Here is a 144,179-nt window from a genome sequence, read left to right on the forward strand (position 1 = left end):
TTTTAGCCATAAAAATCTATTATTAAAAGGGGCATTTTTGTCCCATTCAAGTGTTGGCAAACTTCCCCTTAGGTGGGAAAGTTATTTACCCACCTATGATACCAGGAAAATAAACTTTCTCTGATTCCCACATAAATCTGAAAAAAGAACACCGGATTCTTAGTCAATGGGAACCAAAATCCCATTGACCAACTTCCCCCCTTTCAAAATCCCAAGAAAAAATGCCCCCTGAGTGCAATTTTTCTCCAAATTCTTGGAACATGATATGTGCTAGTCTCATTTTAAATATTTGATCCAAACTTCCTTTGATCTGATTTCCATTAACCCAAAAAAAAAAAAAACTAAAGGAAAAGAATGAATTATGCAAATAAAAACAAAATCAGCAATACTTCAAATGATTAAACTGGTTTAGAAGGTACAATATCTTCTACATTACTGAATTTCATAAGAGGCCCCACCACCCTGAAACATCTTGATGAGGGCAGATTTGGCCCTCCAATGATATTGTGACACATGGCACCTCGAAACAAATAGGTGACACCCAGAACAACTTTGGCAACAACTTGCCTTAGCAAAGTTGATGGTGTCCCACCTGGCAGTCCAAGCGCGGCCTGGTGGCCTAGCCCTGGCGCAGCCTGGCGGCCTAGCCCTAGCGTGACCTAGCCGCCTAGCGCAAGCGTGACCTGGCCCTGGTGCGACCTGGCAGCCTAGCACAGGCATGACCTGGCGGCCTGGCACAGGCATCGACCTGGAAGCCTGGCCCAGGCGCGACTTGGCAGCCTGGCCTAGGTGCCTAGCCCAGGCGCGACCTGGCAGCCTCGCCCAGGCGTGACCTGGCATCCTGGCAAAGGCGTGACCTGACGGCCTGAAACAGGCACCGACCTGGCAGCCTGACACAAGCACGACCTGGCGACCTGGCACATGCGCCGACCTGGCGACTTGCGAGACGTGCTCGCCGATGAATTCGGCATGCATATCCAAACACTCCCACAATCCTTGGAAATTGGCCCACGTGTCGAACGATCCGAACGGTGGTCAACGTGCATGGCGGTTACCTCTAGGAATATCAACCACTTAGACGACCTCGCAGAAATCTCGGATATAGTGCATGAAGTCCACGCCCAACAATGCCTATATAAAGGCACCTACCCCAATGGCAAGCAAGCGAGTAAAAAATAAGGCAAATTCTAGCTCTCATACTTTGTGATTTTTAGCTCGCAGTCTACTATGAGAGTACTAACTTAAGCATCGGAGCAACCTCGCCGGGTTAGCCACCACGGGTCCTGATCAGCCCGGCACCCCACAAGCAGTTCAGCCCGATCAGCTCGGTGCCTCACAAGCAGCTCGCCACCTAGTCAGCTCGGCACCTCATAGTCAACCCGACACCTGGTCAGCCCGGCACCTCACTAGCAGCTCGCCACCTGGTCAGCCCAGCACCTCATAGGCAGTTCAGCACCTCACAAGCAGCTCAGCACCTGGTCAGCCCGGCACCTCACAAGCAGCTCGGCACCTGGTCAGCCCGGCACCTCACAAGCAGCTCGGCACCTGGTCAGCCCGGCACCTCACAAGCAGTTCGGCCTGGTCAGCTCGACATCCAGGTCCTCATCCAGCAAAAGTTCTCCACTTCAGCCTTTGAATCATTGGCCACTTAAAAACAAACCAAATAACGAAGTACTTAGCCAAAAGTTTGATACATGACCAAAAATCGAACCATCACATCTCATTCTGATTCTTCATGTTTAAGCTTCACCAACAACCCCACCAGCCATTTCAAAAAGGTCAATGTTTCATGAAGATGATGTTAAAATACCAAATCAAATGTCCTTTATGAAACCTGAAAAACAAATACCAAGAGAAAGAGGACAACTTTTCCCACACTTTTTCTTAATTGTGGCCCTAAATGGTTGGTGGATTGGCTTAGTCACTAATTAAGCTTGTTTCTTTCTTAACAACAAAATCAATCAACTTTTTGAAAAGCATTCATTTTCTAAAATTAAAATTTGAGATATCTCAAGACATCAACAAGATGCCATGCTCATCCAAATTTGTCGGTCATATACAAACAAATATATAATATCACTGTATATACTTTGTTTTATGCAGTAACAAAGTATTAGTTAGTTTTTTTTTATTTTTCAAAAATATATTATATATTAGGGATACAAATGTTCCAAATTGGAGCTCATTTTCCAATATTATCAGCTGAGCCCGAGCCTCAAACTTAGCTCAATGAGCTAAATTAAACTAAGCTGTACTGGTGGGTTCAAATTGATTAGTTTATGCTTGCTGTGACTTCTGTCAGATGATTTACAACATTATACCCTTTCCTTTAAAAAGGGCATCAAGATCATACCCCATAAATTGGTCTCCAACCCCTTTATTTTGTTAATGCAATTGCATGCAAATTCCGATTCATTTTTGTTTTAGGTTTTACTCTTAATTCATTTACAGTCATTTACAATGCAATCAAATAAAATAAGGTAAAATCTGAAATAAAAATAAATCAGAATTTGCACTTAAATTATTTGTACTCTAACACTTTTGTACCCATATAAATGAAATTGCATTGCAAACAAACCAGGCTTGAAGAATTAATAAGTAGCCTTCATGGGTTTTTGAGGAAAAAAAATTTGTCATAAAATTGGTTGGAATGTTGTATGTTTAATAAGGGATTGCTTTTCCTTTGCAGAGATGTGGCACTTATTTAGCTTGTTTTTATTTAAAAAAAAAAAAAGAGAGAACAAAAATCACGCATGTTGGTGAATAACTCTAAAGAATCATAATCTCCCTTTCTCCCGTTTATTGGTTTTGATCATAAGCTCTCTTGGGGGAGGGGGGCTATTACATACTGGCCATATCATGAAGAGTTTCAGTTTGATGGGTTTGATATTCCACACCTCCTATTTTTAAGAGTGTCAAGTAAACACATGGACAATTGGGTCATCAATATAAGTTCAAATCTCATGAACATTTGCTTTGTAAGTCTTTTCATATGTGATATACAACATTCATATCTCTTAGAGAATAAAAACCTATTTATGAACAGTTCTTTGAGATGATATCAGAGCCAATCTGACCATTCGGTCATCGTCACCCATTATAATTAATTAATTAAGTTTCAGCATAATGTATGGGTGGGTCTATACTTATTCACGCTTCAAGTCCAATAGGCTTTTGAATCAAATCCATTTACAGCCCTACAAATGGATGTCATAGATCAAATGATATAGCAAAATCCAACTACACCATCAACTTGTACCAAATTTGTTAGACTTACAATGAAAATAATAGTGATGCATGAGAAGTGATTAGTAATGGCTACATCTGATCGATGGGGACAGATTGCTATGAGATTATTGGACTATGACAACAATGGCAATGCTGCAACCAATGGCAGATGTAAATAAGAAGAAAAAACAAACAACAATGACATTTTTGGATGAAAATGAGGACTGTTGGTAACAATAGTGATGGTGCCATTAACAAAACTGGATCCAAAAAAGAGTTTTCAAGTCGTAGTTGACCTGGACAGTCCAACTGATGAAGCAGTGGCCCAAACAATTAATTTTGTCAATATCCGGGGCGATTTCTAAGAGTCGGGATCTCCTACCAACAAAACAGGTTCCAACACCCGACACCGCATCACCATGAGACTAGGACCCACCATAAAAGTGAGGCCCATATGGGGTGTCCAATCATGTTGGTAGGAGATTGGTAAATATTTCTTTTAAAAACAACATTTTTAAGTCCCAAAATACAAGCCTAAATTGGGGCTTTAAAAACCCAAATCCTGCAGCTTATCCAAATGCAAACAAAAGAATTCATGATCCAATTAGAAGCAAGAATAATGGTATTCAATTAACTAAGTATACCATCCCTAGCTGTTTCTCAAAATGAATGTCCTAAATCTGTTAAGATCATCTGGTGGAGGAAAGCTTTTTCCCAAAATCCCAGAGAGGCAAATAAATGAATAAATAATATACTCAGCTTTCTAAAATCAAAGTATGGTGGACTTAAGGAATTTTAACATGTAAGAATTTTGTGAAGGAAAAATTATAAAAGTATTATTTTTATCAGATTTTATAATATTTGATTATGACTGTTAACATAGTAAAACTTGAAAATCGGGGTCATGGGTTGAACATACTAAATTTTAGGCTCATATGAAAAAGATAAACTTCCACGAAATGGAAGGTTTTCTTGGAACCAAGGAAAATTTAACTTATTCTTCTGCTTAACTAATTAAAGTTATCCATATTTGGAGTATTTGCTAAGAACTAATTAACACCCTGTCACCCTATTGATGAAAAAATTATTTGCTGATACATTGTCTTTTTGGTATTAAAAAGACTGAAATATCCCTCTTTACCATTTGAATGTTCATAAGGTTATTTTAAATGATCATAATGTCCCTGCCACACACATTAGAGGTAGGGATGGCAATTTCTATCCTATCTAGTGGGTGACTGAAATATCCTTCTTTGCCAACAAAAGACGTCTCATACATGCGCCCCACTTTTATGGTGGGTCCCAGTTTTACAGTGAGATGTGTGGTGTCAGATCAAGTTGGTAGTTAGGGTGTTGGAAAGGTGTCTGTTGGCAGCAGATCCCAACACCCCTAATGGACCAGGTTTTTTTTTTGTCAGTTCAGATTTTTTACCCTCAAGAACTCTACCCACCTTACCCACTTAACATCGCAGCCACACGCACAAGTAACATCTCCTGTGCTTGTATGTTATTATGCATGGAGAGATATTCCTAATGCATGGTTGTAGTGTTTTCTGAGTAGGTATGTGTAGAGTTCTTGTGGGTAGTAGATCTAGAGTCTTTTGTTTTTTTTTTTTTTTTTGAAAAAATATGTTTTAGGGAGAGGATGTGTTTTGGGATTTTACAATCCGTACAGGCATGGGTAGGGTACGTATTAGGCTAAACCTGATCCTCCCCGATATATTGTTAGAAGCATGCCTAACAATATTTAATAGGACAAGTGAACATTATTCAAACATTGCATGAAATTAGTTGGCCCACTTAACTAGAAAATGGCTTATATATTTATAACCCAAAGTTTCATGTACAATTGGATGAAATACTATTATGATAGGTAATTAAGGATGGCATTGAATGTTTTTTATGAATTTGTTTAGATAATGAATTATTGAATGTTTATTCTACTATTTAATCTATTTATTATTTAGTTTAAACATGCTAATTGTGTTCATTCCAGGTTAATTTGGGTTTTACGTGTTATTTAGTATATAATTAAATAAGTTAAACGTGTTAATTCAAATTACACAGGTTGTGTCGTGTTACATGACTAATTAAATAGGTCATGTTTGTATTTGAAAATTTGACATTATTAGTTAATCGTATTATGTTCATGTTAACTGATACATCTAAATACCCCTACCTTAGTATAATGTAAATACAACACAAAAACATAAACTATCACTCCTAGTTGGAAGGTATAAGAACTTAGGTATTAGGTGTTGAAATGTTATAATAGAAAATTATTTATGCTTATTCAGCTATTTTACTTATTTATTGCTTATATATAATAGGAAATTTGATGCAAGTTCTAGGCCCAACCTGCCAATCTGACCCACCCCACCCTCAAATGTAGAGAAGGTAGGGTCAAGGAGGGTTTTGCATTTTCATGTGCAGGAAGGATCTAGATTCTAAATATCAAACTCGCTTTGGATTTTGGGGCAGGTATGGATTGAGAAGTCTAGGGAGGTAGGTAGAATTAGAATTTACAAAACCCTTCCCAGACTCGCCTTGTTGCCATCCCTAACTATCCCTAAATAGAGGTGATAATGAATCAGGCCAAGCCCAACTTTACTTAGCATATTTGATAAGGGCTATTGTTTGAGCCTAGGTTGGACCTATGACTTTAAGTGCACATACACATATATCTATGCTTATTACATAAAGGAAATACGTGCCTTGGTTTTAGTGCATCTCATAAAAGTTATATTTGATTATATAATAATAATTCATATCTTTACCCTTCACTTACACACGTGCATAACACAAATGTATATATGTATTTTATACTTATATAAAATAAGCATAATATTTTATATTTATATATTTTTTAGTAACAATACTTATATAATTTATGTTATACTTTATATAATATAAAATAATACATATAAATGTATATATAATATATAAATAATTGTGGGCTACAAATGATCACCCCAGCCCTAATAGACACCCCCTTCACTATGCACGAACAAGTAGGGGGCAAATGAATTGGATCGGATCCAAAGTCTAATCCTATTCTGTCGGATTCGGATATCCCCATTTCAGATCTTTAGATTGGATAATAGGATTTGATCAGAAATCGGATCAAATTCAAATCACCCCCATATCCGATCTAAGAGGATCTTATCCGATATATGTTATTTATTTATATAAATATATATAACACGCGTACGCATATATGTTATCTATATTGCATTTTTGTAAATTTGTTATATTATTTATTTTTTATAAAAAAAACATGTATATTTATGACGAAAATAGTTGAAAAGATACATGTATTTTTTTCTTTATTTAAATTGTTATTGTTGGAATTTTAGCTTTATTTATTATGTTCATATTCTGCTGAGTTAGGGTCCGTTTGGACAAATTAAAGCAGTTCTTTCTTTTGCTTTTTGTGTTGTAACTTAAGTAGGGGCATAAGGGTCCTTTCCCTTCTAATTATGGTCACCCTATATATTAATATAAGCTGGCGCCACCAGCACTGTAGCAGACTCCAAATCTCTTTCTTCTCTTTTCTCCTCTCTTCTCTCTTCTCTCCTCTCTTCCTCTTCTCTTCTCCTACCTCTCTTCTCCTCTGTTCCATTGTTAATATGGTATCAGAGCAGTTCTACTAGGCCTATGAGCAGATCGAACAAGCTTCAACCTGTTGTCTTCTTCAATTGAGATAAAAAAAGTGTAGACCTACAACTGGTACAATTTTTTTTTAGTGTTTCTTTCCTTTTCCTTGGTCGTGTACCAAGAAGAAACTAATTGAGTCCAGACTGTTGAATGTTTTTTGAGAAGCTGTGAGGTTCGAACCTCTTTTTTTTTTATGGATCATGTAATCCCATGTCTGAAAATTCAGATCTGTAGGTCATGGATGACCTTATCTTTTAACCCTTGTGGTGTAACCATACTGGTTTATGACCCCTCCTGGTAGTCGATGTGTTTGGAGTGTCTGGAAGTTGGTGGAGTGTGACTGCTAGGTCAAATCAAATCTAAGATCACCCAAAAATCTTGCCTTTTTTGGACAATCTAGGCTGGTTTGTGGTCAAATTGTGTCCATATTGCAGTGTGTGCATGTGGGATTCATCCTTGGTGTTTCTAGGACTGTTTGTTTGGTGATAAAAGGGACCATAAGGTGTGTGTAAGGTCTGAAAGGTGTTTGAATCATGTCCTCTGAGAATTCTGCAACTTCAAGAATTTCAGGAGGTTAAAATGGAATGAGTGGAGGGATGGATATGAATTTCCCCATGGCTGTAATCCCTTTTGATGGACTTAACCATCTTGAATGGTCTAGGGGAATTAAACTTTATATTAATGCTAGAGAAAAAAATTGGGTATATTAATGGTAAAATCAAGGAAACAAAGATTGGTAGTGCTGGACAAGACAAATGGGACCAACAAAATAACATGGTGATGTCATGGCTCTTGGTTTCTATGCTGCCACAAGTAAGGAAGACCTTTATGTGGGCTGAAACATCTTATGAAATATGGGAACAAGCAAAATCTACCTATTCAGAACAGAGACACTATGCAAAGATATATCAATTACAAGTAGAATCATCCACTTGCAAGCAAGGGGAGAGGAGTCTCTCGGTGTACTATTCAGACTTGACATCAACTTGGAAAGAACTAGATCATTATCAAAATGTGAATTGGAAGTGTGATGAGGATGCAAAGGCCTACAAATCACTTGTTTCCCAGCAACGGGTATTTGTCTTTCTTTTGGGTTTGAATCCTATATATGAATCCATGAGGGTACAAATCTTAGGAAGTAAGAACCTATCTTCAGTCCAAGAAGTTTATGCCCTAGTTCAGTCTAAAGAGAGTAGAAGAAGTGTGGTGAACTGTACAGAAGGGAAACCGATTGCACTAACTGTTTGAGGGGATACAAGTTCAAATGTTGGATGTTCTTTTAAAAAGGGAGATTCAAAGAAGAGAGTGGATGACAAAGACAAACTTTGGTGCACTCACTGTCAAAAGTCTAGGCACACTAGAAACACATGTTGGGATCTTCATGGCAAGCCGAAATGGGCTCAAGAATTAAGTCTGATCCGAGTAATAAGCCAACCCAACAGAGTCAAAAGAAATATAACTCAGCAAATGTGGCATCTCAAGAGACTTGTCCCATGGTACCTCAAGAGCGACACTTTGGTTCTGACCCCAAGGAAGAGATCATCAACTCCTTTCGTGACCACTTGGAATCATATGGTAGGACACTTCACCAGATGGATTCTAGCCCTACTCTTACCTCCTTTGCGTCTACATCAAGTAACACTACCACAACCTTCCATGTGTCATCTCATACATCTTATTCCCCTTGGATAATTGACTCTGGAGCCTCAAACCACATGACTGATAAGTCAAATTTATTTCAAGCATATAACCTCCTCTAAGGGAGAGATAAGGTGAGACTGACTGATGGGTCTTATTCCACCATAGTCGGTCAAGGAACCATCTCCCTTCCTCTTGGTCTTACCCTCTCTAATGTGTTGCATATTCCTAAATTACCTATCAATTTACTTTCCATTAGTAGTATTACTCATTCCTTGAATTGTTCAGTGACATTCTTTCCTTCTTCATTTATGTTTCAGGATTTGACCTCGGGGGAGACGATTGGTAGAGGAAGCATGGTGGATGGCTTCTACATGTTGGAGAATAAAGCTGGTCTTGTGGCTATAGAGTCTTTAAATTCTTCTAGTTAAAGTCATGCCTACTTGTGGCATAATCATCCTGATCACCTTTCGTTTGAGTCTTTAAAATGTATGTTTCCTAAGTTGTTTAAGTCTTTACTAGTTAGTAAATTGTAGTTTCATACGTGCCAATTGAGCAAACATTGTAGAAATTCTTTTTCTTTAAGAAATAAAAGATCTGAATTTCCTTTTCATATTATTTGTTCTAATGTTTGGGGCCCTATTTTTCCACCTACTGAGACTGGATATAAATATTTCATTACTTTGATCGATGATAATTCTAGATATACTTAGGTGTATCCTATGTGATCTAGATATGAAGTGCCAAAGATTGTGAAAATCTTTCAACGAATGGTTTTCACTCAATTTCAAACTGAAATTCACATTTTCCAGTTGGACAATACAAAAGAGTACTTCCATAGTGATCTCACAGAGTTTTTTGCTTCGTGTGGATCTCTTCATTGAAGCTCTTGTGTCAAGACACCTCAACAAAATGGTGTTTCTAAAAGGAAAAATCGTCATCTACTTGAAATAGCTCGTGGTTTATTACTTCATATGAACGTTCTGAAATGTTTTTTGATGGATGCTGCTATGTGTGCTGTATATATCATCAACTGCATGACATCTTGGTCACTAGAGTTTAAGGCCCCACTTCGTGTGGATGCTACTTGTTTCCAATCCGTGTCTTTGGGTGTCGTTGTTTCTTTCATGACTTGTCTCCTACTCGCGGTAAACTCGATCCTCATGCCACTCCTTGTGTTTTTCTTGGTTATTCGTTATCTCAAAAGGGCTACTGCTGCTATGATCCTGTTTCACGCAAGTACTATGTCTCCATGGATGTATCATTCTTTGAGAGTCAACTTTTCTTCTCGGTTTCTCCTCAAGGGAAGAGTAGAGTTGAAGAGAAACACACACAGATTCAACTACCTCCTTTTCCCGACCCTTCTCCATTTCAGGTCTTTCTTTGCCACCATAAGAGCCAACAGAGTTCAAGAGCCGTGGAACCTGAAACTATGCAACCAATATCATTCGACTCTCTAGATGTAAATCCTCCTCAACAACCAAGTACACTTGTTCCCATTAATATACATAAATCTCTTAACATTGATCCTCCTGTGACAAACCTATGTCACTCTACTGTGACAACAAGGCTGCTATCAACATTGCTGCTAACCTAGTACTCCATGATAAAACAAAACATGTTGAAGTGGACAAGCATTTTATTAGAGAAAAACTTGTGAGTAGAGAAGTGTGCACTCCTTATGTTAGTTCAAATGAACAACTTGTAGACATTTTCACCAAGGGCTTTCAATACGTGTGGCATAATAATTTGTGTGACAAGTTGGGCATGATTGACATCCATGTCCCAACTTGAGGGGGAGTGTTGGAATGTTAGCTTTATTTATTATGTTTGTATTCTGCTAAGTTAGGGTCTATTTGGACAAATTAAAGCAGTTTTTTCTTTTGTTTTTCATGTTGTAACTTAAGTAGGGGCATAAGGGTCATTTCCCTTCTAATTATGGTCGCCCTATATATATATATATATATATATATATATATATATATATAAGTTGGTGCCGCCAGCACTGTAGCAGCATTGTAGCAGACTTCAAATCTCTCTCTTCTCTTCTCTCCTCTCCTCTCCTCTCCTCCTCTGCTCTTCTCCTACCTCTTTTCTCCTCTGTCTGGTTGTTAATAGTTATGTTTTATTTTTCTTTTAATAATTTATTATTTAAAAAAAATAAATTGGATTGGATCAGATCTAAATATCTTAATTCCTCATCAGATTCGAATTCAAATCAATGTTTGCGAGATCCAATTGGATCTTCGGATCAAATCGGATTTGCTGTTCATAGTATTAGATTGTATTCAAATAATACCCTAATTTGAATCTGATCCGATCCATTTGCATCTCTACCAGCAAGGACCATGTTGCATTGTGACCCCAAGACCCCATCCCCAAAGCTAGAATTTGGTCAGGGAGAGATCCACTCAATTCTGAGTTTTTGAGTTGGTACTAATTTGACCAAGGAAAATATGGAAGCCATAAACTTGATTTTGGTTGTTTAGTTCAGTCCAATATCACTAAGTTTATTGACAATGATGGTTTTTTTAAGCCATTGACAATTTTGATAAACATATAAGGAAACATACCAATTTGATAAATTTGCAAAAACAATCATAGACTGCAAATGAAAGATAATATATTATTCAAAGAAAATCTCTTACTCATTGGAGAGGCCTAAAAAATGGAACTAAACACAAAATGAGCTTTTTATGAGTTATTCGAGCTTTGCTCATGAAAAGTTCAATTCAACTTGGTCTAAATCAAGCTTCGAGAATAAAGCTTGACTCATGAAACTTACAAATCTAATTGAGCTTATATTATATATAATATTTTTAATTTATTATATGTATAATAATAAATAATTTCTTTTATGTATAATAAAAGCATTTTTTATATTTTCTATTTTTTATATGTATGTGTGTGTATATATAATTGTCAATTTTTTATATGAAACCTGACTCACTTTTGAACTTGAACATATGAGATTTTAAGTCAAACTGAATTTGGGGTCATGTTTCTAGTTTGAATCTAGCTTGAGCCCAAACTAAAGCTCATGGTTTTCTATCGAGCCAAGCTGGAGCAGCCATATTTTCAGCTCAGTGCAAATTCACCCAAATAGAAAAACTATGATGCTAAGGGTAATATTGTTCCTATCCTAAAAGGAGATAGGTGTATGCAAATGAGATAGAATTAGCTAAACACTTTAGCTGTTCAGCAGGTTGTGGAACCAATGATAAAATTCCACACGAGTGATAAATACATGGGGGTGTGTAGGGCTAACCATGATTTGGTAATCGAACCGTGGGTATATTTTCTAAACTGAACCGATATCACCAATTTTTGCATTTATCCGAACCAAAACCGAATCGAAACAAGCGATTAACCAATTAACCGATCTTTGGTTTTCTTTTTTTTTTTATTTTGTCATTTTTATCAAAGAAAAGGAGTTTCCTTTCTAAAATGGCAAAAAATAGAAAAGAAAAAACTTAAAAAGAGAACCTAACTGAACTAATCACAAAAACTTTATATTCCCAAGTCCTAACAAACCTCACAAAGCTAGTTCTCAAGAAAAATCATAGTAGAAATAACAAAAAAAAAGAACATATTAAAAATTGCCACATGCTTGCAGGAACTACATATATGACGGAACCTAATACAGAGGATAATATCCCAAAACTACAAGGAATATTGTGTTAAGTTCTAAGAGAATTTTTTTTATTAACTTAACTTATAAATGTTGTGTTGCTTTTTTTTTTTTTTGACAAGATGGTGAAATATTCATTTGTTTAGAATCCCTTATCATCAATGCAATTACTTTTATCTGTTCAAAATTCAAAACTAAACATTAAATCCATAACTCATAAGACCATAATCTAGAGCATCTTACTAGAGTGTGATCGTATTGGTATGTGTATGGGTTCCACCTAGGGGTGTCAATTGGACTGGATTTGGTCCAATGTGAGTCCATTACAAATGGGTCTGATCCAATCCATCCCAATGAATATTTTAAACCATTTTGGACTGGTCTAGAGACTGCTCAATCTGTTCAAATTGTTATGAATTTAGATTAGTTTCAAGTCAAACCTGGTCCATTGATACCTATGTTCTTATCTTCTATCAATGAACCAGATATTAACTCAATCCAATATAAATTTATTATGGACGGACCAGGTCCAATCCAATATGTCATATTGGTCCATCCAACATGTCCTATTGGTCCATCCAATCCGTCCAAATGGATTTTGATTTAGACGCAATGAACCAGATATCAACTCAATCCAATATAAATTTATTATGGACGGACCATGTCCAATCCAATATGTCATATTGGTCCATCCAGTTCATCCAATTTCAACATGTCTTATAGGTCCATCCAATCCATCCAAATAGATTTTGATTTAGACTGAATCCAACCCAAAACCAGTCCATTTACACCCCTACTTCCACCAACAACAGGCTGAAGGATTTGATGTTCGGAGTTCCACCACGATCTCGAGGTCTCAAGCTGAGAGGCTAAGAAGAGGGAGAAAACAGAGATTGAGAGACGGAAAATGGGCAAGATTGAGCCTTGGGGAGAGTCCAACCGAAGACAAAGAGAGATTGAATCCGAGAGGAGAGAATCGAGAGAAAAGGGGCGAAGGGATAAGAAAAACCAGAGGTTTGGAAAAGGAGAAGAATGGGAGAGAAAGAGAACTGGCGTCCAGCACTTCGGTGACTCCCAGACGGCCGACGGCCGAGCACGAGCTAGGCCTAGAGTAGTTTCTGGGTATGAGTTTTTGGTTTGTTTTCTTTCAGAAATATGACAAGGAAAGGATTCGATTGATTCCTTTCATCCTTTAGGCTTAGGCTTGGTCATATATATATATATATATATACGCCATACACTTTGGCCCATGGTGAGAGATTGAATACTTGTCGGCTCCATGTATTTTGTAACTGGTGTGAAGCGTTGTTATTGGTTCGATAGCCTACAGTCAACTACTACTTAATTAGTCCCAATTTACTATGACACTTGTTCAGGACTAGATGTGTGAAATTCGATTACTCTCGAATTTATAGGTTTTTAGTCTTTACACAAATGGAACACCTGTCACCAATTAATTACTTGCACACCTCAAAGTATAGCAAAAAAATTCTATGTTAGATTGAGAATAAAATATAATCAAATTCTTCGAATAATAGATGATTTTTAGTTGTTCTTGAATGGTTGATGAGAAATTTTAAATAAAATTCTCTAAAATTAGAACCCTCCTTACTTGTATTAATACATTTATTATAATTCAATTATACTACTTCAAGGAAAAACAATGAATCCCATCCAAGGTTCAAATTATCAAATATTTATAGAAAAGAAAAAAGGTGGTCCATTGCAAAAACTCCACCAATGCGGGGTGGATTTATTTAAACCTATTCTATTGTATTCATTTTACTAAAATACCCCTTATAGTTTATAATCTATTTATTTAATCAGTTTTTTAACAATTGCAAGCTATAGGGGGTGTTTTATTAAAATGTAAATCATGGGGTAAATATAAACATTAAAATTTTCATGGGCTCCTAAATAGGCCCAGCCCGCATATCTCATGGGCCTTAATATGGGTCATTCTATGTGGACCATTCCCCATACTCTTAAATATGTGCATGGGCCTTAACATTTGTGCTTTGTTATTGTAAATCCATTAGCATGGTGCAAGGATCCATGAACCCACTTTGGAATTAAACCTAAACTCAAATTCAAATTCAAATCAAGTCCTAGTGGTTTATGGAAATAATCCAATTAAAGCCTATTCCAAGTCCCAAAAATGAAAATCTAGTCAATGACGGAAGAGAAAATAATTGGTTGAAAATCATCCCCTCTATAAATGATAAATTACCAATCGTCTTCTTTATGAAAGGCAATTAGAGCCAATCAAATTTCTAGTCAATCAAGGCACATCTTCCCATAGATGGAAAATAATCAATGGTTGAAAATAAATTATTCTCTCAAAGAATATAAATAATTATAACCTTTCACTAAGTGAAGAAATCTCTTATGAAGAAAGAAGCACATACACCATCTTCTAAGGAGCAAAGCCACAATACCTTTGAAATCTAACAGAGTCATTCTTTTGATCAAACTTTCCAAGCCCAATTGAAGGAAGTGATCTCCATTGTTGTCTAAAGTATGGGAGTACATCATCTAACCCCCGGCTTCAATTCATCTAATCCAAATCCTCAAATTGCAAGAAATACTTCATCAAAAGATAATCAAATGTTCTATCTCTTTTAAAGGAGTCTCAAATATAGAGAAATTGAATTTTGTCTTCATTTTTCTTGTATTTGAATTTATACACAATATTTGTCTCGACAATAAATTTTAGTAAATCCCTAAAATTATAAGAGGTATTTTAGTAAATGACCCTAAAAATTGTGTATCTTGTATTCCCAACAATAAATAGTTGGATAATATTCTTTTTTAGTTCAGTATTTTTGTGGTAACTATGTGAGGATGACTACTAACATTTGAAATTGTAAAACCCCATAACATTATTTCCATGAGTCTCAATATTGATACGATACACACGGTACAAATGTAACACAAATCAACGTTGTAAACTTTGGTTCCACCAATAGTCGTTTTCTAACCATACCACATGGTTTCCTTCCATTATAGTGTATTTGATGCAACCACACGTGCTAATGGGATTTGAAGTTTCCATTGGTTTCATACTTCTCTCTAATTCCCTCAAATCTTCTCTCTCGTCCATCTTATCACTTCTACTCCACCCTAACCAGATCAGAATCTTCAATATCACTAGGAGAAGGAGAACTTCAGAATACCCTAAAAATAACTCAACTCACTCGAGATTTCCTACTCACTTTTTTCATCCATTCTCTACCCATTTTTCCTACCCACTTTCTACTCGCAATGAATTAGAACCACACATCTCTATTAAGAATTAAGAGGTATATGACTACAATTCACAACTGGTAGAGAGTGGATAAAAAAGTGAATAGGAAATTTAGACTCAACAATTACAGGCATCCAAAACTCCCATCTAGATCCAATATTCTCTACAAAAATCCATCCCTCGAACCCTGCAGAATCCATACCAATAACATTGATATAGCCAATGAGGTTTGGATTGGGTTGCTGAAAGTATTAAATTATTAAAGAATATAAAAATCCAAATATAATTTAGCCATCTTATCAAAAGATATTTGATTAATTGAACCAATAACCACACATACATACAAACATTGAAACATACATACATACTAGATCTATTGGTATTACACAATAGTTGGATTGGTCTGTCGGTAGAAGTTGGTAAGGACTCAGGGATGGGGATAGAAGAATGTAAATGGAGCCCACTGGCCATAACATAGAGAACCTGCAGTTCATAGAATTGATCCAGCATCCCTGCTTTGGGAGTGATGCTGACTAACCATCTCAACTACCGCTTATTGACAAAATTTATCAGTAAAAAAGACAAAAAAATATACTTTTTTTTTCCTTACATATGTTAGCTATAAAATTAAGTGGGCAAAGGTGAAGTAGTGATTGCATATTTTCATATTGTATTCATCAATCATAATGTAACCCCTTATTTTCAAGTCAATGCAATAACCATATTATATATTTATGGGAAACTTTCTCATCAATCCTTGTATTTTGGCTCGAGTGATAATTTTGGTCTTCAAACTTTAAAATGTAATAATTCAATATCCAAACTTTTAAAATGTGACAATCTAGCATCTGTCATTAATCAATCCTTTAATTATCCGTTAAGTGATATTTGAAAAGTCAAAAATGCCATCTATTTCTCTTTATCAACCATCCAAACGTTGACAATAAAATGAACAGTCCCAAATTCTAGATTCATCTAAACAATCGCCAACTTTTTTGAATAGAAGATGCTAGGATTTGGGACTGTTCAGTTTGTTGTCAACGTTTGGATGGTTGATAAAGAGAATTAGATGGCATCTGAAAAGCATTTTTGACTTTTCAAATGTCATTTAATGGCTAATTAACGGACTGGTAAACGGCAAGTACTGGATTGTCACATTTTAAAAGTTTTGGTACTGGATTGTCACATCTTGAAAGTTCAAGTACTTGATTATCATATTTTAAAATTCAGGGACTAAATTGTCACTTGAGCCAAAATATAGGGTACTGATCGGGAATTTTCCCTATATTTATATATGGCACTGAATAGAGTGGAATGGTGGAGCAGGAATCATGGCCCCGGGATCTGCTGTAAATACAGACATGTATGAGGGGTAATTTGGGTTCAATGTCAAGGGGGCGGGGGGAGATTCTCAATTCATGGAGATGCTGTTTAGAGTTTAAATCAACTTCCTACAACACATCCCATCCATGTATTAGAAACATCTTTTGATTATGACATTATCTATATTATCATCGGAAAATATTTTCTATACATGGTATGAATGTACTATGGGACGTTGTGGCGAACAATCTTGTGGGGGACTGATTTGACCTCTGAGAGCCTAAGAGGTGAAAATAAATACATTAGGGATTTAATTTTTAAATTCTGAGGTGGAGTATACTGTAAAAAGGCCCATGTATATAATGGGGCTACGTAACCAGAGTAGATAAGTCAGTGTTAACACCCACCATGCCTCGAGATCTGCTGCAAAATACTGACGTTTGATTTTACAATAGATTCATGTAGCCAAATCTATATATATAGCTGGGATAACTGACATGGATAGTTAAATTGACTGATAAGTCCTTACCAAGAAAAAGCAGTTGACCGAAAAGATGCTAAAGGCCCACAGATATTCTATGTTGTTACTTGTTTATGCCTGTTTATCTCGATATATGATCAGTCCCCACAACCTCTCACAGCATATTTCCATTGTATATTAGAAATATTTCCTGATGATAATATTAAAGATGATATCATCATCGAGAGATGTTCTTACATAAGATGAGAATATACTGTAAAACATTGTAGGAGGCAATCTTGTGAAGGGCTGATTTGGATTCATTTATCTAACCCAATTGGAAAACTTCAGCTTAAAGCCTTAGACCCTCTTACCTAAAGAAGCCCTTCTGTTGAGGATACCTTCAAATTAAAACTTTGGAACTCCGGACAGCTGATATCATTAGCTGAAATCACAATACATTATACAATGTGGAATATAGGGCTGATGTGGACTAGAAAAGTGAACACGTGGCCAATTCAAAAGGGTGTCCCCTATTTGATGGACAGTTCCAATTGGCCACCGGTTAGCCATAGCTAACTTACCAATTGATCTCTACATGTATTAATTAGTTTATTAGTTGGATTATCCTTTTTTAAATCCGTGGGCTCTCACATCTGGACGCGATATGACAGTTTCTGAAGTGAATATAAGGAAAGACAAGTGGATCATGATCAATCACATTTATTGTCTCTTATTATTAAGCAATAATAAACGAAAAAATAAATAAGATATTATAAGAATTGCAAATCCAAAAGAACTACATTAGTAAAATACTACTACATCAGTAAAATATTTTTTTTGGTAAATTATATATTATTATCTATACTTTTAGTGTAGTGGCAATTTGTTTATGGACCGGGCCGGGTTCAGGCTGAGGTTTGCCTTGGTATTAATAGAATATATTTAGGTCCAAACCTGAGCCCGGCTCGACCATCAGTCTTAGGTCTTGAGCCCGAAGCCTGGGCCTGAGTTTGAGTCCGGCTAGAAAATTGAAAAAAAATATATATTTTTCTTTTTTATTCAATAAAAAACTGTTTTGTTTATATTAAAAGATATCCAAATTTAAAAAATAATAGAAGATTTCACTAAAATATATTTTTATTATATAATATATTATCATGTTAAGCTCAATCCAGGCTTTTTTTAGAAGGTTTGAGCCCACCAGCCTGAAATCCTGTACAAATCTGACTTAGATCGGGCTGGCCCATCAGGCTATATGGCCCATGAATAGGTCTTATCCTTTGAACTTTTAGATTCCAACAAAGATTCCCTTTATTCACATTTCATTAGTTAACTTTGAAAAAGATTCTCATGTGACTCATTAATTTTTTAAATCCCTAATTTGTCATTTTTTAATGTTTCTTTTATGTTTTTTTAGCTTCCATGTATTGTTGGTTTAATTGTGATATAGCCAAATTCATTCACAAATCATACTCAGACACGTGGCATTCCCAAGGTGGCATCATTCTCGCTTGTCATCACACGTAACGCTCGACCACGTAGTCATCGCCTTGATGACCCTAGTCTTAATGACACGTGATGTGCAGAGCCGTTACGGGGAGCTCATTGCACCAACCAGGGAAAAACTTCAATTATAAATATAGACCTTGGACTTCAGGTAACCTTCTTACGCACTAAAGTACACTTATTTGCTCTTACTTCTCACTCACCTCAGAGTTCTCACCCCTAGGATCATGCCTCAGGGCCTCAAACGTCTTTTTGTGCTTACAAGTGGAATCCTCGGCCTCATCAACCTCACATTGGAAGCTCCCGTTTTGATCTTGTGGTAGTCTTTCACAACATCAAATTAGTATTAATTATTTTTATACGAAAGCACTTTTATGAAATCACTTTTACAAAAAAAAAACTTTTATGAAAGCACTTTTATAGAATTACTTTTATAAAAGTACTTTTAGAAAATTACTTTTATGAAAGAACATTTACGAAAGCACTTTTATGAAAGTATTTTTTTATAAAACACATCTACGAAAGTACTTTTATAAAAATACTTTTACAAAAGCACATTTATGAAAGTTTTTTTATAAAAGTACTTTTGTAGAAGTACTTTTACAAGTCTATGGAAGTACTTTTCAAAAAGTGCTTTTACAAAAGTACTTTATACAAGCACTTCTACGAAAGTACTTTTATAAAAACACTTCTGCGAAAGTACTTTAATAAAAACACTTCTACGAAAGTACTTTTATAAAGTCTATGGAAGTACTTTTCGAAAAGTACTTTTACAAAAGCACTTTTTTTAAGTACTTTCAATAAAGTGCTTTTGTAGAATCACTTTTATGAAAATGTTTTTACCAAAGTACTTTTATAAAAGTGTTTTTTCAATGCTAAAAATGCTTTTATATAACTTTTGATATTTCATTCGATTTGAATTGGATCAAATCCAATTCATTTACATTTTAATGGGTTGGATTGGATTTTGTTTGTATTGGATTTAGACTGGATTGGGTCCAACCCATCTATAAGTGGATTCACATTGGATTGGATTGGGTCCAGTCCATCTATAAGTGGACTCACATTGGACTGGATCAGGTTGGACCAAATCCATCCAATTGACACCTCTACATCCCCTAGCTAGGGCCCTTCTTTTCTACTTAACCAAACCACCAATTTCCTATTTTCTTCTACATTCTATAAAATCAAAAATACTTTCAAGGGTCCTTTGATAACCAATTAAGGGTCCGAACTGAAAAGCTTATTGTTTTATCTAATGAATAAGTTGTTTTAGGGATTTTTGGACTGCAATCTCCCTCGGAAATTTTTTTTTTGCAGCCCTCTCCTGGTCTATTAGTAGGCCCCCTCTATAAACCACAGGCCCGTGAATTTAGCATCAATTTACGGGCAAGATTCATAAGAAATCCTAGCTTCACCTAATGGTGGACTGAATCATAAAAATCCCCAAGTTTTAAGTCTTTTAGTTCAGCAACTTCATTCTTGAATTGCCTCTTAGTCTCTATTTGGTTTTGGTTTGTTAGTAATAAGTCAAAAGCATTTGTGAATGGATACTAACCTAAAACCAACCAACAAATAGAAATAGAAATATGTGTTGCAATTCCCAGCTGTTTTTTCAGTATATATTTGGGGGAAGGGGGGGATTAAAGGGGTGGGGACAGTATGGTATATATGAGGTTCAGTGGCCTTACCACAGAGAGCCTAAAAACCTGAACTTATATGGGTTTGACCCCACACCTACGTATATGGAGAGACACCTACTGGGTCATCAGCTCTTGTACTTCCCTCATGCACGAGGCCCATCCTTATATGGAGGGTAAGCATCCCATTGTAATGTTGTCCTTGCACAATCATGCATGTGTAAAGCATTGAAAAAGCTTGAAACTGTAGGGATATTGGAGTATAGGACCATGACACAGTTTTAGCCCTTCAAAATTTGCCAACCATTCTATAAGTATGACCATGGAGTCTCTTTTTTAAAAGGGGGTTTTATTGTTCGGTCCATCTCAGAAATCTTAAATTCATCGTACAGGTGAAATGAATCCTATCGATGTCAAATTTACTAACAGGATGCGATTTATATCCACCACCCAACAAACTAGACAATTTTGAAGTTTTCCCATTTGATGCTTTATTGCTAGACCCACTAAATAGTTAAAGCCACTAAGAAAATATTATGATATAAGATATCTTCCATTAAGTTCTCATTTGGGAAGGTTTTGAGGCAGTTGCTTTTCAGCTATTATGAATTCTCGGGTTTCCTAAGTTTAAAGTATCAACACTTATCGGTCTGTATTGGTTGATATATATCATATCTTATCGACCCATATTGGCTGGTTACAAATTCCAATTAAGTAACGAAACAAGGGTGTAGAAAAAGGATAAATCAATTCAAATCCAACTGGGAGGCCTCTTCATCTTGAATCAATGTAATTTAGATAATAATATGAGTACACCTCTCCCAAGATCCTTCATGGGGAAATATTGGGTGACGATCAATTTATTGACTTTGGTGATCTAAAACATGGTTTTAAAAAATGATTTAGAAATGGAACCGTTCTGGCCATTGGTTTTTAGGTTGACGGTTTGATTGTCTGGTTCGAATAGATGGTTCGTTCTAATAAAAATTTAATTAAAGATAAAAAACAGCCAAAACCATTGAACAAGTCAAGGGGTCAACGGTTCGACCGCCCAGGTCAACTAGTCATTGACTGATTCAATGGTTTTTTGCCATAGACCAGGTTTAGGGTAAAACAGAACTGCTTACTTGGATGATTCACAGGCTGAACGGTCTAACCATATGGGTCAACGACTGTTCAAATATCTTCACCATTTTTTGTGTAACAAGTATTTTATTTAAACTATTTTCAACATACATGCCAAAATTTGCGTTTTGTTTTTCTCGATTCCATCTTATTAAAATTGATGATTTTCATAGTTTGACAGTCTGTCTTAACCAGTTCGAAATTGGTCTAAGGCGGCCATAGGATCCATAAATGGGCCCTACCTAGCAGATTACTTAAACCACAAATCAACCCAAATAGAATTATCAACAACTATATACATAAGTACTGTAGGAAACAGTTTTGAAACAAAAATGAAATGTACATAGTAGTCAAGCCAGTTGGATAAAAATAACCTCATTAGATGTTCACTTTGGGCGTATCCATGATTTGGTTGATGACATTCAACGGTGGGTCATCATTCTTGAAATTGAAATTTGGGACAAAGAGCCTTTTATGGGCCCCATACCAAGTCTTGTATTGTACGCTAGGTCCAAAAAAACATCAAGAGGGCCCACAATAATTTGCCATATGTCCTGCTTTTTGCCATTTGATTTTGTCGAATTTAATTGGACAATGGAGTGCTTTTTATAATGTTCAATTCAGATGGTTAAAATACTTGTCAAAATAAATCAGATGACCTAAAACAATCTAATAATGCTAATTCGTTTATATGGCGAATGATATTTTAGGGAGAATTGGCCCTGTGTTATGGTTCAATTTCCATCGAGCCTCACATCATAAATATATATATATAGATAGATAGATAGTAAATGTGTATACATGTATTGCATGTGAAAATTTTAAGTACGTGTATTGCATGTTAGAGCTTTTTTTATTTATTAAAATTTGAATTTTAAAGTAATGATATAATTAAAAATAAATTTAAATGTTTGTAGTAAATGTGCACATGTATTGCACGTGGAAATTTTAAATTACAATAACAATGATTATTATTATTATTATTATTATTATTAGGAAAAATTCCTTATCAATACCCTGTACCTTGGCTCGAGTGACAATTTGGTCCCCAAACTTTAGAATAAGACAATCCAAAACCCAAACTTTCAAAATGTGACAATCTAATACCCAAACTTTCAAAACGTAACAATCCAGTATCTGTCGTTTATCAACTGTTAAGTGACATTTGAAAAGTCAAAAATGCCCTTCGAATGCCATCTAATTCTCTTTATCAACCATCCAAATGATGACAAAAAACTGAACAGTCCCAAATCCTAGCCTCTTTTATTCAAAAAAGTTGGTGACTGTTTAGAAGAATCTATATTTTGGGACTGTTAACCCAAAATTAAAGTCAATCTAGAATCTTCGTTAGAGACAAATACAGATCTGGAATCTTCGCTCATTGACCTCATGGTGGTGACACTACTCTTTGTAATTTTCAGCCCGGTGTTGATCCCTGCAATTATCACCATCGGTTTAGTAGTGATGGGGTTTCTCGTAGTGGGTGCCTTGAAGCAAGTGGCGTTATTGTCTATCTTGGTTACTAAAGTACTTGTGTGGGATGGGAGAGACAATAGGTGAAGCAACGCATGCAAGATGCAGCAGGATGCATGGGTCAGAAGGCATGGTAGAGGACAACTGGAATACTATCACTTCCATCAGAAGACATGGATCTGGGATCTTCACTCATTAGCTCCATGAAACTCAAGCTCGGGAATTCATTTTTCTTCAATAGATCCCTTCGGACGGCTTCTGTGTTGCAATGAGCTCGGTAATGAGACCGCTTCCGTGTCGCAGTGACCGTCGGTAATGGGATAGCTTCTACATTGCAGTAACCATCGGTAGTTACAGCGACGGTACTTGTAGCAACCATCATTGTTGGCGGTGGCGATGGCGATGGCGATGGGAATGGCCGCGTTGACTAATGAGAGACATGAATGTAACTCCGTAGAAGGGTAAAATGGACATTTGATTTTTTCTGTCCATTATTAACGACTCTTGAAAGATTTAGCCAATTGTTAGAAACAGTAAGGGTAGCGACAGTCAATTTTCAAAGAGTAAGGGTACACTTAGTCAATTAACTAAACCATAAGGATAGTTTAAGAAATTTACCCTTTATATTATTTACATTTAATCCTTTATGTTAACTAAATCTTTAAAATAATAATTAATATTATTATATTTTTTTAATTTTAGTGTATCATTTGAATCCATCATTTCAATATTTTATGGATCTCAATGTTAATAAAGATTTGTTAAGTTCTTTAAAAAAGGTGGTTGCAAAGCTGGAGCCTGATGAAGATAATGTTATCATTGCAATACAAGATGTAAATGTAAATTTTTATATAATTATTAGTTATTATTTGTTTATTTATTGTTCATTGATTTTTACATATGTATAAATTATATAATATGTTTTGATGATTTGATCATATAATATTAATACTTGTTGTTTCAAATAACAATAAAGTTAAATTATTCTATGAAGACTAGAAGGATTTGGAGATAGTTTAGCATAGATAGCAAGAGATAAAATTGATCCAGGTACAATGGATTTTTAAACTTTTAATATATTTTAGAATTATTAGTCTTTTATTAAGTAATTTTTTTATTTTAATGATATATGATACTGAAAGATTTTTTTATATTTGTTAGCAAAATGGTGGTTGATGTATGGTCAAGATGCCCCACATCGTCAAAAGATTGCAATAAAGGTATTATCACAAACTGCTTCATCTAGTGGTTGTAAACGTAATTAGAGTACTTTCGGCCTCATTCATACAAAACTGAGAAATCGTCTACCCTTTGAGACTCTAAAAAAGTTTGTATATGTGCATTATAATATGAGATTAAGGGTTAGGCATCTTATTAGAGCATCCAAGATGTTACTTTCACACAATTAATCTTGATGACATATATGACAAAGATGATTCAGTATTGTCATGTTGGTTGAGAAGGAAAATACATTGAGTGTATTAAATAAGTCAGGTGATCCACCAAGACTTAATGCCATTATTGCTAGTTAAATGGGGGTAAATGTTGATCAGTGGTCAGAAAACAAGAGAAATATTGAAAAAATACAACTGATGATGATGATGATGATGGTGTTGCTGGTAATGGAGATGGTAATATTGGAAACAATTAATGTGTTAATTCTAGAGGTGGTCAAAATCAAGGTGATCAAGGTAGTGAATATCTTAAATATATACCACCAATATATGATTCAATGTCTTTTAGTAAAGAACAAAACCATCATAGGCATAGGGATTCACAGTTAATGGGCAATTATGGTTATAAAAGACAAAATGAGTGGAGTCAAGTCTATGGTAACCCTAGGAATGAAATGATGCAAAGCACGGGTATAATGAATTTGAGATCATCTCTAGATTATGGATATGACATGGGTCACATGGCTATTGCTAAATCTGCTCCTAGATCTAGTTTATCTGCTATGAATTCTTCACTTTTTGGTGGAGAATATGATAATAAGCAAACTGATGATTCATATTCATAAAGCACACAGAATATACAACAATATGATTCATATAATTATGGATTAAGTTATCAGTCTCAAATTCATTATCAACAATGCATTTTGGAGCAATATGAATATTTTAGACAAACATATGTGAATTCTTACTCCACCAGGATGACATGAAATGAATATTGTTGTTATGTCAGATATCAGTTTAATGTTGATATAAGTAGCTTTCAACTTGCACATCATCACTTCCACTTCTAGGTGCAATAATAAATTGCCAAGTAATGACAATTTTTATAATTTTTTATGATTTTTGTTTATTTATTAATTATCTAATTTTAATAATATTTTATTTAGGTTGAGAATAAAGTCCATCACTTTGTTACCATTCACCAATTTAATGAAGCCATGAAGATAATGAAAGTGATCAAGGTATATTCTAACTTCTAACTTCATCATATTGGGATTCACATGTTCAATTTGTAAATTATAATAAATTGAAAATTTGAAGTTTGAACTTGGAAGATTGGAACTGAATTAAGTACTTTATTAGATAGTATGTTTTTGTTCTCGTATATTGATTATAATATGTTTTATTTTTCATAAAACCCACTAAAACATGTTTTTGTATGCATAAATGGCCCATTTATGTCTTATATTTAGTGATATTAATATTTATTTATGATTTATTAGAGTATTTATAGCATTTTCATGTGTATCTTAATTTTTCGTCTATATCCATGTATATGCAAGGTGTATCCCGATACGTCTCTTAAATTTGCCATTTTGATACGCATAGTGTTTTCGATACTTTGAACCTTGGTTCAAACTGGGCTGACCGACCCAAACAAACTGAATCGAGGTGATTGGGTCTGTTCATATTTAAATCGAGTTGAACTAGCCCGGACATGGGTTGGGTTGATTCGGATATATGTCGATTTAGGTGAAGTGTGTTGATTCAAGGCAAAACTAATTTTAGTCCATAATTAATAGAAAATTAGTGCATTAATTATAAATTATTTCACTCAAATGAAGAAATTTTAAAAAAATGGCTGAGGAATTAATGCTTGTATCTTTGGTGGTTAACCCAATGGTTATCCACAACCTAACTCAACCCAACCCATTTAAATTGACCCAATGGGTGATCAACCCATTTTCAACCACCCAAATAAATGGGCAAGATGGGTGGGTAGATACTGGGTGGGTTAGGTGGGTTCAACGTGTTGGGTGAGAAATTGCCACCCCTAAATACTATGATGTCTATTTCCTCTTATTACAACACAAATAAGATTAAGAAAATTGCAAAACAGTATATATCCTTTTCTTTTAACATGATTATTCTCCTCCAGTATATACAAGGTATCATGTACCTAATTAAAAGCTCTTGATGATGACACCAAAGTTATCTATACTCTATACTATCTCAATAACTTGGCTTTGAAGGAGTGATTTTGATCACTAGTCCACAGAATACATCATCTGGGTCATGGATATGTAGATTCTATTCCACAATTAATATAAGGATCCTTGCACCTCTCACTGATGGTATGGAGGGTCTTGCCTTCTCCAACGACGTAAATCTCATCACATTATCAGCCTAGGAGTTGGTTCCCTTTCACATATTCCCATGCGAGAGAACCCTCTTTCACAGAGCTGAAAAACATGAGGATCAATAGAACAAGCGTGGAGTACCATGAAGCAGCCTCAGCTATGGCTATTGTTCTTGTTATTGTCTTCTGCATAGCCTTAGAATGCATTAGAAACAGTGAGGCAAGGTTCAAAATATCGAAACGCCCGATACGCTAGTAGGGGCGTATCGGGCTATATCACTATTGTTTTTTTTACTTTTTTTTATTGTTTTTTCAAAACCAGTTCATGGGGGGGGGGGGGGCTGGTTTAAGGCTCCTCCACCCCCTAAACCGATTAGAACCCCAATACACCCTCTATAGGGGCGTATCGGGGAGCTCCCAAAACAATACGTATCAGTTGATACGTGTCAATACTTTGAACCTTGGAGTGAGCTAAAGTGAGAACAAGAGAGAGAGAGAGAGGGAAGGCGAATGCTGTGTTTTGATTTTAGTTATTTTTTTAGTACAAGGGTAATTTGGTCCCTAGGAAATCTTTCTTCTTCCTGCTCACTGATTTTGTGATTATTTTCAAAGCATAACCGAAATTGTCAATAGTGTAAAAATCTTTACTTTTTTTTACAAAAATCCCTATATTTTTTATTATATAAATAACAAGACTATATTCATATTTATAGGGGTGTCAATAGTATTCGAAAAATTGAATTCGAATTCGATATAGAAAGTAATCGAATCGAATTTGAATAGTTCAAACAGTGTGAACGGTCAAATTGAATATATATCTTGTACCAATTAAATTATCGAATTGAATTTGAATACACATTGATCCGATTCGATAGTTATCTAAATTCAATTATTATAATATAATATATTATTTATAAGTGTCATGACTTTTTATAAAATAAAGATAAATATCTTAAAAACTCGATCGAAGTGTCTTAACTTTTTTATATTAGATACATTATTATATAAAAAGGAGAACTAATTACTTCTAACATAATAAGACCACTTGATATAGACTTTTTGACAAGTGACAAAAAAAGAATTATTACTTCTGCCAAAACAACCTACTCCATCTCATCTCCGCCCTTTATCCAATTTCGAAGTTCCCCATTTCCCTCCCTTCTGTCTCCCTCATTACCTTGTATTGACCTCCTTCCCTAGCGTCTGGTTTTATTGGTTTTTTCATAAGAGATTTCAAAAATATGAATAGCATATATTAAAGGCAAAGAAGGTCATGTATTGATGAAGAAACAGAGTGTTACAGTCAAAGTTGCAGCTATTATTCATTGACTTTACGGCATACGAAAAGATTGTAGAAGTCTCTCTCTTATCTCTCTCTCGCTTTCCCCTCCCTCATCTCTCTTTCTTTCTCTATGTTACCGAAGACTTATCCATCGAATTTGAATTTATCAAATATTTAATTATCTAAGTCAAATTCAAATTCAATTTTTACTTTCGAATATCCGTCGAATATCGAACTGAATTCAAATCATTAGTTTTGTAATCGAAATCGAATATAACATAATTCAATTCGAATTCGCTCCGTTTACAGGCCTACATATTTATATGTATATATGTATGTATATGAATGTGTACTTCTGCACACATAGAGTGAGAATTGTGGAGAGAAAAAAAATGGAGAGAGTTGATATTAATCTTTTTGTATTGTAATGTTTTTTTACTTGTGCAAGATAGAGAACCATTTTGGTAACTTGATCTTGGGTCAAAGGATTTAACTATTTGCTTTGACCATTTGATTCATTCAAATAAAAATAAAAATAAAAGAAAATTAAAAAAAGAATCAATTGTATATTATCTTTCTTAAGAGATTTTTTATCCAAAAGAGAAACTTAAATTAACACTTTGAATAAACTTTTACAAAATAAACATATTGTCCAAGTTTAATAAACTTAATTTATTTATTGTTCATCATCATCATCATCATCCAAACCATATCCCAAATATAGGGTTAGCTACATGAATCCTACATCAGCATTCCATTCTATTTGATTTTTGTTGGAGATACAGTTTCAAGAAATTGGAGGTGAATCTCTGAGGCATACCACCACTATCTTGTTCTCCCTTCAACGCTCTATCCAAGGCTTGTTGAACCAGGATGTCCTTCACCCTCCTTTGCCATAAAGTAAAGCTGTCTTTTCCATCAAACCTCTCAATTTGTAAATAAGAACTTGTACCTTTTGTTGCCACTATCTCTTAAGCAATTTCACTAACACCATGTAAACACCAACTTGGGAGCTTTTTTATACCACTTTTTTGGGGCCTCAAAACAATCACCCATAGGATAAAATCACAAAATATTTGAAATAGTAACAAAAAAATCCAATATCAACAAAAATAACGATTTTCAAGCAAAAACAAATAAAAACAAGAACCACCAACAACACAAAGAATTTACGTGGTTCAGCTTTACCGCCTATGTCCACGAGAGAGACAAAAACTACTCTTCACTATGAAAGAAAATGAGAAACAATATAAATACCTTATGCATTGCAACCCAAACCAACCATTAACCCTTGTACACCCATTTTACATTTCCTCTTTTAACCAGAAAAACAAAAATAAGAAAAAGAAATCCACTCTTATACCAAGAGCACCCTCTCTCTCTACCTCTCCTTTTTTTTCTCTCTCCAATAAGAAAAACAATAAACTTCTTTTTCACCTTTCTGAAAAACCCTAACCCTACATACAAAAGAAACATTTTATGTGTAAAGCCCTCTTTAGCCTAAAGAGAGGCCACACCAACTATTAGATTAAAAATAATCAAGTGGTTGAAAAAAAGATATAACTAGGGATTTGTAGTATTTAACTTCATTGTTAATCCAACAAACCTTTCAATGAAGCTCTTTGCTAGAGAGAGAGAGAGAGAGTGAGAGAGGTCCATACCATATGTTATACAACCCATTAAGCTACAAGATATAACAAATTTGGCTTGGTTAATAATTTAGGTTATGGTTTAATGTATTTTAAAAATTTGAAGAACAATTATGGGTAAAAAAATTCTTATGGTCTAATTTAATGACAAGATATAATAGGAAGTAACAATTGTTGTTGTTGTTGTTGTTGTTGTTATTATTATTATTATTATTATTATTATTATTATTATTATTATTATTATTATTATTATTATGCATGAATTATCCAACCCAAACATTATTTTTTTTATTTTTGGCTTGGATAAAATATTTGTGGTTATTTTTACAAGTAATTAATTGTTAGATTATTTATTGATTTTATTAAATGGTTCAACTATGATACTAGAAAAGTTATAACCAATCAACTGGTATCATAAAAAGGTGACCAATCAGTGGTGTTCATCAAAATTCATGGGGTGCTTTGATTTATCAAAGCTCTTCTAGTACCATGTCTTTTCAGTATCAAGATTTTCCTTTTGTTGAATAATATAATTTATCTAATAAAATAACATATGTAGCATATGGGCCCATTGAGTCATGAGGGTTATAATCATTATTTTCATTAAAGTGTGCCAATATGATATTCAAAATATCAAATATATGCCTTTGTTAAGTTAGGATTATAATTGTCATTTTCACAAATATATGTACTTATGAGATAAGTGACTCACCAAACACTACAATACAAATAAATACTTAAAGATAAGTAGTATGAGAAAAGACCTCCCAAACACTAATAAATACATATTTGAATAAATACTTATTCGTACAACTATTTATTTGCCAAACATAGGAGATAAAACCATCAAGAGATGCTTCAAGAGCATGTAAGACATTTTGAGCCATAAAAATGTGTTTAAAAAAGGGTATTTATTAGGAGTTGGATTATGGGGAAAATATTAATTTGTTTAAGGACCATTGAAATAACTTTGGCCATATAATAAAGAAGATAACCCACGAAGATGCTAATGAGGGTTGTTAAATTTTATGATGAGTTATATTATCAACTAGAATAGTAGGGAATGGGATTTTACATACTTAGTTATTAGGTTTATAGTTAGATCAAGAGGGAAGCTATTCTAATTCCAAGGGTGAACAAAAGGAACAAAATAAAACAGAAACTAGATATGAAAGAAACTTTTTTAATTACTCCAACATACAAATCTGTGTTTCAAATTCCATTTAGATAGAGGTGTAAATCGGGTCGTGCTTTCCTCATCTAGGATACTTCAAAGGTCCAGCTCAACATGGCCCATGGCGGGCTCATGTTGTGTGATGGGCTTGGGCCGACTGAGCTATAGGCCATGCTATGGGCCTAGATCGTGTTGAGCTAGGCTACAGGGCGGGCCTTGGACTAAGGCCGAACCAGGCCAGCCTTTTTTTTTCACATTTTAATTTTTTTCATTTTTTTGTTAAGTAAAGTAATACAACCTTGGGAAAAGTAGAAATTTAACGAAAAATACTTAACAATATACAAAATAGACAAAAAATTGGAAAAAAAATTAGAAATTTCATTTCATTTGAATTTGAACAATACTATGTATGAATGGAATAAAATATAAAAACAACATAATCAAATTATAAATTGAAAATAAAAATTGTAATGGTATTGTTGAAAAAATAACAACTAACTTAAATAAATTTGAAAAACAAAATTTACAATAATTTAAAAATAAAAATGCTATACAATTATTGAGTATACAAAAAAAAATATTGACTTCATTTTCTTCAAGTTCCACCTCCATGACCATCTCCTTAACCCTAACCTACATCATTTGCATCTAGTGGAAACATCAGGTGAAGTGTCATGCCCTCCTTTATCTTGTGGTCTATCCTCAGCATCTATCCAATCTTTCAAGTATATACACATTTCCAAATTTTCATCGTTCATGCAACTTCTCTTTTCATCCACCACCCTAGTACCTATACTAAAATAATACTCCAATGGAATTGGATAATTTTTTCCATGTTCACTTCACCATGCTAAAATATCAAAATTATTTATTTTATCCGAGTTGAAGAAATCATTTAAAGTATATTTTTTTTTGTAAATAAAAATTAAGTTCAATAAATAAACTTGTTAATAAAATGACAATAGAATTATGCCTTTTACTTATTAGAGACCAAATTTTTTATTTTTCACTACTCGAAGTAGATGTTCCAGAAAAGTTCCACATGTACAAATTGATGTTTTCCTATGCCCTAATAATTGAGATTCATATAAATTGTACATTTCAAATAATGAATTATTAATTTATTCTTCTTTAATTTTCAATTTCAATATTCATATTTTTACAAAATGATTCTAGAACATGTGAACCATCTTTCCTAATCCTATGATCTAATATTATAGCTAAACAATATAGAGAAGAAATGTTTTTCCTATATTTTTTAAATTTAATTTCCATTGTTCCATTAATACTTTTAAATTTTGAATTATTTCTATATTTTTCAAATATTCACTAATAAGAAATAAATTATTAACCAAAATACAACTAGTTGGGTAATAAACACCTAAAAATTCATTAATTGTATCATAAAAAATTGTAAAAAATCCTTTATATAAACTATCATTTCCTAGTCATCTTTAGTTATAAAATCATGTGACATTTTTTCATTATAAAAATTAGGAAGAATATATTTGTATGAAATACAACATTTTAACATAGAATAGGTAAAATTTCACTTATGTTGAACATCTAATACAAAAAAAAATTATATTTTAAACTATATTTTTGACATAGATATTTAAATTCTTTTTTTTTTTTGTTTCAGAACTTTCTAATATATATAATACAATTTATAACTTTAGAAATATGATGAGAAATAATATTTAAAGCATCTTGAACACATAAATTTAATATATGAGATGCACATCTAATATGAAATAATTTATCATTTAAACATGGTTTTAGTTGCATTTTAAAATACTTATTGTTGAATCATTATTACTAGCATTATCAAAACTAATAGAAAAAAGTTTATGTTCAATTCCATAATTATGTCAAGTATTTAAAATACTTGTAGCAATTGTTGGGTTAGTATGTGGCCATTCAAGCCTAGTAAAACTTAAATTTTTCTTTTTGTAAAAGTCAATTTTCATCACTAGAATGTCCAATAATACAAATATAACTTATATTATATTTAGAAGTCCAAATATCAAAAGTAATTGCAACTTTAGAAGTAAGTGTTGATAAAGTAGAAATTAAATTTTGTTTATTTGAATAAAAAATTTTTGAAGCATATGATTTAATAGTATTTATAAAAATTTTTTTTTAAATTGGAGATTTACAGAATGTTGTAAAAATCTTTCAATCTTAATATCTTCACCTAATAAAAATGGTTGTCCATCATGTACAATATATTTTGCTAATTCTTGCTTCATTTTTTCTTAAGAATATTTAAAATTACAAAAAAAAAAGCATGCCTATTTTGTATTTGTGATTATTGCTTCCCTTATTCTTCTTCATCATATTCTTCTTCATTTTTCTAATGATTGAGAATGTTTGCCCGAGTGGTTAGTACTACGTACCCTTGCTACTATAAGTAAAGTCACTTATACATTTTGCGGCTTCCCCTCAGCCTCTTATATGTTAAATATTTACCAAACTAGGCTAGTCAACTTAGTGCCCTTCTTTTACTTTCCCCTAGTAGTAGTACTAAGGGTGGGAACTTTGGCAATATCAATAGCATCTATATCGGTGCAACTTACTTAAATGTCAAAATAAAATAATAAAAGTAAAAAATAAAAATATATAAAACTACAAAAAATATAGAGAATTTTAACATAACTCAAATACTATAAATGTGGCATATTAAGCAAATGGATCAATGATTCAACCTTTTATTATTCAAGTAATGGTCAATGGTTCAACCTTTTAGGTTAACTTGGTCAACCCACATTGTCATAATTAACAAAAATTTCAAAAAAGATAAAAACAAAAATTATTTAACAACAAAAAAGGTGCAAAAAATATTTGGGTATGTATCTTTTATTATGTATTTCGTCACATTAAACAAAATAATTGTGATAAATAAGAATTAGTTTTGTTAATGATCAAAAAAGAATAAAAAATTAAACTAAAAAAGAAAACTATTTTTCCATCCAATTGGTGGTTGACCCATTTTGGTGCAAATTTTAGATACACATATATATACATGTATATGTGCATGCACACACACACTCACACACACATCTATGTAAAATTTTAGCATGGGGATGATTGACCAATACAAGTTAAGGCCCAAGATCAACTTGACCTTGGGCTTGAGCCTTAGGCCCAATAATGCACATGTTTGGGCCTAGGTTGAACACAAACTTGACTCAACCTGCACACCTTGCACCATAACGGTCCAATAATTTGGGTAAAATGGTTAGCCATTGATGTCATAATTAAATAATAAAAATGAAAAATAGATAGAATTACAAAAACTAATATATAGAAAATTTTAGCACATCTCAAATACTATAGATGTGTCATATTAAGAAAATATAAATGTGGCAAACAAGAATTTCTTTTACGATTATAAGTGGAATAGAAATTTTAAAATTTCCCAAAACCAAGATTATTTTCCCTTTCAAATTAAATAAATCAACATATGATGTCATAATTGTATAGTAAAAACTCAAAGAATAGATAGAAATAGGAAATTACTAAAAATATAAAAACTTGTTAAAAAATTATACATGTATCTAATATTATATGTTTATCATATTAAACAAAAATAAATATGATAATAAGAAGTATTTTTTATTTACAATAAACAATGAAAAAATACAAAATTTAAATCCACCAGCACACCATATTTTAATTATTTTCTTTTTTAGTAGGATATTTATCTTTGCTAATTATCATTGTTACAAGAGGCATGTGCACATTTATATATATATATATATATATATATATATATATATATATATATATATATATATATATATATATATATATATATATACTTTTAAATGAATATTGTTCACATTTCAATTAATTCCATTTGTAAATTAGGCTATAAAAGTCCAATAAAAAATAACTATACAAAAACATATTATTAATTTACATCAAATCAAACCAACCCACTCAAACTTGATTATGGTCGGCTTAAGTTGTGTTGGGCTTGGAACGCAAAATTTGAATTTGACCTTTGGATGCCTAGGTCCAAATATGATTTGGCCTTGGTTGACCCTCGATCTGACCCTCTCTACACCCCTCTTAAAATATATCTGACCGCATGAAGCATGATCCAATCCTTAGGGGTGAGCAAATAATTTGTTCGGTTTAAAACCAAACCTTCCAAAACCAAACTAGTATAATTGGAACCCGAATTGAAATCAAAGTTTGTTAAACTGAACGAACCGAACCGAATTCCTTTTCAGTTAATTCAGTTGTTCTGATTAAATTAAACTTCAAACAAGTGAGTCATTTACAAAGAACTGTTATAACTTCAAAAATTTGAACATAAATATCAATTTGCAAAGAACTGATATCAGTATTCATTGCTTCATAATTTCTATGATATGAGGAAACAATTAGAAATTTAGAATAGCCTCATAATTTGTATCTTAAAAAAGAACAAAAAAGACTTCTACTTAATCTCAAAGTAAATAATGGTCTTCTGAACTTCTTTGGACTCAAAAGTATCCATGTTCAGATGTTCCAAATTACAACATGCCAATGAAATACATGATCATAATCTTAAAAAAGACAAAAAAAAAATCTTATACTTAATCTCAAAGTAGAGAATGATCTGAAATTATTTTGGACTCCAAAGTATCCATGTTCCAAATTATAACTTACCAATGAAAAATACAATTAGAGTCATATGAAAAGTACTTAGATAAATGAGTAAAATTTACCATACTGTTTAAAAATGTATAGCATTGGAAACCTTCTTAGCATGCTCAACACTAGTTAATAACTTTCCATATCAAAAATTCAAAAGTACTTTCCTCCTCCCCTCTTTCATTAGTTGAGCATTTCACTAAAAGGTAAAGCAATTAATCATTCGGATTAGACACTTCAATTTCTATCAAAAGCTCCTAAATCCCCTCCCTCTAATTAAGTGGCTAATCTCATCAGTCCATACAAACCAATGTATTCCATTAGTATTCCAATAGTAAATGGAGACATAAGATGGGCTGAATAGGTCCAAATACAAACCAAACATCATAACCAAACATCATAAACAAACAAAAAAAAAACATGGATTGGATAGGACAAATCACGCAATAACAAATCTAGTATCATATTCTCTATGTTTTCCATGTTCTCCATCACTCGATGTTCTCCATGTTCAGCCTACAAGAGAATACATGAAATTTTAAAAATATAGTACAAATCTAATATATTATGCAATACAAGTATGAAATTTAGAAAACCTACCAAGTACAAGCACAGAAAGGGATAATCAAATATCAATCACTAATTGTTATGGTGTAATCGTAACCTTGGTAAATCTGAAAATTGAAAAAGCAAATTAGAAAAGTATTCATTTACGAATTACAAAGGCGATTATCAAGAGAAAAATGACAAATGTTATAAAACTTAAATTGAAAAGATTGTTACCATTCTCGAGTTTATTAAACTCCTCTAGATCTTCTTCAACATTAATGACATGTGATGATCGGATCCAATCTTGAACGCATACAAGTGCTTTTGCTATTTTAGGAGTCAAAGAACTCTTAAATGCATAAAGTACTCGTCCTCCAATGCTAAAATCACATTCCAAAGCAACTGTAGAGGTAGGAACTGCCAACACATTCCGAGCCATTTGTGAAAGGATAGAAAATCAAGGACAATTAACGTTCCACTAACCTACGATATCAAAGTTATCATTTCCCTCTTTAGTATCTTCATTTAAGTACCTATCCAACTCTAATTTGTTATCTGCCCCTCCATTTTTTGACATGTACTTTTTAAACGAGACATTGCCAACATTTTCCTTATTTGTGATGCTTGTTCACCCTTTGTATCACTTGAAGTTGAAATTTGAATTTTATCACTAATATGCCCACTTTGAAGTGCAATCATATTTTTGTATTTATTATACAAATTATACACGGTTTCCTTAACTTTTTCACAAGCTCTTCACCCTTGGCACCTTCATATATATCAGTAAGGGCAAACTCCACATACTCCAATTTCTAGTGAGGGTTTAGGATAGCTGCAATGTAAATCAACTTATTCATCTTGCCAATGTTTCACTACTACTTGTCATACTTCCCCTTCATCCTTTTTGTCATATCCTCCAATTATTTGCCCTCCCTACTCTCGTAAAAGGCAATTAATTGAATAAATTTCTTGAAAAAAGTTGTTAGATGTGACATGCAAGGAGCATGAAACCCGTAATGTGAAATCATAAAATTGTTGTAGAAATAGCACTAGCCTCCTAACACAGGCCCAATCAAAACCATTAAGAACCCCATCCCCCATCTCAAGTCCACTTCTAAAATAAGGATTGTGATCCTTAAACCTCTCAAAAGCTCTTTTAAACTTTTAAGCCACCTCCAACATTAAATATGTTGAGTTCCATCTAGTACTCAATTCTAAACACAACAAACTATTACTTTGAAAATTTTCAAATTCAACAAATTCCTTAAACTTTTGCAACCTTATTGGAGATTGCCTCACAAACGCATTGTTTTTCGAACCCGATTAACAGATTTACCCATCACTTTCAACCCATTATTCACAACCCATCCCTTTCTGCAATCAGAGCTCAGAAAGACTGAACTGGCTTTGCCTCCCGAGCTTGATCCTTCTTCTTGTAGTCATTAGGAGTTGGGGGTTCCGGTTCCCTTTTTCTTTTTTCGAGGGTGTGCTCACCCTTCTAGTTGATCTCCTCCTCTGTTCCTATGAACCGATCTGTGATCTCGAGGAACTCGGTCACAGTTTTGGACTGGTTGACAACCACATGCCATCTGAACTCTTTGTGGATGATACCTCGTTTGGCCGCCGTAAGCCAAACTATAGGGTCCAGGTCGGGTATCTGTAGGCAAGCGTCATTAAACCGCTTGACATAGTTTCGTATCGACTCCCCATCTCTCTGGACTATGTTGAGGAGGGTTTCTTGGGTCCTCGGGCATCTCTTGCTAGTGACAAAGTGGGAGATGAAGATCTTCACGAACTGCGCCCAGCTCCTTATCGAGCCTGGCGAGAGGTTTCGGTACCAAGCGCGGGCCACTCCTTTGAATGTAGTGGAGAAGGCCACGCACATGCAAGATTCACTTGCCCTGGCCAGATGCATCTGGGACTCGAAGGCATCGGCGTGGTCGTTGGGGTTGAAGGACCCATCGTATTTGTCCAACGATGGGAGCTTGAAGTCCTTGGACATGGGGGCTGCAAGGAGATCCAAGGATAGAGGAGAGGGGACTGAGAGAAGTGGTGCAACTCTTACCCCTCCCAAGCTTATTTATATTTTGCCCTTGAGCTCGGGCAGGTTGTAGACGGTGGTAGTTCAGCGAGCCTGGCGAAGTCTTCGCTACTTCTTGGCCGGCTCGGCGTTGGTGCTGCTGGCTTCTGTATTACTAAAGCTCGAAAGGTCCGGGGGGAGGCTTCCGGTAGCTGCGGATAGAAGGACCTTGTTCCAGGTCGTCGGCTAGCACCTTGAACATGTTCTCCGCGAGCAGAGGCTCAAACTACGAATGTTGGGGTGACACCGGCCTAACCGGCTGGGAAGCCCCCGACCTGACCGCGGGCCGTGTGGCGGGGGTAGGGAGTCTTCCCTTCCTTCCGTGAGATGATGACGAAGTCTCTCCTCAGTGGGAAGGGAGTTCACTATGTTGCTGAGGCTTAGCTGGCTGCGCCGCCGGATGTCGGTGAGGGAGTGAAGGGAACTATTGCTGGTATTGGTACTGGGATACTTGGTGCAACACTTGCTGCTAGTGAAACTGGAGTTGTTGGAACTGTTGCATCTAGGCCTGCATGGCTCGCATGCACTGCATCAAGTCTTCAAGTTGGCCTTGGCCGGCCACCGGAGGGGGACTGGTGGGTTCAGTGGAGGTCGTCCCAACTGCAGGGGGCAGCGGGACATTTACGAGTGCCACCGTTGTAGGCATGTTCAGGCTAGGAACCCCGTCCGCAGAGAGGGGGACGGTGAACTGCCCGATGCAAATGGTGTGTAGTTGGAGTTGCTCCTCTGGGGTGTTCCGGTGTTCGGAGTTGCTAGAAGAAGTCATGGGTGTCGGTGGTGCTGGTGAGTAAAAGAAGGAAGTTTCGTAGAGATTAAAGGGAGGCCTTTCGAAGCACTTCCCACAGACGACGCCAAATGATGTCGCACGATATGGGCGCCTGCCCCCGCCCTAGCCGTTACTGCCAGGGTAGGTGTGGCAGGCGCAGGTTGCTGCTACAGACTGTCATCGCCAGGTACGGGCTCGACAAACGTGTCATGCTTTCTAGAGACGGCAAACAGAACACCGCCTGGCAGGCAAAATGCCGTCTTGTCACAAGTGACTCCTTCGTCATGCCATCAAGCACCTACTGTGAGCCATCAGAGTGCCAACCGTGTGCCTTCATGGTGTCAACATGTGTTTCATGGGTGGTCTATGCATGTATTTTGTAAGGGGAGACTACCAATGGCGTTATTGTAATTACATAATACGATTTTTCATCCTTTTGATGTTTCCTATTGTCACTCCCCCAAAAGCTTAATGTACTCTTTTAGGGGAGGTAGGTAGTCGAGTGAGCTCATAAGCGTGTAAAGGTTAAGCATGAGATCCCTTCAACCCTGTATTGTGTGCTTGTGCTTACCACTGATTAATGCAATACAAGTTGCCTTTTGACTAATTTGTGTGCTTTCTTGTTGCCTTTTGTGTGTTGTTGCTTGCATTTGTAGGCTTTCTCGACCCCATCGAGCATCGCACGGGGCTTCGTCGATTAGCCCCGTGACAGTTGGTATCAGAGCAGGTTGCTCCTCAACGCTCGAGACCCTTGCATAGCAACACTAGTAGTGGAGCAATGAAGCACAACAAGGAACTCACCGACAAGATTAGGCATGGCCTTGCCCATGCTAGAGAGACCGATGAGGCTCTAGGCAATGAAGCCACTGTAGAGAAGGCCCCAAGGGGTCGCACCTCGAAGACAAGCAAGCTCGGCAAGTCAGTTGACACGCTTGCTGCCTTTGACACACGCATCCTTCGCTGTGAAGTGACTGTTGGGGAGATGTGTGATCGAGTAGAAGAAAACCACCTGAATGTGGAAACAATTGAGAGCTCCATGGTGGAGCTAGAAGCCCGTTTAAATGGCATTACGAACGAAGTCCAAGACGTCTTGAATAGAACCCTCAAGGAAGTCCTTGGAACAACATCCCGACAAGAAGGGAGCTCATCTCAATCCGACATCCAAAACCAGGTGGATGAGATGAGAGCTGAATGGATGGCCATGAAAGTAGCCATGGCCTCTTCTTCTGAACTCTAAACTCAATTGGATGAACTAAGAGGAGACATGACGTTCCTCAAAAGATTAGTGGCCAGCACTCCAAGCCCCTCCACAACACTGGCCCCTACTCGTGTGAAAATTCGGGAGCCCACACCTTATGCCGGCTCCCGAGATGCTAGAGAACTCGACAACTTTTTGTGACAAATGGAACAATATTTCCATGCCGCTGGCATTGATGATGACCTAATGCAAATTCATACAGTGATCATGTATTTGACTGTCATTGCTATGCTATGGTGGCATAGGCGATGCCAAGACATTGAACGGGGTACGTGCACCATTAAGACATGGGCTGATTTCAAACAAGAACTAAAGTGGCAATTCTACCCAGAGAACGTGGAGTACCTGGTGTAGAAGAAGTTGAAAGCACTCAAGCATGGGGACTCACTCCATGATTATGTCAAAGAGTTTTCAGCCCTTACCTTGGAGATCACGGACATGTCCGACAAGGATCTACTATTCAACTTCATGGACGGACTGAAGCCATGGGCTGAACTAGAGCTCCAACGCTGCAACGTACAAGACCTCGCCACGGCAATGGCAGTGGCAAAGCAAATCAATGAGACCAACTTGTCAGATGAAGAAGCCCCTAAGCCAGAAAGCCCGTGTTCCCCTAATTTGAGTGGGGGAGCAAGTCGCCCATGCCCTCCGTATGACAACTCCAGCTTCAACAAGCCAACAAGACAAGACTATGGGAAGAATCCACAAGGAGAGCAAGGCCCTCAACACCATTACAAGCCCAGAACCGTTGGGTCCCCAATTTCTTGCTTCCTTTGTGGGGGAAATCACTTTGTTCGCAACTGCCCAACCAAGAAGAAGATCAATGCCCTTGTTGCCAAGCTCAGTGATGACGAGCAAAGTGATGAGGAAAAGTCTGTGCAGGCACCAAGAGTGGGCGCCCTTCAACTCTTCAACGCCATGGTGAAGAAAAAGGCCAATCATGGAAGGCCAAAGAAAGCCCAAAGGGGGATGAAGTATGTAGACATCCTCCTCACTAGGAAGCCGACTCAAGCCCTTGTTGATACAGAGGCCTCCCACAACTTCATTTTAGTTGCGGAGGCCAAGTGACTCAATCTGAACACTGTGAAAGAGACAGGGTGGCTCAAGGCCATGAACTCCAGGGCCAAGGCGATTGAAGGCATGGCTCGTGGGGTTGACCTCCAAGTTGGGTCGTGGACAAGCAAGATTAATCTTTCAATAGTACCCCTGGATGACTTCTAAGTTGTCATGGAAATGGAGTTCATGACACAAGCAGAAGTAACACTCTTGCCTCATATCAACTCTCTATGCATTTTGGACGAGTGCTCCCCTTGCATGGTACCAGTTATGACTTCTACTAGGGTTCATGGGAAGCAAGTTTCTGCACTACAACTTTTTCATGAAGAAGCCTTGTTCAACGCCAATGTAAAGGAAGCAGAGAAGTTCCCCACTCCACTAGCTAAAGAAGCCGCCCCTCAAGCCAACAACTTCAACAGCAGCAGGAAGCAACAAGCCATCCAGCCATCTACCCCTCTCCAGCAAAAGAGTTCGTGTGCATCGACAACCGTCAAGCAAAGCAGAAGACCCAAGGCCGTGTCCAACTTCCACAACAGTGACTCTAAGGGACCAGCCGAAGCCGATCTCTGAGGACATAGATCGAATTGAGTGGGGGAGAATGTCACAAGTGAATCCTTCGTCGTGCTATCAAGCACCTACCGTGAGCCATCAGAGTACCAACCACGTGCCTTCATGGTGTCAGGATGTGTGTCATGGGTGGGCTATGCATGTATTTTATAAGGGGGGACCGCCAATAGCGTTATTGTAATTACATAGTATGATTTTTCATCCTTTTGATGTTTCCCATTGTCACTCCCCCAAAAGCTTAACGTACTCTTTGAGGGAGGTAGGTAGTCGAGTGAGCTCATAAGCGTGTAAAGGTTAAGCACGTGATACCCTCGACATTGTACTGTGTGCTTGTGCTTACCACTGATTAATGCAATACAAGTTGCCTTTTGTCTAATTTATGTACCTTCTTGTTGCCTTTTGTGTGTTGTTGCTTGCATTTGTAGGCTTTCTCGACCCCATCGAGCACTACACGGGACCTTGTCGATTAGCCCCGTGACAATCTGGCAAGGGATCAGAGCCCTACCACCGGGTCCGACGGGTACAGATGTCAGACAGGCCTCTCCATGGCCTACCGAGCTATCGTGTGCCGGACTGCCTAGGGTAGGTTTTTCCCGATACCGAGGTACCGAGGTGCCGAGGTGCCTGCACTGGGGGTAGTGCTGTCCCGAGGTGCTCCTCCTTCGGGACACTTAGCCAAAAACTGGGGTGCTCCCTCCTTGGGAAGGGGGAGCTCGGGTCCCAGGGGGAATACGGGAGCTTCCACACTTGGTGGGAGTCAAAATTGGCCAGGTGTCAGTCCCCGGCGAGTTGCTTAACTCGCTGAGTGGCCAGCATTGGACTCAGCGTGCCTCACCCGTCAAGTCATGGTCGTGCTATCAGGCTGAGTTGTTCATTGGGCCAGGTCACACACACGCCTCCCCGGACCACGAGGTCAGGCCAAATCGCCATTCATCAATTGCCCCCCACTCCCACAGCACGGGGAGTTCATGATGCGCCGGGTGGATTTGGATCGGTACTCATGCCACCCTGTCGGGCAACTCGTTGGCTGGACCGATCTAGCGTTCGGTTCATTCGGAAAGAAAACCTGGGTCGCATACAGCTTATGCGTAGATGTCATGCGATCTGGACTTCGTGGACGCCAAAAAATGCGCTAAACTGATTTTGCCTTGAGAGTCTCGCAACCGGTTTTCTTGAGGACTGTCAGATCGCTTTGATCCTGACCGTTGGCGTTCGGGCCCAGTGGCTATAAGTAATGGGGGACCCTGGTCATTTTCTTTCACCACTAAGTACTTTGAGCTCACGTTTGGAGTCTTCAGCTCAGATCTTCTAGTCCGGTTGCATCTTTTTCTTGTGAGTCCCCGAGCTTCCCTTTCTCCTCCTTTTTCTTTTTCCAGTTCATTCCCTTCTATGTCTAGCGGGGACAATCTCTTAGAGAAACCCAAGGTGGGTACCTCGGGTCAGGGTGACCCTGCCATCGCCTGGCCTTCCCACGAGGCCCGGGTGACTCGGGTAAACTGGCATCTACCTCTCGTCGAGATCGGGCGCCGGACTAGTTCGGTCCATCTATTATGACGCTGGAGAGGCTTCAGCACCTCATCCGGCAATTTAACCTACCTTAGGGGTATTCGTATAGTCTTCCCACCAGCAACTTCACTTGGAAGCACGATCCAGATGAGATTGTGATCTTTAGGAAACAACTTGTTGGCGGGCTTCGTCTCCCTCTCCACCACCTTATTCCCGAGGTGTTGAGGCGCTTTAGCATCACGCTGGACCAACTCCACCCCAACTCTATTCAGAACTTGATTGGGACCATCTCCCTCTGTTCAGAACGTAACTTCCCTTTAGATGCGGATATCCTTTGTTCCATCTTGTTAATAAAAAAGAGTGCATCTGGCACTCCCCACGAGCATGGGCAGACCTACTATCTGTCCCCTCACCCAGGTTTCAAAATGCTACATAAGTTCCCAAGCAAGGTCCCGACCTGGAAGCGGGACTACTTTGTAGTCCGGAGCAGCACAGAGTGGACTTTCCTTACTAATTGGAGGGTGGCCACTCAAGCTCCCAACATTGCTCTTAATCGGAAGACGTGGGAAACCTTTCACTCATGGGCTCAGGCCGGGTTCGACCATAGGGACTACATTGCTGAAGGGAAGCTCATTTAGGCCGGTTTGAGCCCAGGTAGGTCGATTTCTACTTTAGTGTTTTGCTTAATCAGCCTAGTGTCTTCGCGCTTACTGATACCGAGCTCTATTGTAGGTCCCATGGAGGAAGAGAGGATTACCAGTCCAAGGCTCCTCCGTCAGATGAAGAAGAGGAAGAAGCGGGCTGCCAAGAAGGCGCACATGGAATCCCCAAGGACCCCCACCCCTGAACCCGATCTTCCGCAAGTCCCCTCTTCAGGGCCCGAGCCCCCACAGACTCCCGTTTTGGGGCCCAAGCTCCCTAATGCCCCTCCAATGATAGACTTGGAGGGGGACTTACATAGGTCGTGGTCCTGATGTATGCGAGGTCCCATACTTCGTCTAGCAGGTCGAGGTTGGTATGTAGCTTGTCTTCGTTTGCTCTGTCTTCATATGCTTCCAATCTCAGCGAGGGGACTTCAATCTCGGCTGGGATGACTGCTTCGGTGCCGTATGTAAGGTTAAAGGGAGTTTCTCCCGTGGTAGTCCTTTTCGGGTACAGTAGGCCCAAAGTACACTGGGCAGCTCGTCCGTCCACACTCCCTTAGCCCGGTCCAGGTGCGCTTTCAGTCCTCGAAGGATAGCCTTGTTCGTAACTTCCGTCTGGCCATTCGCATGAGGGTGTGTCACCGAGGTGAAGTTCTGCTGAATTCCCATGTCTTGGCACCAGTTCTGGAACTTGATGTCTTCGAACTGCTTACCATTATCGAAGATCAGTACCCGAGGTAATCCAAAGCGACACACTATGTTCTTCCAAAAGAAGTTCTGCACGTTCCAAGCTGTGATTGCTGTGAGTGGTTCAGTTTCGACCCACTTTGTGAAATAGTCCATTGCCACCACTAGGAACCTTCTTTGCCCTGTTGCTGGCGGGAATGGCCCGAGTAGGTCAATCCCCCATTGTGCAAATGGCCATGGGCTAGTGAGGTATTTCAGGTCGGCGGCAGGCCGGTGGTGGATGTTAGCATGCTTCAAGCACTTGTCGCATTTTTTGACAAGCTCGGTTGCATTTGCTTTCATGGTTGGCCAGTAATACCCTTGTCATAGTGCTTTTTGAGTGAGGGCCCTGCCTCCCAAGTGTCCACCGCACAGGCTTTCATGAGTGTTGCGGAGGACGAGCTTGGCTTCCGAGGGTCGCAGGTAGCGCAAGTAGGGGAGTGTGTAGGATCCTCGGTACAGCCGTCCATCTATCATGACATATTTGGTTGCCCGATGCTCTAACCTCCTGGCGGCATTACGATCTGTAGGGAGGGCCATGCGTAGTAGAAAGCTTGTGAGCGGATCAATCCAACTCGGCTCTACTTGAACGACGAGAGCAACCTCCTCTGCCCCCCTGAGAATGCTAGGCCAAGGTAAGTTTTCAATATACACAGTCCTCATGGTGTTGTCTCCCGTGCTGGCTAACCGTGATAGGGCATCGGCCTCAGCATTCTCTGATCTCGGGATTTGCCGGATGAAGTGTGACCGGAAGTTGAGCAGAGTCTCTCTCACTTCGGCTAAGTATGCTGCCATAGTTGGTTTGCGAGCTTCGTACTCACTCAAGACTTGATTTACCACGAGCCGGGAGTCACTGCAGACGTCGATGTGCTTGGCTTTCATTTCCTTTGCAAGGGCCAACCCGGCTAGCAGCGCCTCGTATTCTGCTTCGTTATTGGATGCCATGAACTCAAAGCATAGCGCGTACTCCAGTTTCACACCGCTTGGTTCGTACAGAACGATCCCAGCTCCGCTTCCCTGCCGATTTGACGAGCCATCTATGTGAAGGATCATGGGTTCTTCATCCCAGTTCGGGCTTGACCTAACTAGGAGAGATGTCGTGCTGGTTGCTACTTCACGGTGCTCAAGTTGAACCGGTCCAGGAACTTTGAGCTCTCTCGTACTGGGGGCCTCATGTTCTACCAGCCTGGGGACTTTGGAGCTAAAGGTGCATTCTGCAACCAAATCTGCCAAGGCTTGGGCCTTGGTAGCAGTTCGTGGCTTATACTGGAGCTCATACTCGGTGAGCTTGATGGCCCACTTTGTCAACCTTTCCGAGACCTCAGTTTTGAGCAAAACTTGCCTCAGAGGTTTGTTGGTAAGGACAACGACGGTGTGAGCTTGGAAGCAAAACTTGCCTTTTGAGCTTGTCGAACGCAAGCTGACACTCTTCTGTCCATTCAAAGCCTTTGCTCTTTATGGCCTTAAAGAAAGGCAGACAACGATCTGCGGACTTGGATAAAAAGTGACTTAAGGCAGCCAACTGGCCATTCAGCTTCTGGATCTCTTTTATCTTTCGGGGTGGTCCCATTTCTAGGATGGCCTTGATTTTGTTCGGATTGGCCTCAATGCCTTGCCGGTTGATGACAAACCCTAAGAATTTACCCGATGTGACACCGAAGACGCACTTATTCGGATTTAACTTCATATTAAATCTACATAAGATCTCAAAGACTGAGTGTAAATCTTATATTAACTCATGTGAAAATTGGGATTTGACGACCATGCCGTCTACATAACACTCTACTTTTGTGCCAACAAGTGGCTCAAACAGCTTATTTACAAGTCTTTGAAAAGTGACCCCGGCGTTCTTCAACCCGAAGGGCATGACCTTGTAGCAATACAGGCCAAACTCGGTTATGAAGGCGGTCTTCTCTTCGTCAGCTGGGCCCATTTTTATTTGGTTATAGCCCAAATAGGCGTCCAAGAAGCTCAACAACTCGTGCCCCGAGGTCGTGTCCACTAGGCGGTCGATCCTAGGAAGTGGGAAGCGGTCCTTTGGGCAATCCCGGTTCAGGTCGGTGTAGTTGACGCACATGCGCCACTTACCATTTGCCTTTTTCACCAGAACGGGGTTGGCCACCCAGCTCAGGTAATGAACTTCCCTGATAAAATCGGCCGCAAGGAGTTTCCCAACCTCCTCGTCGACTACCTTTCGTCGTTCTGGGGCTAGGTTGCGCTTCTTTTGTCTAACGGGCCTAATTGAAGGATCTGTATTAAGTCTGTGAGTGATAATGTTGGGGTCTATGCCGGGCATTTCTGCCACCGACCACGCAAAAATGTCTAAAATTTTGAGTAAGAAGCTTACCAGTTGAGACCGCAGTGGCTCCTCAATAGAAGTGCCGATCTGAAGTACCCGCACTGGATCGTCCGCCGAGGTCGGGACGGGGATGGTCTCCTCGGTGGGTGTGGCCCGCTTTGTGAACTGCTCTACGGGTCATCCCAACTCGAGGTCGTCAACTGCCTTGGCTTTTCCTTTCAAGGCGGCTACGTAGCATTTGCGGGACTCGAGCTGATCACCTCGTGCCACTCTGACTCCAAAGTCTGTAGGGAACTCCATCACTAGGTGGTAGGTGGAGACTACCGCTCGCAGGACGTGGGTGATGGGCCGACCTACTATCACGTTGTATAGAGAGGGGGTCGCGACCACCAGGAACTCGTGACTGAGCCTTACCACACTAGGCTAGCTACCGACCTCCACCGGCATAGTGACTTTCTCCAAAGGCCTGACCTCCTCGCCGCTGAACCCCACCAGTGGAGTGCTTGCGGGCTTCAGGTCACCCTCTGGGATCTGAAGCAGATCGAAGGCTGCCTTGAAAAGGATATCTGTCGAACTGCTCGATTCTACCAGGGCACGCTTGACTTCGAAGTCGTTGATCCTGATCTTGATGACAAGCGCGTCGTCGTGGGGGTAGTGGACTTCTCGCACGTTGTCTTCAGTGAAGAAGATCGACTCCTCTACCCTTGGCCGCTTCAGGGGGTTTAGCTCTTCTCTGGTGGCTTCGTGGGCTGATGTCCGAGTTGTTGCCGAGGTGCAGCCCGCGACAATCGATCACCTAATGATTACTTGGTGCTCCCTCGGGCTGGTCTCTCATCCAGAGGCTGTCTCTGCAGTTGCTCTGCCTGTCTACTGGACTCGGGGGTTTCTTTATTTTGTTCCCCGTGCCGACCTGCTTTATTGTTATTATTGTCATGACGTACAAAATTTCTCAAATATCCATGACGGATGAGCTCTTCTATCTCATCGCGGAGGTTATTACAAGTTTTGGTGCTATGATCGTGATCTCTATGGAAACTATAGTATAAGTTCTTGTTCCTAACATTAGGATCAGCCTTGGGCCAAGGTGGCCACTTTACATACGGGGCATCCTTAATTGCCATGAGGATCTCGGCCCGCTTCGTGTTGAGGGGTGTAAACACCCTTTCTGCTGCCGGAGTTCGGAAAGACTGAACTGGCTTTGCCCCCCGAGCTTGATCCTTCTTCTTGTAGTCATTAGGAGTCGGGGGTTCCGGTTCCCTTTTTCTTTTTTGGGGGTGTGCTCGCCCTTCTGGTTGATCTCCTCCTCTGTTCATATGAACTGATCTGCGAGCTCGAGGAACTCGGTCACGATTTTGGGCTGGTTGACGATCATGTGCCATCTGAACTCTTTGTGGGTGATACCTTGTTTGGCCGCCGTAAGCCGAACTACAGGGTCCAGGTCGGGTATTTGTAGGCAAGCGTCATACCACTTGACATAGTTCTGGATGGACTCTCCATCTCTCTAGACTATGCTGAGGAGACTTTCTTCGGTCCTCAGGCATCTCTTGCTAGTGACGAAGTGGGAGATGAAGACCTTCACGAACTGCGCCCAACTCCTTATCGAGCCCGGCGAGAGGTTTCAATACCAAGCGCGGACCACTCCCTTGAACGTAGTGGAGAAGGCCATGCACATGCAAGATTCACTCGCCCTAGCCAGATGCATCTGGGACTGGAAGGCGTCAACGTGGTCATTGGGGTCGAAGGACCCATCTTATTTGTCCAACGGTGAGAGCTTGAAGTCCTTGGACATGGGGACCGTGAGGAGATCTGGGGACAGAGGAGAGGGGATACTTAGCCAAAAACCGGGGTGCCGAGGTGCTTGTGCTGAGAGCGGTGCTGTTCCGAGGTGCTCCTCCTTTGGGATACTTAGCCAAAAACCGGGGTGCTCCCTCCTTGGGAAGGGGGAGCTCGGGTCCCGGGGGGAACTTGGGACCTTCCACACTTGGTGGGAGTCAGAATTGGCCAGGTGTCAGTCCCCGGCGAGTTGCTTAACTTGCCGAGTGGCCAGCGTTGGACTCGACGTGTCTCTCCCGTGAAGTCGCGGTCGTGCTTGTTAGCCTGAGCTGTTCATTGGGCCAGGTCACACACACGTGTCCCCGGACCACGAGATCGGGCCAAATCGCCACAACGTACTATTCGTTCTCTGTCTTGTACTCACTTTCACTGTTTCTTCTTAATTCTCCAAATGCCCCAAGTGGATTCAAGCTTCTGTCTTGCTGTCTGTATCCAAAGCATCTAATGTCAGCTACAGAGTATCTAAACCTAAATGGATCAATTGGCTCGGTAATTGTTGAGCAAATAAGTTTGAGCTTAGCTATTGCTATTGCAAGAAACAAGAATTGTCAACTTGCTGTGATCTCAACTCACTCTCAACTTCTGCACTTGACTTCTATGGAAGACCCTCCAAATTTATCCGGTGGAGAATCCACTTGGGGAAGTGGAGGCATGGTTGGTATGTATACCTCTGTTTTGGATCACTGGGAATGAGTTGGGGCAAATAACCCATCTTACCTAAACTTACACAATCAAATTTTCATGCGCCAATGTTCTGAACATTGCTTTTATTGTCTAGAAGTTGTAGATTTCTTAGAGAGTTCATTTGAGTTAGGTTAAAGAAATGGTTATCAATCTTTGGAAGTGATTCGAGAATATCGTCCCAAGTGTGAGGACAACAATGAAGACGGAGCATGACTCTATTATTTGTTCCATGTAATTGGCACCGACTTTTCAGCATTAGAATTTTTCTGGTAGATTGGCGCAGAACCCAATCATCCAATTGGAATAACAATAGAGAGCAGACATCAGGTTCTACTCAATTTCCGCAACTAAGCCCAGAACCCTTGCTTATCTAGTTGAAAGACCCTTGAATTCTAATTCTAATTGGTTATCAGAGAAAACACTCAAAAACCCAGAGCTTAGATTTTTCTCAACTTCTTTAGATGAATTGGATTCTGAGAAATCCAATCCCCGTATAACTCATAAGACCTTAATTTTTTGACATTTTGTTTGAGATCCACTAAGAGAAGGGAGAGAACACAAAAGTTCTTAATCAAATCATCCACTTTGGAGGGTGGCTCAGCTTCCCACCAAACTTTTGCCGTTTGGAAGTTGTAGTGGCTGCCGTCGCCTGCGATAATGCTACCAAAATCACCACCATTGCCGTAACTTCCAACAAATTGTGGTGAACAATAAGGGTATTTTAGGAATTTTAAAATAATTATCATTCACATGATCTTACATGTGAATATAGTGTGACACACGATTAACGGTGAGGGAGGTTTTAGACAATTGTTAGAAAACTTAAGGGTACTTTAAGATAATATGTAAATAATAAGGGTAGAGTTAGTCAATTTCACAAATTTAAGAGATTTACCCAATTTACAAATGATTTACAAAAATTGATAAGACGATAAGACGATGCCAGTGGTGAATGGTGATCAATCATACATCATTGGCTTGATGCAAAATGGTTTGACATCGCCTTTCTCTATTGAAGTGAATGACTATACATTATGGGTTTATAACAAAATGGTTAAAATTTAAGGATGGTTTCAAGAGTTTATTGGCTAATGTTGTATTCAGCCACATCGAGTCTAGCTGAAAGTTTGAAACTGATGTCGCCGGTGGTAGATAACGGAAGATGAAACCCCCCAAACTCCAAAGGTCGCCAGCATCACACTAGAGTTTTAATTTTTGACTAAAAACTTTTTGAGGAACCGTCGAACTAACGAAGGAGAAGGGGATTTGCATTTTTTTGAAATTGTCTAATGCGCTCATTAAATACAATAACCAAAACCGAAACCCATACTTCTAAGAAACCATGTTTACAACCGAACCGAATACCTGAACTAACCGATCCGAAATTTGGTTCGACTATTCGGTTTTAACCGAAGTGTGCTCATCCCTACCAATCATCAAACCGTGCGGTAAATAATCCATAAAACAAGGGGCAATTTCGCGACATATCTTTCTTGAAAACCGAAAAGGCAACGGTAAAACATAAGGGAAAAAGAACAGCGTGTTTCGTACAGGAGGAAACCGCAGTCAGTGCACTGGAACAGTAGAATCCACAGTGGCATAATTCCGTAAATTACACACAAATGAGAGGTAATCTTTTAAATACACGAACCAGGCAGATAGACAGATATATCATCCGTTCCGTCAATCTAGCAACCTTTCGACCAAATTTTTACTTACCGTTCTTTCTCTCCCTCTCCTCGCCTCTGCATTTCTCCGTCACTGTCTTAACTTCTTTACACTCCCACCTCCTCCTCCACCTCCGCCAAATTTAGCGAGATCCTCTAAATTTAGCGGCACCCATCCGCTAAATCTAGAGCAGATCTGAAGTCTCGCCACCAGATCCGAAAACCCTAGTCCCCTCGGCCATGGAGGAGGCACTGGAGATGGCGCGCGCCAAGGACACCAAGGAGCGGATGGCGGGCGTCGAACATCTCCACCAACTTCTAGAAGCTTCTAGAAAGAGCTTGTCATCGGCGGAGGTCACTTCGCTTGTCGACTGTTGTATGGATCTCCTGAAAGATAACAATTTTAGGGTCTCTCAGGGTGCTCTGCAAGCCCTAGCTTCTGCTGCTGTGCTCTCTGGAGAGCATTTGAAGCTCCATTTCAATGGGCTTGTCCCGGCTGTCGGGGAAAGGTTGGGAGATGGGAAGCAGCCGGTTCGCGATGCTGCTCGGAGATTGTTGCTTACTCTCATGGAGGTTAAGCTTTGGTGTTTATAATGAATTAATTATGGTTCTGTCTAATCTAATTGATCATTTTAAGTAAAATAAAATCTGTTATGTTGGAATGTTCCATTCGGCTTTGTTTATTAGAAACTGGTCGATTGTTTTTTCTTGTATCTGTCAATATTTTTGCGCAAACTATGTAAATTTTGGAGTTTTTTATGCTTAATTCACTGTACATGAGTCATGACGATGAAATTGGACAAAACATATTACAGCTGTATTCATGGAGTTGGGTTTTCATTTTGTTGCTTCTGCCATTATTTTCAATTTCGATGTTTTCCTTCGCACTTTCTCTTTGCTTCTTCTAACCCAGTCGGGTCTTGGAATTCCTCTTTTTAAAATACTCGGTCACTTAAGGATGAGTAATCCATCTCAGTTGTTCATCTTTGGTTGGACCTTTCGACTTGCACCAATTAAAGTTCCGAATTCCTTGGTTTGAAAGGAAAAGGACTGATCATAGAAGTTTAAACGATGATTATATTCCATATATTGCATTTGATAATCCGTTTATTGGGAAATAGGGCTGTTTTATCATCGAATATGGAACTGAAACTAGTGATGGCTGTATAAAATTACAGGTATCTTCTCCAACAATCATTGTTGAAAGAGCTGGATTGTACGCCTGGACACACAAGAGTTGGAGAGTAAGGGAAGAATTTGCAAGGACTGTCTCATCAGCAGTTGGTCTCTTTTCATCTACTGAGCTGCCCCTGCAGCGAGTTATACTTCCTCCTGTATGTAGATTCTCTGCAACTAGATTTTCCAATGCCATGCACACATGCATTTTCCTATGCTGCATATATATATATATATATTCCTAATATCAGAATTTTGTTCTTGTATTTATTTAGTTTTTTCTGTGCATATAGATTCTTCAGATGCTGAATGACACAAATCCGGGTGTCAGGGAAGCAGCTATATCATGTATTGAGGTGAGTGCAATCCTTTTGCATAATGGTTCTTGAAAATGTGTATTTCTTGAGACTTGATTGCACTTCCTAATTGATTCAATTATATTGCAAGCTAGAGTTGAACTTGGTTTTAAATGTTGCTCTGCAATTGTGTTTGTGACTCATATAATTCTCTTGTTTCTCTCCTCAGTCTCCTTTGGCCTTTAGTTGCTGAAGATGATGTTATCTATATTGCTATTGTGGGAACAACCTATGTCATCATTCATTTGATGCTTATATTGATGAACTATGCAGTCAAATACCTTTATAAATAAAAAATCCTTAAACATATCAAATACATAATTCTTTTACTTTTTTTTTGTACAAAATAGAAAAAAATAAGATATATATATATATATATATATATATATATATATATATAAATGATTTTTAACTGGAGAAAAAATAGAAAGAATGAGAAAATGAAGTGAAAAAACCCTACTTATATCCAGTTCACCCTCCTAAGATTCTGGATATCCAAAACCAGCACCAAGTTTAGTATATCCGAATTCAATTCAATAAGATATATCCCATATCTAATTCGGATATTTGATGGATCTATGAAAGATCAATTAGAATTTGAATTTGCCAAGAGAGTCAGATCTCTATAATTGATCCGATCTGATTCAATTAAAAAACCAAGTATTTATCAGTTCAGTTATGATCCACTGGTCATTGGATTTTAAGACAATATAACAAAAACAGAAAAGGAAGAAATAGATATATACAAGAGCGTGGCATTTCAATTCACAAAATACAACCAAGAACAATTGCTTATTCTAAATTTATTTAAGTTGAAAATCAAACAGGGGTTATATTATCTTATTGAGTGGCAAGAAAATAACACGTGGGACAAATATAAAAGTATTTTGTAACACAATGTACAAAACTGCTTGGCACTTAGGCGAGGTGAGCCTCCAAAGGTGCATTGTCGCTGTCACCTTGACAACTATGCTTCTTACAGTATTCACACACAACATCCTTTTTCTCAGTGGAACCCCTTGGCTTCATCTCAATATTAGCAAAGTGATCGAATAGGGATTTTGCAATCTGGACCTACCTCCTACTCTCCTCACTACTGACCATAGCATAAGCTTGAGATAGGGTTACCTCATCCTTTGCTAAAATGTTTTGTCTGACAATATCATATTCGGGGTTGAGTCCGTAAGGAACTCAAAGATCTGATTCCTCAAATACTAACTTCCTATGAGTCTTGGCATCTATAGTGCATCCCCATTTCCCTCTACTGCGGACATAGATCTCAATTGATTGAGACCATGTTAGATAATTGGTTCCATCTAACTTCGTTGTGGTTATTGCCCCTAACAGTACAGACCCTCCTTGGTCAAACCCAGAGTTTGTAGGTTGTTTTGTCTCTCCTCTAATTTATTCCATTGGATAAACAAAAACAAATGAAAATAAAAATAGGGTGCTACTAACCAAGAACCACTACCCTAAAGTCAAAACTACTCTTCAATCACCCAAAAGTAGGGTTTCACAGAACCCAACAACATGGGAGAAAGAGAGTCTGACCGTTCCTACCAGGAACTCTAGAATCCCTAAGTGTTGGCCTCAAACTGTCTATAGACCCCTTAATTCATTTTCTCCAGTTAGCTAGGGTTTTTGGGAAAATCTCCAATAACCTGTCTTGGGCGTTATATTCATCTCCAAAAACTTCCCTAAACTTGACTGTAAAAGTTGTCAATCAATCATCCAATCAATTCTCTAATCTAACACCTGCAATAAATTTAAAAATGAACCATAGAAAAGAAAGGTGGAAGAAGAGAGTTCAAAAGGAGAAATAAGAGAGCTGTCTGTTTTCTCAAGTCCCCTAACACTTTCTATTAAACCTGATTGTAATTCAGGTACAGTTGCAAAGGTGACCTCAGTGGGGAGCTACTCAATGAAGATAATAAAAAGAAAACAAAACTGGCCCATAAACTAAGGTTCACTAACTAAACATAACACATTATTAACAGCACAAATAAAAAAGAAAAGATTAAGGCCCATTCGGCCTTATCATCTCTACAGTAGATAACCTACAAACGTGTGAAATTCTGTTGGGTACTTGGATTCTTTTAATTTTTATGGTGTTCTATAACCTAATGAGTTAGATTGGTTTACTGAATCAAGTATTGATGATTGCATTCATAAGATTAATACTTCTAGTGGCAAAATGTTGTTTTTCTTTCCTGGAAGGTTTCGGTAATATTGCTTTTATATGGGCACAATTCCAAGTTTGCTTCGGTTGAAGATTTGGTGGTTATTTTCCAAGTGTGTTTATGTTCTAACTGTTGCAAATTTGTTAACTAAATAGATTGCGGCATGTAATTGAATTAATTTCGGCTAAGTTCTGCTATTTCAGGAAATGTATACACAAGCTGGGCCTCAGTTCCGTGATGAATTACAACGTCATAATCTTCCTATATCTATGGTGATCACTGGATTCTTTAACACTCTCATCTTGATTAAATGTAGAGTACTGTGATTTTTCAGTTATGATGCTTATCATAATTTTATGTACTTTAGGGCTATGTTATCTAATAAGAAGCTATATGATTCACTAGTTGGTGTCTTTAATGATTCTCTTTAATATGAAATTATTGTTCTGCAGGTAAAAGATATTAATGCTAGGCTTGCAAGGATTGAACCAAAGGTTCGTTCTTCAGATGGACTTTCAGGTCATTTCACCACTGGGGAGCTGAGGCCTGCTAGTCTTAACCAGAAAAAAAGCAGTCCAAAGGCCAAAAGTTCCACACGCGAGATGTCCCTATCTGGAGGTTAGCAGGATTTGACCTTAAATATCATGTTGAATCTGACACCAATCTCCCACTTTCATTAATGTTACTAGGCATGTCAATGGGCCAGGTCAACTTAAAAGACCTGATCTGGTGCTATCATCTAGGCCTGTTGATGCTTGCATACATTTTTGTTGGTTATGGGTCACATTTTCTGAGCGCAATCATTAATTGGGTTGTTACTGTCTATACCCTGACCAAATCATTTCGTTCATAACTGATAATATATGTATATTGTGAATTTATGATATTTCATACTGTATAAATATCTGCTACCTCTATATTTGTACAATAGTTAGTAGGTAAATGTAGGTGGGGTTGAGTCCACTATGTTTATCAAGATATGGCAAGGACTTGACTGGACAAGGTACCGAATGCAGGCTTTACACTAAAAGTTGAATTATCTGACATGATATGTCTCCCATGTACATGTATCTGGGCATCATGGCTGACCTGATAAGACTGATTGATAATAGGGTTGGTTATGTTTATCAAGATATGGCAAGGACTTGACTGGACAAGGTACCGAATGCAGGCTTTACACTAAAAGTTGAATTATCTGACATGATATGTCTCCCATGTACATGTATCTGGGCATCATGGCTGACCTGATAAGACTGATTGATAATAGGGTTGGTTATGTTTATCAAGATATGGCAAGGACTTGACTGGACAAGGTACCGAATGCAGGCTTTACACTAAAAGTTGAATTATCTGACATGATATGTCTCCCATGTACATGTATCTGGGCATCATGGCTGACCTGATAAGACTGATTGATAATAGGGTTGGTTCTGGGCCTGTTGTTCCCATACCCTATGGTATCTAGATATTGTTGTCAGTTCAGTATTAGGTCTACCCTGATCTTGCTCTGACCAAACCTAACCCATTGACAATCTTAGATTTATGTTATGACTTATGAGAGTTCCTTATTCCTACCATTGTTAAATCTGCCTTAGTTCTCTTTGTTTCCATGTTTTTCTCGATGCCTAGGATTATCTGGAAGTGGAGGATATTGTGATTCTTCATTTCTTCTCTCTTTAAATACCCCCTCCCCCCCGCAAGAAATAAAATGCATGTTACTTTAGGACAAAAAACACATGTATCTTGTTTAATCCTTTACTAGAAACATGATGATATTAAAGACTGGGACGTTGTAAGATTGAACACATGCACCTTCACAGTAATGGACATGAGGGTTTAAATTTTTAATGGGTGGAAATTGGTAGGACTGTCAAAAGTTTCTTGCTGTGAAAGCATGTGCGGTGCACTCACCATCAATATTCAATGATCCTTCTCTTATTTCTTATTTGTTTACCCATTTATCTTTTATTTCTGTGTGTGAGAAATCTCAGTGGTTACTTCACTATAAAAGATGTTATATTCTTACATTTCAAGATAGTAAATGATGTAGAGAAGGTAGATTTGTAAAAAAGAAAAAAAAACTTTAGGCACTGAAGGGAGTGGGTCCTTGAAAGTTTTCTATACATATATGCAATAACCAAACCAGAGAGCGCTGCTGGCTAGGTGGTTATCATCATTACAAGTAATTATTTTTCGATATTTATTGTTTTCTTAAACAAAACTAGTAAATGTGCACATATGTTGCACATGGCAATTTTAGATAGTAATAATTATAATAACAATAATAATATCAAAGATGTGTCTACTTTTTGTAATTTCTTCTATAATCTTTTATATTTTCTATCTAATTTTAAACTTTTATTATTTAATTATGACATTTATTTTTGTATAATATGATCAATGTATTATATCATGGATGTCTCCTAATTTTTCTATAAACTTTTCTGTTGTTTTCTATAGCTTTTAGTATTTCTATCTATTTTTAATTTTTCATTATTTAATTGTTACATCATGGGTTAACCTTGACTACATTATGGAAAACATTTTCTTTTTTAAGACAAATTTAAATTTTGTATTCCATTTCCACCATCAGTAAAAATATTTCTTATTAATAATAATAACTTAAACTAGAGAGCGCTGCTAGCTAGGTGGTTTATCTACTTCCCAATCACAAATCTGGAGAACATGGTGGCAAGACACAATGGTAAGATGGAACTGCCATGGAGATTTGCCCAAAATGGATAAAAATTGCAGATCTGGAGCAGTGATTTAAAAGGCGCGCCTAGGTGCACAGGCGAGGCGCATTTCAGGTTTGGCGCCTTGCCTAGGTCTTAGGTGCAGCCCTTTCAAAAGGCGCACGCCTGGTGCACCTTGTGCCTCAGCCCAGGCGTGCGCCTTTTGAAACTTTGATGCTTTTTTGCTTTTTTTATATTTTATTTTTTTATTTTTATGTCTAGCGGCATGGCCTTTGTGCCACGACCCTATTTGGTAATGTTGTTCATTCATTCATCTTAATAACATATCTTCTTGAAAAGCAATAAAACTATAAAATCATTATTTTTTGTGTGAGAACTAAGAATTTAAGACCTAATGTGGGCTTGTTTGGGCTTGCCTCGAGGGGCGTGGGAAAAAGGCGGCTCGTAGAATCAGGAATGTAATATGTTTTACATCACATTAGCTACTTGAAGTAATGCAATTGAGAAAAAAAAGAGATTGTGGATTTTATATGCTTGAAAATATTTTATATATTTGATTTGATTTTTAAATTCTCATTTGAATATGCTTTACATGTTATATTTATGTATTTTCATATTAGATAATAGGTTTTTTAAAATATTTATTTTAAAATTAAAGTTTATACTTATTAATATTATGTTTAATATATTTTTTAATTTTTTTTTGAATTTTTGACATTTTTTTGATTTTTTTTTTAATTTTTGCGCCTTGCTTAAAAAGGTGTGCGCCTCGCCTTGTGCCTTGCGCCTCAGGCACCAATTGACCCCTCTGCCTTTTTTGTCTTACCTAACCTGAGGGAATTCAATTGTCTTACCTAACTTGAGGGAACTCAAAGGAATAAAAAAACGATGGGAACAGTTTTATCCCAAAAATATGAAATAAGTGCCTAAAATAAGCAGCCTCTAGATTGCTTTTTTCAAGTACTTATTTTTAAAATAAGCACTTACTCCTTTTTCACCAAATGAGAATAAGTGCTTATTTGCCACTTATTGTGTGATGCTGTCACTTATTTTAAGTACTTATTCAAATATGTACTTAAAATAAGTGATACCAAACAGGGGTGAAGTCTTGAGGCTCTCTTTTTCAAAGAGAGATTTTTGAGACTCGATTTGGTATGCCGTATTAGGTTAAAATGTTTTTTTTTTTTCAAATCAAATGCCAAATGTATATATTACTTAATAATTGCATAAAGTATACAAAACATGTATACACATTTTATTATTGGATCGAACCCTTTGAATTCAATCCACTAGGCAAACAGATCACATTTTCTGATCCAATTCATTTCAATAATCGGATAAGGGGTATTCAAATCTGGTACAGTTGGATCAGATTCAAAGTCGAATTGAATCAAGATCTGGTTCATTTGCATCCCTAGTCAGTAGTCCCACTTAACAAGTATTCATTGTGCATATCATTCTATTATTTGGTGCACTAGGTTTTATTTTTCTCAATGTAAAATCATGGTATATGGATTAGAAAATAGATTTCCATTTACATCATGGTACTGTAAATTGATGTAATGATCTACTTGGTAACTTTATTATCTTTTTGTTCCCTATGGTTAGCTTTACTTAGTGAACTACTTTAATTGTTTAAGCCAATAAATAATAATCTACTAGAAAATTGAATAATAATTCAATAAGTTAGCACATGGTCCAAGCATTAGTGATCACTGAGCTATTGTTTCAATTGTTTGCATGCCTCATTTGTTATGCACTATCATGAATATATCCATGATTTTTTTTTTGATGAATAAGAAATGATTTATTAATGATATATCAGAAATGTTACAATATATTCATGTTTTTTTGGGTCATTCGTTTAAGCTGATCATTCAGATATAATTATTTTGACTAATGACTTCGATCTTATATTCTAGTAGAAGGTCTGTCTGCTAGTACTTGTTATTATGTTAGATTTTGGTTTCACGAGAATATTCTTGGGCTTTTAATGCTTATGTTTGTTATCTGAACTTTGAACTTCTATTAAATGGGCAAGGAATTGTGATTGCTTTCTTCTACAATTAGGATGCTATATGGTGCAGCTGTAAAGCTTACAATGTTTGTTCCATTGTGCTGTATAGGAGAAAGCGATGCCACAGAAAAACCTGTAGACCCTATTAAAGTGTATTCTGAAAAGGAGTTAATAAGAGAGATAGAAAAGATTGCATCTACTCTTGTACCAGAGAAGGATTGGTCTCTCCGTATAGCTGCTATGCAAAGGGTTGAAGGCCTTGTCTTTGGAGGTTTGTGTATTATCATCATGTCTTATCTATTATTTATGATTACAGGAGAAAGTGATGTTAGATTTTGCTTGTTAAAAAATGTTCTATTGGCTTGCTCCTGTATCCTCGACATGGAGCAAGTGGAAATATAGAACTAGAAATCATTATTTGTTGGGAGGCTGCTAATCAAGTCATAAACATTTGTTAGATTTTGCTTGTTAAAAAATGTTCTATTGGCTTGCTCCTGTATCCTCAACATGGAGCAAGTGGAAAATAGAACTAGAAATCATTATTTGTTGGGAGGCTGCTAATCAAGTCATAAACACTTGTGAGATACTCCAAAGAAAGTGAAAGAATTGGTCTCTTTCACCTCATGTGTGTGTCCTATGCTCTAAGAATGGGGAAAATGCCAACCACCTTTACTGTTAACTAGAAATCATTATTTGTTGGGAGGCTGCTAATCAAGTCATAAACACTTGTGAGATACTCCAAAGAAAGTGAAAGAATTGGTCTCTTTCACCTCATGTGTGTGTCCTATGCTCTAAGAATGGGGAAAGTGCCAACCACCTTTACTGTTCGTACGCTTCTCAAGTATGGCAACATTTTTTCTCCTTGGTTGGGGAAGTGTGCATTTCACCCGCTGATGTTGAGGACCTCTTTGGATCAAATGTAATAAGATGCTCAATGCCATGACAGAAAATTTTGTGGCATGTGTGCGAGGGGCAGTTACATGGGGATTATGGGGGGGAAATCAATGCTAGAACTTCAATATAAATAGGTGGAGGAATTGATTGAACTCACAATAATAAAATCTGCACATTGGGCTCTGATTTGTAAAGAATTTAATGGGGTGAATTTCAATGACCTGCTCAGGGGGTAGGTGGAATATACTTGTTTTGCTGGTTTTCATAGCAGTGTGCCTGAAAGGATGGTGGAGACGTGGAGTGGTTTCCACCTTGGGAATCCTGGGGAATCTGGAGTGGGGGGAGTGTTTAGGGATTGTGGTGGTAATTTAATTTTCAGTTATTTGGAGGCAGCTGGGTTGGGGAACACTCTAAGGGCAGAATTGACGGCTTTACTTCAAGGTCTGAAACTGTTATTGCAGCAGTGATTAAGGGATTTAGAAGTGGAAGGGGATTGTTAAACAATCATATTATGGATGAAATCTCAGGACCAAATTCCTTCGCAGTTCAGGCATATGGTAAGGTTGGGTTGCAAGTGCTTTCTGTTTTTATTTTCTTGTGGGCTTCTGTGAATGAAGTTGTTGTAATTACATGCCACCTGCTGTGAGGGAGGGAGGGGGAGAGATGTAAAGGTACTTTCGAGGTGTTTTGCCATCGGTCTAATGCAATTTAGAGAACGGAAAGAAGGTCTTCATAATATATGTGCCCTTCTAGCCTCACTCAACCATCTGGAGATGTAAAGAAGGTAATTATAACTTCCCTTTTTCTCTATCATCACTCAACTCAGCCTGGAGCAAATGGTATATGTGCTGTTCAGTTTGTAACCCTTACTTTGAAGGTTGGGGGAGGGGGTAAAAGATAGAAGGTGCCATGTGGGATGTGCAACACCCACCTCTATAAGGTCTTAAGATTAGTTTCTTCCTTTTTTCTAATTTTCAGAGGTAGATCATGGGTAATGGTCCTACATTGGGAAATTGGTCATTGGTAGAGCTACTACTTACCCTGCAAAGACACCTGTTGAACTTAGATTCTCATGACATTTGGAAACAGGATAAATCCAGCTGCTGCTCTGTCAAATCCTTTGCAAGAAAACGTGCTAATTCTACTTCTGTGATTATCCCTCACAAAGTCATTTGGTATCTAAGGATGGAGAGAGGAAGTGGAAAAGTTATTCAGACAGTGAACAGATGGAAAACTGAACTTGACATCGAAGCGAAGAAACTATTACTTGAGGGTGGTAGAGCCAGAGGTAAGAATATAAAGGTAAGAGAAGACAGGAGGGCGATGATACTGTTGTTTGAAGAAGCACTTTTATGGTTGAAGGGGTTTATCGATGGGGTACTTCAGTCGTTCAGAATAGTAGGATGGAAGAATATTTTAGAAATGGAGAGAAAGAGATACGAGGTGGAGCTGAAGTGTAACAGGAAAGGATGGTTTATTACCATCACAGAATTTTTTGGGGACAGGAAACAAATGGTGTGCTTACCAGAAGGGAAGCAGACACAAGGATGGGCAACATTTGCAGATGAGCTACAAAAATTCCTTGCCGCAGTTGAAAACCACCTGCATAAGGAGCGTGAACAGGAACAGAGTGATGGAGTTAGCCCTCCTATTCCTTCGAGCCAGGCCTATAAGCAGACCTCGGTTTGTTGCGGAAAAGCAATAGCAAGCTCAAATAGGGGGTTGAAGATCTGGTGTGAGGCTGAGCAAGTTGATTGGGAGCGAAGAATGGTGATAACATCCAGCAAGGATATACAGGATTGGCGGAAGCTATTGAAATCTGTGGTGCATAACCTAAAACTAGAAACTGAGGTTGCCTTGAAGCTGTTAACAGGAAGGCAGTGCTAAAAATTGAAGATGGGGTAAACAGGGGATTCACAGCATTCGAATGCGAAGAAGGATTGGTTTACAAAGGATTGGTTTACATTCAGAACTGGAGGCCGTTGTTTAATGAAATGGTACATACCAGAGGAAGTTTCTCTATAAAACTGGTCGGACTTCCTTTCCACCTTTGGAACGAATCAAACTTGGGAAGCATATTTAAGATGCTGGGTGGGGAAATGGAGGAAATAAAGCTGCAAGATTATCGAGCTGTGGAGGTGAGGATCAAGGGGGTAGAACCTGAATTGCTCCCAAGAACAATCAAAGTATTTGTCGATGAGGTTTGGTATAAAGTATGGCTGGTTTTAGAAGTAGAGATGGAGCTCTGGGGGCAAAGAACCAAGGTAGAAGATGAAGATGGCGTGGATGGCTGGGTTACAGGTGGCAGACAGGTCTTGGCAAGATAGGACGAAGGGCAGCAAAGGCTTAAAGGGTAAGCTAAAAAGTTGCCAATGGAAAACCAACAGTCACGCAAGCCTTTAAAAGGTGTTTTGAAAATTTTTAATTTAACTGGAATTTTAGGGGAGTGGGATTCCTTTGCTGACGTGGTTAAGAAAAGGGGAGGGCCAGTCAAAGGCTTAGTGTGAGCCGGTTTGTCCGAACCAATTGATGGACTGAACCGGCCAACCAAGAAGTCGAGCCTGTGTCCACGTGATTGTTTAAGTAAGCACGTGGACTAGGATAGGTTGTTTGGGTTGGTAGATGACAATTCTTGTCTATCTTCTTCTTCAAAGAGGTGTTTTGGCATTGATTCAGTCTCGAATAAGCGGAAGAAGAAAGCCATAGGCTCTCTACAGTGGATTCCACGCCTTGCTCCAGAAATAAATGGGGAAGGTCAACTAGCACAGGACCGGCCAAATCCCAGGTATGCAAGAGATTGCTCTGAGGAGAAGGAGAATATTGACGAGGGCTGGATAGACTATCAATCGGAAGAACGAGAAATGGAAGAAGACTCTGACTAACTGTCATGCATAGGAAGTGTTGAGTTTGACAAGTTGTCAGTGGAGGAAGTGGCAACAACTTTTAATCTCGGCTCCCTGTTTACAGAAGTTGCAGATGAAGGAACTTGTTCAAAATGGCCTGTACATCATGAGACTCTCAACAGAACTGAACACGTCCATAAGGTTTGGGGTGACAGTTCTGGCTCATTCCCAGAAGATCCATTACAAAAGCCCTATGACAGATAAGATACATATAAGGAAGTATCCGAGACTTCCCAGAAGTATAACAGAGATATACCAGTGGGGGACAAACAGGTGGGTGAGGGAAGAGTTCACTTATAACGAAAGAGACAGGAGGGCAAACACCTCAGACTTGAGCCAAGGAGTTAGTTGACTCTCACACACCTTTTCCGGACCTGATAGCTTCTGCTTCGAGTTCCAGTACCCCTCCTTTTTCCCAACAAAACCCAGGTAACTGTGTCCATTCAGCTTTTGCTACTAATGATTGCTCTGTGTCCTGTGTGCCAGATACCAATCCCAGTCCAAAGGTTGCAGCATGTTTAGGAGTGGAAAGGGGAATTGGTAGAAGTAGAGGTAGGGAGGGTCAGGAGAGTGAGGTTGGAAGTGGAGGGGAAGCGAGGGTGAACAACCCACAAAAGGAAGGGGCGGAAGAGTCTAGTGGAGAAGGAATCCAGAAGGAAGAAGGTAGTGATGAGAACTTAGGTCAAGAGGAGAGCAATAAAATGATAGACAAAAGAGAGTTGTCCAGTGAGGATTCAGTGTCAACTTTTGTACAGAAGTTGGGATGTAAATTGAATCCAGAAGGAAGAAGGTAGTGATGAGAACTTAGGTTAAGAGGAGAGCAATAAAATGATAGACAAAAGAGAGTTGTCCAGTGAGGATTCAGTGGCAACTTTTGTACAGAAGTTGGGATGTAAATTGAAGGATCCAAATGATCTGAAAGGGTTCTTACAAAGAAAGAGAGAAGAAGTCAAGTCCAAAAGGAGAAAAATTAGTGAGGCTGAAAGACTGGTGAAGGATGTGGAAGGAGATAAAAGTTTTGGTCTTAGGAAGGAAAGGAGGAAAGGAAACATGTGAGAGTAATTTGTGTAAGGGGTGGAGAATAAAGTCTAATGAGGATCATAAGCTGGAATGTTAAGGGACTGGGTAGTGCAAGGAAGAGAGCAGTAATAAAAGAGGCCATTAGGAGAATAGATCCAGATGTGGTGCTGTTACAGGAAACTAAGAGAGCAGAATTTGATATCCAATGGGGGCAAGGAGTGTGTGGAGAGGTAGGGGGATTAGTTGGGTGGCTTTACCTTCTTGGGGAGCTGTAGGGGGTATTGTGACAATGTGGAAGAATGAGGTAGTTATAGGTTTGGAGGAGTTGATAGGGCAATTTTCAGTTTCCTTGAAATTTAGGCAAGTGGAGGATGGTTTTGAATGGGTGCTAACTAATGTGTATGGGCCGAATGATTACAGAGAAAGGAGAAAATTATGGGAAGAATTGGTTGACTTAAGGGGACTATGGGATGGGCCATTGTGTTTAGGAGGCGACTTCAATGTAATCAGATTCTTGGAAGAAACAAACAGTCCTAGGCAGAGGCCTACCACAAGTATGAGGAGATTTAATCAATTTGTTGATGCTTTTGAACTTAAAGAGATCCCACTGTCACAAAGGTGTTATACGTGGTCTAATCTCCAAGTCAATCCAATTTTCTCCAAGTTAGATTATTAGTCTCAAATGATTTGGAAGAACATTGGGGGTCTTTGAATTCTAGAGCACTTCTGAGGGTGACCTCTGATTATTGGCCTATTGTACTTTGTAAGGAGGAGGTGAGAAATGCAGGTCCTGCACCATTTAGATTTGAAAACTTGTGGTTAGAACACTCGGAATTCATAAGGAAAGTTAAAGAGTGGTGGTCAGAGAGCAACCCAACAGTAGAGTGGAGTGGAATGCGGTTTCATAAAAAGCTACAGTATCTGAAAGTTAAAATCAAGGATTGGAATCTATTAGAGTTTGGGAGACCGGGGGAAAGGAAGCATAGTTTGATTACACAAATTGAAGACTTGGATAGCAAAGAAAGGAGGGGTAGTCTAACAATTGAGGATAAGGAACAAAGATGGAAATTGCGTAAACAGTTAGAGGACTATCTTCTTCAGGAGGAAATAAGCTGGAGGCAGAAGTCAAGATGCAAATGGCTGAAAGAGGGGGATAGGAACACTAAGTTATCTCGTGCCATGGCAAGTAGCTGAAGGAGAAGAAATTCTATTTCAAGTTTGAAGATTGAAGGGGTAACAATTACTAACCAAAAAGAAATTGCAGGAGCATTTGTAGATCATTTTAGGTCTATATTTAGAAGGCCCCTAAATAATAGGGTTTGGCTTGAGGGATTGGAATGGCCAACACTGAAGATAGAAGATAGGGAGTGGCTGGAAAGGAAATTTGATTTGGAAGAGATAAAGGAGGCAGTATTTTCAATGGATAGATCAAAGGCACCGGGCCTTGATGGTTTTACGATGGCTTTTTATCAAGATTGTTGGGAGTTTCTAAAAGAAGATTTAAGGTTGGTGTTTGATGAATTTCATGCTAGAGGTGTGATTAACCCTGGGCTGAACTCCACATTTATTGCATTGGTACCCAAGAAAAGTGATGCAACCCATCCGAAGGATTACAGGCCGATTAGTTTAGTTAATAGTCTCTATAAGATCATCGCTAAGGTGCTGTCCATTAGAATCAGGAAGGTGCTCCCAGCAATCATAGCAAATAACCAAGGATCTTTTGTGAAGGGAAGGCAAATAACAAATCGGATACTTGTAGCAAATGAGAGTCTAGAGGATTTTAAGAGATCCAGGAGAAGAGGGCTGGTTTGCAAATTAGATTTGGAAAAGGCTTATGACTTGGTTGATCGGTCCTTTTTGTTGGAGGTGATGATTAACTTTGGGTTTGGAGACATCTAGTGCAAATGGGTGTTGGGGTGTATTAGGAATTATCACTACTCCATTCTGGTGAATGGGACAGTGGTTGACTATTTTCCAGCCCGGAGAGGGATTAGACAAGGAGACCCATTATCCCCTTTCCTATTTACATTGGTTGTAGAAGTGTTGGGGAGATTGATCTCCAAAGCAGATTCTATGGATTTGATAAGAGGTTGGAGAGTTGGAAGAGAAAACATAACACTCTTGTAGTTTGCAGATGATACAATTTTGTTTTGTGAAGGAGGGGATATCAATAGGATTAGAAATCTTAAGCTCACTATACAACTGTTTGAACAAATGTCAAACCTTAAAGTGAATTTTGAGAAAAGTTGTATAGTTGGAGTCAATATGGGAGAAGGGGAATTATGTGAGTGTGCAGACATTTTGGGATGTGTAATATCGAATTGGCCTCTAAACTACCTTGGATTACCATTGGGAGATACCCCTCAGAAAGATGAGTTTTGGGCTCCTGTTGTGGAGAGGTTTGAAAAGAGACTTACCAACTGGAAGAAAAACTATTTGTCTTTGGGAGGGAGAATCACTCTAATTAGGTTCACACTTGCTAACCTTTTGGTTTACTTTTTTCAATATTTAAGGTCTCGGTCAAGGTGGCTAGCAGGCTGAAAAAACTAACGAGAGGGTTTCTATGGGAGCCATGAGAGGAGAAGAAGGACCGTGGGGTTAGGTGGGAGATAATGTGTAGGAGTAAGAAGGAGGAAGGTCTGGGAATTGGGAATATAAGGAGCAGAAATCTAGTACTACTAGGGAAATGGTTATGGAGATTCTCACTGGAGAGAGAAAGACTTTGGGTTAAGATAGTGGGTAGTATTCATGGGATGGCAGATAATGGATGGGATTTTGGGATTCTTGCAAGGACTACAAGAGCATCTCCCTAGAAAGCTATTCAAGCTATTTTGCCCTTGTTCTCTCCCTGGATAAGGTATGATGTGCACTCGGGTAACCTCACTAAATTTTGGGAACATATTTGGGTTGGGGACTCCGCTTTGAAAGATCAATTTCCAGGCCTTTTTGCTATCTCTACCATGAAAAATGAACCATTTTCCTCCTTCCTTGTACCTTCTAATTCACCTTCTGGTTTTGGTTGGAACCTGGGTTTGAGAAGAGCTATCAGGGGCACAGAGTTAGATTGTCTTTTAGCCTTATTATCCGTTCTAGATGGGGTTTTCCTTGCTCCAACAAAGGCAGATAATAGAATTTGGACTCTCACTCCTTCGGGGTCCTACACTTGTGCCTTCTTCTTTAAGGCCCTATTACCCCCCTCTCCTATTGGTTTGTCCTTCCCGGTTAAAGAGGTGTGGTGTCAACCTATTCCTCCTAAGGTTGGGAGTTTTTGTTGGGAAGCCTTCTTGGAAAGAGTTAATACAGGGGATTTACTTCAAAGAAAAAGACCCAATAGATGTTTATCTCCTAACTGGTGTGTCCTCTGTAAATCTGATGGTGAGTCTGGATACCATTTACTAATTTCTTTTCAGTTTGTTAAAGGCATTTGGGAATGGCTTACTTCTTTGTTTGGGTGCAGGTGGACCCCTCCTTTGAATGTGCAAAGTTTATTCACATCCATGCCTCCCTAGACAACAAAAAGGGCCAAGATCATGTGGAGATGTGTTAGGGCTGCAGTATGTTGGACTGTTTGGGGGGAGAGAAATTCACGGATTTTCTCAGATAAGGAGAGAAGCTTGGAAGCGATCTTGGAGAGTATCCATGTTAGGGTGATACATTGGTTGAAAACTTTAGAACTGTTTACAGACTTCTCAGTTGATCAAATGATAAGAAATTGGAAGGAGATTGCAGATTCAGCTCCGGTGAAGAAGACCTCAAGTTCTTGTTGGGCACCTCCACCTCAAAGGTTTACCAAACTGAATTTTGATGGCAGCAGCATGGGTAATCCAGGGCCTTCCAGAATAGGGGGAGTGATAAGAGATGGAAAAGGGAACTTTTTAGCTATGTATTCCGGTCCAACTGGGGTGGGCGATTCTCTAAGGGCTGAGATTCTAGGAGCTCTTGAAGGGATCCAAAGGGCTAAGGACATGCATATTAAAAAACTGATCATAGAAGGTTGTTCTGAAATTGTGGTGAATTGGCTAAAAGAGGATAGCTCTAAGCTCTGGATTTACAACAATGAAAAGAGGAAGTTTAAGTGGATGACTAAGGACATCGAAGTTCATTGCACATGGATAAAAAGAAATGCAAATTCCTTGGCAGATGGGCTAGCTAGACAAGGGGTGAACAAAAACTCTCTTTTGGGCTGTGTTGCAAGTTTTTCATGGTTTGGGTGTACATTGGTATAGTAGGGAGTTAAGATTCTTTAGCTTCTTTTCTATGTAACTTTCTAAGTTCTCAATTATCAATAAAATTTACTGTTATTGATCAAAAAAAATTCAGAGGTAGATCAGGAGGGTGAATATTATTCATTGGAAAGCGTAAATAAAATCAGCATGCTTGTAAAACTTTGAATCGTGTTGTCTATTTTTATATTTGTTGCAAGTGCTAAATATATTTTCAAGTGTTTTTTTTTGTTATGCTGTCTAAAATAGTAAATGAGTAAATATTCACTTAAGATTCTCTATTTGGTTGTTTGGCGTTGGTACATTGTATTATGTATGATTGGAGGAAAACTTGGTGTATTATGCTATGTTGTACTGATCAAAAAGGGAAAAAAAAACTTGTTATGTTGTGAGCCACCAAATAGTTCGTTGTATGAATTTTAATCTATGGATATTGATGAAGATAAAAAGAGAAACAAAAGTTTAGTCTATGGATTGACGATGAAGTACCAAAAAATCATGGGCATTCATGGCTGGAAGAAATGCTATTAACCTTTCTTTTGCTGTTGACTATTGTGCATGGTTTATCATCTTTTGAACTGTTTTGGCAATTGAAATGGGAAATTCAATGTTTTTTCTTCCATGTTAGAATATGGTATAAATTTTGAAGATGGTCTCAAGGTTAATAATGTTTTTATGTTAGAAAATAGTGTTACTTATTTTTTTTATTATTTTAATGTTCTACCAGGTGCTGCTGATTATCCATGCTTTCCTGCTCTCTTGAAGCAACTTGTTGCTCCTCTGAGCACACAACTATCTGACCGGAGATCTAGTATTGTGAAGCAGGTTTGTTGGCACTTTAACTGGATGGGCTGAATAATTCACTAGTGGAAAGAATTGAAAACATACAACGTATTTGTTCTTTATTGTTCCATGCTGACTTTTTTGAATAGCCCAGCCATCCACTCCCCCAGCAACCCTACCAACTTTCACCAATCAGGTTTCCCCTTGATCAAAGATCACCACGTCATCTTTCTCTTCCCCCTGATATGCCAATGTTCAAAGGATATTTCTCTTCCAATTCCCAAAACAATCTTCTTGCAACATCTCACCCCCTTAAAAAAAAGTTAATCCTAGTATCTTGCTTACTTGGACTTCAGTTTCGACTATTTTTTTTTCCAAATCCATAATTCCTTCTATTTTCCTTGATCAAATCACTTTCTCATCTTTCTCTTCCCCCTTTTGCAAACTCTCCCTATATTTCACCCTTATCCCCTTGTACCCAAGGTTCTAATTATCGATACACATCGATATGGTGGATGGGCATATTGGGTGTTCCGAACCCATACACCACCTTTTTTTATTTTTTATTTTTTCAAAACCTGTCCAGAGGGATCGGTTTAAGGCTTTTCTACCCCCTGATATGCCAAAGTTCATATATTTTGCATATCAGTGGGTCACCGATATGATACATATTGGCCAATACGGGCCGATACATGAGAAAATCTTGAACCTTGCTTGTATCTCCCCTTCTCCTAACAATTATCTTCTTTTTGAGCACCAGAAATTGTTTCAAAATTCCTCTAAGGGGGCAAACTCAGTGTAGACATTAAATTTTTCATGGGCTCCTAAATGGGCCCTACCCCCATAAACTCAAATTTGCTCAAAGGCCTTAGTATGGGTCATTCAATTTGGACCATACCCCATACTCTCAAATATGTACATGGGCCTAACATTTCTGCTTTCCTATTACAAATCCATTAGCATGGTGGAAGGGTCCATCAGGGACCCACTTTGAAGTCAAACTTAAATTCAAATTCAATTTGAATTACAATCTATTGAGTTATGGAAATAATCCAACTAGAACCCATCTCAAGTCCTAAAGATGGAAATCTAGTCAATAATTAAAGAGAGAATAATTGATTAAAAATCATTCTCTCCACAAATGGTAAATTGCCAACTCTCTCCACAATGAGATGGCTGATGAAGAAGATGTACAACCACTTGCAGTAGTCTTGGCGGATGAGAGGGCATATTGGTTTGGTAGCGAACAGAGGGTACCTCAACGGGTGTTAGAAGAGGGAGTGGAAGTTTCAAGTTGGGTGTTGCCAAAGCTCCTAGGCATCGTAGACTTTCTAGGGGTGCCAATGAAGGGGATGGAAGGAATGACAAAGAAGTACCTAGAAGAAATTGAAGGAAAAGTTCTAGAAGAGAAAGGGAAAAGAGGGAGAAGAACAGAGAAAGAACTGTTCAGATTGGCTTGGGGTCTAAATGAGAAGGCCGGAAGTGCAAGTAGAAGTCAGAAATCGGGAAAGGGGTGGTGAAAGGTTGGAAGAGTTTTTGGGAGGTTTATTTTGTACATATCAGACTTAGAGTTTTAGTGTACAGATTGAGTTGCTAAAGATAGTGTTATGGAATATAAGGGGTATGAATTCTGGTCGTAGGAGGATGGTGGCTAATGCTTTTTTGAAAAAATGGAATCCGGGTATATTGTGTCTGCAGGAAACAAAGATGGAAAAATTGAATCAGGCAGTGGTGAGAAGCATTTGGGGGGACCACAACTGTGATTGGGCAACCCTTCCTGCTCAAAGAACTTCGGGGGGGGGGATTCTGGTGGTGTGGGACACTGAGGTGGTTTCAGTGAAGGACAAATTCGTAGGGCAGTTCTCGATCTCTTTATGCCTCCAGGCACAGAACAGAGATTGGGAATGGATTTTAATTGTGGTCTATGGTCCAAATGAAGAGGGGTTGAGAAGTTTGTTTTGGGAGGAACTAGATGAGACAAGAAGAAAATGGAATCTTCCTTGGGTCATAGGGGGGGATTTTAATACAATCAAAATTTCTTATGAGAAGAAAGGTCACAGAGAGAATAGGAGGGGAATGATGGGTTTTGCAGAGTTCATTAGGAGATGGGAGCTGGTTGACCTACCTCTGTTTGGAGGAAATACACATGGACAAATAACCAGGGTGGATTAGGTATAGGGAACCTAATAAAGAAAAACAAGGCCCTCCTAGGGAAATGGCTGTGGAGATTCCCTTGTGAGGAAGAAAGGTTGTGGCACAGGGTCATTAAAAGCTTACATGGTGATGCAGATAACGGTTGGGATGCAAAATTAGCCCCCAATGCAGCTCCATCCTCTCCTTGGAAGGCAACCTTTGAGGTATATCCAACTTTTCTTCAATTTATCAGGTTTGATGTTGGTTGTGGCAACAAAGTTTTATTCTGGGAAGACCTTTGGGTTGGGGATGTGCCTCTTATGTTCAATTTCCCAGACCTCTACTCTTTATCAAACTATAAAAACAAACCTGTTGCTAGGTTTGGTGTGCTTTCAGAATCAGGGGTGTCTTGGGATTTTGGCTTTAGAAGAGGGTTGAGGAAAAATGAGTGCGAGTCTCTAGTGCTGTTGATTTCAACACTTGAGAGGGTCTACTTGGACCAATCTATAGCTGATTGTAGAGTGTGGTCCCCAACTTCTGATGGTTTATTTTCCTGTGCATCTTTCTTTGGTTTGCTCACTCATATTAACCCTATGGGAGTGAACTTCCCAGTGAGAGAAATTTGGACTAAACCGATCCCTCCAAAAGTACAAGCTTTTTGTTGGGAAGTGTTCCTAGGGAAGGTAAACACTTGTGATGTGCTACAGAAAAGGAGGCCAAACAATTGCCTCTCTCCTCATGTGTGTCCTTTGTTTGGGATGTGGTGAAACTCTAACCCACTTGCTATTATCCTGCTCTTTTGCTTCTGGTATTTGGAATGTTGTTTGCTCTCTCTTTGGATGCAGATGGGCTCCCCCACAGGATGTGGTAAATCTATTCAGCCCCTCTTTCCTGTATCAACGGAAGAAAGGGGGAAAATGTATATGAAAGGCAGTGAGAGCAGCTACAGTATGGACTATTTGGGAGGAAAGAAACCTAAGAATCAGCTACAGTATGGACTATTTGGGAGGAAAGAAACCTAAGAATCTTTTCAGGAAAAAGCAAAACAATGGAGGGAAGTTTTCGAAGCCATAAAAATTTCCCAAGAGAGAACAAACAACATTCTTTTCAGGAAAAAGCAGACATTGGGTGAAGACCATGGAGATTTTTAGAAACTACTCCACGAATGAGATACCAAGGAATTGGGCTGAAATAGCATAAACAGATGTACCCAAAGTTCTTGAAAGCATGGAGTGGAAGCCACCAGCACGGAACAAACTAAAACTGAATTTCGATGGGAGTTCTCTTAGCAACCCTGGAAGGGCAGGCATGGGGATGGGGGTGTGTTTAGAAATTATCTGGGTGTGGTGGTGGCACTCTAAAGATGTCTGAGCAGATAGGAACAACGGACTTAGAAATTGAAGGAGACTCTCTATTGGTCATTTCTTGGCCAAAAACATCACATCAGCACCTTGGAAGCTCAAGTTTATTTTCAGAGAAATTGACACACTTGCAAGGAAGTTCAACTCTCAGTTTGGTTGGGTTAAAAGGGATGCAAATGGGATAGTGGATACCCTAGCAAAACAAGGGGCAAATAGATCTTCATTGTATTGGGCAGAATTGTGACTGATTGTTGGAGATTGCAATTTCCTATGTAATCTTTAGCTATTGTATCTTAATCTCTCTGTTATTAATGAAAGATTTTTACTGATAAAAATAAAATAAAATACAAAGTGGGAAATGGTAGGAGGGTTCTTTTTTGGAAGGATAACTGGTGTGAAGAGGGTCCCTTAAAAAATGTTTTTCTGGACCTGTTTGAAATCACCACAAACAAAAATGTTTGTGGCTGACTGTTTAGCCAAGTAAGGGGCAACGAGGGAACGTATTGGGCTCAGTTGTAATCTTTTTTAAGTTTTTGTAGGGTTGGAGAGGTCGCAGCTTGTGCCTCTCAAAGTGTCTCATGTAAAAGTTGCTTCTATTTTCTTTCTCTAATAAATTCTTCATTTATCACAAAAAAAAAATCACCACAAACAAAAATGCAACTGTTGCTGAATGTTTGGAAAGGCAGAATGGTCATTGCTCTTGGAACCCTCAGTTCAGAAGAAATTTAAATGATTGGGAGGTAGCATCCTTAATCAGATTGCTCCAGCTTCTGTATGACTCGAACATATCGGGAATAGGGGAAGATAAAAGAGTGTGGAGTTTTGAGAAGTCAGGTATGTTCTCTGTAAAAGCGTTTTTTAAAGCAGTTTCAGAGGAAGCTATATCTTTCCCAAGTCAGAGAATATGGGTTAGAACTGTGCCTTCAAAGATAGCCTTTTTTGTTTGGCTAGCCGTGCTGGATAAGATTCTAACCAAGGATATTAGTCAAAAGAGGGTTAGAAGTGGTAGACATGGCATGTCCCCTATGTATTGGGAATGTGGAATCATCTAGTCATCTGATGTGGTTAAGAGTGGTGGAACTATTTGGTGCTAAGCTATGTTTCCCGGAAGATGTTAGGGGACTCATGGAAGCTTGGTGGGTGAGTGGTCTGAGTAAATCTGGAAAGGTGGCTTGGAGTATTATTCCTGCAGCTGTTCTGTGGGCTGTGTGGAGTGAAAGAAATAACAGATTATTTGAAGGAATTCAAAAATCAAAAGGAGATGTTCTGAGGAAAATTATGGGGATGATCCACTCATGGCTGACTGTACACCCATTGTTTAAAGACAGACATCCAAGTGTTTTTTTTGAGTCTAACTTTTTGTTTGTAAGGAGGTAGTAGCTTTTTTGTTTAGGGGATTGAGGGCTGTATGGGGCTTTTTTGGTTTCTTTGTATATACTCTGTTCATTTCTCTTTGTACGGGGGTTTCTTTAGTTGATTTTTAATGAAACCACTTTACTTTACAGTTTTCAAAAAAAAGAAGAAAGGTAACTAGAGCCAATCAAATCTTTAGTCAATCAAGGCATACTTTCCCATAGATGGAAATTATCCAATGACTGAAGAGAGAATAATGGATGGTAAATTATTCTCTCCAAGAATGGTAGTAATTACAACCTTTCACTCTAAAACGAGTAAGGAGAGCTAATCAAATCCTTAATTAAGGGGATTAAGAGATTAGACCAGGAAATCTATAAATAGGGGTTCCCATCAAGAGGGAAGGGACTTTTGGGAGTCAAGAAGAAACTAAGTGAAGTTAGAAAGCTCTTGGGAAGAAGGAAGCACATACACCATCTTCTTGAGGGCAAAGCCAAAACTCTTGAAGTCTTGCAGAATCCTTTTCTTGATCAAGCTTTCAAAGCCCAATTGAAGGAAGCAATCTCAATCACTGTTTGAAGTACAGGAGCACGTCATCTGACCCTCGACTTCAACTCAAATCCAAATCTTCAAGTTATGAGAAGCACTGTCGGGAGAACCAGAGGTTCTATCTCTTTTGTAAGAGAGTTTCAAATCCAAAGAGTTTGTATCCCATTTATTTCAGATATAAAAAATCAATTTATTTGAATTTGTCTTCATTTTTCTTGTATTCAGAATTATACACGAAATTTGTGTCAACACACAGTATCTGATGATTACACCTCAAGGCGTGATCTTATGCATCTACACTGTGCTGTCCAATATAGCCTTAAATACACCCAGATTAGCAAAGGCAAACTTTCTACTGCCAGATGCCATTCGAGTCAGTGCTACATGGACTCTCCAAAATGAGTGTCCATGTTAAACGTTTCACTGAGTTGGTATTTTTCATCTTGCCAAACCTGACATGTCTGATACTCTGATTCTGACTCCCTTGTCTGAATCCATGTGGCATTGCTGTTACCAGATCTGATCAAATTCCCAACTGTTATGTAATGGAACATATCGTTCCCTCTGAACTGCCCCTTCTTCTTAATGAATGGCACTCCACTAGCATTTCTTGAAAGTTCTAAAACCCTGTACTTATACTATTGATCTTTGGTTTTGGCATGTTTGACTTGTACTACTATCGTCTTCCATGCCATTTAGAAAAATCAGTTGTCTGTTGTGTTATCCTTTCCCAGTCCCAATGATTTATTTACTTAAAATTTTGAACTCTTCTTTAATCTTTATTTGGCATTAGAATTTTGAACTCAAGATTGTCTAGATTAAGTATTATAATTGTTAAAAGTAGTAGAAGTGGGATAATATTTTTAGTTACTGTTTTTCTTTCTTATATCTCTTATTTAATTTATGGACATATTGTTATTGGGCCATTGGCCTACTGTAGTTTTTCATTAGAAAGAGGATATTAAGGTGAGGAAAAGAAAAATGAGTGAGGTAGAGTGATTAAAAAGAAATGTGGAGGGGGACAAAACTTTTGGTGTAAAGGCATAGGATAGTTGTCAAGGCATTACCAAGGTGATTAGGCACCCACCTAGGCTATTAAAAGAACAAGGTAGCCACCTTATTATTATATCATTATTATGGTTACATCTTTCTGATATGTTTGTTAATACATTTTATTGTATACTATAAACTTTGTTTTAGAGTTTTACTTATCCAAGGGTTTTGAGAAGGGAAAAGGAAAGAAAGAAGGGTAGAGAGGTTTCTTTTTTTATTTCTTCTACTCCTTTCTCGCTCTCTCTCTTACATTAAATAAAACAGTGGCTCTACTCTTGTTCTTTTTTCTTCGCTTTCTATCTTAAATTTTTATCATATTAATTTATAGCCTTCTTTAGCTGCTAATATTATATTTAATTGCTCTATTTTTTATATTTAATCGTTCTTTTAAACATTTATTTTTGGAACTATTGAAATTTAAGTATTTAAAATGCTATTGTCTTTTAGATATGACGATTTTTCATGTTTTGAGAGGAAACCTAATGTTAATAAAGGGAATTGCTATTTTTTCAATTAACATGCATTCTCATTGATATATAAAATAAAACTATGGAACTAACCAAAATTTAGTTTATTTATTTTATAAAATTCTTATTGCCTAGGTGTCTAGGGACCCCACTACTGTCCAGAATTGCCTAGATTCCTTGAAAACCTTTTTGGGATAATTATTTTGAAAATTTTGAGTTCCTGGTTGTGTGTAATTCAGATTGCCCTGCATGTTTTTGTGAGTCAATAATCACAGATGAACAATGCTAGATTGCTTTGGAGTTGAGAACTTGAGAGTGGAGACAGAGGGGGTTGGGCTTGGTGTTATCAATAGTATATCCATGAGGCTAATGGGATGGCCAATTCTTGGATGGGAGTTTATGGGTGGAGGGAAATAGGAAGGAGTAAATTATGTTGAGGTTTGGCTCTACCTGTTCAATGTCTATTTTCTTTTTATGTGTCGGGGGGAGGGCAGGTGGTGGTGGTGGTGGCTGCATGACTGAATCAATGTCTATTTTATTTAGGCCTTTGATGCCAGTGAGTTCATGTGTTAATTCCCATTCTAATAGAACTTTCTGCTATTTTGGGTTCAGATCGGATCAAGATGCAACCATCTGATTGAAGGTACCTTGGACTGGACCTGGTTGGATGAGTGGTTTAATAGGTGTTCTGTAGTCCAAAACCCCTGTTTGGGATCAAATAAGTTAGCAAAATTTGCATGAAATACTCTTTTGAGATTATCTGATAGGTATAGTGTAGTCTGAGACATATTCTGTGATCATATAAATTAGCATGTAGTTGATCTTTTTTTTTTATCAGTATTGTTGACTTTTTTTAATGAACAGAAAATCTACAAATATTTGTGTATAGTCTGTGGCTGTGTGTTTGTGTATGTGCACAAGACGAGTATTTTTTTTTGGTAATTGAAATGTGATTTTTATTATGTAGTTGTAAGAAAAGCATAAATGTGAATAAATGATCACATAAACAATTTATTTGAGAATATTAAGGGTTATAAAGAAGCCATTGCATTCTGACAAATGATTTAATAACTCTTTTTTTGATAAATTATTTAATAACTAGTAGGAGGCTCTAAATGTTAATTAGTACCTAAAAATGGCTTTAAATATGTTAAGGGGTGCTGAGATGTTCATTCCAGCTGTGGCCCTTAAGAGCATCGTATGTTTTTTATAATACCTACACATAAAATCCAACTATTTAGGTTTTCTACAAGTTGCTAATAGGGATTTCCTTGTTGTAGGCTTGCCATCTTTTGAACTTGTTATCAAAAGAGCTTCTAGGTGATTTTGAGGCGTGTGCTGAGATGTTCATTCCAGTAAGTTCATATTGTTCAGGTGGATTGTGGTTGTAATGTCTTCTAATAGCTGTTCTGACGTTTCCCCTGGAATTACTATGTTCAGGTGCTTTTCAAGCTTGTTGTAATAACTGTACTTGTTATTGCTGAGTCTGCAGACAACTGCATAAAAACGGTATACACAAGCAATAACTGTACTTGTTATTGCTGAGTCTGCAGATAACTGTACTTTATTTCACAGTTAGTTGCTATATATGTGTTATCATTTTCTGTGTCTAAACTTGTAGTTTGTGTTTCTTTTTTTTTTTTTTTCCTTTTGTTTATGTATCTTTTGGGGTTTCCAGATGTTGCGAAATTGTAAGGTTGCCCGTGTGCTCCCTCGAATTGCTGACTGTGCAAAGAATGACCGTAGTGCAGTTCTCCGTGCTAGGTATGATCTCGCATTTTATTAAATAGACAAGCAAATGGCTTTTCCTTTTTTTACAGTTATCATTTTTTTTCTTTTTTCCCATTGCAGGTGCTGCGAATATGCACTTCTGGTTCTAGAATATTGGGCTGATGCACCTGAAATACATCGATCAGCTGATCTTTATGAAGACCTTATAAGATGCTGTGTAGCAGATGCAATGAGTGAGGTATTTGTTGGATATGAGTGTAGGGAAGTGGAGTTGTTTTAATAGTCTATAATTATTATTTATATGGCTAATTAAAAGTTTAAAACTATGCGGTTTTGTAATATTCTAGCATCATAACACAGAAAAATTTCCAAACTCTAATGCTTGAAGCCCAATTACACAAGCAATATGTAGGCATCTTTCAAAAGCTGCAAAAGAAAGCTCTAGAGAACTATGAGTTATAGGGCTGCAGACAGTATCTGTTTGTCTGATGTTAAATTTGTATGCTATCCAAAGTTGATATTGTGTCAAATTTGTATCTATTAGTTAAGTTGGTTTGAGCATTTCTATGTTTACTAGAGAGTTATAGGTTCAAATCTCATAGAAGTTATTTTGTTTTATTTTATTCATGATGTATAATATCAAAGCCATTTCTAGTTCATTTTGTTTATAAAATATAATAGTGTTTTTTTTTTGTTTAATTTGTTAACGGTATGCAGTATCCTAATCTGATCAAAGGATCCATAACTACAGCCGAACCTACCTCGGCAGCCTCCCTCTCAAATGGTTAAGGAAAAACTTGACTTACCTCTGCAGAAAACTGTCATTGCTCTCACTCCTATTTACTCCTTCAAATCCACCTGAACCCGGGGAATCCATCCATGTCTCCTTTAACTCCTCCTTTGACTTCTCTGCTACCCCATAAATTGAATCACCCACAAAAGGACTTATTTTCTTCTACATCTCTGCAACCACCTGAGCACCCTCGATTTTATCTCCCCCGGGAACCAATGAACATTGAACAGTCAACCGTGATACAATTGATTGGTAACCAGGTGACAAAGCTTCACTATTCACTTCTTCGACCGACCCGAAGGGCTTCACAAAAACCTTCCCTTCTTGTTCAAGACCATGACATTAGGAGCCCTTTCTTTTTCCAAACCAAGGCTATCCTTAATTGCAAACTCAACCCCATCAGTTATAAGAGGGTTGACAGTAGGCCTTGCTTGATCTACTCCCCATGTTCTGTAGTCACTGAACCAGCCCACATAACTCTACTCCCCAAGTTCTGTAGTCACTGAACCAGCCCACTTAACTCTACTCTCCATGTGCCTTTCAAAAACTCCCTCTTGGCCTTTACTAGGCCCATCTGACCCCTTCTATTTCTCCGCCTAATCAGCCTTTCATCTTCTCCACATTAATGCTTCAGCTGATGTGTCCTTCAATTGAAGCTCCCACTTCTTTTCCATGTCTGGAATTCCAAAATTGCCCCCATTTTCAACCTTGATTCTTCCTGGTGTCCAACTTTTTGTTTCCACCTCCTTCAAACCCGAAAACCATCTTTCTCTGCTGAGATAGCTCCATTTGATCTGATCTTACTTACACCATCTTAAAGGATAGCTCCCCTCCACCACCACTCTTTAATCAAACCATTCACCCACATAGCAAAAAGCCAAAGAAGAAGGAATCACATGTATTTCTGTCTTCAATCAAGATTTGCACTGCAAATAAATCCTTCCAGGATTTTGTTCAATGATCAGCCCTTCTAATGCTACCACACACCACCTCTCCAATCACTCGAAAGGATTGTATGCACCATGCATGGACGGAATCCCAAAAGTACTAATCCAAACTAAGCTAGTGGTACCAACATTCCTAATCGCTCCATCCAAAGTCTTGTTCCCATGAAAGCACCTCTTCAGCCTCCACTTTACTGTTAAAGATAAAGAGAAGAAAACCTAGCATTAAGTCTTCTGACCTTGATTTCCTCCTTTGCTTTCCATTCGGCATTCACCCAAGCAGCAACAACTTCCACGCCTGGGTCTGAGTTCACAAATTTCCCAGCCAAACATCTAACAATTTTAATCTCTCAGTCAGATTACCAACTCAATCAAGCAGCATTTCATTCACCCGACCAAATTTTCAAGCTCTAGCATCCAGATTGAACATCTCATTCTGATGGATGTGGAGATTAGCTATCTCTTTTGTTAATATTTTGTTTGAGTGGATTTAGAAAACCTATATTTATGTATTAGTCAATGGCTACAGCGAAATGGCTTATTGCCTTAAACTTTCCAAGTTTCCCTCATATTTGCATATACATATTGGTTTATGTTTACCTCCATAGAGACGTTTCTTGGGTCTGTTCCCCTCTCAGAAAAAAAAAGAAAAGAAAAGAAAATTTGAACGAGAGCCAATATACTTTGTAAAGAAGCACAGCTATCTTGGAGTGGGTGTGAAGGACCCTAGCAGCACCTGATCGACAAGTTTCCTTGGCAAGAAACTTTTAGAATTAAGCTCTGCTTTATCTTCTTTCGGAGAGATATGAACTACTGATCTTGGAATGGCATGTGGGGTCAACCATGCTATGAGGTGCTAATTACTCAAATTGTGGATTTTGAAGCGTGGGTGTTCCTCCAGGCATTACCGTCATATATAGAGTATTTCAGTTCTTAGTTGTAACTTTTAAATGCTTACTAAATACTAATCAATTCATGCGGTATAATTTTGTTTCAGTGATTGTATCTTTTGCTATTGGATGCGATTTGACACATATCAGCCAATATGGTGTACCCTTGATCTATTTTTGAAAAAAAAAAAAAAAACTATGAAAAAGACTTCCATAAGGTACAAGGTACTGATATACCCCTTCTGACATATCAGGTGTATCGATACTTTGAACCTTGGATATGGTACCCTTGTACACGTATCCAGGAATCATAGGTCAAAACTATTTACAAGGCTTTATTTAACTGAGTTGAGTTGTCAAAAATTATAGGTACGATCAACTGCAAGAACTTGCTACCGAATGTTTGCTAAAACTTGGCCTGAACGTTCCCGCCGCCTTTTCTTGTCATTTGATCCAGTCATACAAAGGGTATTAACTTTCTTCTGTTTATCCATGACCTTCATGTTTTCATTGTTGAACCATGTGATTGATTTGATACATAATTGCACAGATCATAAATGATGAAGATGGGGGTATGCACAGAAGATATGCTTCTCCTTCACTCCGTGAAAGAGGTGTGCAGTTGTCACGTGCTCCATCACAGGCTTCTGCTCCTTCAAATTTACCAGGATATGGAACTTCTGCTATTGTTGCCATGGACAGGAGTGCAAGTCTGCCATCAGGGGCATCCCTTTCTTCTGGTCTGCTTCTGTCACAAGCAAAATCAGTAGGAAAAGGTACTGAAAGAAGCCTTGAAAGTGTGCTCCATGCAAGCAAACAGAAGGTTACAGCAATTGAAAGCATGCTTAGAGGTTTAGATATGTCTGAGAAACATGGTTCAGCTATGCGGTCAACTAGCTTGGATCTAGGTACAAATAATTTCTTGATTTCTTATATCATTTAGTAAAATGTTTTTTTTTATTTGTAAAAATGGTTATTTACATGAAATCGGTACTTTTGGAGTAACTTGAACATTATAAAACCACTATCCTAATGACTGAGACGTAGCATTATGTTCCTGGGTTCATCTTCAGAATTATTGTGAATGGCTAATTTTGTTACCTGTTATTGGCCCTAGTGCAGGAGTTGACCCTCCGTCATCTCGTGATCCACCATTCCCAGCAGCTGTTACTGCTTCAAATCATGTCACAAGTTCAGTGCTATCAGATACAACTGCACTTAATGTTGCTAAAGGAAGTAGTCGTAATGGTGGGTTGATTTTGTCTGATCTGATCACTTCTCAGATTCAAACATCCAAAGATCCTGGGAAGAAGTTATCTTACCTTGGTAATCTGGCAACTGAGCCTCTGTCAGCATTATCATTGCCTTATACAGCAAAAAGAGCTCCAGAAAGATTACCAGAAGGAAGTTCTATTGAAGAGAATACTGATATCAGGGGGAATAGACGATTTTTAAATGCTCATATTGACAGGCAGTACTTGGATACACCTTATAAAGATTCAAGTTTTAGAGATGCACAGAACAACTATATTCCAAATTTCCAGCGGCCACTTTTGAGAAAGCATGTAACTGGGAGGATCTCTTCAAGTGGTAGAAACAGTTTTGATGATAGCCAGCTGCCACTTGGTGAAATGTCAAGCTATATGGATGGTCCAGCATCTCTCAGTGAAGCTCTGACTGAAGGTCTTAGTCCTAGTTCTGATTGGTGTGCTAGGGTTGCTGCTTTTAATTATCTTCGAACCTTGCTGCAGCAAGGACCAAAAGGTATTCAAGAAGTTACACAGAGCTTTGAGAAGGTCATGAAATTATTTTTCCAACACTTGGATGATCCCCACCATAAAGTTGCACAGGCAGCACTTTCAACACTTGCTGAGATAATTCCAGCATGCAGAAAGCCTTTTGAAAGTTATATGGAAAGGATCTTACCGCATGTTTTCTCACGGTTGATTGATCCAAAGGAGTTAGTTCGGCAGCCTTGTTCTACAACCTTGGAAATTGTTAGCAAGACTTATGGTATAGATTCTCTTCTACCTGCTTTGCTCCGATCATTGGATGAACAACGGTCTCCAAAGGCAAAACTGGCTGTCATTGAGTTTGCTAATAATTCCTTCAACAAGCATGCTATGAATTCTGAAGGTCCTGGTAACAGTGGCATTTTAAAGTTATGGCTTGCTAAGTTGACTCCTTTGGCCCATGATAAGAATACAAAACTGAAGGAAGCAGCTATTACTGGAATAATATCTATTTATTCTCATTTTGATTCAACATCAGTCTTGAATTTTATCCTCAGCCTATCAGTTGAAGAACAGAATTCCTTGAGACGAGCACTTAAGCAATACACTCCTCGTATAGAGGTCGACTTGATGAATTTTCTGCAGAACAAGAAAGAACGACAACGCTCCAAATCTTTGTATGACCAGTCAGATGTTGTTGGAACTTCATCTGAAGAAGGATATGCTGGTGTGTTGAAGAAAGGTCATCTTTTTGGAAGGTATTCTGCTGGTTCAATTGATAGTGATAGTGGAAGGAAGTGGAATTCTGCACAAGAGTCGACCCAGATTGCTAGTTCTATCGGTCAAGTTTCTTCTGATGAAAATCAGGAGCACTTCTATCAGAGTTTTGATTCTGGGTCCCATACTGAATTTCTTAGTTCTAAAGGCAAGGATCTGAAGTTCAATGCTAGTACCATGAGAGAAAATGTTGGATCCTTGACATGCCGAACTGAAAATGTAGATCATAACATAGGTGTTGAGAGTTCTCTGTCAACTCCACGTCTGGACATAAATGGACTGATGAACTCTAACCGAATGGGAATGACTGGATTGACACTTGGTACTGAGGGTTCTCCTGAGGTGGATGTTGATCAAGAGAAACTGGCAGCAATTAAAGTCAGCTCCACTCCAGATTCAGGACCTAGTATTCCTCGAATCCTCCACCAGGTAAGTTCTGAGGAGAAACAGTATCTGCTCCATCGACTGTGGCTTATGGTAGTTATAGGAAAATTCGAAATGCATCATATTCATCAGAGATTTTCTGTTTGTAGATTGGAAATGATGAAAGTTCAAGCGCGAGCAAACGTACAGCACTTCAGCAGCTGGTTGATGCTTCTATTGCTAATGACCATTCTGTGTGGACCAAGGTATGATGTCCATGATATCTGGATATGTTTCCCTAGCATATGTTCTGTGGTACCTGATACTGTATGGGCATTTCTAATACTAACTTGTGGTGTTAAGACTTGTAAGATATTTAAAATGAGAAACTATCAAAAATCTGTAATTGTTTGAAGCATAGCTTGAAAAGGTTGACATATAATCATGATATATGCATATTAAGTGGGATACTTGTGCCTGTATATGTGTTTGGCTTTGGGATATAAGGAATGGAAAGTCATATGATTCATATCCCTGTATTCCAGTCATGTCTAGGTATCCATATCTGAGCATCATGGTATAATGTAAATGCAAGTTTTTTTAGTATGATGTGAATGTTTTTTTTTTTTTTTGATACGTGAATGAAAATGCAAGTTTTTTTATGTCCAAAAATATGTTGATCTTTCAGTTATTGGTTTCTGAAAACTTATTTATGCATGTACATTTGCATGCATTATGTATGTGCACAGTTATGATTATGCCACTGTTTCTAAAGTCTTAACAATGACGTAAGATTTTCAAAAATTAATTCTGTGACTGGTAACTCCATTTTATACATGCATGTGTTTTGTGATTGCATATGTATATGCATATGTCACTGTACAGGAGTTGAATCTGTTTGTATTCTCCTTTTTGATAGGCTAATCCTGCTACCATATAGGCAATTTCACAATACGATATTGTTCTGTTTACACTTTGTTTTGCCAAAGTATCATCCATACTATTAACTGATCCACAGATCAATTTGTGAGTAATTTTTATCTTCCCAACCAATGTCATTGCTTCCCTCTAGATATATTGATATTTCCTAGATCTGGTGGTGTTGTTTTTTAGCCATCCCTCTACCAATTTTGGATCCCTTAGTGATTTAGCCAGTCTCAAGCTTTGTAGTACTGTTAGCACCTTTAGCCCTTGTAGAGTCACATATCCTTCTGGCACAGAGAGTAATGCCATAATTACACCTTGACTATTTTCATCAAGCTGAACCTTGATGAAATCATCCCTCGATTGGAAGGTTACTAGGTATCATCTCTTTTCTGGTATCGTAGTCAGACTTGGAAGAAAAAATATATATCGTTGTACACAAGTAGGATAAACTAAAGGTGCCAACATGGTAGTTAGGGCTTGCCTAGGTGATAAGGTGGGCTACATATGTGGAGACCAATTTTCTGAAAGCTCTACAAGATTTTTCTTTCTTTTAGTTTTTTCCTCCTATTTTATGACTTGTCCATTTATGAATTTATTAGTTTTATAATTCATCTGGTTATTGGCCACTGCATTTCCTACAAGGTCACAAGAGTTTGTTCTTGATCATAATATCATTGCCATGACGAATATCTCTAGTTGTGTGTGTCTAGAAAAATGTTATGTTTTTTTATTCTGCCAATGCTAAGTGAAGTTATATATAATTTGTTGCTGATGATTTGTGAATGTTATATCTGCAGTACTTCAATCAGATCCTAACAGTCATACTCGAGGTGTTGGATGATTCTGATTCACCAATCAGGGAACTTGCTCTTTCTTTGATAGTTGAAATGCTTAATAATCAGGTCTATGTTGTATCTTTTTTTTTCCAGTTCAATGTTGAATTTATGTGCACTTTTGAAACTGTTGTTGCTTAAAACTTCAGTTCTCTTCAGCATTATAGTTCGTTGTTCATTTTTTTATTCAGTAACAGATAAGTCTTTATTAATAAGTTAATGGTAATCATATTGCAACAGTAAGAGGAGGCTAGCCTTCGCTAAGCCCTACAAAACCTCATGTTACGAAGTCCTTGAAGGAATCACACCCCAAAACATATGTTGTCATGTTGCCCACGTATCCCATGTTTAACTAGCCCATCTGCGAAGCAATTAGCAGATCTGTATACCCACATATACCCACATAGCCTTTTTTCAGTAAGTGATGATAAATATTGTATTAAAATAAAAAAGGTGAGATGCCCTCAGCCATATACAAAAGAATGCCCATAAATATGCACAGATCATATACAACGAAAGCCTTTGTATAATCAAAACTCTACAAAAATCAAAACACTATGGACCCCCTATGTCCAGAAAGGAGTTGGAAGGTACTCCCACAAAAAACTGTGAGCACCTAGCCCAACTCAAAACAGATCTCTCCACCTTTCATATGATGACCTCCACTGGAGCTGACAGAGATTCAAATATCCTTTGGTTACGGTCCTTCCAGAGCACCCAGCAAACAGCAAAAAACATGCTGTTCCACAGAAAACTACCTCTCTCCGAGAAACAGCTGCACCTCCAACCCAAAATTAAATCAGCCAAGGAGGAAGGATGGACCCAACACAACTGAAAAAGCTTGGAAAAATGGCACCAGACCTGATAAGTATATAGGCAGTGAATTGGAAGATGGCGAGCAGTGTCAGGGCTTAACCCACACAGAATGCAGGTTGTATCCAATTCCAAGCTGCGTTTCAATAAGGAATCAGCAGACTGAATCTAATCCCTAGCAGCCAGTCACACAAAAAAAACTTAATCTTGGATGAAACTTGTGCCTTCCATATCCAAGGCCAAGCCACCTCTTCTCACTTAAGCCAACACAAACTTCATAACAGTTTCTAGTTGAAAACAGACCCTCCTTTCCACTTGATGACAGCCTAACATCCCTTGAGTTGGGATTGGGCTGGACTTCATGCATGCTGCTCAAAAAAATCTCTAACCACACCTTCCTGGATCAGAGCTAAAGAAAAAAGGGTGGGGCGCACTCCTACCAAGGTTTGATCTGAACACCCAATTCTTGCGATAAACATCTAGTATCCCTCAAGGAGTCTCTATATTTCCAGGCTGTTCCTTATTCTGATTGCAAATCGCAACCACTTCATGACAACCCTTGAATCTCTTTCAAAAATAATTTCTATAGTTCAATTCTTTGGCTCTATGAAGTCCAAACAGCACTGTTTGCAATTCCTATAGTATGTTGTTCATTTACTAAACTTTCTTATCTGTGTAACTTCCAGAAAAACTCAATGGAAGATTCTGTGGAAATTGTAATTGAAAAACTGCTTCATGTAACAAAGGATATGGTTGCTAAGGTATCTTACTTTTTGGGAAGTTCTTTACATTAAACTTTGATGTGTGCCTATTGACATGCATGTTTTCTTTTTCTAAATGCAAGCTCTTGTATTGTTCATCCAGGTTTCAAATGAAGCTGAGCATTGTTTGACCATTGTGTTAACTCAGTATGATCCATTCAGATGTCTAACCGTAAGTAAATCTTAAGTTGCATCTTGTTTATTAACATACGAGCAATTTTAGGATTATTCATATATGAATGTTCACTAAACCCTCAATTTATGTTTTGAATGATTGTTTTGTAGGTTATTGTTCCTTTATTGGTTAGTGATGATGAGAAAACTCTTGTTACTTGCATCAATTGTTTAACAAAGGTATTGCTTTTATCATACTTGTTAGTACTTTGCCATAATTATTAATGTCATCTATATATTTTCTGTTTAATATTTTTTGTTTGGTAACTCATCAAGAAATTTATTAGAATGATATTACCTTACCTTTTCCAAAAAAATTATTAGAATGATGAGTGAGGATAGACATGTAGAAAGACGATCAACTTGTTTGCATGGTGTTCTTGCCATGAAAACTTGAGGGTAATCGCCGGGAGGTAACTGCCGATGTTTGAGGGTAATCGGTTTAAGAGGGGCCACCACCCATTTAAGGGTGGTTGCCAAAATAACTGAGGGGAGAAGGGTAGACAAGATACGAGAAGTTTGCACTTTCTGCAATGGCTGGCTCATGGGAAGATCTCTGTTAAAGCGAACTCGATCCTTCTTTCTGGATCTGGATAGTGAAAGCATGATGGATAAATCGGTCTTCCTACAATCTTTCCTGGTAGGAAATTTCGAATGGAAAGGATTCGAGCTAGAGGATATTTGAAAATGGTCTTCAAGAGTCTGGAACTGCTCGCAGGGGGTCGATGTGAGGCGTCTTGACAGTGAGAGCTGGGTGTTCTTCCTACCCTCAAAGGAAGAAGCTCGGAGAGTTCTAAATACGGGTTTGGGATGTTTCAAAGGAGCCTTGCTACATCTTGAACCTTGGTCGGAATCGGTGGGAGTTTGGTGGAAGAAAGAAGAGGTTCCAGATCATTTTTGGGTTAGAGAATTTGGACTTCCTTTACATCTATGGAGAAACGAAATTGGTAGGATGATTGGTGACCTCTGTGGTGATTTTCTGGAAGTAGACAATTCAAAGAAGTTATAGGGAGTCCTTTGAATGCATGCGGTTGAAGGTTCACTGGGTGGGCTTACCCCCTTAGTCGGCTAACATAGTGGTAGGCAAAGTGATGTGCACAGTCATGATTTAGCTGGAGATCAAATCAGAAAGAATGGTGGTTCCGACGGATTATAAAGATGCTATTCCAATTGGCAAGGATTTCATCTCGAGTGTTAGCTGGTGTACTGGTTGAAGGAGAGTTTCGGTTGGCAATGAGACTATCGAGATCAGAAGGGAAGAAGGTTGGAAGAAAGTGGAGAATAGGAAAAGAAGAAGACAAGATCCCAGTCATAGGTTTCCAAAAAAATCCTACGGCTAAGGTAGAACTAAGGGTGAGGTGGGAAAGGGCTCAAGGGTAAGGCTGTTTCGAAATTCAAATTTCCTAAATTTTAAAGAGGCTGATGTGGCATTTGTTGATAGGTTGGCTGAGGCGGTGGTGGATAGAATTCAAAACCTTAACAGAAAGGTCTGCCCACTTTGTAACCCAGGCCTGATCCAGTTAAAAATCCGAGCTAAATCTTTTCGAAAGAAGCGCAGTCCCAACTTCTCCAAAGGAATAGAAAAAGTATCATCCCAAGAGGGCGACCTGATGTCTGCCTCCTCAGAGAGTGAAGAGTTCGCAAATGGCGGTGAAGGTTCGAGCCGTTGGGAGAGTTGGAGAACAGACTCCTGTTGCAACAGTGATAAAAGCATTGAACCTCTTTCCGGCAGTGATTTCGCAGGCGAGGGGTGCTTGTTTGAGGTAGAAAGGAAGTCCAGGGAGATTACAAATTTGGGAATGGTGGTTGCCAAATTTCTAAAAAGAAAGACATGGTTACCCTATTTACTCCAAACAATCCTGTTATAGTTCTGCTATAATGTCTGTGGTTTCTCACAAATTTTAGTGGCAAATGGCTACAAGGCCTGTTTAGAATTCTAATCTATTCATTAGAGGTTCTTTGCTTTCATTCTCAATGTTTCAAATGGGGCTTGTGAGGGCTATGCTTTGAGGCTTAGACCTCAGAGCATAAAGCATATGCATTGCACTCTGAGTTTCCTTGTTTTTAGTATGTATATTGTTAATAAGTTTAGAATAACACTTCATTTTTTTTTTTTGGATAGATAGCCAGGAAACATTATTGATTAAGAAAGATAGAATAGGTACAGACTCTCAAGCTGAGCCAAACCCACATTAAGATATTAAGATTAGAATACCACTTCATTTGCTATGTTGAACATGTCCATGCTCGCCTTTTAGGTTTTGTTTTGCTTAAGAATCCTTACTAAACAGTAAAATGTGTAACAGTGCAATTTAGTTTTCTTGTAATTTTTGCAACAATTTGTTGGAACTGAATTATGTTTTTTTAATCTTTGATATAAATTAATGATCAAATATCATTTCTTGTCAATATGTAAATGAAGATAAATTATGGATTGATTGAGGTACCTTCTTTTTTAATTATTAAATATTAACTATTTTTGTTTATCTAGCTGTTCCCATATAGGTTGGAATAGGCTTAGATGATGATGATGAACTATATATGTCTATCTGATGGTTAAATTGTTTGTATATTTTCCTATATAAACTATGTTATATATTTTTCATCAATACAATGCATTCACATTTATTAATAGAAAAGCATAGTGTATGGCCTTTCCATACATTTTTCTTATTTTAATTCATGTTTCTCTAAAAACCTATGTCTTATGAGGCTTAAAAAGAAAAAGAAAAAACTTGGGTTACTCTTCCCAAACGTACTGGAGTAATGAACTGCCTAGCATAACTTTCTTGGATAATTAGCTTTGTTTTTTGTCACCATTGCTGCCATTGGCCTTGACCTTTTGTTTCCTATTCAAGAGTAGCCATTCTGTTAATCATTTTTACAAGGAAGTTTTCTCTGTATTGAGAACGATACCTAAAATCATAGTTTGGATTCTAGTCAATGTTGTCAAATTTTGACTGGACGTAAAACCATTTTGACCATTGGATCATGGATTTAATGATTCAATTGCCAGTCTAACCACTCAACTCATTCAAATAAAAAATGCTAAAAAATTAGTTGTCCTAGATTATCTTTCAAAGCTTGTTTTTGTGAATGTAAACATATTGACCACTAGCGTGATCACTTAAGTAGTTAGATGAAAAAGGTGAGTCTCTTGAAATCATATCTTGGATTTCACAATTAACTTGGGAAGCCCATGTTCAAAATTAACTTGGGAAGGCCAGTTATTGGTTTTAGATCCAAAGAAGGGAATTTGATCCTTTTACGAGACATGCTCCACCATTGTCTTCCCAAGTTAATTTTGAACATGGGCTTCAAAGTAAACAACCTGTATTCAATAGGGTGGGTGTTAACAAACATGCTGATCGAAGGTGATGGTTCAAGGTTTGGGGGAAGAAATGGATCTCCTTCAAGTATCAAAAGAGAATTTTAACTCCAAACAAAGGAAAAGAGGAAGATGATGAGTGGGAATGGGTTATCACTAGGTTTGTCTGGAATGTTGAGGTAGAAGGAAGATTCAGTGGAAAATAGAAGGGGAAATCTCTCATCAAACAGTGAGTGTGGACAGAGAGTTGAGGGGGAATCTATCCAAGAATTTGAATGTGGATAAACAAGATGGGGCAGTGTCTGAAGTATTGTTGCTGTCAACAGCGAACCCTGAAGATGTGGCTTCGATGGATGGAATGTTGAGAGTAGCTTTTATTGATGAGAGAACAAAGGAAATGAGCTCAGTTAAGGGCGAGTTATTGAGACTGAGGTATCAAGTATCAATGCCTCGGCATTTTGTGGACACCTCGCCTGGAGACGTGGTTCCAGGGGTTGAACTGATTGTGAATAGCCATGAAACTAATGATTTGGAAGGAGGATTAGAGATGATCGGTTAAGAAGATGTGACTGAGGTAGGGGTTGATCTGGGGTGGAAAAGGGTTGTGATTGGAGAGGAAGTAACTAGCAATGATACCGGTGCAATGGAGAACCAAAAGAAGAAATCCAAGGGTGCAAGCAATGGAATTTTGGTTCACATCACTAAGGTTTTTCATTGTTTGAAGGATAGACTTCTGGGGTCAGGGCCTTGTAATAAATTTAAGAGGGTGTATAAAAAGGGTGTGGAGGGTAAAAACAGAACACAGAAAGATGCTGAGAAGAATATTCATCATGATATGGTGGGGAGGAACATTGAGAAAAGTAAGACGGAAACAGACTCTGCTCAGCTAGTTGAAGAAAATGGAATGCATGTGAAAGTGGAGTGTAAAGATGGAAAGAAGGGCGATAAAGATCAAGAAGATGAAGATGAGGTGATGTTTGTTTGAGTTAGAGAGGTGGAGGGGAGAGTTGATTTGGAGAAAATTGTTGAAACAGAGGTCCAGGTAAGTGAACCGTTGGGGATTTTCTTTTTGGAAGGGGAAGAGTTGGCAAGGAAAAAATTCATGGTATTGGAAAAGAAATATCCTATGAACTGATTAATTTAGAGCAGAGTGGTATTTTAGCTAATCTTGGGTTGTAGTGAGTTTGGGTATGAATTGATTTTGTGGGTGATTGTGAGGGTTATGCAGGGAGACCTTCTATTTTGTTGAGGGTCTGGGTACGGATTGAAATTGTATCTCAGAAGTGGTGGGGGGGGGGGGGTGTTGAGCTTTCTTTCTTTGGGTGATAGCTAGTCACCTCTTCTTGTTATTTTGTTGAGGGTCTGGGTACGGATTGAAATTGTATCTCAGAAGTGTTTGGGGGGGGGGGGGTGTTGAGCTTTCTTTCTTTGGGTGATAGCTAGTCACCTCTTCTTGTTATTTTTCTATTTTATCATCAGCTATACAAAGAACTAAAGTCAAAAAAAAAAAAAATCTTGGTTGCAAACCCCTTTAAGCTCCCTTTGGATTTCAGGCGAGGAACATATGGAACCTTTCAAGTTTTTCAACCTTTTCAAACTATTTTACATCAAAATGAGCATAAAAGAATGAATTTTATAGGTTGTAAAACAAACCAACACATGTGGAGTAATTTTAACCAAATCTACATAAAAGAATGAATGTTATAGTATTCCTTTTCTACCAACTTGCTATTAAGTATTAACACTTATTGATGATTAGATTTTTTGTGATGTTCTCTTTGGCATATACTTTTGTAATGTTTTGATGATAACTAGAGCAGATTGCCCAGTTGAACCAGAACCAGACCGCTTTTCAGTTCATAGCTGGGAAAACTGGGATTTTGAGGTTGAACTACAAGTTAAACCAGAAAATGGAATCCGACCCCTTTCCAGTTTGATATCTAGTCCAGTTTTCACTTTTCAGTACATTGTTTTCTTGATTCAAGAAGGTGACCTGGATAAGATATTATGAGAAAGCCTATTTTTCCATTGTTTAGATGGCTAGAAAGTCCTTTGCCACTGCTACCTGTACAGTTTTCTCCTGGCTTTAACTTCAAATCCATTTTCATTGAGGATGCTAGAGGTTAGGATCTATTTTTAATTTCTCTTTACTTATTAACATTTCTGGTTTGGTCTACCTATTTCCTGCTTGTCTTTCCCCAAAGTATATATGGGCCCTGAGGAATTTGTAGGTCAATTTTGTTTGCTATTTCTTAACTAATAGCAGATATGAGAAAGGCACTTACTTTTTTTTCCTTTTCTTATTCTAGTGTTTTATTTTGTCAATCATCTTTTGTAATAACCTAAACAAAGACTAGAAGAAATTGGAGCCCCTTTTCTCATTGAAGTTCCATTTTAGATCTGTAATTGTTTTGCTGTTTTTAGTATTAATGACAGTGGGAAATTTCTGTTTATACTTCAGCTTGTGGGGAGACTTTCACAAGAAGAACTAATGGGTCAGTTGCCTTCATTCCTGCCTGCTCTTTTTGATGCTTTTGGGAACCAGAGCGCAGATGTTCGTAAGGTAAGAAAATTACCCCTGATGTTTGATCGTTTTTTTCAATGGTTTGGAAATGTATGGTTTAAACCACCTACCTTCATTTTTTTTATGTACCAAAATGGCTTCACTGGTCATGGTACAGGCATACAACTTGTTAAAGTTTGGGGTGGAAGGTTCATTACAAGGTTCTGTATGGATTTGGTATGGACAAGGGAAGTAAATATGTGGAAAGTTGATAGTGCCCCATAGCTGGACAGTTTGGAATGGCAATAGGATTCCTCTACATGACAGAAATAGGCAGGGTTGCCTAGGGAGCTTCCCTAATTGATCTAATTAAGAAGCATTTTCCTTGTTGCAGAGATTAGTTTTAGCAAGCAGTATGAGTGTATGGCTTGTGTAACTTGGGAGAGGTTTCAGTTCAGGTGCTGTATAGGCTGAGTTTCCAGCACAGGATTCCTCCACATTACAAGAATAGGTAGGCTTGTTCAGGGAGCTTTCCCAATTGATCTGGTTAGGAAAATTTTTTCCTTGTTAAGTTTGAAGGTTAGTTTTCACAAGACATATGAGCAAAAGGCTTGTGTAACTCAGGGATGAATTGGGATTTGCTCCTCACACCGACCTCACATCACATCCCACCGTGTATTAGGAACATCTCCCCATGAATAATAAATACAAGTATGGGAGATGTTCTCAATGTGCAGCTGGGACATGCTGTGAGGAGCAGATCCAGACTCCTCGGGTGTTTAAATACAAAGTGATATGAGGCTGATCTGGACCAGGGGAACAAACATACTCAATTCCACGGAATCTTTTTTCTGGTACAGTTTGGATAAGCCAGTTGATTCCTCCATATGGTAGAAATAGGTGGGATTGTCTAGGGCTATAATACTTGGATACCTGCACACTAGATACTTCTGGATGGTTCTAGGTGTAATTTATAGCATTAACACTCCTAAAATATGTAACATGGTATGTTTTAACAAATTATACTATAAAATTATCTGCACATGCTAAAAATTTAATGAAATTTGCCATGATGTATATTTTGATAATGCTATTAAATTTAACTTCAAAAATTAGATAATGGGAAATGGAGAATTGTATTCCTGTTTCTTGTATCCGTGTGCCTATCCATATCTGGGCATCATAGGTCTAGGGACCTTCCTTAATTGAGCAGATTAAGAAACATTTTCCTTGTTAGTTGTGAAAATTAGTTTTCATCTTCCATTTTTTCTTGTAAATACATGTTGGCCAGTTAAATGGGCTTTCTGCTTGACCTTCCAAAACATTGACTATCCTACAAAATAATAAAATAAAATCTAGACTGGCCTACAGAGTTAGTATTGGTGACTTAGGTATGTGGTACACTTGCCAAGTACCCAGGCGCACACAGGTCTGGCACAAGGGTTTAAATGGCTAAAGGCGTAGGTTGAGGCATAATGGCCCAAAAAATGTGAGGCACAAGCGGCAAGTCTCAAAAACTAACAAAAAAAAAATTGAAACTTATGAATGACAAAAATAACATATAATATACCAAGTCACTGATCAAAGAAACATATAATATACCAAGTCATTAATCAATTAACAATTATAAGCATTTTACATTTTATGTATCAAAATGCAATAAGTTCTAGTTTTTGTGCCTTCAACAAAATAATAACTAATCAGTTAACAATTGTAAACATTTTACATCTCAGATTTATTCAAATGACCAATTTAGAAGGAAAGAAACAACTTAGTTAATTTATCCAAGAGAAACCAAGAATTTGATTTGCCCTATTGGTTTTTCATTTTGCCTTGTTTTATTTGGCCCATAATTACTGAAGTGTGTGTGTGTGTGTGTGTTAAATCGCCAAATAATCATTGGTTCTTGAGGCTTATGCTTTTTCACACCTCACACTCACGCCTTGAGGCTTGAGCCATATGCCTTATTCTGACAAGGGCTTAAGCCACACATCAAAGATGTGAGGCTTAAGCCTTGAGGCAAAATCTGTGCACCTCACCTCAAGGCTTAAGCCTTTTTAATCAATGGTCTAGCAAATTAACCTGTCCAAGTATGCCAAAGAGATGCGTGTTTGTATAAATTATGTAAATTATTTGAAACTATAATAAAACTAACAAGTTTATTGAAAATTTAAAAATAAAGTTTTGGCATTTTACTAGATATTTCCTTGTCAAGGATTTGCCAACTTCTAAAAATGTTTGTTTTTGTTAAAGCTTAGGACATGCTTTTTAACTTGTTAGATGAACTATCATGCCATCTGCATAATGTTGACATGGCCAGGCTAGTAGTTTTCCATGAAGGGCCTGAACCTTTTGAGGTAACTCTTTTTTAATGTTTTATGGAGTTGCCACGTGTTTTTGTTAGATACTTAGATATAAAAAGATAGGTTGGAGCTCTGAGGTGTATCCAAAGTATTTAGAACGTTATTTGCCCCCACTCGGTATACTGAGTTTGCTGTTGGGTTATAGGTAAATTCATTTCTAGGCAGTGAATTAAAAGACATGCCTAAGGCGTGCATAAGCGCACAGTCGAGGTGCATTTCAAGGCTTACGCCTTGGTCTATTTGAAAAGGTGTGTGCTTCATGTGCATGAGCCTTGCACCTTAGCTTAGGCATGCCCTCACTCAGTATACTGAATTTGCTGTTGGGTTATAGGTAAGTTTGTTTCTAGGCAGTGATTCAAAAGACATGCCTAAGGTGTGCTGTGTGCATAAGCGCACAGTCAAGGTGCATTTCAAGGCTTATGCCTTGCCTCCATGCACAGCCCATTTGAAAAGGTGTGTGCTCCGTGTGTGTGAGCCTTGTGCCTTAGCTTAGGCATGCCCCCACTCAGTATACTGAGTTTACTGTTGGGTTATAGGTAAATTAGTTTCTTGGCAGTGATTTAAAAGACATGTCTAAGGTGTGCATAACCACACAGACGAGGTGCATTTCAAGGCTTATGCCTTGCCCAGGTCCATTTGCAGCCCCTTTGAAAAGGTGTGTGTTTCATGTGCGTGAACCTTGTGCCTTAGCTTAGGCATGCACCTTATTTAAATTTTGCACTTTATGAACCATGGTGGCTGGGCTCTGCCCCCGGACCAAAACCAAGCCCCTTGGGGTAAACCAAAACAAGTCCATGTTTTAAGAGCCCCCTTTTCCTAATGTTGTTCATTCATTCTTCTTAATACAAGGTATTTTTTAAAAGATTAGGAACTATAATTAAAATTATAAAGTCATTTTTTGTTTAGATTAAGAATTTAAGACACTAGGATGGACTTTTTTGAGCTTGACTCAAGGGGCTTGGTACAAAGGCATCTCATGGAATTAGGAATGCAAAACATTTAATATTACATTACCTATTTGAATTAAAGTGATCAGGAAATAAATAGAGAGACTGAAAGTTTAACATGCTTGAATGCTTGAGTGCTTAAATAAAGAGATTGAAAGTTTGTCTTTTTAAAACATTCAGTTTAAAATTAAAGTCAAGTCTGCTTTTTTAATTAATATTGTTTTTAATATTTTTATTTATTTTGGATTTTTTATTTTTTTCATATTTCTGTTTTTTTTTTTTGAAATTTTTAAAAATTGTGTGCCTTGCTTCAAAAAGGTGTGTGTCTTGCCTTGTGCCTTGCACTTTAAAAAACTGATTCCATTATACAGAGGAACCTTTGCTGAGAAACTGCAACTAGCAAGGAATCCTTGTCAACCTTCTATGAGACCGTAACAATTTGGATTGAGAGAGACAGGTGCAAAAGAATTTTCAGTGTGAAATTTGAAAAACACCATGTGCAAAATAAGTAACTATACAATAATGGAACTTATAAAATTTCATGAGGGATGAATACTAATGAAATGCGATTCAACTAAAACAAGATAACTGCTGTGGACACTAAAAAACAAGCAACATAAATGATCATAGAAAGCAATTTATTAACCTACAAAAAATACTAATTATGAATCAAACTGATGTAATTAGAAACGCAAGTGGTCATTATAAATGCCTAAAGCAAAAATGCTTACAAACCAAAAAATCAAAGAATTTTCATACTATAATGATCACTAGGATGCAGGACAAAGATGATTCTTCGTCATCTAAGTCATGTCCCAACTGTATGGGGGCAGTTACATGAACCCAATTCCACCACCCTGTTCTTTTCAGTGCCATATCCATTGTTAAGTTATGCACCCTTAAATCATTTCTCACTACTTCAACCCATGTACCTTTTGGGTTGCCCCCAGTTCTTTTAGCCCCTTCAACTTATAGCAGATTATTTCTTCTTACTGGTTTTGTAGATATTCTTCTCTACAGGTGGCCCAACAATTAGTATATTTTCCCTCATTTCATTACCTATTGTAGATATTAAATTTACTCCTAGGTTCCTTTGAATAGGTTCATTTCTGACCCTATCTTTTAGTTTTCCAATTCATCCATCTAGGCATTCACATTTCTGCCACTTGTGTTTTCAAAATAATGTATCTTGACTGTCCAATACTCTATTCCATACATCATTGTTGGCTTTAAACTGTGTTATAAAATTTTCCTTTTAGCTTAAGAGGTATTCTCCTATCACATAAGTTTGCAGATGCACCTCTCCATTTTGCCCATTTGTTCTCTAGTTCAGTAGGTAACATCCTCCTCAATCTCATTTGTTATGGACTATTGAACTAAGGTAATAGAAAGTGTCACATTGAATTATCCCATGGTCTCCAATCCCGAGTGTACCCTGATGTTGCTCTTATTATTTTTAAATCTACTTTGCACATTATTCTGTTTTGGTCCTACTTATATGAAAACCTCTTGTTTCTAAGGTATTTGTCCATAATCTAATTTTGCATTTAGTACTACTTTAGCTTCATCAATTAATACTATGCCATCAGCAAAGAATAAGCACCATGAGATCTCTTGAATATCTAGTCAACTTATCCATACCTAGTGCAAGTAAGTTAGGGCCGAGTATTGAGCCTTTGTAAAGTCTAATCATAACTAGAAATTCTAATATTTCTGCCATAGATCTTATTATCACATGGTCTCCAACCTTGAATGTACCCTAATTTCTACTCTTGTTATTATTAAACTTGTAATGCATATTTTTCTGTTTTGGTCTACTTATTTTAAAGACTTGTTGTTTCTAAGGTATTTGTCTATGATTTAATTTTGCATTTAGTCCTACTTTATCTTCATCAATTAATACAATGCCATCAGCAAAAAACAAGCACTGTGGTACCTCTTTAATATGTCTAATCAATAACATTAGTTTTCATCAAGGACTAAGTTGAGCGTTGGCGAAGTCTAATCATAACTAGAAATCCCAACGTTTCTCCCATAGATGTTATATCTTTTGTCATTGCTCAATTCAACTCAATTAAGCATTGTCCCAATTTTATAGGGTCAACCACATCACTTAATTATGTGGCCTTAAATCATTTCTCACAACTTATTCCCTTTCTGGTTTGGCCTAGCACTTGTAGACCCGTCAACTTATAAAAGACCACTTTTCAGGTGCTTAAATGATCTGCACATGACGAAATCATCTTAGTCTTCCTCATTTCATGTTGTATTGGAGCCTACTCCCAGGTGTTATCTTAGTTTATTTCAATATAAGCATGTATGTGAAATTAGTGCCATGTTTCTATACTTGAAATATGAACGCAGAGTGGAATTGTTCTTGTTGGTCATGTTGAAATTTACTTTTTATAGTCCATGTGTGACTAGTACATGATTTCCTGATTCCTATCATCTAATATGTTTCTGGTGATGGTTCTCTTTTGTTGTGGTTGGCGTGGCACAGACTGTTGTTTTCTGTTTGGTAGATATCTACATTATGCTTGGGAAAGCATTCTTACCATATCTAGAAGGGCTCAACAGTACACAGTTGCGGTTGGTGACTATTTACGCTAACCGGATTTCACAGGCCAGAACAGGGACCACAATAGATGCTAACAACCACGGTTAGACGACTTCTTGTGGATGGGCATTATAGTTTTGGGGCGTTGGTATTGGTTATTCTTTATGTGTATTTTTGTATATTGTGTGAAATATTAGTCATCTTTACAAGGGGGATTCATGGGATCTGGGTGTGTGTTTTTCCATTGTGGGGTGAGATTGCTTGTGGGGAGTGAGACAAATTTGTTGTGAAGTTGTACTTGTTGTATGCCCATTTATTGAGTGAGGTGGTTGGGGGGGTTCCGTTGGGTTTTGGTAAATAAAGTGTATTGAGAATCAATCAACGTGGTTGAACCTGTATCCCCATTGTGACGAGAAATGATATTATTGGGGCCTTAAGTTAAAACCAAGCTGGCTTGTTCACAAGAAAGAGATTCAGATTGCCATTCAGTGGACGGGAATTTTAGTTTTGCCAATCACCCAAATTAGAAAAAAAAAATGAAGGAAAAGAAGGATAAAATATCCAAGTTCCTCATTTACATCAAGATATCGGATATGAATATAAAAAGTTCTGTTTCACTCGGTAACCGTTACCAAAATCTACCCAAAACTATTAACGATTTAGGGCAAAATTCAGCTATACAGGATGGAATTAGCTAGGTTCAAACTTCAATAAGACCCAGACAGTAGTGTAGTCTCCACTCTCCACTAACTAAGCTGGCTGATCTTATAAGTCGATATAGCAAAAATTGATAAACAGATTAGTCTGGTTAGGCCTCAGTCAAGTCAACATAAGCCTCTCTTTGGATCTTTATGAAGCGGATGGGGGATGGGATGGGCTTTAGCTTTACCCTGTTGTGTAGACTCAAGAAAAGAAAAAACTAGAAATTCAAGAATGCCCTCGTTCTTTTAATTCTCTCATTCTAGGCAAGAATGAATAACAGAGTGTTTGGTTACAAAATTCTTGTCATGGACCACATTCTTATTAGAATGAAAAATCAGCCCCATGGCACAAAAATTGAGTAGCTTGTAGTATGAAAAATAATCATGCCTCATCTAGCTCATAGATGTTTATTTTTGTGAAAGCATATTTACAAAAGTACTTTTACAAATACATTTTTATAGAAGCATTTTTATATGAAATTACTTGTACAAAAGTACTTATATGAAAACATTTTTATAAAAGTACTTTTACATGAAGGCACTTTTATAAAATTAAATTTATGAAAAGTATTTTTGTGAAAGTATTTTTACTAAAGTTCGTAAAAGTATTTTTACATTGAAGCACTTTTGTAAAAGTACTTTTATGAAAGAATTTTAATAATAACACTTTTAAGAAAGCACTTTTATAAAAGTACTTTTACCAAACCATTTTTATGAAAGCACTTTTGTGAAAGTATTTTTATAAAAACAGTGTTGTGAAAGTACTTTTATAAAAGCACATCTACGAAAATACTTTTATAAAAGTACTTTTACGAAACATCTATGCCAACTGGTAAGCATTGGTTGCCAGCTATCCACCGGTAAACATCTATACCAACAGTTTTGGAGACCTAGGTTGGTGGTTTATGAATACCAGTAAACATCTATGCCAATAGTTTTTTTTTTTTAGAAAGAAAATGATGGGCAACATAGGATACTTGTCAACTTGAAAAGAATTCATTTTTAGGGAAAAAAATGTTTGGTTCATTGCAATATTTTCTCATTCTGCCTATTTTTACCCATTCTTGAATAAGAATGAGAATTGAATCAAACATGGCCTTAGTCTTAGCTTTGTGAAATAACATGTTTTTATGTTCTATTTTTAGAAACGTTTTCCACATCAGCTACAGGCCCAGTTCTTAGTGCTGTTTTACCCACTAATTTCAGATCAGTTTTGGTAAGTAGGTTAAGAAACGATCGGTTATGTGACTAAGCTTATATGAGACCGAGACTTTAGCTGCTTCAGTGAAGCTACCAAAATAAACTTCAGAGGAAAGTTGCATAAGTCTTCTCTCTCTCTCTCTATATATATATACACCCATACACACATGAATCCCTTTTCTTTGTCCCAAAATTTACTCTAGATGGAAGGCCGGCCACCTTAGAATAACTGAAATAATTCAAAGAAAGCAAGGGAGGACTTAACCGGCTTTGCCTGAAACCCAGATACAAGATATCCCTTGCTCTCTCTGACCCCGTCCAACACACACACACACAAAATAAGTAAATAAATAAATAATCAATGCAAAGAGTGGGAAGAAGATTTAAGTAGTCCTCACATATAAGAGTGGACAGACCCATAGGTAGAATGGACGCAGGCTCAAAAATCATGAAAGATCCCTCATCAGTGCCTTCTTTCGTTAAGAAGTCAGCACAGCAATTCCCTTCCTGCAAAGTGTGAGAGAAAGAAATATCCATAGAGTTAAGAAGGTGTATATTTTTTTAACCGTGTAAGACACCAACCAGGGGCAAGGAGTCAAACTTTTCTTAACACTGATGATAAATGTGTTGTCACTTTCAAGTTTCAACCTCGACGTGAAGAAAGCCATAGTCAAAACTGAATCCAATAAATCGAATATTTTTGGTTCAGTTAAAACTGAATTTCTTTAATAAATTATATAAATAATAGCGTCCAGTTAATTCAGTTTTTACAGTAAATCGAATTTCCTAACCTACAAACTGAAACCAAAACCAAAATTTTTGGTTTGGTTTTTTGGGTTTTAACCAGGCTTTGCTCACCCCTATCTATTAGGGGTAGGAATTCAGCTTTAGTTAAAGTAGCAAAACCGTAACTGTAAAACACCAAACAAAAAGAACCCATGGCGTTTCTAACCATCCCACCTCCACCACTCTCACCCGGGTTGCCTCAACTAGATAGGAAACATCCAAGAAATCCTTCTAACTCATCTTCTCCTTGGAGCTTTGAGGGGGATTGAGAACCTCAAGGGCAAAAGAATTCAGCTTATTCACAGATAATTCAGCTTTATATTTAGTGTTATTAATGCATATACTAGCGTATTCAAGCATTTTTATATCTTTTGTCTATATCCATGCATTTCCAAAATGTATCCCTATCTGTATTCATTTTCATATCTGAGTTGTCCAATACAATGCCCAATTCAAACCATTCTCTAATGCCTGCTTTCTCGTGTCTTAAGCTTTGGAACTTTATGGAACTAAGGGCCTGTTTGTTTGCTCTGAAGTTTGGCATCTGAAAGTGCAACAATTACATTAAGAGGTATATTGGTATTGGTGAACTTTTCTTTCCTTTGAACTCTGAATGTAAAGAATGTTGTTCTGAATTCTGAAAATTATCAAATATCCATTTTGTATTATTGCACTTTAAGAGATAAGAGATAAAAGGAAACGAACAACCATTTTTCTCTTGAAATTAAAAGATTTTTCTTAAGAGATAAGAGTTAAGAAGAAACGAACAAACCCTAAGTGACTACTCTTAAGCTCAACCCGTATTTTCACACTTGATTGGCACTTAATAGCAGCAAATATAGATCAGTTTGACCAGGCCCACTTTAAAGAAATCATTGGTTGGGATTCTTTTGTGGAGTTCTGAAGCTTATTAAATCATTGGCCAATGGGTCATATGGATGCAAAAAGCCCAAGCTTTTGCTGAATGAATATGGCTTGTCTAAACTAGGGGTGCAATTTAATCAAGCTTTAATTAAACAATTCAAGCACTAGTTTTTTATTAGGCTTGTTCGAATTCGATGTTATTCAAACTCAAATTTCAAGGTAAATTCAACTAGTTATTTGAACTTGAATTTGATCAACAAAATATCAGCTTAAAAGCTTACGAGCCTATTTCCATTATATATACCAGCAAATGTGTACGTGTAATAATTTTTTATTCTAGTAGTAATTTGTTTCCAAATTTTTCTCCAATTCTTTTTGTGTTCTTGTGTATAAAAATAAAGGAAAATTGCAGATTTGTATAATCGTATCCTGTACTTTGGGCCTAGTTTCACTTTGGTCCCTAAACTTTAAAACATGTCAATCCAGTACCTAAATTTCAAAAACATACTAGTTTAATCTTTGTTGTTAGCAGCCCATCAGTTATTGATGACATGTACGACCAAAATTACCCTTTGACATAATTCATCATCTTCTTCCTCAAGAATCAAATCATCTTCTGGTTTATTTTTGTTTTAGTTTGACTTTGCCTTTCTTGTTTGTAAAGATTGAACCGGTAAGGTTCAAAGTATCAATACATATCGGCTCGTATCGACCGATACGTATCGTTCTAACACCCCTCCGATATGCCCCTACAGTGGGTATATCGGGGGTCTGACTGGTCCAGGGGATGGAGACCTAAACCACCCCCCCTAAACCGGTTGTAAATATAATATATATATATATATATATATATATATATATATATATATATTTATATATATAGAGAGAGAGAGAGGGTACCATATCGATATTTTGAACCTTGAGTGGAGGCAATAGGAATTTCTTAAGGATGAGTAAGAAATGATGCAAAACCATATGATCCCCATTTCGTATAGAAGATTTAGGGCACAATGAAAGGAATTCGGAACTTTCAAACTGATGACCACAACACATTACTAGCCACATTCACCCAGCCCACATGCGGAACATCAGTTCATAAATGCAAAATTTGCACTGCCAATGAGAGCAATGTGGCAAAAAGCACAAGTTCTGCACTAAGTACAGGTGCAAAACATAGTGACAAACAAATGGATGTAAGACAAAACAGGGAGTAAAAGGTGTATCTGATCAAACATGAATGATATTTCAGCAGCGACAAATTTCTTATCCTAACCCTTGCAAGGAACCATGTTATGAGCTTTCTCACCATAACAAGGTTCAAAATATCGATACACCGGCATGGGCATATCGAGCGAATTGATACCCTTTTTGTTTTTTGCAACCCGTTCAGGGGGGCCGATTTAAGTCTCCTCCATCCCCTGGACCAGTCAAACCCCCGATACACCCATTGTAGGGGCATATCAAAGGGGTGCCGAAACGATACATATCAGCCGATACGAGCCGATATGTGTTGATACATTGAACCTTGCACCAGGGTTGCATGTTCCCCAGTGACTTCCAAAGGCACAACTAAATGTCACTCTGCTACTCTAGAGACATTAAGATTTTTCAACTAATATGCATGTAAGAGAGAAAACAACTAATTTTAATTAGAAAATGAACAATAGCTTGTATGAAAGAAACAAAGGCTTTTAGATCAAATTCAACAAGTATTTTTCGGCCAGTTACATTAAGACCATGAATAGTTTGAATGTTTGAATTAATTCTATAAAAAAAAAAGAGTAGTTTGAACCTTTGAATTAATAACCTGGTTGATGAAATTTTCTTCCTAATCCCTACATAATTAAATTAATAGTTGTACTTAATAATCTAAATTCTGGTTTGCTATATGGAGAAACTAACATGAGAACATGGAAATATTTTCTTTGCATCAATATGTGGTAGCATTTTACGATATTACAAACCAAAACTAATGGTAATAAATTTAGTTCTTTCCAACCTAAAATGTATGGCAACATAGACATAGAAACCAACAAATAGAAGGAAATTTTCATTCAAAAAGACCATAAAAAAAGAAAAATAAAAAAAACTATCGGCCGAAAAAAGCAATTAAAAAAACTATGAAATATTAATGAAAATATAGATTGTATTAGATAAAGCTTGACACCTTAACAAACCCATCAACAAGGTACAAAATTTTTCTCTTTTTATATTCACCTTCAAGAAAAAAACAACACCCGATACGATACAATAGCCATGTATATGATCTCAGTCACCACTAAAGCCAAAGCATACTCTTGAGCCATGACAAAGTCTCATGTATTGATTGAGAACTTGTGTCTACATTTTGGACATTCGTAGAAAACTGTCTGCCCTTCATCTGCTGACCGTAGCTGCGACAAGAAACAGATAAGGGGTAGGGAGATTAGAATTTGATAAGCATGAAGACAAGGAAAAAACGATGTCTAGTACAAAGAACCAAGAATCGAGAAAGGGATCCATATGGACCTTTTACCTGTTTGGTGTAATATTCAAGCTGGGGGTGCCGACAACGAGGACAAGATTCATTTACCTGTCACACACAATAGAATATGAGAACTAGCACTCTACACAGTGGGCAACACCATGCCTGCCATTGTTTTAGTTATCTATACTTACAACTGCTCTTTGAACCTCTTCCTCATCATTATCATATCCGTCAAGCTTCACAAATGGTTCTATTCCTAACTCCCTTCTGATATCCTACAAAAAAATAAAAATAAAGTTGCATGGGCATATAATCAACAATTAAAGGAAGACACAGGAAATATAGAGATCATTTCCTATGCCTAACAAGATGTTTGAACAAAACATTGAAGAAATCCATAGATAGGCAGCCAACCATCATACATCAGGGGGGATGTGAAAGAGATCTAGATCTCAGTTACAAGAGAAGTAGAAATGCACACCGATTCTAAACCTTAAGAATAAAAGAATGGAAACAAAGGATGCTAGAGCTTTTTTTACACCAACTATCCTAGTACATAAAGTAACACTTCAATTTGCCTCTTAAAAAAAGTAACCCTTCAATTTAACTGATAACTTGGAAAGGTATTTTATTGACAACTAGAGATTACTTATATTCATTTACTTTTGAGTTAGAAGGCCTGTAAGCAAGGGGGAGTGGGTAGAAGGCTTGGACTGGCCAGAAATAGGGTTTGAAAATAGAAGATGGTTGGAAAGAAGGTTTGAGTTGGAAGAGATTAAGGGAGCTGTGTTCTCTATGGATAGAACAAAAGCTCCAGGTCTGGATGGCTTCACAATGGCTTTCTACCAAGACTGTTGGGATACGGTGAAAGGTGACCTTCTGATGGTGTTTGAGGAATTTCATAGGAGAGTGGTTAACCCAGGTGTAAACTCCATTTTAGCTTTGGCCCCAAAAAAGAATGATGCATTGCATCCAAAGGACTTCAGGTCAATCAGTCTGGTTAATAGATTGTATAAGATCCTTGCAAAGGTGTTGTCTTTGAGACTGAAGGAAGTATTGCTAGCTATCATTACACCAAATCAAGGAGCCTTCGTGAGTGGAAGACAAATTACATATCAAATTCTAATTGCCAATGAGAGTGTGGAGAATTTTAGAAAGGATAGGAAGAAGGGAGTAGTATGTAAGTTGGATCTGGAAAAGGCTTATGACCTGGTGGACTGGGATTTTTTAAGGAAAGTTATGACCAAATTTGGATTTAGGACTAGATGGTGCAAATGGATTATGGGGTGTGTTCAGAATTGTCATTATTCTGTACTAGTGAATGAGACAGTGGTTGACTTCTTTCCAACCATTAGGGGTGTCAGACAAGGAGACCCCCAATCTCCCTTCTTGTTCACACTGATTGCTGATGTCTTAGGGAGACTGATTCACAGAGCATATTCTAGGGGTCTTATTAGAGATTGGAGAGTTGGAAGGGAGGAAATCCCCCTCACCCATCTATAATTTGCAAATGACACGATTCTGTTCTGTGAAGGGGGAAATACGGGGTATATAAGGAACATGAAATTGGTGATACAACTCTTTGAGCAAATGTCAAACTTGAAGGTGAATTTTGAGAAAAGTTGTGTAGTGGGTGTGAATTAGGAGGAGGGAGAAGTCAGAGAGAATGTAGAAGTGCTAGGATGTGAAGTCTCAGAGTGGCCTTTGAATTATCAGGGATTACCATTGGGTGGCAATCCAAAGAGAGTTTCTAGAATCCAGTAGTGGAAAGATTTGAAAAGAGACTTGTCTCTTGGAAAAGGAATTACCTTTCTCTGGGAGGGAGGATGACACCGATTAAGGCTACACTTGCAAATTTACCTATTTATTTACTTTCAGTGTTCAAAATCTCAGTTAAGGTTTCTAACAGATTGGAAAAGATGATGAAAGACTTCCTTTGGGAACTGGGAGAAGAGATGAGGGACCATAGAGTAAGCTGTTCACACTGATTGCTGATGTCTTAGGGAGACTGATTCACAGAGCATATTCTAGGGGTCTTATTAGAGATTGGAGAGTTGGAAGGGAGGAAATCCCCCTCACCCATCTATAGTTTGCAAATGATACGATTCTGTTCTGTGAAGGGGGAAATATGGGGTATATAAGGAACATGAAATTGGTTATACAACTCTTTGAGCAAATGTCAAACTTGAAGGTGAATTTTGAGAAAAGTTGTGTAGTGGGTGTGAATTTGGAGGAGGGAGAAGTCAGAGAGAATGTAGAAGTGCTAGGATGTGAAGTCTCAGAGTGGCCTTTGAATTATCAGGGATTACCATTGGGTGGCAATCCAAAGAGAGAGTTTCTGGAATCCAGTAGTGGAAAGATTTGAAAAGAGACTTGTCTCTTGGAAAAGGAATTACCTTTCTCTGGGAGGGAGTATGACACCGATTAAGGCTACACTTGCAAATTTACCTATTTATTTCCTTTCAGTGTTCAAAATCTCAGTTAAGGTTTCTAACAGATTGGAAAAGATGATGAAAGACTTCCTTTGGGAACTGGGAGAAGAGATGAGGGACCATAGAGTAAGCTGGGAGGTGGTAACCAGGAATAAAGACAGTGGTGGCTTGGGTCTCGAGAACATTAGAAAAAGGAATTTGACCCTTCTGGGGAAATGGCTATGGAGATTCCCATTAGAGTAGGAGAAATTATGGGCCAAGATAGTGACAAGCATACATGGGTTGGAGTTGAATGGATGGGATGCGGGAACCCGAGCTAGGACCACAAGCGCTTCAACTTGGAAAGCCATCCATGAGTTGTTACTAGTTTTTTCCTCTCTTATCAGGTATAATTTGAATTTAGGCAATTCCATAAAATTCTGGGAACATACAAGGGTGAGGGATGCCCCCCTAATGGATTGGTTTCCTTCTTTGTATGCCCTATTTGACTTTAAAACTGAGTCAGTTTCCTCTTTTATCACCCCTTCCTCTTCCATCTCTGATTTTAGGTGAAATTTGGGCTTGAGAAGGGCTGTGAGAGACTCAAACCTTGACAATATTTCGAGTCTCCTTCAACTTCTTGACAATATTTTCTTAAGACCCTACTAAGGTGCACTCTAGAATATGGACCCCCACCCACACTGGTTCTTTCTCCTGTGCCTCTTTCTTCAAAGTTTTAAACCAGTCCACTAGTCCTATCTCTTTTCCTATTAATGAGGTTTGGTGCAGACCATTTTCTCCTAGGGTTGGTAGCTTTTGCTGGGAAGCCTTTCTAGAAAGATTCAACACTAGTGATCTGCTCCAAAAGAAAAGACCCAATACTTGTTTGTTCCCTCACTAGTGTGTTCTTTGTAAAGCTGATGGGGAGACTAGTTATCATCTACTGGTGTCTTGCCAATTTGCGAAGTCTATTTGGGAGTGGGCTTTCTCCTTCTTTGGGTGCAATTGGAACCCTCCATCAAATTTGCAAAATCTATTTTCCCCTTCTTTTTCCAGGTGGTGTATGAAAAGGGGAAGGATTATGTGGAGAGAATTAAAGGTTGCGGTTTTCTGGTCCTTATGGGAAGAAAGAAACTCCAGGATATCCTCTAAAGAAGAGAGAGGTGCTAGAGACCCGAGGGCTTTGATCCTTATAAGGGTCATACAGTAGATGAAATCCCTAGAGTTATTCACAAATTATACAGTGGATGACATGTTAAGGAAATGGGGTGAGATAACTGTTCCCAAACCAAAATAGTGATGAGTGTGTCTTGGACCCCCCCCCCACCTGCAGGTTTCATAAAACTAAACTTTGATGGGAGTTGCAAAGGGAATCCTGGACAATCAGGGATTGGGGGTGTTTTCAGGGATGAGAATGGGGTTGTCTTAGCCATGTTTTTAGGCCCAATTGGAGTGGGTGACTCTCTCAGAGCCGAGATCCATGCAGCTATGGAAGGAATCCAGAAAGCTAGGGAGATGAATATCAACAAACTCATAATTGAAGGGGATTTGGAGGTAGTGGTAGGATGGCTGAATAAAGACAACTGTGGTTTATGGCATTACAGTAATGTGAGGAGAAAATTTAGATGGCTGGTTCGAGGAATGGAGGTTAAAATCATTTGGGTAAAAAGATCAGCTAATTCCTTTGTTGATGGGTTAGCAAAACAAGGGGTGGAGAGGGAGTCGATGTTTTGGGCACAGCTGTAATTTTATTCTTCTTTTCCCTTTCTCTTTCTCTTTTTTCTCCTTTTTCCTTTCTTGGGGCTCAAACTGTTTTTGAAAGATAAGAAAGTTTGCCTTCCTATTTGTAATTTTTAATGAAATTACATGGTGAATTGTTATTGATCAAAAAAAAAAAAAGAGGCAAAGTATAATTGATCATTAGAGATTATTATTCATGACAAATTGCTTCAAATTTTTTTAGACAATTTTAAAACTTAGTGCAAATATGAAAATTTCCTTTTCTACTTTTGTTTACTAGTTTATGCAAATGGTATTCAGCCTGTCGTATGTGTGAAAGAGAGAGAGGAAGGAGAGGAGAATAGAGAAGAGGAGAGAAATGAATACTCTCCAGGCAGCCAGATATAATTATATGTTTAGAATAAATGCAAAGGACTAATCTGCTCCTAATAAAGTTGAGACAGGTACAACTAAAGAGGGACAGATCTGTAACTCTAACATGAAAAATAAAACAACAAATGACACTAATGCCCTTATTCACATACCTATTAACAGTTTACATGCACTAAAATAACCTAAAAATGTTAGGTTTGCTTCCCACAATAAGCCTCCATTCACCATTAAAAGGGTAAAGTCTTCCCTTGCCATCCAAAGGACTAATTTTAGGTTTAAGATAAACAATGTGACATTTAAAAAACTCCCAACTGAGGGTTGGATTGTTCAAAAACAGCACAAAATACATCTTTGAATGCAGGACAAAGAATAAAATATGCTGATAGGACCTGCTGCCTTGACCAAGTTGAGTAATGAATAAATGGAAAGCATGGAGCGACAATATTGGGCAATGACTGAGTTGATTGGATGAAGTAGAAGAGACTTTTCTCCTTTTCAAATTCTAGGAAAAAATGAGTGATCTCTTCAACTTCCTGTTTGTTTCCCTTTAACACTGTCTATTCTTAATAAACAATAACAATAGCAATAATATTATACGAAAAACCCTCCCCTATCCAGATTTGGCTAAAAAATCTGCTGTTTGGTTCAATTCCCTGGGAATCCATATGCAAACACAATTCAGGAATTTTTTTATACAATATTTTATCTTCTTTCTTTTTTTTATCAATAACAGTAATTTTATTAAAATATATAAGGAAATTAACGGGTTTTCCTATTATTACAAAAAATATATATAGATCATTGATAAAATCTGTTTCTATGTTTATCTCCTAGATGATCATGTCCTTGGTATGAGTGTCACATTTTGGCTTCTTTCTTTTGGATAAATGTGATATATGATAGATGACAGTATTGCTGCATAGACAAAAAGGTCATTACCCAATGTTGGTCCTAGCTATCTGGGACCCTCAGAAGGGTGGACTGGTTACAGACCTAACCTTTGGCATTTTCTTGCACAAAATGACCACTCTTAGCCTCAAAGCCATGTTTTCATGTTTGTCAGCCCAATTGGTAACATTAAACCAAACCATAGCCTCTAGACTTTTTTCATTGGTAACATTGGAAACTTTATAGTTTGTCAGGAAAGAGTAATATGCTATCAATGAAGAAAAATGAATAGCATATACAATGGTTAGAAGACTTACTAGGTAGGCAGGAACTACCAAACCCCTTGTTTGTTCTTCAGTATTATTTTTTTTTCTCATATTCCATAGTCCATTTCCCATTTACTGCATCTTGCTTTGATTTTCATATGATAATATGATATAGCCATTGTTTAGGAAACCAGACTAGACCAACCGGTCAGACCAGTTGAACTGTGACCCAAGACCCTGGCCAGTTTGGTCACACCCCAAGAACTGGAATTCTTAAAAAACCAGTCAAAACCAGCTGACTGGCCAGTTTAACCTGAAAACCAATGAACTGGTCCCGGTTTCATGAAGCCACCCAGGTCACTAAATAATTGTAATTTCAAAATCCTTGTGACAGGACTTGAACCCATGACCTTTTATTTACATGTATTGCTTAATCATCATTAATTCATTTCTTTATTTGTGTTAATTAATGATTCTTTATTGTATATAGTACTTTATTACACAAGTATTTTAAAGAAGATGTGAATTAAAGGCTTGAAGCCTAGTCATTTCTTTAAAAATTAAGGAATTTTACAATTTGTCATCCATCCACCATATTTAAGTATGATAAAATTCGTAAAGTATATTATATAGCATTTATATGACCCATAATACATATATGCCACATCATCACCATTTGACCCTGGTTGAACCTCTGACCCATGAACCTCTCCCTTTTCCGGTTCTATGCAGTCTGATTCTCTTAACAATGGATATAACCATGATATAATGTAGATATGAAATAAAATTGTTGCGGAAAGAGAATTGCCTAAAATAAAACCTAAATTTTAACTTTAAGTCTAAATGCAGATTTAAGTTCTAATTAACACTTACAGGATACAGTTCTATAATGCATAATTCCAACTTTTCATAAAGTATTCAAGTTGTTCATGGTTAACAAGAGGTGCAAGCAAGAAAAGGAGATGTGCATCAGAATGCAAATTGAAAGCGTACCTCAGCAGTTACTGTGTAGCATGTTTCTTTTCCGGCCATCTCTGAAAAACGAAAGCTATTATCAGTACAAATAGGATACAAAACAAGGGGAGTCATGTCATATGGATCCAGCATAGCTTAGGTAGAACCATATGCCTCTTACAATTTTGACCACAGACAGACAGACAGACAATGACTGTCATCTATCTGTCTATCAAAAAAAAAAAAAAAAAAGACAATAACTGTCGCCTTGCTTCCAGTATAGCTTAGACAATTTGCCTCTACAATTTTGTCCACAGAGACGGGAGGGAGGTTAAATGACAGAAGAAAAAATGAAATTACTGAAATTACAATCCTAATTTCCAAAAAAGACAACCATATAGACTTTTAAAGCAGGCAGGCAGATAAAAGCAAAAGTATCAAAAGATGGTTATAATTAGAAAACAAATCAATACAACAATTCTCTTAGATAACTAGTTTAGTGTCACATTAAATTACATGCAGAGAGAGTGAGAGAGATGGAAACAAAAAAGGTGCAGGGGTCAATTTGCAACTGAGGCGCAAAAAATAAAAAAATAAAAAAAATGTCAGAAAATAAAAAAAATGCAAAAAATTGAACATAATATTAATAAAAATATAAACTTTAAATTGAAAAAAATGTTTTAAAAAACCTATTATCTAAAATTAAAATACATAAACATAACATGTAAAGAATATTCAAATGTGAATTCAAAAAATAAAATCAAACATATAAAACATTTTCACAGCTTCTTCCTGCCCCTCTTTATCTATCCATGAGGACTGGTCGCCCCCGTTATCTGAGGCTGTTAAGCTAAACTTTGATGGCAGTTTTGTAGGTAATCCAGGCCCTTCTAGAATTGGGGGGTGCCTTTAGAGGTGGGGAAGGAAAAGAGCCCTTTATTCTGGCCCGATAGGATTGGGGGACTCTCTTAGAGCAGCAGTTCTAGGACTCCTACAGGGGCTCAAGCTGGCTAAACAGTTGGGTTTTCAGCAGTTGGAAGTGGAGGGAGATTCGAATCTGATAATAGGTTGGATGCAAAAAAACAGCTTAGGTGCCTGGTCCCTTAAACAACCTATAACGGAGATTATGCAACTAACAAGGGAGCTTGAAGTCAGATTTAAATGGACTAGAGATCAGCAAATGCAGTGGCTGATACTTTAGCAAAGCAAGGAGTTAGTAGGCAGAACCTTTTTGGGCCTGTTTGTAATTTGATGAGGGTTCCCCTTGTTTTTGAAGGTGACAATTTGTACTAAGTTTCTTAAAGAATTAATGAAAGTTGTTGTTTCAAATAAAAATAAATAAAAAAAAAAAAGCTATGTATCAAAAAAAATGGGAATGTCAAGCTAATAATCAACTTTCAATCTTTCACCTTAGTTTTTTTTGTCAGCTTAAATTGATGTTTATGGTCCTTTCATAAATTTTGCAAAACAGGCTTTCTACTTCTTGCATCATTCTTAGTGAACTTTTTGCTTTTATTATTGATAAAATTTATTACCTAGACCAATAATCATACTACCTACAAACATTTGGTTGACTTAAAATCTAGAAGTTTGTGGTACTAGAATACTACATACACTCGACTACTCCAAACTCCAAAATATAACCTGCTGACTCAGAGCTATTTTCCAAATTGCATTTGCCAAGCTCCTAGAAGGGTAAAAGCTGACAATGAAAGTTTCCAATCCCTCATTCCCTTCCTCTTCATTTGCAATACTTGCAACAGAAACTGGGATTTACCAATGAAATACTAATAAAGTAAACTATAATGTTGGTAACACATAACTGGTTCTTATTCCATTTGTGGAATCTGGTTGATAGGCACGGCAAGATACATGAAATATGAGCACACACCGCTATAGATAGAAACATGGCTGAAAAAAAAAAACGAAAAGGGCGAATGAATTTACCTTTCCCGCTCCTCTTGAATCCACATAATGGGCACTCTGCATACTTGCGGGAATTCAATGAGAGAAGCGTTCCGCACAAGTCGCAGAACAAGAAATCCCGTCCTTGAAAATACGCCATGGAACAACCACCACCTTCAGTTTAATATTTCTACACAATAAGAAAGGTCAGAGCAGAATATACTCTGCAAGTGCTAGTAGGTAGGGATCCACGAGCCAGCACCCCAATCGATTTGACCAAGGAATCCCTTACTTAATTACTAAAATAGAACATGGAATTAAAAAAAAAAATGCATAATCATCTGCAACCCCTAGGCTTCATAAATTAATTTGAAATGGCAACAGTCAAGTAAATACATCAACGTGAAAGCAGAAAATAGGAAAAAATGGTAAGGAATAAGAATGTAACATAAAGAGACTACTGGAAGGTAAATCTATCAAAGCATGGGTGATTGAGGAGAGAGGTTTCATACCACAGTGTTGCCTTCAATCGGTAATCCGATGCTGCAATGAAAAGGCGGGACGACTAATGCAGTTCGTTGATGGCAGCTCAATTTGGTAGAGTTATCAATGGTGAAGGAGAATCGATGGTTTCTTCTTCATAGTGAATGGGATCAGACATCAATGTTCGAGCAACAAAACAAGGGCGTCCGGTGACGTTTGGCGAGGTCCGGTGGGATGACGCAAGTGTCTGGTTTCTATTGCTCAACAGGGGTTAGCCGACGTCTCTGGTGTCTGAAACGCTCGAGAGCGGAAGCTTCCCCCAAAGGTGATGGTGATGCTCGACGGCTAACCGGACTGAAAGATACGATCGGGAGAGTTTCTGTCAACGGCGGGTGCTGTTGAAGCTTGGGTCTACTCGGGTTGCAGGAAAACAGAGGAGAGCAAGATGAGCAGGTGAAGATGGTTGTGCCGCTGCTCGTTCAAAAGGAGGAGAGAGAGAGAGAGAGGTGGTGGTGGGCTGAGAGTTCGGCAGCCGCTCTGCTTCAGTGGTGTCGAACCGGGTGGGGAGTGGGGAAGACCATGAACGGGTTTCCCGTCTCCACTCATAATGATACTGTGGTAGGGTTTAGCGTATTTTTGTCATTTCAATAATTAATAGTGCCTTTCAGTAATTTCAGTAGGATAATGATCAAACCGAAATTCATGTTAAGGTAAGATGGTTTTTAAATGGTGGAGATGAGTTCGGCTTCGATCCGTGCAAGACCATGCTGACACGTGACACCGTTCGAATAGTCTCTGGCTCTCTGCCCTCTCGCAATGGAGAGATATTCCCAAGCTCTAAAAGCTGTTTGAACTGACTTTGCACTGATCAAAACCCAACTCGGTGGAGATGGGTCTAGGGTGGTGCTTGAAGGCCTTATGGCAGGGCGGGTTCAGGGTGGAGCATTCATTTTTCATGGAAATCGGGAAATTTCGAGGGAAAAGATACGGTGCGAAAAGAGTTTAGAACAATCAAAATTCATCCCTGAATTTTGACAAATAACATATGATTGGCAATTACATTTATGATTCCAGTTAATTGATCATAAGTTTTTTAGATATCATATCTTTTCTATATTATAGTCGAACCTGAATTTCAAATTTTTCCGTTCCAATGCAATTATTTTAGGAATTGGATTATAATAATGTAGGAATATAATAAAAATTAAGTTATGGCATCTTAGGGGGATTGGCTTTTTGCCCACACCGTTCCAATTGCCTTTTACATCCTTGCATTGGGAATATCTCCTCATGAAATAAAACACATAAACAGGGATATTCTCAATGCAATGCTATAAAGGTTGCTCGAATGGGTTTTGCCCTAACTAAAATCGAACTCATCTTAGGGTTTAAAAATTTTATGGGTAATTTAAAAGTATTTTATAAATTAAAGAATATTTTACTACTTTGTCATCGGGTTCAAAATGGGTTTGGAGAATTATATGCAAACCACATCTCCACCCCTGCCCCCATTTAAGATTAAGGAAAACCCACCCCATTCGGGGCGGGGTAGGCCCCGGTTTTATATGGAAATTCCAATCCCTACTAAAGCTTGATTAATCTAATTGAGAAAATCCCAAAATTATGACCATTTTCAATAAACTGAAAAATAGTATTTTTTTGCTCTATCTATAATATTTTTATTTCTTAATTCTAGGGTTTTCCTTCTTTTGTTTTTCCTATTCATACAATTGGGTAGTTGGGTTAGGCGGTAGGTTATGATCCACAAGCCTCAGCAGGTGAACATTGGTTGAGACCTGACATTGTTATCAAATGAACTAGATAATGAAGTAGAATCAAATCAAATGAACTAGAAAATGAAGTAAAGCATCATTTCGAACATGACATTATTATCATGTGAACTCGAAAATGAACCACTTGTTATTTTTCTATTAGGTAGGGTAGGAATAATATAGTAAAAACAATTAATTGAATTCATATTCAAAAAGTCAAAATAATCGATTGAAATTGAACCGAAGCAAATATTTGACTTAATAATTGAAATCAAATTTGAGCATGAGTTTTAGATATGTGTCGAATATCAAATCAAATTCAAATATCATGAATCATAATCCTTGATTTGATTTGAATTCGGTGAATTTACAGGCCTACCCATATTCTTCAAACCCAACTTGGGTCCAAAAACCACGATTGTCTCTTTCGATTATCCACATTTGATGAGGCAATCACAATTTTCTTATAACTTGTTTTAACATTTTTCTTGAAGTGCATAGGAACAACAGTCTGACTACGACCTTCCATTGGCTGCAAATGAAAAATAATCCATTTTTCTTATGGATTACCAAAGAATTACTCAAAACCAATGCGTAAATGCTAACTGAAATAAACGACCCTAAACTAGAATAATCCATTTATGTTCACCTTTTAATTGGGTCAATTAAACGGGGCAAGAATACCTAGACAGGATTTTGTAGGTTGATAAAACTGAATATAAATTTACACGGAGCAGTAATGGGTCTCCAAATCAAAACGCAAATAACAGTTTCGGGGCAAAGTATGGGCTCATCACATGGGTCGAGCCAAGCCAATCGGAACCTAAGGTACCAGGGATATGCAGAAGCCTTAATGGGTCATTTATCCAATGGAACCCTTATTGGGCTAGGCTTTGATGATCCAACCGAAATCACATTAACCTGGAACACCCATTAACCTTCCTTCCAAAGTGCAACCAACATATTCCATTAGAACCCTTGAGGTGGTTAGCCCATCTAGATTGCTTACTTAGAAAAATCAAAACTGGTCAAACCCATAAGCATAACCAAAAATATTAACATATTTAGGAAAAAAAAAAAGAAAACCATGAAAAAAATATATAGGTGGGAGCTTAGCCAAGCCAAACTGACTAAAAAAGAAACTAAAAAGGCACCGACAAACAACAAAAAAAAAGTTGTCATAGGGAGAAAAGCATCATGGAAAAGATGATGATGAAATAAACTAAATAGAATAAGAAAACGAAACTTAAAAAAACTTCAAAATGCTAGTAACATCTTGGCAATGCACAATAGTAATTATGTAATCTATATCTATATTATATAATAGTGTGAGTGCAGTGTGAAACTTTTTTGGACTAAAATTACTCTAAGGCTCCATTTGGTTTGTAGAAAGATTTGGGTGGGATGGAAAAAGATGGGATGAGAAAGTGTAAAAATTTAACTTTCTAGTGTTCGGATTTACATGGAAAAATAGAAGGAAAATTATCCAAGACAATACAGAGGTCTCGGAGGTTCAATCCACAGAGGGAGGATGAAGACGAAACAGAGATCTCGGAGGTTCAATCTACCCTCATCGCCAATGAATGCCTACCATCGTCATCAATGGTGTTACCAGCAGCGACATATCTGTTTCGTCTCCTACCTTCTGCAGCTATTGGTTTCTAGTTAGTGTTGATAAGGACACCGGCAACCCCCATGTTTCTAGCTGGTGCCGATAGTAACAGCAACGGCAGACCTGTTACCGCTGCTAGTTTCTAGCTGGTGCCGATAAGGACAGCTGATGGTTTCTACCTACGATAACACGTCTCGAGCCAAAGGTAGAAGACGAAACTAATAGCGGCAAATCTGTTACCGGCAACGATGATTACCAACATATGCATGAGGGAGGATGAAGATGATATATTACCGGCGGTGATGGCGATGGTGGCAATTACCAGTAGCAACGATGAGGATGAAGATGATCTCAAGTTTTTCCACCGGGGCCGCATGGTTTTGTTGTGACCCCGAATCCTTGATTTTGGGATCTTGCATCCCACCTTTTTCTCACCCTATCCCACTCTTTCCCTCAAAAGAAATATGAGAAAGGGGAATATTTTTGGAATATTCCCTTTTTCTAGTCCCCATCCCACAAACCAAACTGAGCCTTATTTCTTTGTTTGGAAAATAATATAAAAGTCATTTTATTATAGCTTTAATGGCTATTAAAATGGCCATATTTGTGTATTTAACCAATCTCTAATTGAAAGAGTTGGAAATGTAACTTAAATTATTACTTTCCACCTCATTTAATCCCCTCTCGTTAAGTCTTGACTTAATGTATTAAATTCCATTTTGTCCTATTAAATCCTATTTTTAAGTTATTTTTCATTAACAAATGCTACTAATTAGATCTATGTCAATATTTTTAACAATGTAAACCTATATATTTAAAATTGACTTAATAACAAAACCATTCTTTATCCAAGTGGTAACTAAGCGATTCAACCATTTGAATCAAACTAATCAACCTATGAAATCATATTTATCTAATAAAATTTTTAAAATAGAAATAAACATGGAAAATTACAAAAAAAGGTAGAAAAAATAGACATGTTTATAATATTTTTCTTAATCAAATATAAAATAAGTGTAATAAATAAGAATTATTGTTATTGATAATAAAAATGAAATACATAATTTAGAACAGACCAAAAATGAAATACAAAAATTAAAAATAAATAGTTTAACTTTGGGTTAAATGTGTTAATCTTTAATGTCATAAATAAATAATCAAATTTAATAAAATACAAAAATACAAAAATGAAAAAAATGCATAAATTTTGCAAAAAAAAAAAAAAAAACATTCAGGCACATGTCTAATATCGTGTATTTATCATAATAAACAAAAAGTAAGTGTGACATATCAGAATTATTTTTACACATAAAATACAAAAAAAAAAATTATAGAAAAAATTAACACATATAATTCTATATTTACACTACTATTAAAAATAAAGTTTGTAGAACTTTCTTTTGAGTAAAATCGATGTTTTAAAATTTGACATGGAAATGGAACCACTTTGGCTTTCAGTTTTTGGGTCAACGGTTCAACCATCCATTTTGAGCGGGCCAAAATAGTAAGATGTGAAATATAATGTACCGTTATACTAGTATTAAGTTAAAGTCTACCGTATATTTACATTATTATGAGAGGGGAGTGTGAGACTTTGAGAAGGAAGTGGCTGGTTAAAGTTAAGAAACGAGAAAAAAGAATGAGAAGAAGAAGAAGAAGAGAATGAAGCACTACTGGAGGCGCTTGTCACCATGTTCCCTGATCGTTATATCGTTTTCCCTGAGAATAAGAAGAAAAAGAACAAGAAGGAATCGCCATCGACGACTATCTCCACATTCGTCATCACTGTTGCTACAACACTACTTTCCCTCTTCTTACATCTCTCTAAATCTCTCTCAAATCCCAGATCGTTTCCTTTACTAGTGTATCACAGATTTCTAATTCAAAATCAATGTTTAATCTCTCATCTCTTGCATCGGTTTTTTTATTTCTTCATTGGAATTGCTATTTTTTTTTTTTTTGTTACAACTTAAAAAGAATCACATAAATGAGAAAAATCAAAATCAAAATAAAAAAACTATCCCTTAACTAATTTTAGCCATTAGGAATAACTGAACAAATTATGAGATACGAAAGTTTCTTTTTTTATTTTCTAATTTATATTTTAAAAGAAATAAAAATTTTGGAATTAGTTTGAAAGCAACATGAAAGTCGTTATCCGAGTGAACATTTTAATAGTTAAACCATTTGGGTCAGCGATTCTCTAACCATTTCAACATTTTTTTTTTGTAAAATAGCAGTTCAGGGCCAAAACAGAACCAATGACCTAAGTGGTTCTCAGGCCAAATGGTTCGGCCGTTCAATTTGATCCATTTTTTAAAATAGCGGCTAAAAGACTCATTTTTTAAATTTAGTCCCTATTTAATTAATTGTAAGGTTTAAATTATAATTTAAACTACTATTTTTACTCCATTCAATTTTCTCTATTTAAATCTTATATTTTTTTTAATAAATGAACAAAAGAAAAAAGATGCACCAAAAAGATAAAACACTACAAAAAGAAGAGTCTATCCAAGTAGGTAGGCCTCTCAATGATACTTCACAATTCGATCTGATTATCACATATTTGGATAAACTGTTTATGTAATCATATTGGGATTTTGCAATCTACATTTGGTTAATAATAAAAAATATAAAATTATAAAAACAAAATATAAAAAATACATAAAGCTTATATAAAGTTTTGGATATATTATTACTATAATTATCATTATCTAAAATTGCCACGTGCAAAGCACGTGCAATCTTCCTAGTGTAGAAAAAAAGTTGAATGGCAAAAGGGACCACAACTCATACAAAACAAGAAAACCAAAGGTTCGAAAAGTCAGAATCATCAATAAAACAAAAAAAAAAGTAAAATAAAAAAAATCCTTACAACACAACCTAAACACTAAAATCAAAGCTTTTGTAAGGAAGTATAAGCATAGTAGGAAAAAAATGGGATAAAAAATGATCGCATCATTACTTCTATAAACGTAGAAAGGAGAGGGATAGAGATTGAGAAAAAAGAGAACAACAACTCATACAAAGTTGAATGGCAAAAGGGATCACAACTCATACAAAACAAGAAAACCAAAGGTTCCAAAAATAAGAAGCATCAATAAAAAAAACAATATAATAAAAAAAAAAATCCTTACAACACAACCTAAACACTGAAATCAAAGCTTTTGTAAGGAGGTAGAAGCATAGTAGGAAAAAATGGGATAAAAAAAATAAATGATTGCATCATTGCTTCCATAAACATAAAAGGGAGAGGGATAGAGATTAAGAAAAAAGAGAACAACAAAAAGCATCACAAGGATAAGAGTAAAAAGGTGTAATAATGTAGGGGTAGATTCAAGTAATGCAATAAAACAAATCAATGTAAATGCGATATCAACAAAGGCTACCTAAGTACAACCACTAGCAATAAGTAAATCGAAAATACAAAGAGTTCACCTGCACGCAGTAGATCAAAACCAAGAAAGAATGAGATTAAAGACTAATATGATAGAAATGGGTGCAATAAATAGGGCTAAAATGTAAGTAATATCATTTTTAAGAGACTTCTATAAATAGAGTATAGTCCGTACAGAGCAAAACTATGTATATAACGAGGGAAGAAATGGGCAATAAAAATGGGAAAGAAAACTAATGAAAGCAAGTTGAGAATACAAGGAGAAAATGTAATGTTAGAATGCATATATAAATATTAGAAAGGCAAAAAACGAGATGGGAAACAAGGACAACAAACATCACTACACCTACCAAATATATACCTATGATAGGGCAAACATTTGAAAGACAACAATAAATGATAAGAAAAAATAGAAGTCTAACCTTGTAGAGGAAATATGTTAAGAAATTCCAATTAGATATAGGTATCATTTATTATCGGCGTTTTAATGACTAAACAACACATAAAGAAGAAGCAAAGCACCAAGTACTAACCAAAAGGGGAAAAATAAACAATACCAATATCCTCAAACTAATTTAGAGCAAACCTTACAAAAAGAACAAAATAATTACAAGTTGATAAGGCTAAAGACTAAACAACATAAGTATAAAGGAAAAAAAAGTAAAGAACAAAGTAAAAACCAAAAAGGGAAACTAAACAATAATTATACCAACCTTATAGGGAAAAAAGCCTAGGCAAAGCTATGCAGCAATTACATAACAAAAAGTTGTAAGTACCCAAAAAATATAAACAACATAGGACTTGATATAAAAAGAAACTTAAAAATCATACATTATGAAGAATCATGAAACAAGAAACAAACGACTAGTAGCATTAAATAGAAAACACTCTGTCGAACTCTAAAGACCAATGTGATAATAGGGCATAATAAAAATCGCTACAAAACCCAAATGCATGTCATCATATAAGCTATAATATATAAGGTCTCAATATCAACCATCCAGCAAGTAACATCTCATCGCTATAGAGAACCACTTCCTTTTAGAAGTGATGATAGGTGATAACAAAAACTACTACAAGCCTCAAATACATGCCATCATAAGAGGTAACATATAAGGTGTGGATATCAACCAACCAGGGAGTACCCTTTCATCCCTACAAAGCTAAATGTCAACCAATCAAGCTCAAAATACATAAAAGGCAAAAGCAAGTGACATTAGCAAACTTCAACAATAGGATAATCATAATAATTTGTGCTAGCAAGTAGCATATATAGGAAAGAAAATATATCAAAACATATATAGTATGAAGCAATTCTAAATCAAGATAAAAATTCAGCATGTCATTCAAGATTAGGACTAATATAGGTATATATATGGCTATACTTTTTTATAATTTTGGTGGTGTATATCTTCTCATGTGCCCCCTCTTTATAATGATATGTAGTTCTTTCTAAAAAAAATGTTTATGATACTGGTTGATTGGTCACAAGTTTTTTCGGATATGATGTCTTTTTTTTTTTAATGAATAATAGAAAATTTTATTAATGATTAAAACCAAATGATACACCAAGGGTAGCCTCGATTACCCCTGAAAATATGGAATAAGAAATACCCAACTTTACTTTTGTAATTACATTTGAGCTTAGAAACAACTTTCCTTGTGTACCCCCTGTTTTGGTAACTGATCTGCCATGTTGTTAGCCGATCTGAACATCCATTGAAAGTCCACTTGTATACCTCCTATAAATCTTTTAATCTTCTTGAACTCTTTCCTAAAAAACCATAGAGCTTGTTCTTTCTGTTGCCTTGTGTAGTCCAAATACTGTTGTTGTCAGTTCAGCTGTAATCAAGTCCTCTTGTCCACATGGACCTGAATACATTCCAACCATTTCCCTCCTTGCATTTCTAAACATCCCTCCTATACCAAAAGGGCCTGGATTACCAAGGTTTCTTCCATCAAAATTCATTTTAATAGCACCATTTTTGGGGGGAGTTCAGTCCCTTATGGTTTTCTACTCAGGAAATTTTGTGACACATGTCCCATAAAAATACTCTAGGGCTGAAACTTGAACTAAATACTGTAAACTAAGTAAGCGATTTAGTTTCTAATGAACAAGTGCTAGAGAATGCATACATTGAAAGACTTGTTCAATGCATCTACAAAATTGGAATTGTAAAAATAAACCTGTCAAGTGTCAACTATGCCATAGGAGGACCTCCTTGTTTGAATACAACAATGAAAAAGAAAATTTAATTTTAAACCATTTTGTGTCCAATAAAAGTGTGGATGAGGTGAAATTAGTAGCAGGAATAGGGTGACCTCTCTTGGGAAGACATATTCATTAGGTTGCCATCTGAAGTCTCAAAGTTAAACAAAAGAAAAAAAATGTACATTTAATATTGTGGAATGCTTGTAATAATATAGTGGGTTCGACTATGATACTAGAAAAACTTGTACTCAATCAACCAACATCATAAAACTGGTATCCAATTAGATGATATTTATCAAAATTCATGGGAGGGTTTGATTGATCAAAGGCCTTCTAATATCATTTCTTTTTGACAACAAAGATTTTCCCTAATATCATTCTAGCTATGACAACTAACTTACCATCTCATGTTTTTATTTTATCTTAAGTTTTTTTTTCAACGTTTCATTCTCACCTGAACTTCATGGATGAAAAAAGGATTTGTCCCCTCAAGAAATATGAATAAATGCACATTTGTCCATCTAACATCCAAAAGGGTGCCAAAGTCCAAAATGCAGTTTTGAAAAGCTACAATTATCAACTAAGTACCTATTTTTATAAGTGCAGAGGGTAGGATGACTACTTAATTAAAATTATAGAAGTTGGTTTTATGAGATTATCACATAGATATGTGAAGACCCTATCATTCCTATCAGCTCTATATTAGGTCAAATATGTGAAGACCCTATCATTCCTATCCTTATAAATCATGCAGATCATCTTCAATGCATCCAAATATGATTCTATCTTATTTGAGGGGAAAACTAAAGATGTGTTTGGATTTTGTACTTTTGAAAGATCAAAGCCAGAAAGCATTCTTATGTGACTTTATTGTTTGATTTTTGCTATGAAAGGAATTTGGCAAAATGTGGTGTTTGGGTACAGAAATATGTTGTACACATGTATATGGAACATTGACATACTGTATTCTTTTTTGTGTTTGTTTTGGCACACTAGTCTTCTATCCCCATGTATTAGGTTCATGAGTGAGTTGTTGTACATTGTATTCTCTCCCATTCAAATTAGACTAATCCGTTACCATAACATTTATATTTTCTATTATGAGGTATAGGGATTGATATTCATCCATCAAAGTTGAGTTTCTGCACCAAAATTTATATATACAAAATTTTTGTTTGTTGCACCAAAAATTTATCTTTATATATATAATGCACCAAAATTCATCCATCATATGGATATTCATCAAGTCGGATGAAAGTTGAAAGAATCTAGATGTCACCTATTGTAATTGCTCTGGCAAACCAGCAGATAATCCTAATTGGCAATTAATAAAGGTTATAGGTAAGAGGGAAAATGAAAAGAAATAGTTTAGTCGGTGTTTAAGAATCTAATGAGATGAAGAACAAATCCTTTTGAGTAATGAAATGTCACTTATTATCAATGAAAATATAGAATCAAAGTGAAAACTTTCATTCTATTGAAGTTTCAAGTCATTACCATAAAATGACAAATCCATGACAACAAAAGATCAGTAAAGAGCACCTGCAAAAACCTTTGCCACAAGTCAAAATAATGCTTAAATAAACAAATCAAACTAAACCAGTAAAACAACTTTTACACCCTCAAAGGTCTAGAAAAAGGACCATTTGTTCTACAACAAAACCTCAAAATATACAATAAAACTAAGAGAGAGAGAGAGAGTAGGGGTGAGCAAACGGTTTGTTCGGTTTAAAACCGATTCGAATACACCAAACTAATATAATTGGAAACTGAACCGAAACCGAAGTTTGGTTAAACTGAACTTCAAATAGGTGGATCATTTACAAAGACCTATTATAACTTCAAAAAATTGAACATAAATATCAATTTGCAAAGAACCATTATCAATATTCATTGCTTCATAATTTCTATGATAAAAGAAAATAATTAGAAATTTAGAATAGCCTCATAATTAGTATCTTAAAAAAGAACAAAAAAAACTTCTACATAATCTCAAAAGTAGAGAAAGATCTTCTATAATTAGTAGAGAATGATCTTTTGAACTTCTTTTGGACTAAAAAATATCCATGTTTAGATGTTCCAAATTACAACCTTCTCGTCAATGCTCATAGACACAGTTGCAACAGATGCTCACAAAAATTTACAAATGACTTACAAAAATTGATAAGACAATAAGATGATGCCAGTGGCGAATGATGATCAACCGTACATCATTGGCTTGCTACAAAATGGTTAGACTCGCCTTTCTCTATTGAAGTGAACTAGAACGACTGTACATTATGGGTTTGCAACAAAATGGTTAAAATTTAAAAATGGTTTCAAGAGTCTACTTCTGAAGAAATCAAATGGAATTTAAGTAACAATAAAGAAATAAGCAAACCTTTTGGCATTTGCTCACCAAGAAGTCGTCGGTTGCCACCACTGCTAGACTAACTGAAAGTCTGAAACTGATGTCACCGCTTGTCGCTCGCTAGTAGTAGATAATGGAAGATGAAGCCCCCAAACTCCAAAGGTCACCAGCACCACACTAGGGTTTTAACTTTTAACTAAAACCTTTGGAGGGAACTGTCAAACTGGGAAGAGAGGAAGACAAACTAACAAAGGGGAAGGGGATTTGCGTTCTTTTTCAGATTCCCTAGTGCACCCATTCTATTAAGATTTAGGAAATTACAAATTTACCTATGGAAGTTCGATTTTTTTGATTAACTGAACTACTAAATACAATAACTAAAACCAGAATCCGAACTTCTAAGAAGCTGATGTTTACAACCGAATATTCGAACTACCGACCCGAAAGCACCTAACTTGAAATTTATGTTCGGTTATTTGGTTTTAACTGAAGTATGCTCACCCCTAAGAGAGAGAAAGAGAGAGTGGATGTTACATGCACCAAAACAAACTATCACAAACAAAATATCAATATTAGATATCTAGATGCAACCATAATCTATCATTTAGTAAGTAATAAATTAGGCTACAGAACCAAACAAAACAACTAGTTAGACAATTTCAAATCCACCCTACAAGCAAACTAAAAACCAATAGTAAGAGTAAAAAATAAGAACAAATGACCATACAATAAGTATAACAATAGTTTCAATGATAAGAGTAAGTCCTTAGACAACAACAACCAAAAAAAAAAAAAGAAAGGCAACATTTACAATCTTAAGTACATGCATATAACTAGAACTAGAAAGAAAGAAATTAACAATTGTTCCCCAATAAATATCACATATATTTTGTAATCAATGGTAGAGAAGTTGTTTTGCCTCATTGCCCAATGCCTTAACTCTTTCTTTTACTCAGCCAGTCAAAAGTCTTCATCATTCAAGCGCAAATTCTTGTTCTTTAATTCTTCACATTTTGAATAATAATACTTTTTTTTGAAAGGTAAATACTTGAATAATAATAGTTGCACTCGTCATAATTGTAATCATCAATGTTAAACTTAAAGACAATTCTAAGTGTAGACATAGCCTTTTTGGATGCCAACTAAATAAACTCCTCAAGAGTTAGATGAACCCCCCTTAATATATAATTATTGGTATATATATAATAATAATTATAGAGGCCTGGTAAAGCACATCCTCTGCTTTGATAACCCACTGAGGATAACCTAGGTTCAAATAATCTACTTTTTTGTTCAAGGTATTTCACAATTCAATATAAACAACTGTCCTATTTTCATAAGCCATTTAAAAAAAAAAAAAGAATCGGGGCAATATATCAAGAACGTGCATAGATATGGACAAGTTGAACAAACTCTTAACAAGGGGGAACTAAAACTTGGTGATGAACAAAACACAACAGTAATACTCATATATTTCAATATGGTAGCAATTGATTCCTTACATCAGTTAAAAGAAAACTAATGAACAATACAAACCACTAATATGTGCATGTTTCAACATGTTCTATATACTTGTTTTGGCACAACACTAATAAGAAGCAAATCCACATGCATGGCCTACATATGAACAATACCACCATTACTTTATTCACATCTATATTAAAGCTTAAAGCATTTATAAAATATCTAAGAAAACATCTGGTAATTGGGAATTTTAAGCAAAAAATTTCTTAGATGGAGACTGCCAAATGGTGTATCAAACTTCCTAAACACGTCCTCTATAATGAATTACATAAGAGAGGTCTATAAAATAAGAAACCAACATTCAACTTTAATGATGATGGAACATAGTGTCAAACTCTTATAAAAATAAGGGGAAAACTTATTTTCTTTAGCTGAAGGTTATTTTTGTTAAAAATTATATACCAATAAGCAAATTTCCATTCTCTTTGAAATAACAATAAGACATAAACCTAAGTCTTAATCAAATAATAAATCTATGGCCTAACTCAACTAACACAAGAACACTAGAGAGCAAATGAATAAACTTCCATCTAAAAAATAACAAATAAACAACATGCAAAAATAGAAAAAAAAACAAAAATAAAAACTAAATCATATCTAATAGTAAAATGCAATAGAAATAAGGAAAAAATTCTCAACCAATTCACCAAAACACTATAATAAATCTCCTACCTAACTAAGTTAACACAAAACCTTGCAATCTGTTACCAAAAACCAAAACAAAACCAAGTAAACATAAAGTAGTGTTTGGTAGAATTGTAGCAAATACAATAAAAAATTAGATTAAATTGCATGAATAAAATAATGTTAGAGAAAAGGAAATATAGAACAAAACCCATAAAGGCAATAATTGCAGAAGAGAGACAGATTGAACCAAATAGAATAACTAGTGCTAACATAACAATAACAACATTAAAAAGGCAATATAGCATATGCCTAAAGTTGATAATACTCTTGAAGAAGCAAAAGCGGTGCAAATACCTAATCAGTGAGAAAGAGAACAACAAGAACAACAAGAAGAAAAAGACAAAGAAACAACAATAAGAAGGCAATATAGGATACACCTAAAGATGATAATGCTCGGTGTTTTCATCGTGGACTCCTGGCAGTTGGTTAGTTCTTCGAAGGTCCGGAGATGGCGGCGGGAAAGAGAGGGGACGTGAGGAAGAGAGAGAGAGAGAGAGAGAGAGAGAGAGAGAGAGAGAGGAAGAGAAAAGATAAGGGAGTTACTCCGTGTGAGAAACCCTAGGTCAAAGTTAACATTGTGTTGTCCATCTAGGGAATAATTGTTCTCCCCTTTTTATAGAGAGAGTTAAGGCTATCAAGGAAAGAGTTCTTTTCTTTTAGGAAAGAGGACCTCTCCTGTTAGGAAAGACAATCTTTCCTTTTGTTTGACCAATATGGGATCATTATTAGAGAATCTTATCCCTTCTGGATTCTCTCCGTATGTGACCCTATTATGCTAACGTGGCATAGGTGATGTCATCGTTTGGCGGGCGTACTTTCATTAAACCTGTATGCATAATTTAAAGATGCACGTGTAACCGACATTTATTCCCGATCTACTGTGATTCTGCAGATTTGTAATGGTGTCGGGTTCATCGCAACTCCACGCGTGTTCGGGGTTCACTGCAAATCCATATGTGCCCAGGGTTCATCACAAACCCGTGCATGTCTTAACTTTATTATAGATTCACGCTAGCCGAAGTTCATTGTGTCCTGTTCCGGGTATGAGTTCATTGCAATCACAGACCTGCGATGAATTCATCACAAACATGCGATGGGTTATGGATTCATTGCAGGCGTCCATGTAGCATTGGTTTGACACCCTATGTACTTTGATGGTCTTAGCAACCAGTATGTACCTATATTAGCCCCATGCTTATCAGTAAGTGGACCGATAAGCATTTTTATCATCGTGTTTGCTTTGGGGTTTTGCGATGGGGCGATGAGGAATTGATTTGTAGATGTTGTGGCATTCTTATTTTTTTGCATTAGGTCGGGTGATCGTTCTTGTTTTTTAATGAGATAATATGCCAGCTTTACATGCGGAAAAATTTTATTTGGGTATGTTTGGTAGCCCCCTGTTTATGGCATTTGACTTAGTGATGTTCTTGGATGGGAATCGAGAGTTTTCATTTTGTGATTTAGCTCCCTGTCTTTTTGACAAGCTATCGTGTTGACTCATACTTGCTTTTGGGGTCATAGGAGTTTTTTAAAGGTGTAAGTTACGAAAACATAATAGGAGCATTTTGTAAGGTATAGGTCAAATGATTTTTGTACTTTAGCCCCCTTTTTCTTGATAAAAGTTATTGTATCAAGAAGACAAGTGAAATGTCTTCTATCGAGAAACACTTAAGCTAGGTGGTGGCCGGATACGAAGCGAAGGTGAAGGATTTGATGGACCTCGAGGCGCATGGGTAAGGCTTTAGAAAATATGGTTGATACGAAGAAGGATTGGGCTTTTAGGTAGACACCCGTAGTTACTCATTTTGTAAATCTCATTTGTGAAAAGATGAAATTGTTGTCTTATGCCAGTGTCCAAGTGCTTTGATTTATTTTGCGCTAGTGCCTTTATCACAGTGCTAGTGGGCTATTAGCCTTGGCGTATTACGTTCGGGTTCTGATGCATAACGAATATAAACATAGAGGAAAGTTTTCCATTATATTAGAGCTCCATTTGAGAGAGCCTTCGCAATGACTTCTAAGAGAACTTCGTCACGTCCATAATTTTCGATCTTGTAATAAATTTATCACATATTAGTTTGTAAGAAAGAGTCTGAATCGAAGTTGTAGGTAATACAACTTGGAAAGTCGTGTGGTTTATGAATTTTTATCACAACTTGTATTAGCGCAAATGTTAAATGATAATCAAATCATTTAAAGCTAGTTGTTTTGTGCACTTCGTCACAAATAAGTACTTTTCATAAGTATTCTGGAAGTTAATTGCAATCGAGCACCATTGCGAGTGTAATCAACTTTTAATTGCAAACTACTATAGAAAAGGAAATCGTGCGAGCCCCTTAGTTTAGAGGCTCAGCACAAGTGTTAAACATCATTGAGAAGAAAGAAAGTTTGCAAATGTCCACTTACATTGGAAGGGACTTTGCAAGGTTTTAGGTAACATCAGAAATAATAAAATTCAAGTATTTTAGAGTCAAGTGCCCATTGGACTCTATCACAATCAAGTATTAGCACAGGCATAGTGAACTTTATCGCAAATTGATTGAGAAAAACGAACAATGGTATTCCAACATCTAAGATACTATTAGTAGGGAGCTGAATAGTTGATTTCAGGTTTGCAGGGATTGGGAAGAAGAAAAAGAAAAAGAAGAAGAAGAAGGAAGAGAGAGGTTCAGTGTTTGAATAGGAGAGAAGAGAACTGTGGATTGGCCACTGTCGTCGTCGCCTCTGTTTGGTTCGAGCAAGGGAAAAAGATGATGAACATTTTTTTAAATAAAAATAAAAAAATAAAAAGAGAGGCGGAAGAAGCGGGTGGTTTGATGCCGCTGCTTTGGTTTCATTCGAAGGCGCATAGATGGACGATGAATGGTGTCAAATGAGGATCGTTTGATGCTGTTGGATTCATTGCTTCAGGGAGAAGGGGCTCTTTCTTTTGTTCATGGTGTTTCAGTCATGAGGGATTGTCAGTAACCCCGATTTCACACCTTTGATGGCGATGATGAATAGTGCAATGAAGATGGGGCCTTTCTCTCTACGTCTTCACCTTTCATGTAGATCAGGGTGAGATAAGATTTCTTCAACATCCCTTGCCCTGTCACGCCTACTACGTGAGACCGAAATCATTGATGCCATCTCACCAGAGATTGGAGGCAAAAACTAGAGATTCTAATGTTTTCACTATGGACTCCTAGCAGTTGGTCAATTCTCCGAAGGTCCAAAGATGGCGGTGGGAAAGAGAGGGGACGTGAGGAGAATTGCTCTCCCCTTTTTTATCATTGTATTGTCTCTCTAGGGAAGAATTGTTCTCCCCTTTTTTATAAGGAGAATTAAGGTTATCAAGGAAGAAGTTCTTTTCTGTTAAGAAAGTGGATCTTTCCTGTTAGGAAAAGAGATTTTTCATTTTGTTTGACTATTAAGGGATCATTATTAGAGAATCATATCCCTTCTAGATTCTATCCGTATGTGACCTTATTATACCGCGTGGTGTGGGTGACATCATTGTTTGGCGGGCATACTTTCATTAAACCAACATGCATAATTTAAAGATGCACATGTAACCGGCATTTATTCCCGATCTATTGTGATTCCATAGTTCTATAATGGTGTCGGGTTCATCGCAAATCCACGCGTGTCTGGGGTTCATCGCAAACGTGCGATGGGTTATGGATTCATCACAGGCATCCATGTAGCATTGGTTTGACACCCTCTGTACTTTGATGGTCTTAGTGACCACTATGTATCTACACTCAAGAAAATAAAATGCTTTGAAAAGGCAAAAGCAATAACAAATACTTGATTAATCACTCAGAAAAAGAAAAGAAGAAGAATAAGAAGTGCCTTACCAATGAGGGAGACAATGAGACACATAGTGTGAAGGTGAGAGACTGACTCCTTAAGAAAGACATAACCCTTCGTCGCTCCAATCTTTCAAGGGTTACACCATGATCAAATCTCCATGACTGAGCATCAGCAAATCCAAACACTTTCCATGCCAAAGAAGAACATCACCAAATCTCCAAAAGCTTCACATACCAAAGAGGAAAACAACAACAACCTTCCCTTCCCAAAGACTGACTTTTCGAAGGTCACACCATGATCAAATCTCCATGAGCAAGCATTAGAGAATCGCTCAACCCTTCTTAGAACAAAAGGAAAACATCAACAACCTTCACTTCACAATGAATGGCTTGCTCGGCAAACCTTCTAGCAAACAATAACACATTTCAAGCAATGAGACGATAAGATGTTGAAGTTGATTCTCAAGCAATTAGACATTCTGTAGTGAGCATCAGTGTCAATCACCACATGGCAATGCACAACACGCTTAAACCAACTTTCAATCAGTATCATTCAACGTTAGTCGACACATGGCAATGCACAACACGCTTAAATTAACTTTTGATCAGCATCATTCAACGTTAGTCGACACATGGCAATTGCTCATTGTTAATTGTGTTTGCACCAATCATCCATTTGATGTTAGTTAGATGTTCTTGAATAGCGAACTATCAACTCAATGGTACCATTATCCAATCAGACATGTGGCAATCCCTTGCTCAAATGGAATAAACACGATTATGGGGGGGGCAAAAACATTAAAATTTACCATTGGATTTCAAATACTAAATTCTCAGGAATCCGATCATACACATTTCCTTTTAGTAAAGATAAATAAATTCAAGTGTCTTTGAGTGAGATTTAATGAAAAGCTCGAATCATGTGGGGACTAATTGACCTGATTGGATTAATGGATTTTATGGGGTGTGCATTGGTCAATGGTAAAGTTCATATTCGAATTATTGTTTAATGGAAGGGTCAATAGACGAGATAACTAATAAGTGATGACACTTGATGGGTAGGTGTTTAGAGGTGTTTTAGGGTCATTGGTAGTGTCTTATGGGTCCAAAGTTAGGATAAATGAGTAGATTTGAGACTTTAAATTTTGAACCAATAAGGGGGGGCTAAAATAAAATCTATATTTGATTGTGGGTCAAGTAGTGGAGGATTAAAGTGAAATTTTATATATAGGTATAAGTACTAGTAAGTGTGCACGTGAAAATTTTAGATGTGAATAATGTTAATAATAATGTATATAAAATTTTTTATAAAATTTATACATTTTTTGTTTTGATATATATTTTCTATTATTTAATTATGACACCATAGGTTAATCCATTTGACTTGTATGGTTGAATTGCTTACTTGCTACATAGATAGAATAATGTTTTGTTGTTGGGTTATTTTTTAAATATGAATTTTATATTATTAAAAATATTGGATATAGATCTAATTAATAGAATTTATTTATGAGAATAAATGCCTTAAATATAGAGAAAACAATATTTAATATCTCATATGGAAAGCTAAAATTGACACCATTTTTTTAAATATTAAAAGAGATGTCCATTGGGTTTTAAGAAAAATTAGGAAGATTGCCAAACATTTTTCTTTTGTCACTTTTGTTTACAACTCTCAACCTTTCACTAAATATGTTCATATTATACCGTAAAAGGTTAAATTTCTGAATGAATGTTATATATGAGAGCTCCCTACTTGTAGGGTTATAAATGAATTGGATTAAGATCATATTAAGCAAAATCCAAATCAGACCTGATTATTGAAAACTTGCATCCGAATTTGATCCACTATTGAAAACTTGCATTCGAATCTCATCTAAAATCCAATTGGATTTGGTTTTAATTTGACTCCGTGTTCATTTATAAAATATAAAATAAAAAGTTAATTACTTTTCAACTTTTATATATAATGTACAAATATTTTTTTTATAATTTCAAATGTAGTTTTATGAATTTCATATATTAAAACCAGTAAATATTACCATATAACTGGATTTAGATTTTAATTCAGAGTATGATGGAGTTAAACTAGATTTCGATTCGATTATTAATCGGATGTAGATTGCAAAATTAGAATTATAAATGCATTCAATTTTTCTGTATTTTTTATTATTTTGATATGTTGCACTTATTTTTTGTTCAATATGATAAATATAGGATATTATACTTTTGCCCAATATTTTTTTGTAAAACTAATATATCTTTTATCTTTTGAACATTTATTATTTAATTATGCTAAAGGTCATTATATTTCACTTAAAAGTAGAATTATTAATCTTCACCAAATAGGAATGATTGAATTGCTTAGTCACCACTTGATTTGAATGGTTTTGTTTATGATTGAATGATCGAATTGCTTAGTCACTGGCATGCTTACGTGCTTGAAAGAATGGTTTTTTTATGAGTCTGTTTTAAAATAAATGGTTGAGTGGGACGCATCAAGAATCATTGGCATGCTTACGTGCTTGGCTAAATTCTTCTTTTTGTAATGTTTTATCTTTTTGGTGTACATTTTTTATTCATTTATTAAAGAAATGTAGGACTTAAATAGAAGGAATTATATGAGGTGAAAAGAAATAGTCCAATTTACAATTTAAACCTCACAATTAAATAGGGACTAAATTCAAAAATGAGTATTTTGGTCAAAAAAAATTGCACAATCTTATTCATATTTTTAATAGTACTGTAAACATAGAATTATGGATGTGCTCAATTTTTTTTCTCTCTCTCTCTCTCTATATATATATATATATTTGTATTTCTACGTGTAAAAATAATTCTAATATGTCATACTTACTTTTTGTTTAATATATTAATTATATGATGTTATACATGTGCTTGAATTTTTTTTTTTGCAAATTTATGTTTTTTTTCATTTTGTATTTTTATATTTTATTAAAATTTGTTATTTATTTATGATATTAAATGTTAACATAATTGACCAAAAAGTTAAACTATTGATCTTTACTAATAAAATGATTTTATTTTTTTTTGTCAATTCTAAATTATGTATTTCATTTTCATTATCATTAAAAATAGGTATTGTTTATTACACTTGTTTTTTAATTTGGTTAATAAAAATATCATAATTGTGCCTATTTTTTCTATATTTTTTGTAATTTTTTATATTTATTTCTATTTTAAAAATTTTATTACCTAACTATGACTTCATAGGTTGATAAATTTGATTTGTATGGTTGAATTGCTTAGCTACCACTTGGACAAAGAATGGTTTTGTTTTTTAGTCAGTTTTATAATAGATGGGTTTATATTGTTAAAAATGATTGACATAGATTTAATTAGTAGCATTTATTAGTGAAAATAACTTAAATATAGGATTTAATAAGAGAAACCTGGAGTTAATACCTTAAGTGTAACACTTAATGTGAGGGGATTAAATGAGGTGGGAAGTAATAATTGAAATTACATTTTCAACATTTGCAATTAGAGATGGATTTAATGGACAAATATGGACATTTTAGTAGCCATTAAGGTTGGCATTAAAGTTGTAGTAAAATAACGTTTATACCCTTTCTCAAGCAAAGAAATAGAGGGTAATTTTTGTCTAAAAAAACTTCCGCTCTACATGCACACTTTATATATAGTACGGATCTAGAATCCAATAAAAAGATGGATTTTGGATTGAGTGGGCAAAAATAAATATCTAATGGCACAAAGTATTCTAAGTTATGTTGAATTGAACAATTGAAGGCCTCATAATGAAGTCTGAGATTGTTTAAGGATTAAATGGAGGACCTTTTGCATAAAATTTGGAAGAATGGTAGAGATCAGATTGTAGGTTTGATTGGTTTAGTGATATATGAATGTATATATAGTTCTAAGCTTTAAAGACATCGACTAATCAAAAACATTAAAATGGAATCTTCAAAAAGTGGGTAGTGAGGTTTTGCATTTTTGTGTTTAGATTTAATGTGAATGAATATTTTGGAAATATACACTAGACAATTACGTCCAAGAGTGTAGATGTAGGCTAACCAATATCGTTAGATCAGAATCATGCAAGTTAAACAGAGGAATTGGCAGATCTTTTGGTGTAGCTTGGTATCAAGTTTAATTTTAGTGCTTTGGAGATTGTGGTGTGGTTTGGACATAGGATTTGAAGTCATGTGATGTAAAATATCCTTTGTGGGGGTTCTTTTGATCAAAATCATTTGAGTGGCTTCATGTAAGATATATGGCTTATCTTGGGAGTTTGGTTGTGAAATTTGGCACATGACTACATTTAAGTTTCCTTGATTTAATGTTGGTGCTTGATTGGTTCATTATGATACAAATGGTCTTTTTTTTTTTTAAATTTAGGTTGATTAGGCCCATAAGGAAGCATGAACGAGTCTAATTAAAATTGTATTGTATATTGGGCTGCTTGCAGGCTAGCACAACCCAACACGACTTCAGCTGTGCCACATACAACCTGAACCCCTAGGCCATGGTACAACACGACATGCGCCGACTTTCTCGTGCCGGCATGCTCGAGGAATATAATGTTGGGGACTTATAGAAATACCTCACCCAATAGCTATAAAACAACTAGTTCGGGGGTGTTTGTTTATTTTGACATAGTGGCAAAAAATGATTTAAATGCCCCCAATAGCTATGTAACAACTAGTTTGAGGGGGTATTTTGGTGAAGTGATAATTAACTTTATGAAAAATTAAAATGCCCTCCCAACAACTATAAAATGACTAATTTATGAGGGTATTTTGGTTAATTGAATAATTCCCAACTCCTGCAAATACTCTTACCTCTTTCACTCTCATCACACCAATTCTCATGCCCTTTCGTACTCTCACATACTCTTATACTACCGATTCTCTGAGTGAGAATGCTGTTTGGATCCAACCAATCTAAATCTTCCATCTCATTCTAGATGGAATTTTTAATCCAAAGGCAAGGTTCTTAGAAGTGATTTCTTTTTTCACTTATGAGAATCATGATTCTCCATTCTTGCAATCCTTGCTACATGACTTTAAAATAATGAACACGTGTAACTTGGTCACACATGAAAGCAGGGGTAAAAGTGTAAGTTGCCTATTTATCATCACCCTTTTCTATTTAGTGCCATTTTTTCCAATTTTGAAACCAATAATGAATCTTTATCCCTGTGTGTTTCTTCTCATTGTCTTTATGCCTTTGTCTAGCTCAAGCTTGCATAAACACATAAAACCCTCATAATAGCTCTCCGACAGGTTGCCACCACAAAACTCACTCCAACTAAAGTTGCTTAAACACACGAAACCCTTGTAATAGCTTGAATTCTAAACCAAACCTCAACTCAACTCTTATAGGTTGCCACCACCCATTAATTGATCCAATAATGGAGAAGCCACAACTTACACCCATCTTCGGCTTAATGAAGATTTCTTTGAGTATTCCTTTGAGCCCCCAAATCGGATTCCAATCAAAGTATATCCCTCTTATTTGAAATTGGTGAAAGTTGTAGGGAAAAAGATATTGGCTCATGAAAATGTGGATGTCATGGATGAGTAAGGCAATGAAGAAGATGCCTTTGATGCTGAATTAGGGTTTGATTATGAAGAAATTCAGTTCATTGATGAGGAGTTTCCTTTTAGTGATGATGACAACAATGGCAAAGTGATGGGGTGAGTGTTGCCAGCGAAAACCACTTTGACGACATCTTCTGTAACTCTCCAAATAAGATAGTAATAATAATTAGAAGAAAAAAGTACTTTTAAATGCCTCACTCTTTCTTAGAATTTAGAAAATTCTCAAAATTCATTCTTTTTAGGATGGATTCTAATAATGAGAAATGGGAGATTTGATGCCAAATGGGGCCTTAGTCTTTTACTCCTCAGTCCATAACTCTCCACTTTATTCAAGTTTCAACAAGAATGATTTATCAAGTGTCTCAAATTAGCAATTTCAAAGGATTAAAATCTTTATCAATTGAAATCAAGTTGGGATACTAGAATGGTGGACTAGGGAAGTAGAAGTTAATTTCCATCTTTATCTAAAATTTAAAATTTTAATATTTTATTTTGAATTTATTAAAATGGCCGGTACTTCCCAAACTCCTTTTCCCTAAACTCTCAATGAGATCCAATCACACTGTGATCACACTGATATCGGTTTAATGGTACTACTACTCATGAAGCCACTCTTAGTGCTCGGAGTGGCAACAGAGAGAATAGTGAAGTTTGGAGAATGTTCGTTGTAGAAATCAATGGAAAGGGAAAAAGAACAATCTAATTTTAGTTATCATAGAAAAGGTGGCATCAGACATTAGCTAGACATATAGCAACGCATTTGGTGAAAATTGATAAAGAAATTCAAATACAAATTGAATGTGTTTTTTTTATTGGTAATTTTAATTATTCACAATAAAAAAATGAGATAGGAATTAGCATACATAATAAACATACTAAAGGACCCTTTTTATTAGTTGAAGATCCCAAATTTGAAATTTTTTCATAGCAATGTGTAAATCCTCAATTTAAATAAGCTTCTAGAAATACTATAAGAGTGGATGCTTTAAAAATTTTTTGGTCATATAAATAAGATTTAATTTGTACACTGTCAAATCTTAATTCAATAGTTGCACTTACTTTTGGTATTTGGACCTCTAAATATAATATTAGCTATATTTGTATTATGACTCATTTTACTGATGAATTGTGGCTTTTGCAAAAAAGCATTATGTTTTACAAGACTTGAATGGTCATGACTTGGATCAGTTAATACACTCATATTTTCAAATTTGAGTTGAGTTTGATTCAAACTCTATGTTCAAGCTCAAGTTCGACTTTGTTAAATGTTCAATAGGTTCAAGTTCAACTCAAAAGTTTGAAAGACTAAAAGGAGAGCTTGAATTTAAGGATAGTCAAGAAAAATGATAGTTCAATTCAACTACTTGTTAGTTGGCAAGGAAAATACTTCAAGTTCAAATCCTATTACAATACGGAGTTTCTTTAACTCAAATTAACCACAACAAGAAAAACCTATAATATAGAAAAAGAGAAGAAAAGAAAAAAAAAAAAACTTAGAAAGGATCCATCACGAAATGAACATGCATAGATTGAAAAATATATATTGTAGGCACCCCATTTTTGTGCATTTCATTCTTTTTACAACACTTCGACCTTCAAGCATGCTTCAACTAAACTCTCAATTGACCTAAGGGCATTTTAAATGTTGACAAAGGTTTAGACCTCTAGGTTAACAAAATTCAACACTAGAGACAAGGTTGTCAATGCTCAAGTCTAACCTAATGGACCTAAATTGATTGGGCCAGTTCTAGTTCCAAGATTTGTATCGATGGGTCACTTCCGATTCTTAATCTATTGTCCCAATTATTATCGATTCAAAACTGGTTCTACCTAGCCCAGAACAATCTCAAACCTAACATCAGCCATATGTATAATAAATTTTCAGCAAGTTTATTATAATCAAGTCCACAAGATCAGACTCAATTGTCTCGAGAACCAATTGGTTTAGTTCTACATCTAAAATTACATACCTATAGGGTTTGGTTTGGTTTCATTTCCTTGACATTTCTTGTCAAATTGGTTTTGGTTCTATTTATCCCAATCCATACCTAACCCATTAACAACCCTAGTTAGAGAAGAACTTTAATACAAGTCTCTAACTTGTATTAAAGACTTGGGATCAAATCTTGTTGCCACTAGGATTCGGGGGAAAGGGGATGGAGGATGGTGAGCTATCCCCGAAAGGGAATTTAATGACCCTGGATTCTTCCACATGGCCACCTATGCATAAAATCTGCTACAAATACAAGTGTATGGAATGGGCTATGTGACAAATAACGAGTGAATACGTTAGTGTTCCATATAAGGCCCAAACCACATGTAGGTCCCATTTATACAAAATGACATATTCGGTCGTGTTTGGTCACATAGCTAGGTCCAAATCGGATTCGACCAATTGGGCCAAAAGGGTTTTAAATATTTGCCTCTGCTGCCTAAGAATATTCCACTTGACAATTTTGTTTTGGGCCAAAACCTTTTTTTTTTTTAATTTTTTTTTAAGTTTTAAGGAATAGAGAACCTATTAGTTGGTTTGAGGCCAAAAATTTTGCCCTGTACATTTTATTTTTCTTTTGCCAAAAGTCATGTCAAAACAAAAAAAAAAAAAAAAATCAGTCGGTTTAACCACTTCAATTATCAAATGGTCATTAGAAGAATCTATAATTGTAAATAGGGTGGAGATCACATCAGCTCCCCGCCCCACATGCACATCTTAACGTGCATTCGGAACATCTCCCAATCATAAGTACGGGAGATATTCCTAATACTCGGGATGAGATGTACTGTGGAACGCTGATGTGAACTCAACAGTTGTCATGGTTTACTAATTACTACTAGTGCATATAATGAAGACTAATGTCCAATGGATGCTGTGCTGCTGTGGGCCTTGGGCCCGGGGATATCGATGGATCCAGACTCATCTTTGACCCAGTTACATCATAGTTCCATGATTTTTTTTATTGTTCTAGCCCAGGCCCATAAGTTATTTCTTTACCGAAAAGAGAAATAAATACCCAGGTCCATCAAAACCCCTCGTTTTTGCTTTTCTTGCCCAGGTCCAACATGGGTCACTATCATGAATTCATTATTGAAGATTGAGATCTACCTGGGCCATTAAGTTTTTTAAGTTGTCGCGGCCTAGGGCCCAGAATGCACATTTTATATTATTTCCTGATCAAAGTCCAGGGTCCTTCAAAGAACATCTTTTTGCTGTTTGGCCCAGGCCCAACAAGGGCCCACACTGTGAATTCATTACACAGAGTTAAGCGAGTATGTGGCTTAATTTAAACAAAATGACTATCCTTTGGACTCTAAAACCCTAAACCCTAGAAGGAGGCGCTTCTAGTCTTCTAGAGACTTCTTTTCTCTAGAACCCACTCTGCCTAACCCGTTCAGTCCGCTCTATTTACGTCCTCCACTGCCACCACATAGCTGTTTTATTTTCCTGTGCAAAGCGACACTCCAAACCCTAACCATAACTCCCTTTTACTTCTGTCCCCTTCTCTGCAACTCTTACTCCAATCATGTATCGCGTTGCTGCCAATCTTGCTTCCAAAGCCCGGTAAGTAGAGGCAGAAGTGGAATTTGAATAAAAGAAGTGAACCATGGTTTGATCTTCCATTCATTCTGACTTTTGCTTCTTCATTTCTGCTAAACTGTAATCGTTTGTTGCGTTCTTTTGCGTTTGCAGGATCGCTAAGAACACTACACAGCAGGTGAGAATTGGTGTATTATTTATTTATATTTTCTTTTGTTCTGTGGTTTTTTACTACTTTGGAATGGTTAAATAGAGGCCTATTAAAGGGGGTTGATCTCCTTTTTATCTCATTTTCGGTTTGGTTTGTTGATTTCAGGTTGGTAGCAGGTTGAGTTGGAACAGGAACTATGCGGCTAAAGACATTAAATTCGGGGTTGAAGCTCGTGCTTTGATGCTTAAGGGTGTTGAAGAACTTGCTGATGCTGTTAAAGTAACCATGGGTCCTAAGGTAATTGGCCTGATCACAAGCACATTGCCTCGGTTACTGAACTATGGCGTTTTATTTTCATTTTTGAACTGAAATAGGAAATGATTGCGGTGAACTGAAAATGGAAGATTTGAACTGGTAGCTAATTTTAATGTTGCAATGACTATATGAACATTTTGACCATATATAAATTGACCATCAATTGTCTTAAGATTCAGTAGAAAAACCACATGAGATAGTATCTAGCCTGTTCAAATGCATATAAAACTAAAGTGTACCTTCATTTGTCTGGAAAACAAAGTATCACATGCAACAAGTTTATATATTCGTGCACTTAGAAAGTTTTTCAAGTACGTTACTCCTCCATGGCTGATTGCGCTAAGAATTTCATTTGGGTTAAGAATTTCATTGATGGCATTTAAGGGATTCTATTGCAGGGATTGGATTATTTTGGTAAAATGAAGAGCAATAGGTTTTAACCACATAAACTTGTATTTTAATCCCACCTAGAAATATTCTTGAAAAGACCTCCAAACGAAACGTTGTGATAAAGTCATCCTCTCCCTCTTTTCTCCCCCTGTAGCCCTGTTTCTTGGGGTTGGATGTTGAATGTTGAAATTTGCTGTCACTTGATTTAGGCTTAGGTTCTATATTTAGTTGCCATAAAGATAAAGTGCATAATTATCGATCGTGATGGCAACTTGGTTTCATAATTGTTCTTGTATTTCCTTACTTTTTTAGCATTGTAGGTCTTGCCTCTAAGTGTAGCTGATTTTATCTGTTACTGATAAAAAAAAGCTAATTTATTTGGCCTGGTGTTTGGTTTTTCAAAGGGGCGCAATGTTGTGATTGAACAAAGCTTTGGTGCTCCCAAGGTGACAAAGGATGGTGTCACTGTTGCAAAGAGCATTGAGTTCAAGGACAGAGTAAAGAACATGGGTGCTAGCCTTGTGAAGCAGGTTGCCAATGCAACCAATGATGTAGCAGGCGATGGTAAGATTTGTACATCACACCCATCATCCTTTTAATGGATGTAAGTGAAACACTTTATATAGATGATAGTATGCTATTTTTGTATTATCCACTTAACTTATCCAAGACAATAACTATTAGAACAGTTAACATATTGACACTGAATAACTGCATCCATATGCTCACTGTGACATGTTTGCAGGTACCACTTGTGCCACAGTCCTTACACGTGCAATATTTTCAGAAGGCTGCAAGTCAGTGGCAGCTGGAATGAATGCAATGGATCTAAGGCGTGGGATCACAATGGCAGTGGATTCTGTAGTGACAAACTTGAAGAGCAGAGCACGAATGATTAGCACATCTGAGGAGATAGCACAGGTTGATATTCTGGTTTATTGTTTTTTTTTTTCTGTTGGAATTATAGGTAATGATGCATGAAGTAATCATTTAAATGTGCTAACATAGAAGCATCACTTTTTGTTTTGGTATTAGTGGGCAACTAATATATTTATGTCTCGAAAAAGGTTGGCACAATATCAGCAAATGGGGAGAGAGAAATTGGTGAGCTGATAGCCAAGGCTATGGAGAAAGTTGGCAAAGAGGGAGTCATTACCATAGCTGTAAGTTTCCTAGTTCTTCTTTACTGGTCATCTGTTAACCTGTGACTATTCCAATTTCTGTCATAGCTCTATCCAAATTGCATGTGCATTTAGATTTACATCTCTTTCTTGTTCCTTATAATGGATTAACAGAAATTGAATCTATTTTTTGGAACACTTCAAAAGCCTACTGAACCTTTTTCATTGCATATGGAATTCACACGATGTAAATTTAGAATTGCAGAAATCCTTGTCATTTTCATATTTATTTTGTCCCTTGTGTATGGACGTTGTGCATGGAATCTCTTATTTTTACTTTCAACAAGTTATTCTATCCCTTTTTATATTCATAAGCTTATGTACTAGTATTACATATTTGGGTCTCATTTTTCTTATTTGCTAATAAACTGTTGCAGGATGGGAAGACACTATATAACGAGTTGGAAGTTGTTGAGGGAATGAAGCTGGACAGAGGCTATATCTCTCCATATTTCATCACTAACCAGAAGACTCAAAAATGTGTAAGCCCTTTATCTGTGATGAGTAAACCTCTCATTTAACCTGATATTACTTTCAGCTCCCCTGTTTTGGGCATAGGCAATATGAATACCAGTATCAATTTGCTTAGTGAAGTTTCAACTATGTGCCTGCTTTCTCATTATTGCTGTTAAAAAGAAGGAAGAAAAGAGGTCTGCAGAGTTGGTGAAGCTGCAACTATGCCTTCATGCTATATTTGTTTCTGATAAAAAAGAGGTCTGCAGAGTTGGTTGAATTCCAGCTTTAATATTGTCTAGCTTTCATTTGCTACAGGAATTAGAAGATCCTCTGATCCTGATCCATGAGAAGAAAATTTCAAGCATAAATGCTGTGGTTAAGGTGTTAGAGCTTGCCCTGAAGGTTAGCAACAAATTCTTGGTTGTATTGATTGAATTAATTATTTCTTAGCTAAAAACTTCAAAATCTGTAATCCATTTGTCTAATTAGATTTTTCTTGTGAGCTTCAGAGGCAAAGACCTTTGTTAATTGTTGCAGAAGATGTAGAAAGTGATGCACTTGCAACTCTCATTTTAAATAAACTTCGAGCTGGAATCAAGGTACTGCAGTAGAGCATGCGCTTAAATGCTGTGTTTCTATTGTGAATGGTTGATTGTTGGATGGCCAGAGAAGATTGTTAGCATTGACATGAGTGTGAATTATGAACATATTATAGGTCTGTGCCATTAAAGCTCCTGGTTTTGGAGAAAACAGGAAGGCTGGTTTGCAGGATCTTGCAATTCTAACAGGGGGTGATGTAAGTTAACTGCCTTGTTGTTATTTTGACTTGATAATGTTCTGATATGATTTATTAATAAATTAACCTTGATTTTCTTTGGCAGCTCATAACAGAAGAACTTGGAATGAATCTGGAGAAGGTAGACTTGGATATGCTTGGAACATGTAAAAAGGTGTGTCTTCTTTTCTTCCTATCCAGATTGTATTCTTCTTTTTCAATTGAAGCACAAAAGTGGGAAGCATAGAAATGTAACCTGCTAGTGAATTTATAGGTCACAATATCTAAGGACGACACTGTCATCCTGGATGGTGCTGGTGACAAGAAATCCATCGAAGAGCGGTGTGAGCAGGTAATTTTGTTCTCTAATGTCATTTCATCTTTCATGTTTGGCTTTGTTTTTTTGATCTTTTGTTTGGCTGAAAGCGTTGGTGATTTGCCCCCTTGGTGGATCTAAAGATGAATGGCTGTTCTAAGTGCTAATTTGTCTCGTTGCTTGAATGCCCTGGCAAACAGCTAAGGTCTGCAATTGAAGTGAGCACTTCTGATTATGACAAGGAGAAATTACAAGAGAGGCTAGCAAAGCTTTCTGGTGGTGTTGCAGTTTTGAAGGTATTATTTTTTGATAGATTACTGCTGAAGCAATATTTACAATTTTGATTTGGATTTCTTGGTCCCTGCTCCGGAGTTGCTTTTGTCTCACTTTCTCTGATGTAGTGATGGAAACTTTTGGGGTTTATTTGCAGATAGGGGGAGCCAGCGAGGCTGAAGTTGGTGAGAAAAAGGATAGAGTTACTGATGCTCTAAATGCCACCAAGGCAGCTGTGGAAGAGGGAATTGTACCAGGTGGTGGTGTTGCACTTCTTTATGCTTCAAAAGAGTTGGATAAGCTGCATACTGCGAACTTTGACCAGAAGATTGGTGTTCAAATAATTCAGAATGCTCTCAAG

General features: G+C 37.0%; 3 protein-coding genes and 1 pseudogene across 3 annotated transcripts in view; 2 read left to right on the forward strand and 2 right to left on the reverse strand.

The window, feature by feature from the left end:
• Positions 1-48,842: 48,842 nt before the first annotated feature.
• LOC148865165 (NAC domain-containing protein JA2-like) lies at positions 48,843-49,867 on the reverse strand (annotated as a pseudogene).
• Positions 49,868-50,853: 986 nt separating this feature from the next.
• On the forward strand, positions 50,854-98,904 carry LOC148865166 (CLIP-associated protein-like). The gene is made up of 21 exons (XM_088980220.1): positions 50,854-51,428; positions 52,034-52,189; positions 52,325-52,387; positions 54,771-54,839; positions 55,020-55,185; positions 59,390-59,551; positions 69,048-69,145; positions 77,300-77,374; positions 77,460-77,528; positions 77,698-77,783; positions 77,871-77,988; positions 80,747-80,845; positions 80,928-81,285; positions 81,500-83,316; positions 83,421-83,516; positions 84,975-85,079; positions 86,510-86,584; positions 86,688-86,756; positions 86,870-86,938; positions 92,548-92,649; positions 98,400-98,904. Exons 1-21 carry the CDS (start codon positions 51,096-51,098, stop codon positions 98,562-98,564), a joined length of 4,350 nt encoding a protein of 1,449 aa, XP_088836346.1. The 5' UTR covers positions 50,854-51,095; the 3' UTR covers positions 98,565-98,904.
• A 5,231-nt stretch (positions 98,905-104,135) lies between these two features.
• On the reverse strand, positions 104,136-114,186 carry LOC148865167 (TFIIB zinc-binding protein). The gene is made up of 6 exons (XM_088979786.1): positions 113,523-114,186; positions 113,053-113,200; positions 111,145-111,185; positions 104,666-104,749; positions 104,523-104,579; positions 104,136-104,400 (listed from the first exon to the last, which is right to left on the reverse strand). Exons 2-6 carry the CDS (start codon positions 113,168-113,170, stop codon positions 104,323-104,325), a joined length of 378 nt encoding a protein of 125 aa, XP_088835912.1. The 5' UTR covers positions 113,171-113,200; positions 113,523-114,186; the 3' UTR covers positions 104,136-104,322.
• A 25,518-nt stretch (positions 114,187-139,704) lies between these two features.
• LOC148865168 (chaperonin CPN60-2, mitochondrial) overlaps positions 139,705-144,179 on the forward strand; it is a 5,602-nt gene continuing 1,127 nt past the window's right edge. Inside the window, exons 1-14 of the mRNA XM_088980400.1 lie at positions 139,705-139,985; positions 140,115-140,139; positions 140,278-140,409; positions 141,222-141,381; positions 141,563-141,738; positions 141,885-141,980; positions 142,376-142,480; positions 142,770-142,856; positions 142,964-143,053; positions 143,170-143,250; positions 143,336-143,404; positions 143,504-143,581; positions 143,746-143,841; positions 143,976-144,179. Coding sequence (XP_088836526.1) covers positions 139,948-139,985; positions 140,115-140,139; positions 140,278-140,409; positions 141,222-141,381; positions 141,563-141,738; positions 141,885-141,980; positions 142,376-142,480; positions 142,770-142,856; positions 142,964-143,053; positions 143,170-143,250; positions 143,336-143,404; positions 143,504-143,581; positions 143,746-143,841; positions 143,976-144,179 — 1,437 coding nt within the window. The 5' untranslated portion in view covers positions 139,705-139,947. The remainder of the gene's footprint in view (positions 139,986-140,114; positions 140,140-140,277; positions 140,410-141,221; positions 141,382-141,562; positions 141,739-141,884; positions 141,981-142,375; positions 142,481-142,769; positions 142,857-142,963; positions 143,054-143,169; positions 143,251-143,335; positions 143,405-143,503; positions 143,582-143,745; positions 143,842-143,975) is intronic.

This window comes from Nelumbo lutea, chromosome 3 (assembly GCF_056320005.1).
Source record: "Nelumbo lutea isolate HS-2025 chromosome 3, American lotus-T2T, whole genome shotgun sequence".
In the NCBI taxonomy this organism is placed as follows: Eukaryota; Viridiplantae; Streptophyta; class Magnoliopsida; order Proteales; family Nelumbonaceae; genus Nelumbo; species Nelumbo lutea.

Bases quoted from the DNA above. Each gene is read 5' to 3' on its own strand.
- LOC148865166 (XM_088980220.1), top strand. From the start codon at position 51,096: ATGGAGGAGGCACTGGAGATGGCGCGCGCCAAGGACACCAAGGAGCGG. The intron at 77,989-80,746 runs GTATTTGTTGGA...CAAAAATTATAG, and splicing joins TAGCAGATGCAATGAGTGAG to GTACGATCAACTGCAAGAAC. The intron at 86,757-86,869 runs GTAAGTAAATCT...ATTGTTTTGTAG, and splicing joins ATCCATTCAGATGTCTAACC to GTTATTGTTCCTTTATTGGT.
- LOC148865167 (XM_088979786.1), bottom strand. From the start codon at position 113,170: ATGGCGTATTTTCAAGGACGGGATTTCTTGTTCTGCGACTTGTGCGGA. The intron at 111,186-113,052 runs GTAAATTCATTC...TTCGTTTTTCAG, and splicing joins ATTCAAGAGGAGCGGGAAAG to AGATGGCCGGAAAAGAAACA. The intron at 104,750-111,144 runs GTACGCTTTCAA...ATTTTTTTGTAG, and splicing joins GCTACACAGTAACTGCTGAG to GATATCAGAAGGGAGTTAGG.